Source organism: Amblyraja radiata, chromosome 4, assembly GCF_010909765.2.
Source record: "Amblyraja radiata isolate CabotCenter1 chromosome 4, sAmbRad1.1.pri, whole genome shotgun sequence".
Lineage (NCBI taxonomy): Eukaryota > Metazoa > Chordata > Chondrichthyes > Rajiformes > Rajidae > Amblyraja > Amblyraja radiata.
Genome location: NC_045959.1, coordinates 49420140 through 49529241, shown reverse-complemented (window position 1 = coordinate 49529241; position 109102 = coordinate 49420140). Strand labels below are relative to the sequence as shown.

At 41.1% G+C, this 109102-nt stretch overlaps 2 protein-coding genes across 5 annotated transcripts; both read right to left on the bottom strand.

Annotated features, from left to right (window-relative positions):
- Positions 1–24352: 24352 nt before the first annotated feature.
- On the bottom strand, positions 24353–28244 carry tcf24 (transcription factor 24). The gene is made up of 3 exons (XM_033019373.1): positions 27843–28244; positions 26684–27157; positions 24353–24964 (listed from the first exon to the last, which is right to left on the bottom strand). The coding sequence occupies exons 2-3, from the start codon at positions 27116–27118 to the stop codon at positions 24854–24856; spliced, it is 546 nt and encodes a 181-aa protein (XP_032875264.1). The 5' UTR covers positions 27119–27157; positions 27843–28244; the 3' UTR covers positions 24353–24853.
- Positions 28245–32709: 4465 nt separating this feature from the next.
- ppp1r42 (protein phosphatase 1 regulatory subunit 42) lies at positions 32710–93909 on the bottom strand. 4 transcript variants are annotated; one of them, XM_033019369.1, is made up of 12 exons: positions 93807–93909; positions 91182–91291; positions 89788–89861; positions 87237–87452; positions 85105–85271; positions 83423–83561; positions 79776–79892; positions 75850–75967; positions 58982–59110; positions 50508–50691; positions 38486–38537; positions 32710–33386 (listed from the first exon to the last, which is right to left on the bottom strand). In XM_033019369.1, the coding sequence occupies exons 4-12, from the start codon at positions 87366–87368 to the stop codon at positions 33300–33302; spliced, it is 1125 nt and encodes a 374-aa protein (XP_032875260.1). In that variant the 5' UTR covers positions 87369–87452; positions 89788–89861; positions 91182–91291; positions 93807–93909; the 3' UTR covers positions 32710–33299. The 4 variants fall into 4 exon arrangements, with proteins under 4 accessions (XP_032875260.1, XP_032875259.1, XP_032875261.1 ...); XM_033019368.1 differs by having other exon boundaries at positions 93639–93883; XM_033019370.1 differs by lacking the exon at positions 89788–89861 and having other exon boundaries at positions 93639–93883.
- Positions 93910–109102: the final 15193 nt, after the last annotated feature.

The following is a 109102-nucleotide window of genomic DNA, read 5'->3' as shown; positions in this document are numbered from 1 at the left end:
TCTCAAATGTTATTTAGATCTTTACAGCCAAGCCCCAATGTTGTTCAGGTTTGTAAAAGGCATGTACTGCTCATCCACTGTGGAGAAAATAGAAATGGTCATTACTCTGATCATTCACGTTTCTAATGTAAAGATGAAGCCATTAAAGATGATTGGGCCTGTGACACTGCTCTGTGGGATCCCTGCCACAATGTCACAGAAATGAGAATAGCCTGCAACAGCTATCTGACTTTGTACAATATATAATTCTACCAGTTGATTTATCTTCCAATATTCCACATCACTGATTCCAGTAGTCTCCAAACATTACTAGGAATTGTTGTTTCCACACTCAAAACTAGATAGATCAACCTTCTCAACATCAGATTTAGACGGATCAAAGTCAATTCCAGTAAACCTTGCAAAGTCTTTCCCACGAAGAGCTGATGACTAGAGATACATTATGGAAATGTACCTCAGGCTAGTCAAGCAACAGCCTGACAATCATATTCAAAGAATCATTACCTTACAGCCAACATTATTGGTTCTTCCACCACAATCCTCATGTGCATCTTGTGCTACTAATTGTACAAACAATTGGAAGTGGAAATACAGTGATTATATAATCAAGAATGAGCAGCCCCAAGAACATTGACGCTGGACCACAAAAAGCTAGCTCAAAACACCAGATTTGTCAAACATGGTTTCTCTATCATGAACCATGTCAATCCCATTATGGTTCTCCATTACTAGATTCCAGCATTTCCCCTAATATTGATGTCAGCCTAAAATATCCCCATTTTTCTCTCCTGTCCCGAGCAGCAGAATATTTTCTACCCCCCTTTTGTTTTTTAGAACGGTTCTAGAATTTATGGAATTTCTGAAAATGTTACCAAGGGCATCCACTATCTCTATAGCTAACTTTAAAACCTTAGGATAGAGGTAATTGGAAACTGGGGATTAATCACTTTTCAGTCACATTAATTTCACATTTTACAATTATTAATTTTTCAGTTTCTCATTCTCTCCTGCCAGTAATTTCCTACTGTCTACAGTAGGTTCATCTTTTTCCATGAATATTTGCTTAATTACTCTGCCAATTCTTTATTCCCCAATTTCTTCTGCCTCCAAATGTAGACCAATTTTAGTTAGCCATAATGACAAAGACTGCTATTTGGCCCATCAAGTCCATATAAAGCAATTCACAGTAGCCAATTAATTAACTTTTGGATGTGAGGGGAAACTGAAGAACCTGGCGGAAACCCATATGGTCATGAGAAGATTGTATAAACTTCAGACAGAACCTGAGCTCAAGATCAGCTCCCTGGAGCAGCAAAACTAATTGTGCTTCTATGCTAATCTTAAAGTTAATGAAATATTTTTTCATACCTCCAGAAGCTCTTATAATCTGTCAATCATAAATTATAGATCCAAGCTCTACTTTGACTGAATTAAATCACTTTAAAAACTAGGGGTTGCCTATGACCTGCTTCTCTGTTCAACATCATGGCAATACTTGGCCTCAGAGCTACCTTCCTGTCCAACCCTCACATCTTTCACTTTTTTACTAACTGACCCTACCCACAGCAATAAATACTCCAGCCTCAACTATACTGGCTACAGAATTCCAAAGATTCACACTCACAAAAGGTTTTTCATTTGCAACCTCAATGGTGGGTCCCATATCCTGAGTCTCTGGACCCTTGTTCCAAACATTCCACCAGGAGAAATATCTTCTTGCCACCTACCATGTCAAGTCTCCTCAAATTTTCACACCTATATATTAAAACAGTACACGATAGCGCTACAATTTTTGGACCACCTTACTCACAATTGTCTTGTGGTGTGTTTTTATCAAGTTTCGTTCAGATTGACATTATATTTTACAAGTCATTCACATTTTTAACTTTACAAAACCCCACTTTGAGAAAAATGTCTTCCATCTGCACACTGGCAGTTACAGCTATGACGTCACAATGGGATCCAAATCCGTGCTGGCCCTCCCCGCAACAATGTTGCAATCACAGAACACCGAGTCCTACCAGCAAGTTTTTAAAGTTTAAAAACAGGGAGCCTGAAGAGGAGGGGGAACAAGTGCTGGGGAAGTGCAATTGGATTATTTTTTAAAGTGCTGCCAGCAAGTGCAATTGTGAGGCTGAAGAGCAAGGATAAGGGGAAATACACCGCCCCTGTGCAGTTGGGGGCTATGGGTGAGTGGCGGAATATTGCGTTGGGGGAAAGGGTGAGTGGTGGAATATTGCGTTGGGGGAATGGGTTGCGTTGGAGGACGAGGCCCCCCGTGTGACAGGGACCCGTGGGTCCCACTTGGTCTAGTTTCAATTAAAACACTTCTCATTCTACTAAACTTTAGAGTAAACAGTGCACCTTCCTCATACTTTCTTCAAAGAATAAACCATTAATTCCAAGAACATATCAAGCAACATATCCACATACAATCCTTTGATGCAAGGAGTAGAGGGGTTTAGTAAGGAAATCCTAGAGTTTAGGATCTAAATCATTTGAAGCTAGTGATCAAGGCATCTTTTTACAGTAATAATACATTCAACACAGAAAGCAAAAGGTTGTACAGCTTGTAGAGCTGCTGCCCTACATGTCCAATTACCCAGACCCAATCCTGCCCTCCGGTGCCATCTGTGTAGAGTTTGCACATTCTTCCTTTGACCATATCCCTAATACTCTGTTTTCCTTCCACGTCCCAAAGACATGGGGAAAGGTTGCTTAATAAGTCACTGTGAACTGCCCCTAGAGCATGTACAAGTGGAAGATTCTGGGGGAAATTAATTAGGATATGGGGAGAATTGGTCACAGGGAAAATTAGTGGAATGTTCTATGAGATTCATTGGGTTAAAATGATCTTAGAATTAGATTCCTTTATTGTCATTCAGACCTTTTGGTCTGAACGAAATTATGTTGTCTGCAGTCATACACAGAACCAATAAAACAAAACATACAATAAACACAAATTAAACATCCACCACAGTGAGTTCACCAAGCACATCCTCACTGTGATGGAGGCAAAGTCTTAGTCTCCGTCTCTTCCCTCCTTGTTCTCCCTCTGCGCTTTATGTACTTTGTAAGGAAACATAATATGAAGACAAAGCTTGCAATTTGTATATCTTTGTAGAATCTGGGCATTGCTAGCAAAGCCAACATTCGGTAGCCTTCTCTAAATGTCCTTGAAAAGAGATGAACTCGTACCGAGTCTTCTCAATCTTCTGAGTAAAGGCACTGATAGGCTTTCCTTATGATTACATCAATGTGCTGGGCCACAGGATAGATCTTCAGAGAAAAACATGGCCAGGAACATGAAGTTGTTGACTCTCTCATCGCTGACATGTCGATGAAGACAAGTTCCTGGATTTTCTGCCTCCCTCTTCTAAAGTCAACAATCAGTTCCTTGGTTTGCTGACTGTGAACAAGGTTGTTGTTCTGGCACCAGTCAGACGATCAATTTCCCTACTATACTCTTACTCGTCATTACCCAAAATTCATCCAATAGTGGTGTGGTCAGTGAATTTAAATATAGTTTGAATTGTGTTTGGTTAGTCATGGGTATCGAGTGAGTGGAGCAGGGGACGGAGCACACCGCCCTAAGGCGCTCCTGTGCTGATGGTTATTGAGGAGGAAGTGTTGTTGCCAATTTGTACTGATTATGCCTGTTGATGAGGAAGTAGAGGATCCAAATACATAGGGATTTACCAAGACTCAGTTCCCCAAGATTGATCTTTGGAGAGTATGATGGCGTTGAACGCCGACACATATGTATTCCGCCTTTTGAAGCATGTGTAGAATGCATTGAGCTCGTCCAGGAGTGATGCATCGCTTTAGTTAGGTTTTGCCTAGTTGGAAGATTCAGCGTTCAAGCCGTGCCACAGCTGCTGAACATCCATCTCGCCCTCTAATTTAGAGGCCATGTATTAAAGGTACTTTGATACAATGAAATGTAGGGAGTTTACAAATGTTGTCTCTTGTAGATTAGTGTCACTCATAACATGAGTCATGCTTCTGTAGTTACGCCCACTAGCTTTTCAGTCATCACTGCTTGCTGGATTCCCTTAGTGTAAGTAGAACGTGCAAGTGTGAAGTCGTGCTTGCAATGTAGTTAATAAAGTCTTTGGATCTTTATCTTGGTGTAAGGCTTCTGTTATTGTATGGTCAACACTCAACATGGTGTCAGAGTGTACGGACTTACTCCTCGATTAATTATATTGTTTTTTTCTTAGTTTGTTATTTTTCTACTGTGTACAATGGCTTTTGCTCTCAAGAAACCAGATCTTGGTGTTTGATGCAGATCTTGCAGAACGATGGCGTGTGTTTGAAGAAGATTTTTCAATCTACATTGATGCTGCATACCCTACGGCTGATCCTGCTCTTGACACATTTTAGCTTAAAAATATATATTTTGAGTTACGAGGTTTAATGCTGGAAACTCAGAGCTAATGAGGTTTCCTCATCACATTATCAGATGGGTAAACGGCATTGGTAGTCATCATGGTTCCAGCAGTCAGGTGATTGTGAATTGAAAGGGATAAACAAGTGATGATGTTTCCATACAATTGCTGCCCTTGTCACTTGACATGGTGGATGTTACAGCTCGAGAAGTACTATAAAAAAAACTTAAGTGACTGGGTGACTGTAGACCATCATGTAGATGCTGCATATGAAACAGTGAGCAGGGCAGAAGGGGTGAACATTCAAGGTGATCAATCAAACAGATTGTATTGCATTGAATGAGGGAGATGATTGTTGCAGCTGTACTCATTTAAGCATGTAGAATGTGTTCCGCTACATTGCTATATTGTTAGTGGAAAGTCAAAGGTGAATCTTTGAATGCAGAAAATCCAATGCCTGGTATGTTCAGTGCCATGGTAATTATGTATCCTAGTTTGTGATCAATGATGAAACCCAAGATGTTGCCGATGGAGGATTTGGCAATCACAATGTCATCAAATAGCAATAGAGGTGGAAGATTACCTGTGTTGGGGATGGCCGATGCCTTCTTCAACTTCTCAAATGTTATTTAGATCTTTACAGCCAAGCCCCAATGTTGTTCAGGTTTGTAAAAGGCATGTACTGCTCATCCACTGTGGAGAAAATAGAAATGGTCATTACTCTGATCATTCACGTTTCTAATGTAAAGATGAAGCCATTAAAGATGATTGGGCCTGTGACACTGCTCTGTGGGATCCCTGCCACAATGTCACAGAAATGAGAATAGCCTGCAACAGCTATCTGACTTTGTACAATATATAATTCTACCAGTTGATTTATCTTCCAATATTCCACATCACTGATTCCAGTAGTCTCCAAACATTACTAGGAATTGTTGTTTCCACACTCAAAACTAGATAGATCAACCTTCTCAACATCAGATTTAGACGGATCAAAGTCAATTCCAGTAAACCTTGCAAAGTCTTTCCCACGAAGAGCTGATGACTAGAGATACATTATGGAAATGTACCTCAGGCTAGTCAAGCAACAGCCTGACAATCATATTCAAAGAATCATTACCTTACAGCCAACATTATTGGTTCTTCCGCCACAATCCTCATGTGCATCTTGTGCTACTAATTGTACAAACAATTGGAAGTGGAAATACAGTGATTATATAATCAAGAATGAGCAGCCCCAAGAACATTGACGCTGGACCACAAAAAGCTAGCTCAAAACACCAGATTTGTCAAACATGGTTTCTCTATCATGAACCATGTCAATCCCATTATGGTTCTCCATTACTAGATTCCAGCATTTCCCCTAATATTGATGTCAGCCTAAAATATCCCCATTTTTCTCTCCTGTCCCGAGCAGCAGAATATTTTCTACCCCCCTTTTGTTTTTTAGAACGGTTCTAGAATTTATGGAATTTCTGAAAATGTTACCAAGGGCATCCACTATCTCTATAGCTAACTTTAAAACCTTAGGATAGAGGTAATTGGAAACTGGGGATTAATCACTTTTCAGTCACATTAATTTCACATTTTACAATTATTAATTTTTCAGTTTCTCGTTCTCTCCTGCCAGTAATTTCCTACTGTCTACAGTAGGTTCATCTTTTTCCATGAATATTTGCTTAATTACTCTGCCAATTCTTTATTCCCCAATTTCTTCTGCCTCCAAATGTAGACCAATTTTAGTTAGCCATAATGACAAAGACTGCTATTTGGCCCATCAAGTCCATATAAAGCAATTCACACAGTAGCCAATTAATTAACTTTTGGATGTGAGGGGAAACTGAAGAACCTGGCGGAAACCCATATGGTTATGAGAAGATTGTATAAACTTCAGACAGAACCTGAGCTCAAGATCAGCTCCCTGGAGCAGCAAAACTAATTGTGCTTCTATGCTAATCTTAAAGTTAATGAAATATTTTTTCATACCTCCAGAAGCTCTTATAATCTGTCAATCATAAATTATAGATCCAAGCTCTACTTTGACTGAATTAAATCACTTTAAAAACTAGGGATTGCCTATGACCTGCTTCTCTGTTCAACATCATGGCAATACTTGGCCTCAGAGCTACCTTCCTGTCCAACCCTCACATCTTTCACTTTTTTACTAACTGACCCTACCCACAGCAATAAATACTCCAGCCTCAACTATACTGGCTACAGAATTCCAAAGATTCACACTCACAAAAGGTTTTTCATTTGCAACCTCAATGGTGGGTCCCATATCCTGAGTCTCTGGACCCTTGTTCCAAACATTCCACCAGGAGAAATATCTTCTTGCCACCTACCATGTCAAGTCTCCTCAAATTTTCACACCTATATATTAAAACAGTACACGATAGCGCTACAATTTTTGGACCACCTTACTCACAATTGTCTTGTGGTGTGTTTTTATCAAGTTTCGTTCAGATTGACATTATATTTTACAAGTCATTCACATTTTTAACTTTACAAAACCCCACTTTGAGAAAAATGTCTTCCATCTGCACACTGGCAGTTACAGCTATGACGTCACAATGGGATCCAAATCCGTGCTGGCCCTCCCCGCAACAATGTTGCAATCACAGAACACCGAGTCCTACCAGCAAGTTTTTAAAGTTTAAAAACAGGGAGCCTGAAGAGGAGGGGGAACAAGTGCTGGGGAAGTGCAATTGGATTATTTTTTAAAGTGCTGCCAGCAAGTGCAATTGTGAGGCTGAAGAGCAAGGATAAGGGGAAATACACCGCCCCTGTGCAGTTGGGGGCTATGGGTGAGTGGCGGAATATTGCGTTGGGGGAAAGGGTGAGTGGTGGAATATTGCGTTGGGGGAATGGGTTGCGTTGGAGGACGAGGCCCCCCGTGTGACAGGGACCCGTGGGTCCCACTTGGTCTAGTTTCAATTAAAACACTTCTCATTCTACTAAACTTTAGAGTAAACAGTGCACCTTCCTCATACTTTCTTCAAAGAATAAACCATTAATTCCAAGAACATATCAAGCAACATATCCACATACAATCCTTTGATGCAAGGAGTAGAGGGGTTTAGTAAGGAAATCCTAGAGTTTAGGATCTAAATCATTTGAAGCTAGTGATCAAGGCATCTTTTTACAGTAATAATACATTCAACACAGAAAGCAAAAGGTTGTACAGCTTGTAGAGCTGCTGCCCTACATGTCCAATTACCCAGACCCAATCCTGCCCTCCGGTGCCATCTGTGTAGAGTTTGCACATTCTTCCTTTGACCATATCCCTAATACTCTGTTTTCCTTCCACGTCCCAAAGACATGGGGAAAGGTTGCTTAATAAGTCACTGTGAACTGCCCCTAGAGCATGTACAAGTGGAAGATTCTGGGGGAAATTAATTAGGATATGGGGAGAATTGGTCACAGGGAAAATTAGTGGAATGTTCTATGAGATTCATTGGGTTAAAATGATCTTAGAATTAGATTCCTTTATTGTCATTCAGACCTTTCGGTCTGAACGAAATTATGTTGTCTGCAGTCATACACAGAACCAATAAAACAAAACATACAATAAACACAAATTAAACATCCACCACAGTGAGTTCACCAAGCACATCCTCACTGTGATGGAGGCAAAGTCTTAGTCTCCGTCTCTTCCCTCCTTGTTCTCCCTCTGCGCTTTATGTACTTTGTAAGGAAACATAATATGAAGACAAAGCTTGCAATTTGTTTATCTTTGTAGAATCTGGGCATTGCTAGCAAAGCCAACATTCGGTAGCCTTCTCTAAATGTCCTTGAAAAGAGATGAACTCGTACCGAGTCTTCTCAATCTTCTGAGTAAAGGCACTGATAGGCTTTCCTTATGATTACATCAATGTGCTGGGCCACAGGATAGATCTTCAGAGAAAAACATGGCCAGGAACATGAAGTTGTTGACTCTCTCATCGCTGACATGTCGATGAAGACAAGTTCCTGGATTTTCTGCCTCCCTCTTCTAAAGTCAACAATCAGTTCCTTGGTTTGCTGACTGTGAACAAGGTTGTTGTTCTGGCACCAGTCAGACGATCAATTTCCCTACTATACTCTTACTCGTCATTACCCAAAATTCATCCAATAGTAGTGTGGTCAGTGAATTTAAAGATAGTTTGAATTGTGTTTGGTTAGTCATGGGTATCGAGTGAGTGGAGCAGGGGACGGAGCACACCGCCCTAAGGCGCTCCTGTGCTGATGGTTATTGAGGAGGAAGTGTTGTTGCCAATTTGTACTGATTATGCCTGTTGATGAGGAAGTAGAGGATCCAAATACATAGGGATTTACCAAGACTCAGTTCCCCAAGATTGATGTTTGGAGAGTATGATGGCGTTGAACGCCGACACATATGTATTCCGCCTTTTGAAGCATGTGTAGAATGCATTGAGCTCGTCCAGGAGTGATGCATCGCTTTAGTTAGGTTTTGCCTAGTTGGAAGATTCAGCGTTCAAGCCGTGCCACAGCTGCTGAACATCCATCTCGCCCTCTAATTTAGAGGCCATGTATTAAAGGTACTTTGATACAATGAAATGTAGGGAGTTTACAAATGTTGTCTCTTGTAGATTAGTGTCACTCATAACATGAGTCATGCTTCTGTAGTTACGCCCACTAGCTTTTCAGTCATCACTGCTTGCTGGATTCCCTTAGTGTAAGTAGAACGTGCAAGTGTGAAGTCGTGCTTGCAATGTAGTTAATAAAGTCTTTGGATCTTTATCTTGGTGTAAGGCTTCTGTTATTGTATGGTCAACACTCAACATGGTGTCAGAGTGTACGGACTTACTCCTCGATTAATTATATTGTTTTTTTCTTAGTTTGTTATTTTTCTACTGTGTACAATGGCTTTTGCTCTCAAGAAACCAGAGATCTTGGTGTTTGATGCAGATCTTGCAGAACGATGGCGTGTGTTTGAAGATTTTTCAATCTACATTGATGCTGCATACCCTACGGCTGATCCTGCTCTTGACACATTTTAGCTTAAAAATATATATTTTGAGTTACGAGGTTTAATGCTGGAAACTCAGAGCTAATGAGGTTTCCTCATCACATTTTCAGATGGGTAAACGGCATTGGTAGTCATCATGGTTCCAGCAGTCAGGTGATTGTGAATTGAAAGGGATAAACAAGTGATGATGTTTCCATACAATTGCTGCCCTTGTCACTTGACATGGTGGATGTTACAGCTCGAGAAGTACTATAAAAAAAACTTAAGTGACTGGGTGACTGCAGACCATCATGTAGATGCTGCATATGAAACAGTGAGCAGGGCAGAAGGGGTGAACATTCAAGGTGATCAATCAAACAGATTGTATTGCATTGAATGAGGGAGATGATTGTTGCAGCTGTACTCATTTAAGCATGTAGAATGTGTTCCGCTACATTGCTATATTGTTAGTGGAAAGTCAAAGGTGAATCTTTGAATGCAGAAAATCCAATGCCTGGTATGTTCAGTGCCATGGTAATTATGTATCTAGTTTGTGATCAATGATGAAACCCAAGATGTTGCCGATGGAGGATTTGGCAATCACAATGTCATCAAATAGCAATAGAGGTGGAAGATTACCTGTGTTGGGGATGGCCGATGCCTTCTTCAACTTCTCAAATGTTATTTAGATCTTTACAGCCAAGCCCCAATGTTGTTCAGGTTTGTAAAAGGCATGTACTGCTCATCCACTGTGGAGAAAATAGAAATGGTCATTACTCTGATCATTCACGTTTCTAATGTAAAGATGAAGCCATTAAAGATGATTGGGCCTGTGACACTGCTCTGTGGGATCCCTGCCACAATGTCACAGAAATGAGAATAGCCTGCAACAGCTATCTGACTTTGTACAATATATAATTCTACCAGTTGATTTATCTTCCAATATTCCACATCACTGATTCCAGTAGTCTCCAAACATTACTAGGAATTGTTGTTTCCACACTCAAAACTAGATAGATCAACCTTCTCAACATCAGATTTAGACGGATCAAAGTCAATTCCAGTAAACCTTGCAAAGTCTTTCCCACGAAGAGCTGATGACTAGAGATACATTATGGAAATGTACCTCAGGCTAGTCAAGCAACAGCCTGACAATCATATTCAAAGAATCATTACCTTACAGCCAACATTATTGGTTCTTCCACCACAATCCTCATGTGCATCTTGTGCTACTAATTGTACAAACAATTGGAAGTGGAAATACAGTGATTATATAATCAAGAATGAGCAGCCCCAAGAACATTGACGCTGGACCACAAAAAGCTAGCTCAAAACACCAGATTTGTCAAACATGGTTTCTCTATCATGAACCATGTCAATCCCATTATGGTTCTCCATTACTAGATTCCAGCATTTCCCCTAATATTGATGTCAGCCTAAAATATCCCCATTTTTCTCTCCTGTCCCGAGCAGCAGAATATTTTCTACCCCCCTTTTGTTTTTTAGAACGGTTCTAGAATTTATGGAATTTCTGAAAATGTTACCAAGGGCATCCACTATCTCTATAGCTAACTTTAAAACCTTAGGATAGAGGTAATTGGAAACTGGGGATTAATCACTTTTCAGTCACATTAATTTCACATTTTACAATTATTAATTTTTCAGTTTCTCATTCTCTCCTGCCAGTAATTTCCTACTGTCTACAGTAGGTTCATCTTTTTCCATGAATATTTGCTTAATTACTCTGCCAATTCTTTATTCCCCAATTTCTTCTGCCTCCAAATGTAGACCAATTTTAGTTAGCCATAATGACAAAGACTGCTATTTGGCCCATCAAGTCCATATAAAGCAATTCACAGTAGCCAATTAATTAACTTTTGGATGTGAGGGGAAACTGAAGAACCTGGCGGAAACCCATATGGTCATGAGAAGATTGTATAAACTTCAGACAGAACCTGAGCTCAAGATCAGCTCCCTGGAGCAGCAAAACTAATTGTGCTTCTATGCTAATCTTAAAGTTAATGAAATATTTTTTCATACCTCCAGAAGCTCTTATAATCTGTTTTTATGTTTCTTGCCACTCTCCTGTCCTCTTTTGCCTTGGCTTTTTCTGAATTCCAATGTTTCCTATTTTTCTCTGGCAAAATAAAACACATTTGCCTTAGATCTAATATGACTTTAAATTTCTTGATGTTGTCAATCATAAATTATACATTAATTCTTTAAATGTTGGTTATTTACTGCCACAACATTTAACGTAATTAACTAATCCATTGTGGCTAACTCGTACCTTTCTTTGTAGTTTGCAGTATTCATTTTAAAGCTCTACTTTCAGACTGAATTAAATCACTTTCTCTTTTAATATAAAACTTGCATTTTACTGTGAACGCTGTTCCCGGAAGACATCTTGACCAACTTTCAAATCCTTACCAAATGAGAGAGCACAGTCATGACAAAGCACAAACTACAAGCTGAGTTTCCTCGTTATTAGCAACAGCATGGGATGTCCAAGGGGTGGTATTGTAAGGCATTTAAGAAAGAAAGGATCCGTTTGGAGGAAGTGCAAGTGCAAATCTATTATCATAGGAAGGTGTAGTGAATGTTGAAAATATGAAATCAAAAAACTGGTATCTCAAATCATGCAACGTAATTTTGTCAAAGAAAACCTGGCTACCCAGCATTTCCTGTTCTCATTTCAGTTTTCAGCTTTACTTTTGTAAATCTATCCATAAACCTGTGAGGACCAACTGGCTGGAGTTTTTACGGACATCAACCTCTCACTTCTGAGGTCTGAGGTTCAATTATACCGGTGCCCAAGAAGAGCAAGGTAACGTGCCTCGACGACTATTGACCAGTGGCACTAACGCCGGTGGTGATGAAGTGCTTTGAGAGGTTGATCATGACGCAAATCAACTCCTACCTCGACAAAAACCTGGACCCACTGCAGTTCGCTTACCGCCACAACAGATCAACGGTGGATGCGATCTCGCTGGCTCTCCACTCTGCTCTGGAACACTTGGACAATAAAAACTCATATGTCAGGCTGTTATTCATTAATTACAGCTCGGCATTTAATACAATCATCCCCTCCAAACTGGTTACCAAACTCTCAGAACTGGGTCTCTGCGCATCCCTCTGCAATTGGATCCTCGACTTCCTCATTCACAGACCAGTCTTTCCGTATTGGTGGAAATTGTCAGCCTCGATAACAATCAGCACGGGAGCACCTCAAGGCTGCGTGCTCAGCCCCCTGCTGTACTCACTCTATACTCATGACTGCGTAGCTGGTCATAGTGCGAACACCATCATCAAGTTCGCTGACGACACCACTGTTGTGGGACGTATCACTGATGGGGACGAGTCAGAGAATAGAAGAGAGATCGACCGACTGACCAAATGGTGCCAGCATAATAACCTGGCCCTCAACACCAGCAAAACCAAGGAACTGTTTGTGGACTTTGGAAGGAGTAGGATGGGCACCCACAGTCCCGTTTATATCAATGGTTCGATGGTGGAAAGGGTCAAGAGCTTCAAATTCCTGGGCGTGCACATCTCTGAAGATCTCTCCTGGTCTGAGAACACTGATGCAATCATAAAGAAAGCACATCAGCGCCTCTACTTCCTGAGAAGATTACGGAGAGTCGATATGTCAAGGACTCTCTCTAACTTCTACAGGTGCACAGTAGAGAGCACGCTGACCAGTTGCATCGTGGCTTGGTTCGGCAACTTGAACGCCCAGGAACGGAAAAGACTACAAAAAGTAGTAAACACTGCCCAGTCCATCGGCTCTGACCTCCCTACCATCGAGGGGATCTATCGCAGTCGCTGCCTCAAAAAGGCTGGCAGCATCATCAAGGATCCACACCATCGTGGCCACACACTCATCTCCCCGCTACCTTTCGGTAGAAGGTACAGGAGCCTGAAGACTGTAACGTCCAGGTTCAGAAACAGCTTTTTCCCCACAGGCTATTGAACTCAACGCAAACAAAACTCTGAACATTAATAGCCCATTATCTGTTTATTTGCACTTTATCTGTTTTATTTATTCATGTGTGTATATATTTATACAATGGTATATGGACACACTGATCTGTTCTGTATTCATGCCTTCTATATTCTGTTGTGCCGAAGCAAAGCAAGAATTTAATTGTCCTATCTGGGACACATGACAATAAACTCTCTTGAATCTTGAATCTAAATTTTGCAATAATTAATAACAATTTAGTTATCAACATGGGCAACTTCGTGATGCACTTGGTCGAGCTGCTGCCTCACCACACCCGAGACCCAGGTTCGAGTCTGACCGTGGGGGTTGCCTGTGTGGAGTTTGCACGATCTCCCTGTGACCACGTGGGTTTCCTGTGGGCGCTCTGGTTGCCCTCAACACCCCAAAGACGTGGGTTTGTAGGTTCATCAACGTTTGCCCCCTATGTGCAATGAGTGGATGCGAACGTGGGATAACCTTGAACTACTGAACTATGATCGACGGTCGGCGTGGATTCGCTGGGCCGAAGGGCCTTGTTTCCACGCTGTAACTTTCAATCAATCGATTTCTAAATTTCCTTCACCGATCTGAAGATTATGGTTTTGAAACGGAAGATCGGTAAAAAGCTCGGTAAAAGTTAACATTTAACAGAAATATAATAAAATTTGAAAAAGAGTAATATTTCAGCAGATTAACTTTTGTTGAATAGGTTTTAATACTTTGATCTTCAAATTCCTTTGTTACCGAGCACAATTAATTAATTGCGAAGTTGATCTCTAACAAACCAGTGTTTATTTAATAACTTTCGTATACATTGTATTATTCCGGAGAATAGAACGAGTTAATTTTAATCAGACATGCGGCGTGATTCATATTTCAGTGAAACGAACTATTAATCTGGCGTTGCCGCCTTCCATCAACTAGGCCCGGAAGCGACTAAAACGTCTAGAAAGGTCAGCCAGATGATATAAAATAGTTTGAATTTATAAAGAAGAACATTTTCTGCTCGGTGTGATAAGGAAGGCAATTGTAGAAAGGATTTAGTTACCGATTCAGCACGTTTTCTCGGTCGTTCTGTTGTGGCCCCGAGGCCTCGGTGCACGAGAAGGCGCCACGTCAACGTTTTTCTGGCCATGGGAAGATAAGATGCATTAAAGTCTGATCTGTGGGCGACCAGAGGTCGTGTTGGCTGAAAGAGCTCGATGGATGCCGATGCTGACCGGGGCACCATTGCCCGCCGCGCGGGAAGGAAGCGGCCGGGTCACCGTTACAAACACTAACGTTCGCCCGCGTGGTGGAAGCCGCGAGCATGCGCACAGCTCCAGCCCCAGCCCCAGCCCTAACAACAGCCCCAACCCTAGCAACAGCCTCGCTATTGGACCGAGCGCTAGCGGGAGCGGCGGGCGCATTGCTGTCGTGAATGGTAATGTGGAGAGAGTGGCGTTTGTTACTAAAATTACTCGTGTAGAACAGTACTCGTGGTAACGTAGTACATGTAATTTAGGACAGTACTCGTGGTAATGTAGTACATGTAATTTAGGATAGCACTAAATTCTTAATTAGTCCAGGTTTTTAGAAGTTATGGGGAGAAGGCAGGAGAATGTGGTTAGGAGGGAGAGATAGATCAGCCATGATTGAATGCCAGAGTAGACCTGATGGGCCGAATGGCCTAATTCTACTCCTCTCACTTATGACCTTGCTCATGATAATTTAGGACAGTGCTCGTGGTAATGTAGGACAGTGGGTCCATTGCATTTATTACTTGTGGTGATTGGGGGCAAAGATTATAGAGGAGCTCCTCTAGTATCTTTGATTGGGGGAGGAGTCTATTACCAGTATTACTGATAGCAACCGAGGAGATGGACACAAAATGCTGGAGTAACTCAGTGGGACAGGCAACATCTCTGGAGAGAGGAATGGGTGACAGTTCAGGTTGATACTCTTCTTCAGACAGTATCAGATCTTCTGATAGTAATGTAGGGAACAGGCCATTTACTTATGGATGGCAAATGGATCCTCTTCATCATCTACATCCTCCCCCTTGGTCAGATCGCCACTTCAATCTGGACTTCCACTGTTACGCTGATGACACCCAGATTTACATTGGCACCAAATCCCCCCACAACCCCCCCCCCCCCCCCCCCCCCCTCTCCCATATCAACTCCTGTTTGTCAGCTATAAAAACCTGGATGCAACATAATTTCCTCAAACTCAACAGCGATAAGACAGAATTCCTCCTCATAGGCTCCAAAGCCACACTCAGCAAAATCAATAACCCCACTCTCACCATCGACGGCTTACCACTGTCTCCCCATCTCCCCAGGCCCGCAACCTTGGCGTGATCTTTGATTCCACCCTCTCCCTTGAGCCTCACATCCGCCATGTCATTAAAACCTCCTTCTTTCATCTCCGCAACATCGCCAAACTCAGACCCTCTCTCACACCGCCTGCTGCTGAAAGACTCATCCATGCCTTCATCTCCTCCCGACTGGACTATTGCAACTCACTTCTCCTTGGCATCAGCTCCACCTACATCAACCGACTCCAACTGGTCCAGAACGCAGCCGCCCGTCTCATCACCCACACCAAATCCTGGCATCACATCACTCCAGTCCTCAAAAAACTTCACTGGCTTCCCATCTCCCACCGGATCACCTACAAAATCCTGGTCCTCACCTACAAAGCCCTCCACCATCTGGCCCCCCCATATCTCACTGACCTCCTCTCCCCCTACCAACCCTCACGGTCCCTCAGATCCACATCAGCCGGTCTCCTCTCCATCCACAAGTCCAACCTCCCAGCTCCCAGGCTCTGGAACTCCCTCCCCCAACTGATCCGCAATTCCGTGTCCCTCACCATCTTCCAGTCCCGCCTCAAGACCCATCTCTTCACCTCTGCCTATCCTTAGCCCCACGTCCCCGTCCCTTTTCATCTGTGCATTAATTGCCTCATACTGTGTTTTGTATTGAATTCTGTCTTTACTTTGTGTACTAGTCATGTCTCTACTATTTATTTCATTCCCCTTACATGTTTTTCCTCTACATGCTCAATTTTTGTAAGGTGTCCTTGAGACTCTTGAAAGGCGCCCATAAATAAAATTTATTATTATTATTATTATTATTAAAATAGCATCATGGTCAGTTACTATTATTACTGTTGGTAATTAAGGAAATGTTCTGCTAATTAGAATAATATGTTAGGGGCAGTTTGTTACTGTCATTACTGGTAGTAATCCAGATGAATAAATTTGCCACAAGCAATTATATTGTTGACAGTAAGAATGGGAGTAGGTTATTTCCTGTTATTACTTCTGGTAATCTGGGAGGACTTCTTTTACTGACATTACTGATGGTGATGTAGGATAAACAGTCGGAAACAGCCTTTACTGATGGTTATACGGAAAGATACTTTATTACAAATAGAAGTGATGATAATATAGGATATATAGAAGACACAAAATGCTGGAGTAACTCAGCACATCAGACAGCATCTGTCACAGAAGAGCAACGGTGAGGGAAAGTCTTCTTAAATGTCAGAAGATTTGGCAAGCCCAGTAAGATTCTCTCGAAGCTCAACAGATTCTATAGAATGATTTCTGACTGGATGCATCTCACCTGTCATGGTAACTGCTCTACTCTTGACTGCCTGAATCTGTAGAGAGTATTGAACACAACCCAGTCGCATCTTCCCAGATCCACTCCATTCCACTTTCTGTGGAGACCACCCCCTCCACAACTCCATGGTTCACTCATCCATTCCCACCCAACCTTCACCATCCCCAGGAACTTACACTGGTAACCATTGGAGGTGTAAGATCCTTCCCTACAGCTCCTGCCTCACATCCATCCAGGGACCCCAGCCACTATTCCAGTTGAGACTGAGGTTCAGATGCACCTTTTCAAACTGTTTCTATTGCATTCAATACTTCTGGTGTGGCCAAGATATTGGGGAGACCAAGTGCAAACTAGGCAACTGTTTCTTTTTTTTAAATATATTTTAATTTTTTATTAGAAGTATATGCATATCATAATCCAAACCAATACAAACTTTGTTTAACAATTACATATTATCAGTATCTAGGATTCCAGGTACTCAGCCAAGGAAGAACAAAGGAAGAGACTTGAACTTATTTTGCCTTCCATCACAGTGAGGAATGTGTAGGAGTCACTGTGGTGGATGTTCATGTTAAATATGTTTTTGAATCTGTTGCTTTTAATTGTATGACTGACCTGGCCAGTGAAATTCCTTGTATGTTGCAAAACATACTTGGCGGATAAAATCTGATTCTGATTCTGATTTCTGGGAATAATACAGAAGGTGTAGTTCAGTCCAAAGAGGAAGAAAGATTCCAAGGGGAGTAAGAAGCGACCGTGGCGGACAAGAGAAGTCAGGGACAGTATAAAAATAAAAGAGAAGTACAACATAGCAAAGGATTGGGTAATGTTTAAAGAGCAACAGAAGATAACTAAAAAGGCATTACGGGGAGAAAAGATGAGGTACAAAGGTAAGCTAGCCAAGAATATAAAGGAGGATAGTAAAAGCTATAGTGATAGTAAAAGGTAGTATGTGTAGAGGAAAAAATGAGTTAAGACCAAAGTTGGACCCTTGAAGACTGAAAAAGGTGAATTTATTATGGGGAACAAGGAAATGGCAGATGAGTTGAACAGGCACTTTGGATCTGTCTTCACTAAGGCGGACACAAACAATCTTCCTGATGTACTAGTGGCCAGAGGATCTGGGGTGGCGGAGGAACTGAAGGAAATCCACATTAGGCAGGAAATGGTGTTGGATAGACTGATGGGACTGAAGGCTTACAAATCCCCAGGGCCTGATGGTCTGCATCCCAGGGTACTTAAGGAAGTGGCTCTAGAAATTGTGGACGAATTGGTGTTCATTTTCCAATGTTCTGTAGATTCAGGATCAGTTCTTGTGGATTGGAGGGTAGCTAATGTTATCCCACTTTTTAAGAAAGGCGGGAGAGAGAAAACAGGAAATTATAGACCAGTTAGCCTGACGTCGGTGGTGGAGAAGTTGCTGGAGTCAATCATAAAAGATGAAATAGCGGCACATTTGGATAACAGTAACAGGAAATGGTGTCATTTTAAAATCCAAGTCAGCATGGATCTACAAAGAGGAAATCATGCTTGACTAATCTTTTGGAATTTTTTGAGGATGTAACTAGGTAAATGGACAAGGGGGAGCCAGTGAATGTAGTGTACCTGGACTTTCAGAAAGCATTTGATAAGGTCCCACATCGGAAATTAGTGGGCAAAATTAGGGCACATGGTATTGGGGGTAGTGCTAACATGGATAGAAAATTGGTTGGCAGACGGGAAACAAAGAGTAGGGATTAACGGGTCCCTTTCAGAATGGCATTGACGAGTGGGGTGCCGCAAGGCTCGGTGCTGGGACTGCAGCTATTTACAATATTCATCAATGATTTAGATGAAGGGATTCAAAGTAACATTAGCAAATTTGCAGACAACACAAAGCTGGGTGGCAGTGTGAACTGTGAGGAGGATGCTATGAGAATGCAGGGTGACTTGGACAGGTTGCGTGAGTGGGCATATGTATGGCAGATGCAGTTTAATGTGGATATATGTGAGGTTATCCAATTTGTTAGCAAAAACAGGAAGGCAGATTATTATCTAAATGGTGTCAAGTTGGGAAAAGGGGAAGCACAACAGGATCTGGGGGTCCTTGTTCATCAGTCAATTAAAGTAAACATGCAGGTACGGCAGGCAGTGAAGAAAGCGAATGGCATGTTGGCCTTCATAACAAGAGGAGTTGAGTATAGGAGCAAAGAGGTCCTTCTGGAGTTGTACAGGGTCTTAGTGAGACTACACCTGGAGTATTGTGTGCAATCTTGGTCCCCTAATTTGAGGAAGGACATTCTTGCTATTGAGGAAGTGCAGCATAGGTTCACAAGGTTAATTGCCAGGATGGCAGGACTGTCATATGCTGAGAGAATGGAGTGGCTGGGCTTGTATACTTTGGAATTCAGAAGGATGAGAGGGGATCTTATTGAAACATATAAGATTGTTAAAGGTATGGACATGCTGGAGGCAGGAAACATGTTCCCGATGTTGGGAGAGTCCAGAACCAGGGGCCACAGATTAAGAATAAGGGGTAAGGCATTTAGAACGGAGATGATGAAACACTTTTTCACACAGAGTTGTGAGTGTGGAATTCTCTGCCTCAGAGAGCGGTGGAGGCTGGTTCTCTGGATACTTTCAAGAGAAAGCTTGATTGGGCTCTTAAAGATAGCGGAGTCAGGGGATATGGGGAGAAGGCAGGAACGGGTACTGATTGGGGATGATCAGCCATGATCACATTGAATGGCGGTGCTGGCTCGAAGGGCCGAATGGCCTACTCTTGCACCTATAGTCTATTGTCTATATTCCACTTAGGTAGCTTACAACCCAACTGTATGAATATTGAATTTTCAAACTTCCAAGTAATAACTACCACATGACCCCACAGATGAGCACCAGGCCATAATATCTCAGAGCATTTCTGACTTCATCACTTCCGGCTGTCTGCCCTCCACGGCTTCCAACCTTATCGTTCCCCAGCCCCGCATGGCCCTGTTTTACCTTCTCTGTTGAAGTTGAGTTAAGCTACAGAACAAATGAGCAACTGTTTAATCTGAGTTCACTTCAGTGCAAAGGAGGGTCAACTTCAGTCAACAAACTGCATTTCACAGATTATGCTTGTGTAGCGTATATTTTGTGGCTCTAAGTTATTTGAAGGTCTAAGTCTGTCAACTAATTTACTGAAGGATTCAAGTGAATGGGCCTTATCCCTAATGCCCACCAAACAAAGGTCAACTACAAGCAGTCCATAGCTGCACACCATGATGACATACTGGAAAATATAACTAAATTCAGGCAGATATTAATAATTAAATTCACTATTGTCTGCATGAGCAGTCTTTGGTCGTCTGAGGAAAACTTAAGATAAAGATCTCTAATCAGGAGCAGTTCCTTCCTACACATTTCATCTCGTCCACTGCAAAATCTCTTCAAGGTATGTCTACTTTGAAGAAGTTCTTCTCTCTCTGATGAGAGTTCTGCAACATCCTCTCTCGCTGCTCTGTGCATTCATTTGATCGACAGTGTATCTCTCTACATCACTGTCTATATCTCTCTTTTCCCTTTACGCTGACTAGTCTGAAGAAGGGTCTCAACCCGAAACGTCACCCATTCCTTCCCTCCAGAGACGCTGCCTGTCCTACTGAATTACTCCAGCATTTTGTGTTTATCAAAGATCATGTCTGCTGGGCTGTGGTGATATCTCTCCTGCTGAATGCTTCTGAGACATGAATAATCTGCAGCAGGCATCTCAAAGGTTAGAGATACTGTCAACGCTGCCTTTGCAAAATCCGTCATCTCCAAAAGCTGCGTAGATAAACTAATCTCAGTGGACCCTCTAGGCCAACTTTCACATCATTGACACTCAGTCAACCTTGACAGACAGGTCATGTTTTCATGCACAACACCAAACCTGCAAAATGGACAACCTATTCTAATTTCTGCAAGCGATTACCACATGGACAGGATAAAGAATCAAGTAAATTCTCCAAGCCTCATTGAAAACATGGGAATTCCCAACTTAAACTGATCACCACCCTCAATACCCATCAGCTTGCCCTTCAAGCACCTCCTGTCCCACCTCAAGTCTCATCAGTCACCTCGGAATCCACAGAATTGGAGTGAAAACAAGTCATCCTCATTCCCAAGGACTGGCCTAGAAGATTGAGGTTAAAACATCTGGATATTTTTATGTGTACAGCTATTCATAGAAGTAAAATGGAGACACAAGAGACTGCAAATGCAGGACTCATAAGCAGTTCTGAAGAAGGGTCCTGACCCAAAATGTTGTCTGTCCATTTCCCTTCACAGATGTTGACTCACTGTTCCTTCCACAGTATTATTTGCTCAGCTATCCATAGCCGCTTTAATTTAATCTAATATGACTTTGTTCAACTTCATTTTAATCTTTAAATGATAATATTTATTTAAAAGTTATATCAATATACATGAGTATATTTCCCTATCAATGCAATGACTGGAGAAACCAAGACACTTAAAGCTATTAGGCCCATCACAAGTTCACAAGTTAATGGAATCAAGGGATATGGGGAGAAAGCAGGAACAGGGTACTGATTTAGGATGATCATATTGAATGGCGGTGCTGGCTCGAAGGGCCATATGGCTTAACATGGCCTATGTTAAGTTAAAGGAGTAGAATTAAACCATTCGGCCCATCGAGTCTACTTCACCATTTAATCATGGCTGATCTCTGCCTCCTAGTCCCATTTTCCTGCCTGCTCCCCATAACCCTTGATACCCAATCTAATCAAGAATTTGTCTATCTCTGCCTTAAAAATATCCACTGACTAGGCCTCCACAGCCCTCTGTAGCAATGAGTTCCACAGATTAACTACCCTCTGACTAAAGAAGTTCTTCCTCACCTCATTTCTAGAAGAGCGCCATTTAATTCTGAGGATATGACCTCTGGTCCTAGACTCACCCACCAGTGGAAACATCCTTTCCACATCCACTCTATCTATGCCTTTCATTATTCTAATCCCTTCTAGATTGATAATGGATCAAGATACCAGTTTTAATAATGTGGGAACTAGAACCAGTTTTACAGTTTGCAAAAATTTAGAAGTACAAAAAGACAAATTGATACAGTTTGTTAAAACAATGCAATTAAAAAGACTATAGATTGATTTCTACTTGGAATATGTTAGCAACTGAGCCTCCATAACTTCTTGGGTGGAGAACTCCAAAGCTTCACAACCATCTGCTTGAAGAAATACCTTCTCATTGGTGTCTTGAATGTCCAATCCCTTATTTTGAAATTGTGTCCACTAGCTTTAGACCCCAACTGAAAAAAAAAAATCATCTGGTGAATCTGTGGAATTCTCTGCCACAGAAGGTAGTTGAGGCCAGTTCATTGGCTAGATTTAAGAGGGAGTTAGATGTGGCCCTTGTGGCTAAAGGGATCAGGGGGTATGGAGAGAAGGCAGGTATGGGATATAGATTTGGATGATCAGCCTTGATCATATTGAATGGCGATGCAGGCTCGAAGGGCTGAATGGCTGAATGGCCTACTCCTGCACCTATTTTCTATGTTTCTATCTTTCATCTCTGTATCTATTCGGTCAAGGCCTTATGATTTAAAAAAATATTTTGATATTTTTTCTGAACTCAAAGTATAAGCTCTATCTACTTAACATATCCTCTTACATTGATTCTTGGGATGGTATATTTAATCTGAACTTTTGCTACACTCCCTCTATTTCGAGTACATTCTTCCTTAGGCAAGGAGACCAGGCCCATTCATAATATTCCCAGTGTGATTTCACTTCAGCCATATCTAGTTTTAGTAGGATGTCCTTTGTTGTGAAATTCTCACGATAAAAAACAATATGCTATTTATCTTCCTAAATATTACTTGTTCTGCATGATACATTTGTGTGCAAGGACATCGCAACATCAATACTTTTCGGTTTCTCACATTTATTAAACTGAGTAGTCTTTCTATTTTTTTTCTACCAACATCGATATTTTTCTACATATATTCCATCTGCTTGTCTATTCACTTAAGCTATACATGTCCCCCTAAAGCCTCTCTGCACCCTCCTCAGATCTCATCCTGTCAAGCAGATTTGTACCATCAACATACTTGGATATATTGCATGACCCCATTCAATTCATTGATGTAGATTGTGAACAGCTGGGGCCACCACACTGATCTCCGTGACATCCTGCTAAAATGACAACCTCCCAACATAATCTCTGTTTTATGTCTGTAATTCAGTCCTTATTGTACAACAGTATATTACTCCCAATATTGTGCCCTCTGATTTAGTACTCTCCTGAAAAGCTTCTTTCCTGAGAATTTGAGATGTAATAATTAGTGCAAAGTTTAGGCAATCACAAAGCACAATATTTCAAACAATTGTAAGTTTTACACAAAAAGCTGGAGTAACTCAGCGGGACAGGTAGCATCAATGTAACTGAAACAGGCCAAGCTTTTTGTGTCATCCGAAACATCACCTATTCCTTCTGTCCAGAGAGGCTGCCTGTCCTGCTGAGTTACTCCAGCATTTTGTGTCTATCTTCAGTTTAAGCTAGCATCTGCAGTTCCTTTCTACACAATTATAAGTTTTAAGTCTATGAAAATAAAAAAGGCAACAATAAATTAGATTTAGACGTCTGTGCGGAATAACCTTCAATCTAGTTTCTGTCTGTGTACTATTGGTCTTTTTCTTTGCATTTATTAATAAAATAAGCAGTAACCTTGAGGAAATTTTCACAATCAATTGAGCACATAGTAAGTTTATTTCTGACATGAATATTTCTGACAAACCCATCAAATTTGATACATGAATTCAATCCAACCCGATTTTGTGCAATTTAGATCATAAAGATTATGTTAAAATAATACAAATTGTAGGTGTGAGTAAGTTTGAAAATATAAATATACATGAAAATATCCGACATTACCTTCTCTCTTTGAATATATCAAATAATTAAACCAAGATTTTGATCCACCTTTTCCATCAATAATTGCTGTAAATATTGATATGATTGCCTAAGCGAAATTGAAATGATGAATCAGACAATTTAAATAAATGGACAGATATTTTATTTTCGATCAATACAGTAAGATAAATACCAGCGTAAATTATTCTTCCAAAAATGTGGATAATTTTGGATATCGCCAAGTAATTTTAAAACAAAGTAATAAGTAGTTCAGTGTTAATATGTGCTTATTATTCTCCATGGTATAAGGGTGGTCAGATTACCTAACATATTGGACGCATGATTTTGATTAATTTCAATTATGTAACAGTTTGGTACAAATCTGTTAGCTTGGCTGGTTGATCGTATATTGACCACTGGATAGTTTCACAAAGATTTCAATCATTTCGAAGATGATTACGTTTTTGAAAGTTTCAACAATCAAAGTGCGCACGCCCAGCTGCGCACAACGTTACTTTGCTAATCATTCCTGATTTTAGTGCAAACCTATTTGAATTGAAAGTGCACAGCCGATCAGTCGCGCTGAGTTTTCAATCCCGGCAACCCGACTCAAGCCTTTCAGCACCAGAAGCAGTAAACACTTGAACTGAAAATGTCAACTTCCTCACTTCTCAAAGTTGAAGCGACGGTGCTTCAATGTCATTACGTCGGACATCACTGAAAGGTCTCCGGCACGCATTATTTAAAGATTTCACAAATAACGCTTGGTTTATTAGTAAATCGCGAAATATGTTCATGTTTTTCATACATTTAAAATTAAACGATTTTTTTTAGATCATCACTTTCATTTGAATAGTTCTCTTCAATTACTGTACTGTATATATGTTTACTTATTTCTGTGAATATCTGTATCTTGATAATGTTCATTTACGTTTCAAAAAGCCAATTTAAGAATAGCCAATGTGACTTTGGTTCGACAATTAACGTTAGAAGCCGTGCGTTGAGTTTTGAGGTAGTCTCCTATTTAGACGGGGTCGGGGTTGGTCGTCTTTGCTTGAGTTTGAATCTCCGATTGACCCGAATTCAGAAACTGTCCCGTTGCACCGACATACAACCTGGATCGCATCGGCCATTTCTGAAATTCATGAAGGAAGATAAATATTTATAACACTTGCTGGTCCGAATGTTTCATTAAAAAAAATAAACATACAATATAAATCGGCGGTTTAAAATCAGAACGCCTGTCAAACAAAACGCTTTTTGTTTTATATATATTGGCCAAGTATTTTGTTTTCACCGATTGTCAGATAAATGTGATACCTGCATGCCCCTCGACCATGCACAACAATTGTGTTTTTGGGAGGCGTTGAGATTATTGTTTACATCAGACCAATTCAAATACAAAATTACAATTGAGATATTACCGATTCAATGTATTGCAATTACAGTCATCCGTTATATTAGTGTTAAATTATAAAAACATATTGGCGACGTTACACATTTTGGAAGTTGATTTTTACATATTGGAGCCGTGTTTCCGAGTAATATTTACAATTTCCCCGATTCAGATATGTGTGGGGAATAAGTACATCTTCAGCAAGGAATCGTCATGATAATTTATGTGTGTGTTTTTAGCTTAGTTTTTCAGTCGTAATTACTTGAAAACGTCGTTTTATGTTACATGACATTTGTATTTTTAATTATGATTGATGCAAGTGTTATCAGACTGTAATTTAAACAATGGTTAGTACTTCCAGTTATACTGCACAAATGGTTGTAATGGATTTAAACTGCTGGAGATTAAAGTAGAAGAATAAAGTTACGCACAACATTTACCCAGATCAATACAGACCGATAAAATTAAAAAATGTACGACAAAATACTCCCGCAATATTGGAATTGCAACATTTTTTACTATTTCCATTTAGTTTACCTTCATTTTTTTTAAGCATTAACGTTAACTTCAAACTAAAACTATTCGCAATGGCAAATGGATTGTGTTGAAATTCAAATATATGATCGGTAAGGCAGGAATAAATACTTTGATATTGGATATTAGACTGTCTTCGTTTTTAAAAAAAATTTATTTTGTTTTCTCATATATTTTCTGTCCAATTTTCGGCTCGTTTCTCATTTTAAATTTGGGCGCATCTTAAAACCAGATTTCTGAGAAACGTGAACATTTTAGGGATTGCTACTTTCATTTTGAGCTATTCGAATCTAGGAGTACCTTAAAAAAACCGCAGAGTTTGAGTCCATAACTGAAAAAGTCAAAGAATGTCCAGCAATTGATAGATCAAAAACTCAATATTCTGACTTCAGTACTAGCCAGCAAAAAGTTTAACAAAATTAGTTTTCAATGTGTTGATTTATTGTGGGCAGTTGACAATTTAATTTAAGAAAGCCGAAAAGTGAAACGTGAGTCCTTTTTAAAAGGTGTGCTTCACTTTACACGGGAGTGAGGGAGAATTTTTCTTCTCTAGTTTGCATTTCAAACCATTGGAAATTACGCAGTTTTCCATCTGTGTTCTGGGTGATTTCATACGTTCGGAATCTGCCAACAATCCTTTTATCAAAACTGCCTGCTCGTCGCACCCATCGCATAGTTGATCATTTAACAAAACGAGATCATATATAGTAATAGAGAGAAAATTATTCGATATGTATTTGAATGTATACATTTCTTGAATTATCGTTTTAAGTGAATGTTAAAATATTGAAGGCTCAAAGTATGTTTGGAATGTTACACTGTTTATAGAAAGTCTACAATTGCAATGGATATTTAGAAGGGGCAGATTATTTAAGCGAAACGATTAAAACATATATTTTCACAATAAAGAGGCATTGTTCCTACTTTGACCGGATGCAGATATCCGTCCACTTTGAGGGAATGCATTAACTCAGCAGATCTTCGACCTTCTCCTTCCTCCAAACTTTCTTCCAGGGTGCGGGTTAGATGTGCAATATAGGTGGTTGCTAGGATTAGGACATCCAGTTTGGACAGTTTAGTGTCCGGAGGGACTGACGGTAGAGTTTTTTGCAGCTCTAAGAAAGCATGTCGCAGGGTTTGTACTCGGCTCCGCTCCCGCGCTGCGTTTGCTGCTGCAGGCCTGCCCCTGATGCGAACCACTTTCGGGCGAGATTGCAATTCAGAGTGCTTTCGAGTGGGACAGGTTAGAGAATCGGAATCCGGACAGGGGCTGGGACTGGGGCTGGAACCTGGACTATCCTCGATTACGGCCTTTGAAACGGCTGCAGAATCCATTGGACTTTTTTTAGGCTGAACCATTCCCCGGGACAAACGCAATGGTCATAGGTAAGTGTCAACCTGAAAAATAAATACATTCAATCTAATTTAACAGCGTTTGATTTAGTTTTCTAAATTGTGACATGAATAAAATCGATCATATATATACACACTAGATGAATTGTGCTTTGTGAGGAATGGTGTATCAAATAACTCATAGTCGTTGCGATTAACTGGACGCCCCTTGCTTCCAGAGATGCCGCCTGGCCCGCTGGGTTCCCCCAGCAGCTTGTTTTTTTTGCTCCAGATCACAGCATCTGCAGTCTCTGGATCTTTATTTTGCTATGTAAGTATCAAATTTAGCCAATGTTCCAAACATATATAGTTTTGTTTTGCAGTAAAGAAAGTTACAACAATGAGTTAAGACATACTACAATAACCAGTTGCAAAATCAAGTTTGAAACGGCTCGAAGGGCCGAATGGCCTCCTCCTGCACCTATTTTCCATGTTTCTATGTAATATCGCCCTACAATCTTTAAGCTGCGCCAATTGGTTTCAGCGATCTGTAAATATTTTGAAAAAATGAAGAAATTCCGTGTGTCCTAAATCTGTGAACTACCAAACTTGTATTTTGGCGTTCTATACATGGCGCCCCTGCTTTGTTTTTGCTGCAGACCAGAATAAACCAACGCTGTATATATACATGGCGATTTTTTTCTGTAAACGGAAACGCGTGCTAATGTGTTACATAGAGTTTTAAAATTACCTTCTTGCAGGAATCCAGCGTTGATTGTGGAATTTGTTACGTAGGGTCGCTGTGAAAGCTTTCCATGTCCAAGCGTGTTATCCTTGTTTAAAATGCAGGAGTGGGCTCTTTCTATCCCCCAAGCCGAACCTTCTTATAAAGCAACGGTGGTAATGATTTCGGCTTCGAGCTTTGGTGGAGAAGAGCGTCGAGTGCACACCTGAATGAACTCCCTCCTGCCTCTGGAACCAGTCGTTGACAGCTCAAAGCGCTGACAGTCGCTCCTCTGAGGGCCAATTAATCACCGTGTAGCCACCGCTCACTAACAAGTAATAGGACTCCTACGCCAACTCTCTTAAAGTGATCACATCCCAGTCTGCGTCCAGCGCAGATTACTTTTAAACAGAAAAAAAATGCGCAAAGATCAAGGTGGTCTAATTTACATTTTGCAACCAAATGGAAATATATCGAGTATTTAAAAAAAAGACAGTGATGTATATTTTACTGCCACATAAATCAATGCAAAGAGTGCTCAATTAATCGCAACGACTCTAAGTTATTTGAGCTACGTTAAAAGCACAATTGATATCACGTATATTTACATTGCCTTAATATTCGCTGCAGTATTGTAAGGATAATGGTATCCAACTGAAAAATGAATATCAAATTATATTGTTAGCAAAACACAATTTTCATTCTGTTTACTTTTGAGTTGAGCTACATTGGTACTTCCCATCGGAATGTCGACCTTTACATTAAAGGCACGGGAGTTTTCAATAACAATCTATTTTGCTAGGTGTTATATCGACGAAATTGTGTGGAAATATGTTATTTTTCGACAGAGCTAAAATAATGGCAGAAGGTACATTATATACATTAAAGCAGAAGTTGCATTAAATACAGGCTTACATTTTACGGCGCCTCTTTAGCCCTGGATGTTCCTAAAACACTTCCAGCTGAAGAAGGATCTCGACCCGAAACGTCACCCATTCCTTCTCTCCAGATTGAGTTACTCCAGCATTTTGTGTCTACCGGCCAATTCAATGTTTGGGCACAGTTATGATAAAGAAAAGAGGTAGCCAATTTGCACACAACAAGCCCCCATATACAACAATGTAATAATGGGCAGCTATTTTATTTTGGTAAAGTTGATTGAGGAGTCAATCTTGACCAGGCACCACTCCACTAGCAATGATACAATGGGATATTTCACGTCCCCGTACGAGGACGCTGCATCGGCCTAGCACCATGTAGGTGGCGTGACTTGTCCGATAGTGGAACGCAACTGTACTACAGTAGAGTTTCAGCTTAAAGTTTAATGATACATTACTAACTTTTATTAAATACACCGGCAGATCACGTGGAGTAGTAAACATTTCAAGTGAATGGCGAAAATCAAATGAACAAAATGTTGAGCGAGTTTGCAACATTAAAATTATATGATAATGGACACCAAACATTTAAACATTGTGACGTGACAATAACGGTCTTATCCTCCATGTTATTTCTGCTACGAAAACGACGAGTTGATTTCCTTATCGGACGGAGTAACATTGTCTTTGTCAATCATGTTTATTTTATTTTTACCCAGAATTTAATCAAGATGAGTATCTTATTATTATTAAGAATCATTTTTTTCTTTATGAACAATATTACTGGAAAGAAACATTTATTGCATGTTAATAATGTTTTATAGAGAATGTCAACAACAGAGAAGGTATGGATTTGGCGCAGTATATGTGATGGGAAAGCTCTGGGGACAAAGTTGTAATCTAGCTCCTACACCCGCGAGCAGATTGTAACCTAATTGATCTAAAAAAAACGCGTATTCTCCATAATAATTGTTGTGTCCAAATTTTGAACCGTCCAAAAAACGAAATGCGATTATCATTCAGAAAACAAAGGAAGAAGAATGTTTTAAAATATGTTTTGACACAAGGTTGTAAATAATACGCAGACACCATTACATACATGAATATACAAGCGACCTGACCCCCAAAAAACACCTTTAAATCATAATTCAAGTTGTAATCAACAGATTGAGAAAAAAACCACTTAATGATGTTATATCATAACAGCCAAGAGTCAGGAATGCTTGTATTAGCTGCCTTCTGTAAGATTTAGGTATATTTTTGGTGCCACCACAAAAGTCCCATGATTACTGGGTATTTCTTGATTAAACACGGGGGATTTGAGGTAACAAAATGGACTCGTTAGAAATAATTTTGACCATATTCTTTGATATAGTGAAAGCTTGAATATTTATAAAAAGGTGAATTTGAATTACATGCAGCAGCAAAAGTGAAGACACAAGCACGCAACACATTTCATTTGTAATCGGACATTATAATGAAAGAAAGTGCTATATTCTTGACAAGCGTTTATGTTTAGCAAATGGAATACCCATTCCATAACTAAATATCATAGTTGATCTGCTGCACCATCAGATACATGTAGATAAAGAACACCTGCATCATGTTATATGCAAATGCGCACAAATGACCTAACTATTAAGCATATCAGAAATATTGTGTACGATGCTATGATTTTCAAAAAAATCATTCATAGTTACCATTCTGATGAAAGATTAGCTATTTCCCATTCTACAGGGCTGCCTGACGTGAGTTGTGTTTAGCAGCAATTTCAATTTTCATTTAAATTATTGTTCATAGTCTTCTTATTCAAAATATTCCTTCAAATATTTCTGCTATAATTTAATCAAATGTTCAATTGAAAACTTACTTTTTAGTATTCGATCTATCAGTAATGTAGTGTTACGTTTAAAAAAAAAGAAAGTTTATATTTTTAGCTTATTGTTCCATTTATTAATTTTCTCGGTTATTTTATTGTTTCGACACATACAAGATGTTTAATGTATAAAGAAAACAATATTTTTGCCACACTAACTGTTCTCTTAATTATGGATGCAACTTTACTCCCCATACACATGTTTTTATTAGTCTGTTTATCAGTCTCAAGAAGGGTCTCGACCCGAAACGTCACAATTCCTTCTCTCCCGAGATGCTGCCGGTCCCGCTGAAACTCCAGCATTTTGTGTCTAGGATTGAAACCAGCATCTGCAGTTCCTTCCTACGCAGGTTTTTTTTATTGATATCTGCTGTTAAAGTGTAAAAATATGACTCCGTATTTTTTTGCGAGTTAGAACAGAAATAGGATACTTAGCTCTGAGAAATTCTGTCTCCCAATTAAATTGTAGCAGATCTGTGACCCAACTCCATATCCCCGCTATTGCCGTCCTCCCGAAATGCTTTTCATTAGGAATACATGATGGACCCAGTAAAAAGGAATACAAGTTTTGGCATAATATTAAAGAATCTTGAAGCCAAAACGTCAATTTAGAGCATAATATATATTTTAAGGGTTTCATTGTTATATAGAATAAATGTTGTTTTTCGAAGACAAACGCTTCAGTCACCTGTCAGTTAGGATAATCAAGACTGGATTTTAAAACCTTTCATTAGAAATGGAAACCGATTCAACGTCAGCTTTTTGAAAAACATCACATAGGTAATTTGGCGTATTAATATTTACACGTCAACATATTTCAAGGAAATACAATCTTCACAATTCATTCCAATTGGAATAACGTTTACCTGTAACATTTGTTTTCTAAAACGAACTTGATTTTCGTCGGTTGCAAATCAGAAAAGTTCAACATTATCTTGTGTTCTGTACGCATCCGTGTCCACCTCAGTAAAACGTGGTTAATTCAAAAGTCTGTTAAACAATATACACCCCATACATCCGATGATAACATTTGGAAGTCAAATAAATATTATTTCTATGTATGTAATTGTGTAAAAATTATTCAGATCAATTAAAAAAACAGCTGCTTTTTAAACCAGCATCTGCAGTTCCTTATATCGATACTCAATTACTTAGGCATTGACATTGCTTTGGGGTAAACATGTACTTTGTTTCTGCAGTTCAAATCTATCAACGAAGATGAGGGGCACAGATAAGGTTTGCTATATTTCATATAGCTTATTCATATTCTGGCGTACGGTTGATGTTTCATATTTAGGTTTATTATTGTCACGTGCATCGAGGTGAAAAGCTTAGTTTTGCATATTATCCAAACAGATCACACATATCATGCATAGATACAATCAGATCAAACTCAAGCACATTAGAGCAAAGGGGAAGCTAGAAAGTGTAGAATGTGCCTGAAACATTAAACGACTCTCCGTCAGCGTATATAATTCGAATCCTGTTTAATGTTAGTAGTTTCTGCAGTTAATATTAACTATCTGTAGAAGCAGAAAAGTTTAGACTGTATATCATAAATCGATATGTTACCAAATATGCCCGATATAATTTTATAAAGATGCCTAGCAACAATTTTTGTTCATGAATTATCAGAACATTCCATATGTTTATATTGTGTGTTGTTTTTAGAATCACGAAAGATTATTACGTTTATAAAAATAAAAAAATCAAGAATAAGATTGTTTTACTTTAAAGTATTAAATGTCAAAATATTGCCTTTTACTTTTTGCGTTTACAAAAAGAAATGGTGCAGAGGCGTATGTGATAACCAGTTTACGTTGAGTACATAATTTGTGGATTTAAATGTATGATTTCACCAATAACAACCTAAAATGTTATGTGGTCTAATTTGATAAATGCAATTCTGCATCTCCACGCAAAGTAACTCGTCTTCTTTGACAGTTCGGTCAACTTAACCAGCCAACAAGAGTGCAGGTGTGTCTACTTTTAACTTTAAATTTGGTACTATGGAGGCGAAATACTGGAGTTAATAATAAAACGCGTGTTATTTAATAATGACACATTTAAAGAATCGAAAATGGAATAGACGGTCTGTTAGTTAATCGCTGAAAGAGAAGGGACGATACTCCATTGTAAGTTTCTGTGCTAGTTATTCATTTATTGTTCTGAAGCTTCAATATTTTTGACACTGAAACATTCAGTTTTCGAAATACAACACAAACAATACAAGTAACAGCAGCAATGATGGGAATCTGAAATTAGTATGGGGGGAAACTGCAAACGCAGGGAATCTTAAGTTTGACACTAATACTGTTGAAACTTTGCCATTCGACAAATCGGCAAGTTCAATGAACAAGATTCGTCATTTTCTGCGTCAACATATTATAATCAATTGTCTAAACATAAGGCAATGAATTCGATCAAACCCATAACCAAAGTTATGCTGGGGCAATGTAAATCATTTTAATACAACCGCATGCAGGAATCCGAACCAGAACCGTTCTTCAACATTTTAATCCACGCAAAGACATTTGGTGGCCACTGTGTTAATTCGTTTGGAATTGCCATTTAATATGTAAAAACAAAACAATGACCGGACCATAAAGTCTTGAAATTGAAATAAAAAAAGTAAAAAAAATACCTGACATTCAATTGATCTTAAAGTTAAACCAACTAAATTGCTTCCAAGATCTGTGAGCAGTGATGCTATTGTTTGGATCTTAGCTTTCAGTTTGCGACATCAGTAATGCTGCGACCAGTTTCAGCAATATTCTCAACTGAGTGAGAGGTGGCGGCTTTTCTTAAATCTCGTTTCTGTGGTAAAAGAAAGATGCATTTACAACCCATTTTCTCAATAATAAAAAATCTTTTTTTAAAAAAATCATTTCGATCCCCATGTTTTCTTGACTCCATTGAGGAAAGTCTACTCCTATTAGTATCTTCAAATTCATAAATTTTTACCGACTTTTTGGTGAAATAGTATCTGCAGTTTTTTGTGCATACCTATTTGTATTGGTTCAACTACGGAAAATAAGCTGTTCCTGAATCAAGCTTTTATATCCTGGACACAACAGGGGAGGGGAGAATGTGGATACAATGAATTGCAGATGCTAGTTTACAAACAAAAAAACCCCAAAGTGCTGGAGAAACAGCGGGTGACACAGCATCTCTGGAGAACATGGATAGGTAATGTTTCCCGTCGGGATTCCACTTCAGCATGATTATGGGGGCAGGTGGAAGAGAGGAGGAGCAGGACAAAGCCTGGAGTTAATAGGCTGATCGAGGAGGGGCTGAGGCAGATAATGAGCAGGGATGAAAAGACAGAAGGTGAGATACCGAAGGATTGAAGAGATGAACATTGTGAAGCTAGAGAAACAAATGCAGGTGGAAGGGGAAGTGAAGGGAGAAATAGTTGGGAGGTCTGGTGGGGCACAGGGATGGGGATGGGGAGGGGGTGTTTAGGGGGAAGAAATGAGAGGGGAATGCTTTCTAGTTGCCTAAAACTGAAGAACCCAATGTTCATGCCATTGGGTTGCAAGCTACGAGGGAATGACTGGGGTGTAACTGGTACTTGATTATGTTAGCTGCTTTCCCAAAGCAGCCTGAGGTATATGGAGTTGATTGGGTGGGGGTCCACATCTCTACAATTTCTTGTGGTTTTGGGCAGAGCAGTTGCCAGACTAAGTTGTTACAGTATGTATCCTGATAAGATGTTTTCTACTGTACATCTGTGGAAATTAGTAAGAGTTGTTGGAGACATGCTGAATTTCCTCATTCTTCTAACGCGATGTTGATGTGCTTTCGTAGCCGTAGTGTCAATGTGATTGGACCATGTCAAAAGGTTGGTAATATTTTTACCGAGGAACCTGAAGCTGACAACCACCTCCACTTAATCACACGGATGCAGACCGGATGCTCCAATCCACTTCCTAAAGTTGATAACCAGCTCCTTCATTTTGCTTACATTGAGGTTGTTGTCTTGACATCATATTCCTCAGCTCTTTCATTTTCTTATACCCCATCCCATTATTGTTTAAGATTTAGCCCACTATGGAAGTGTCTTCTGCTAACTTGTAAATTGAGTTAAAGCAAAATTTGGCCTCACAGTTGTGAGTGTATAGGGAGTGTTAGGGGCTTATAACACAGCCTTGGAGTCACCAGTGTTGAGCATCATCGTGGGGGATGTTTTGTCACCTATCCTTACTGATTGCGGTCTGTGGGGCAGGGAGTTGAGAAGTGTTACATTTGATTTGGAGACAATACGCAGAGTCTAGATTGATAACTAGACTAAGTGGGTTGTACGATAAACATAAATCATGTAACTGCCTTTGAGGTTTAGAAGGAGATCTTAGCTTCTGACAGTGTTAATATTAAGATCATTTCTTGTAATTGTGAAAATAGAACTATTTGGTGTGTCACCAAGGAAAGGTGGAGTCCAATTGTGGCAGCTAATGCTGATGTTGAAATACTTAGGACAGTTATGCTTGCTGAAAAGCAAAAGTGAGAAGTCATGCAGAATGCAGCTCCAACTTCAGATAGTTTTGCACAGAAACAAAAGCTCATCTTTACCAGCTGGTGAGAGTTGTTAGCTCAGTACAATGCCATAGACCCAATGGTTCAAAGCCTGCTAAAGTCCCCGGCAGCACAAGCAAGAGTCATCCAATAACTGAATGTTACACTGGAAGGTCAACTTCTGCAATAGAAGTTCTGCTTACCTCCATGGAAAATCAGACAGCTGTTGTCAGTGTGCTCATTTCTGGAATTTGAATGAAGGCATTATGGTACTCCAGGTCATCATATCAGGGTTTCCTAATGCCACACTTAGTTAAATGCTGCTTTGATGTCAAGGGCAGTAACTCTCAAATTGCCTCTGGATTTTAGTTATGTGTGTGCATTAGTAAACAGGTTATTAGTGCTACTTTACAGGTCTATCATTTACATCTGTTTGCTTTTAATAGATAATAAACTAACTGAAGTGTATTTAGCTGGATAAGAACTCTCTGCTGGTCCATTTCTGGCCTCTCCTGTAGTTGCATGGGAAAGTGCCATGAGAAGTGGATAGGTGATGGAAGACTAAATCAAGTAGTCAGAGATGGAACTATCCTTTCAGAAAGCAGAAGGAATGGAAAGGAGAAAAGTGCACAATGTGGTAGAATCTTGTTGTAGGTGGCAGAAGTCACACAGGTTGATCTGTTGAACGTAGAAGCCGATGGATGTGAAGGCGAGGAAAATAATTCTGTCTGGATGGAGGGGAGCTGGGAAATAGACAAGAAGTGGTTGAGAGCTCTTTCAACTTTGATGGAAGGAAAACCATGGCCAGGGTTATTTTAGTATATTTTAAAGCACCAATATAGAATACCTCATCAGGGCAGAGCAAGGTATCACTAGCATTTTTACCTCTTCCTTTTCCATGAAAGAGAAACCTAAAAATGTCCTTCTAGTAAGTCAGCAATTCACATTTAGTGCTCATGGTGTGGTATCCTCTCCAAGGGAAAAATCAAATGCAGGTTGGGTGAATGCTTTGCAGAACAACATTGTTCACTGTACAAGGATGACCCTAACCTTTCAGTCATCTGTCACCTTAATTTTCCACCCAAAGTCTTTGGCTTCCTATGTTGATTCAATTATGCCCAATGTAAACTTGAGGTATAGCACTGCATCATCTGTAAGGTACGTTGAAGTGTTCTGAACTTGACATTGTTTGTTTTTTCCTCATGCTCTATGGCTGTATTAAACTGTGCTTGTTTTCTTACTTTTCCAGTTTTGATGATGGGTCTTTGACCCAAAATGTCAACACTATTTCTGGCCCCACTTGACCTGTTATTTTTCAAGCATTTTCTGCTATTGTACACAAAGATGAGGTTAAATGTCAGTAGAAATTGGGCAGATATACTACATAGAAAGTGTAGTATGAAGGTGATTTGATGTGAGGAATGATGTGTTGGAGTTGGTTTAAGAGGACAAAGTGATGAGTCAGGGGTATGAGGCACTACAGGATTTAGATAAATTGCCACTATACTGACCCTTAACTGTTGAGCCATTATATCAGTTTTGTCAGTGAATCAATGAGTATGACATCATATTCTTGGTGCCAACTTCATGCATGACTAAATCAAGGGGTTGGGAATGGGTATTTGCACTTCATCATTTGGTTCTTTGTTTCCTCTTTACAACTCCAGGATCCATCAATTGTCTTGTTTTTTTATGGATGGAAATTTAAATTTTAAATTTAAGATTTAAAATATGGAATTGAAATGAACTCTTGCATATCATCATTTCACCCTAACTGATCACTAAACCATGAAATAATGTACTAATATGGTAACTAGGTTAAAAAGCAATGCTCTCACTTCTGGGTTTCCCCACACATGAAAGAATGTTCTGCTCCAGCACATGGGGGAAATTCAATCAAATATTGTAAATTAGTAAATATTGTAAATGTAAACCATGAACTAGGAATCCTCCTTAACTTACACCTGGTTGTCATTAGCCCTGTCAAGATCCATAGCACATTTATCTATATGATAACATGGGTCAATTCACCCATTCATGTTTTGTTTGCAGCAAATAAGTTATTTATTATTTGTTTGCAAACTACTTCATGGCTTTAAATGATGATTAATATGAAGAAATCGTTTTTTCTCCCCAAGGTAAACAAACAAATCAGTTATGTGAATTGGCTGGAAAGAAAGCCTATAAATAATCTGTGTGCGACAGGCAATTTACAATAATTATTCAGTGTGCCTCCAGTTATAAATGTCCAACAATTAACCAACCAAATGCTGTTTTTTTACCCAATGGAAATGCAGAGGTCCATTATTAATACCTTGACATCCAGCAGGATTTGTTTGAATATTAGTGTGCGCATAGAGTTAAAAGGTGTTCTAGCATATCACATATAGTATTGCTAGAGTATTAAGTGTAGATAAAGATGAACTCTAAAACTGAAACTTAATATCAAGATAAGTTTTGGTAAGTTTAATCTTGTAAAAGAAATACAAATTGAAACAAGAGAAATGTGTGGAATTTGCGCGTTCTCCCAGAGAGAAACAGAGAGCGAGTGAGTTTATGCATGGAATGAGCTGCCAGTGAAAATGGTAGTAGGGGAGACAGCATTTAAAAAACATTTAGACAGGTACATGTATAGGAAATATTTGGTAGGATATGGTGCAGGTGCAGGAAAGTGGATCCAGTTCAGTTATCCACTTAATTAGATGAAAGATTTGGGCTGAAGGACCTGTTTCCGTGTGGTAAAGCTTTATGATACTTATGACTTTAATCAACATAAATGTTCCACAATAAAGACTGCGTGAATGATCACAGATAATCTATGCCAGTGAGGTTCCTGAATGACACGGAAGCAATAATGAAATATTTGGAGGAAATTCAAGTAGTTTAGCAAATTGTGTATAGAGATTTCCTAAATAATCAAAGTAAGATCACAACATCCCATATGTTGCAATTCCAAAAACAGTGCACATAAATACTTCCCTTTAGAACTATTTTTCAATACTGTAGCGCAAATGTGGACAAAGTATCACCAGCAATAGATAATAAGTAAATTATTGCCTAAATGTAAAGCAATATTAAAGTTCACCTAACACGCAGGAACATTTCATTGAGTTAGATAATACATCTCGTAATCCTTGGTGTAATCAAAGGTCCTTTGTGCTAAGTCTATTCACAATAGCAAAGTTATGGAATTTATAATCATTATGGTTTAGATTTAAAATATTTTAACTTAGCACCAACAGTTGATCATAATCTTTCCTGATGGTGGTTTGGATTTTATACTCACATCTGTAGAGAACATTATTATCTTCATTTAGCTATCATAAACATTTCGTGTATTTCATTTTTTATTTCAAAAAGTAAAAACAATGATATTATCTTATCATGGTTGTGTACTCTACCTTGGACATGATGTTAGGCGAAGGCAGCAATAAAAATTCCAGTGGGTCTGATCTGTAAGGAATGAAAATGAAAGGGCTTTCTTAGAGTGACCGTATTGAGTAAAAATGATAATAGTGTCACAGGATATCTGTGATACATCAATGATGTACTAGATTTATCAGCCACACCTGAACAACACCATGGTCTCTGTTTAAATGCTTTCATTGATGTCAGAGGAAAACTGTATTGACACTGGTAAACTAACGTAATTTTAGAGAGAGAAAATGATGACATTTTTGGAGATAAGATAAATTAGCATTTTAAACCTTGCATAGTGCTATGTAAATTGCATTATAATTATTTTATTTATATATCATTACAATTGTTTTTATCAGTAAAATGTGAAATAATTGAAGTGTGTAGGGAGGAACTGCAGATGCTGGTTTACATTGAAGATAAACACAAAATGCTGGAGTAACTCAGCAGGACAGGCAGCATCTCTAGATAGAAGGAATGGGTGACGTTTCGGGTCGAGACCCTTCTTCAGACTAATTTCGGGAGTGGGCGGGACAGAGATAGAATGTAGTCGGAGACAGTAAGACTGGTGGGAGAACTGGGAAGGGGGAGGGGATGGAGAGAGAGGGAAAGCTGGGGTGTAAGCTACCCAAGCAAAATATGAGGGGCTGTTCCTTCAATTTGCGCTGGACCTCACTCTGACAATAAAGGTCCAGGACAGAAAGGTCAGATTGGGAATGGGAGGGGGAGTTAAAGTGCTGAGCAACCGGGAGATCAGGTAGGTTAAGGCAGACCGAGCAGAGTTGTTCAGCGAAACGATCGCCGAGCCTGCGCTTTGTCTCGCCGATGTACAGAAGTTGACAAGTGGACAGGTGTAACATCTTCTGCGGTTGTAGGGGAAGGTACCTGGGGAGGGGGTGGTTTGGATGGGAAGGGATGAGTTAACCAGGGAGTTGGGGAGGGAACGGTTTCTGCGGAAGGCGGAAAGCGGTGGAGATGGGAAAAATGCGGCTAGGGGTGGGATGCCATTGGAGGCAGCGGACATGTCGGAGGATTATGTGCCAATTTTTTTGCATATCTTTAATTCCTTGTTCTTTATCTCTCCACATCACCGTCTATATCTCTTGTTTCCCTTATACCTAACCAGTCTGAAGAAGGGTCTCGACCCGAAACGTCACCCATTCCTTCTCTCCAGAGATGCTGCCTGTCCCGCTGAGTTACACCAGCTTTTTGTGTCTCTTCGGTTTAAACCAGCATGTACAGTCCTTCTTACACATGTCGTCAAGTATAAGTGAGCTCAGCAGATCATTTAATGCTCAGTATCACAGCTTCTGATGCATAGCTGCTTGAATCCAAGAGTATTTCATATTAGAAAAGTCAGTGAAAAATTAGGCTATGTAGACTTATGCTGCAACTTCAATGAAATTGTGAACAATTTGGAAATTGGGAATTCTCTTTTTGCCTCAATCTGCTTTTGATAAATCCAGTGATTGAAAGGTTGGGGCCAATGGTATATTAAACACTTGTCTTATTTCTGATCACAAATAGACCTGGCAAAATTACAGCATTAATTGATGCATATCAACTATTTGAAAGATAGGAGTGTTTTTCACCTGTGTTATTCATCACTTTACCTAATTGAAAGAATCCAAACTTATTAAAAAGCAATTGATTATGTTCTGACATGTAGGGAGTGCCGAAGGGATAAATTTGAATTATGGAAGTAGCAAGGACTATTAAATTAATTCAGGTAGAAAATAACATTAGTATTTATCAGTTTCCTTCCAAATGTGGCCTAAGTGACCAGAAAGTCACTTCTCTTTTAAAGACTAGTAACATTTGCTGGACATTCCAAATGGTGCAGCCTAATAGTGACCATGGATTCCCAACACCAGCCCCTCTCATCTTAAAGCTACCTGAGAAGAAGTTATGGCAGTCTACCCTATCTATGCCTCTCATAATCTTATAAGCTTCGATCAGGTTCTGCAGCATAGGACTCGGTCCATGCACTCGGCCACAATGCCAATTTTGCAATCTCCAGTAAAGTTAGTATTAGTATTAACATTTAAATTCAAATCATGGATATACACCATTAATAAGCACGGCACCTGATACTAAACTCTGTGGAACTCCACTATAAACGGTCTTGCAGTCAATAATATTCTAGATAAGCATATTTTATTTCTAACTTGCCATCAATCTAACTAAAAGCCTCATTTTGACCACTTCCTGTCTGCGCTCTATATTGATTTTAGAAAAAACGCTACCCTATATCGCTATGATTTTTGGCCATCTTACTCGCACTTCCCCCGCTGAGGCAGCCACGAGGAATTTTCCGATCGATGAAAAAGAAAACAGTTATGAATGTTTAAGAAATCTTGAGATCAGCTGATTGGTCCTCTCGCCTGTCAATCACCACGATGAAGGTAACGCCCCTTCCGGGGGGGGGGGGCAGGCATATAAAGCCCAAATGGTATGAAATTGCATTTCAATTTGGTGGCCTACACTCTGCTTGAAATGGTATGAAATTGCATTTGAATTTGATGGCCTGCACTCTGTTTGAAATGGTATGAAATTGCATTTCAATTTGGTGGCCTGCACTCTGCTAGAAATGGTATGAAATTGCATTTCAATTTGCTGGCCTGCACTCTGCTTGAAATGGTATGAAATTGCATTTGAATTTGGTGGCCTGCACTTCACTTGAAACGGTATGAAATTGCATTTGAATTTGGTGGCCTGCACTCTGCTTGAAATGGAATTTCAAGGAATAGCTGTGAGCGAACTGCCAGCCCACCAGGCCTGACTGACTGAGCTGCCAGCCCAAGAATCCATTCGGCCCACAATGTCCATATTAGCATTTTGGAAACCAGTCCCTTTGGCCCACAACACCCCTACTAGTGCTCCAGAAAGCTCCCCCCCTACTGGCCACCAATATTGTAATTGGTGGAGAGGTGGAATATTGCGTTGGGGGACCAGCCCTTCCGTGTTAACATGGGACCCAACGGGTCCCACTTAATCTAGTATTACTTATATCTAATGTTTTTAATTTATTGGGCAATGTGAGCTATTACAAGGTCTGTATAAAGCAGAACATGGGACCCAACTGGTCCCACTTAGTCTAGTATATATATGTAAGGGTTTACAAGGAGCTTGTCAATGTAGATGCCTTGAAGATATTGCTCCAGACAGATTTTTGGACTTTACAGGAATTAACGATGATGAGACCATGCATGAAAACTAAGCCAATGCTCTCAAGACTGAATTGTGGAGTCAGCTCTGTGGAATTCTCTTCCCAATTGTCAAATAATTAAACAGGAAAACATTTTTGAGATAAAAAGTATAGCTGAAAAAGGACCAGTGAATCTGCTTGATGGACAATTTACAATTCACAAGAGAATATTAAAATTATAAACCTGAGTCCATGAATTTAGCTAAGATAAAGCTTGGTTTGATTTGACAACCCAGGCCTGTCTAACTAGATAATAATAAAGAAACATACTACAAAAGTAGTTTACTGCCTCGGTGAGCAATCATGTACTGATCATACAGCAGTTGATAAACATAGGAGCTATGAATTGCTGTTGAGGCAGGTAAACTGTAATTGGAGGAGGAGTCAATCTAGTCATTAGTTTATTTTAGCGATAGTGGGAAAACAGTTCCTTCCGCCCACCGAGTCCACACCGACTAGCAGTCCCCACTCATTAACACACGCCTACACACACTAGGGACAATTAACACAAACACCAAGCCAATTAACCTACATACTTGTACGTCTTTGGAGTGTGGGAAGGAACCGAAGATCTTGGAGAAAACCCACGTTGTCACAGGGAGAACGTACAAACTCCTTACTGACAGCACCCGCAGTTGGGATCGAGCCTGGGTCTCCGGCGCTGCAAGGCAGCAACTTTGCTGTGCCACAATAAACATGCCTCATATAGTCTGAGCTGGAGTCCAAAAAAATCAAAGCGAGTAGAATGGTTCAAATGATTTGACACTAAAATGGCGATTTGTAATTGTGTGAAAGAATTAATTTTTAGTGATGTAATTCAGTCTGAAGCCAGGATTTACCATCCGAACTAAGGAAACTGTAGAGCTTAGATTGATATCAGATTGTTCATCCAATTTTATTATTGGGTTGATAAATTGTGTGATTCGTTAAATATTTCAGACTGCAATTAAAAGTCAATCCCCTTACTCTGATCCTGGAGATTTAGTGCCCTCCATAATGTTTGGGACAAAGATCTATCATTTATTTATTTGCCTCTGTACTCCACAATTTGCGATATGTAATAGAAAAAAATCACATGTGGTTAAAGTGCATATTGTCAGATTTTATTAAAGGGTATTTTTATTCATTTTGGTTTCACCATGTAGAAATTACAGTTGAATTTATACATAATCCTCCAATTTCAGGGCAACATAATGTTTGGGCTACAAGGCTTCACAGTTGTTTGCATTTGCTCAGGTGTGTTTAAATGCCTCCTTAATGCAGGTACAAGAGAGCTCTCAGCACCTAGTTTTTCCTCCAGTCTTTCCATCACCGTTGGAAACTTTTATAGCAACATGGGGACCAAAGTTGTGCCAATGAAAGTCAAAGAAGCCATTTTGAGACTGAGAAACAGCAATAAAACTGTTAAGAGACATCAGCCAAACCTTAGGTTTTCTAAAATCAACTGTTTGGAACATCATTAAGAAGAAAGAGAGCACTGGTGAGCTTACTAATCACAAAGGGGCTAGCAGGCCAAGGAAAACCTCCACAGCTGATGACAGAAGAATTCTCTCTATAATAAAGAAAAATCCCCAAACACCTGTCCGACAGATCAGAAATACTCTTCAGGTGTGGATTTATCAATGACCACTGTCCGCAGAAGACTTCATGAATAGAAATACAGAGGCTACACTGCAAGATGCAAACCACTGATTAGCCGCATTCTACATTGAGATTTGAACTTGTTTTATGCAGATTATTAAATCAGGCTTTTGCGTGAACTCACTATTCTTATAACTCCATGACCTAATTCTTAAAAATTGTCTACACATGGTCAATCGGGTGAAAGTTACAAGGACCCTCTTTGATTTATTTCCCTCCGTGTCCACATCAATGAATTAAGTTTCAGTTACATCACCTTTCAATTACTTAGCACCTTTGGGACATTTCACATTCGTATTTTAAAAGAAAATTTAACATTACACTACATAAGAAGATATTCACAATGTAATCCAAAATTTTGTTAGAGGTGTAAATTTGGGAGCTGTGAACGGTACAGTTCAGCTTCCAACAACCAAAATTCAATCCTGATTTCCTGCGTTGTCTGTGTGGAGTTTGCACATTTTCCTTGTGACCACAGGAGTTTCCTCTAAAAGTTCCAGTTTCCTTTCACTTCCCAAAGATGTGTTGGTAGTCAAATTGGCTGCTGCAAATTACACATATGGTAGGTAGCTATTAGTGGGGGTGATCATTAAGGAGCATGTGAGAGAGAATAGATTGCAGTGAAATAAGGAGGAAAATGCAATAGATGTGATTGCTCTGAGAGTCGGCACAAACGCGACTGGTCGAATGACCTCCTTGTGCCATAAGAAATATATATGAAAACATTGAAAATCTTAATGGAGAGATGAACTGATGGTGAGGTTTTGGAAGGAATTTCAAAGCTTAACCTTAAACTTAGAGCTTTAGAAAGGGCGGATGAGGTCAGGACCCCAAAATGTAGGATTGTGAAAGGACAAATGCCAATCCACTGTATTCATTCCAGTTTTATACATTCTCTCCCCACAGTGCACTTTGGATCATCTTAGTGTCAATACAGATTGTGATGTTGACACTACAGTTTCACATCCTTGGAGACAATAAATGGTATAATAATTTTAATTATTAATCAGAAGAAGAAAAAAACCGTACTCAGCACATCCTAAAACAAATAAAAAACAGCACATAAAAATGTTTTAAATAAATCTAAACTCAAATTATGAACCCTCTTTGTCTTCCACTTGATTATGATTCAGACAGCACATTTACTGTGGTTAATGGCTAAATTATATCATGTTCTTTTAGGGGAAATACTGTGCTATTTCCATCAGTTCGACAGTCATTTAGTATTTAAAATTATACGCTGAAATAAACAAGATTTTGATTTTGTTTTAAATCATTTTAGGATTTCTTGGAGTATTTTACAATTTTTATTGATAATGCTCATAAGCTTACTTTGTGGGTTAGTGATATTTTTGATTTACCCATGTTCTAAACAGATATCTAGTAATGTTTAGTTACCGTGTCAAAATATTTATAATTTTGTCATGATATGGTCCATAATTGGGGAATTGATATTCATTTATCACTAATAAAATATATTTATAAATACCCTAAAAGACCAATATATTCAGAAATAATTTTTGAATGAACAACAACATTTCAGTTACTAAGATCTACAATCCTAATAAAACAGAGGGAGATTTCATTCCATTTCCCCCCTTAGGACACATGAACAGCATTAATCAAGGAAGGAAAACTTTTTATGAAATGTCACAAAACAGGACTATTTCACAAAAATCTTGTTCTGAAACTGAAAGCCTAATTTTCTTATTTAATGATACAACCTTCAAGTCATTAACAGAAAAGAAAATGTTGTTTATTTACTAGGGGGAAAAATGAGATTGGATTTGAAGCTGCAAAACAGTAGGCTATTCATTAATCTTTTGATGGGGGAGGGGACCAAAAGGAAGGAAATAGTATTTAAGTGAAACCTGTTTTTAACTACTATTATTCATACAATTATTTAATTGTACTCTCAATTTTCCAAACTTCATTGGGTACATATTAATCTTTTCCATTTCACCTTCACCCAACAAAACATTCTTGAATGTAAGGAGCAAACTAATGTTTACATTTTCTTACTGAACCATCTAAAGTGACTAGCTGTCAAAAGGTCAAAGACATACATCAATGCAATGTTGATTAAAACAGGACTAAAGTCAGAAATTCTGCATTCCGCACCCAACATGTAATCAAGACAGTTAAAATAAGATATCAAGCAAAATATGTTACCTAAACACTAATAAATATTTCATAACTTAATATTGATATCTTCATTATTATAAGTTCGAATATTCTATTAACAAAAAATATATATTGAGATAAATTATCAAGTTGACTCACAATTAGTAAAGAATCCTTAACATCAAAGCTTGTTTAATTTTCAGAATCTGCTACTTTCACAGCTTATTTATAATTCTATGAATAACTAGACCAAGGGGGACCCGTTGGGTTCCGTCCCCTCAATGTGCAGTTGCGGGGGTGGGGGGCTGTGGCGTCACACACACACTAAACACTCCCCACACACACGGTGGGGGGAGGGGGGAGGGAGAGTGGGGGGAGAGGGGGGGAAGTGGGGGGAGAAAGGGAGGGGCGGGGGCGCTGCGGACGGCAGGCCGAGTGCGAGTATTAACACAATCAGGGACTGCCTATGTTGACAGTTTGCAGGCAGGCGATCATCGAGTTGATGTATCGCCAACTTTATCAACGGAGCGCTCGACCTCCTGTTCGCGGAGGGCCTCCAGGGTCCCCGTGGAGACAGCGTGTTCCCTCTCCGGGGACGTGCGGGCGTGAGCCCGGAGGAGGGGCAGGCGGTCGACCCCGGTGCGGCCGTCGGCTGCCCGCTGCCTGGACCCACGAGTGGCCGTCTTGGCCGGGCCCAGGAGCAGACGGACGGGGAGATCCCCCCCATCCCTCCCGGCCTCCCCCCCTGTACCAGGCGGCCAGGTGTCGGGAGTGTGGGACTGGAATGTGGCCGGGGCTTGGGGAGCGGCCCCTTCGGATGGTCGAGCGGGGGCTGCGGCCTCTCACACTGCATGTGCATGTAGGGCGCGGCCTCTTCCTCGCCGCGGAGGTGGCGGGCGGCTGGCGAGTCCGTGAGCCGGCTCAGATGTCCGTTGCATGCCACAGCCGTGTGCGGCACTCTCCACCACAGGTCCCCGATGTGGGGGGGGACTCCCTTGTGGAGGGGCCTCCACTGAGGACCGCTCCCGCCGTCGGGTGGTGGCGCGGACCGAAATAAGAAGAAAAAAAAAACATTTTAAAAAATGTGCGAGTGGACTGTGAATCGGGAGGAGTCAAAATGACTGTGAGTCTTTTGGGGGGATAACGTAACTCATCATCGGCTTCAATCCAGAGCCCGGTGGGTGGGAGAAGGCAACTGGGGCCACGTATCTCGCAGCTCGTGGAAACCAGTGCCCAGCAGGCTGCGGCGCAGCTGGCCGTGAGGAGCAGAGGCAGCTCGTGGAAAACAGTGCCCCTGCGCATTGAAAATTCTGCACAGCTGGCCGCGAGGAGCAAAGGCATTGTGACGTCATCAGCTAGCTTCATCACATTAGATTTTAAAAAGATGTCAGATTGGTGAACAATTTTGGTAAAAAACTCGGGAAATAATGAATGAAATTTTCAAATAGGGGATTTTTGAAATCATGAGGTAAATAGAAACATAGAAAATAGGTGCAGGAGCAGGAGAAGCGACAGAGAGTGGTGCCTCAAAAAGGTCACCAGTATCATCACACCACCCTGGCCACGTTCTCATCTCGCTGCTACCATAGAAACATAGAAAATAGGTGCAGGAGTAGGCCATTCGGCCCTTCGAGCCTGCACCGCCATTCAATATGATCATGGCTGATCATCCAACTCAGTATCCTGTACCTGCCTTCTCTCCATACCCCCTGATCCCTTTAGCCACAAGGACCACATCTAACTCCCTCTTAAGTATAGCCAATGAACTGGCCTCAACTACCTTCTGTGGCAGAGAATTCCAGAGATTCACCACTCTGTGTGAAAAATGTTTTTCTCATCTCGGTCCGAAAAGATTTCCCCCTTATCCTTAAACTGTGACCACTTGTTCTGGACTTCCCCAACATCGGGAACAATCTTCCTGCATCTAGCCTGTCCAACCCCTTAAGAATTTTGTAAGTTTCTATAAGATCCCCCCTCAATCTTCTAAATTCTAGCGAGTACAAGCCAAGTCAATCCAGTCTTTCTTCATATGAAAGTCCTGACATCCAAGGAATCAGTCTGGTGAACCTTCTCTGTACTCCTTCTATGGCAAGAATGTCTTTCCTCAAATTAGGAGACCAAAACTGTATGCAATACTGCAGGTGTGGTCTCACCAAGACCCTGTACAACTGCAGTAGAACCTCCCTGCTCCTATACTCAAATCCTTTTGCTATGAATGCTAACATACCATTTGCTTTCTTCACTGCCTGCTGTACCTGCATGCCTACTTTCAATGTCTGGTGTACCATGACACCCAGGTCTCGTTGCATCTCCCCTTTTGCAACGAGACCTGGGTGTCATGGTACACTCAGGTCTCTACTGGAATATGTAAAAAATTCATATTTGGGTTTTCGAGGATATGTGAATCACATATGAAAAGACACACACCGTTGGGTCTGTTCCTCCAACGCGAGGTTGCGGGGGGGGGGGGGGGGGATTGGGTGGGGGGGGGAGGGGCGGCATGCGGCGTCACACGCACTAACCACCCCTACACATGCTAACTACCCCCTTGATATTATATTAATATTATTAATTTGCTCCTTTTACACCATAACCGCAGTATCCACAGACGCATAGCCCCCAACTCGTAGGCGTGTCTCGAGAGGGGGGATGGGGGGTGTAGAGAGTGAGGGCAGAGAGAGAATGGGGAGGGACAGAGATAGAGGGGCAGAGACAGAAGGGCAAGAGACAGAGGGAGAGGGGGTGGAGGGGAGGAGGAGAGGGAGGGTGGGGAGAGAGAGATGGGAGGAGAGAGAGGGGGAGGAGAGAGAGGGGGAGAGAGGGGGGCTGAGAAGGGGGAAGGGGAGGGGTAGAGGGGAGAAGGGGGTTTAGGGGAGGGAGGGCGGGTTTTGGCTGGGGGAGAGAGATAGGGGGAGAGAGAGGGGTGGAGTGAGGGGGGGGAGAGAGAATGGGAGAGGAAGGGAGAGAGGGAGAGAGGAGGGGAGAGAGGGAGAGGAGGGGAGAGAGGGAGAGGGGGGAGAGGGAGAGGGGGGAGAGAGAGAGAGGGGGGAGAGAGGGAGAGGGGGAGAGGGAGAGAGGGGGAGAGAGAGAGAGGGGGGAGGGGAGAGAGAGAGAGGGGGGCGGGAGAGAGAGAGAGGGGGGAGAGAGAGAAGGGAGAAAGAGAAGAGAGAGAGAGAGAGAGAAGGTGGGAGAGAGGGAGCGAGGAGGAGATGGGGAAAGAGAGAGAGGGGGGGAGAGATGGGGGGGGGAGAGAGAGAGGGGGAGGGGGAGAGGGGGGAGAGATAGAAAGAGGGGGGAGAGATAGAGAGAGAGGGGGAGAGAGAGAGAGGGAGAGGGAGAGGGATGGAGGGAGAGGGGTAGAAGGAGAGGGGTAGAGGGAGAGGGGTAGAGGAAGAGGGGAAGAAAGAGGGAGGGGGGAGAGAGAGAGGGAGGGGGGAGAGAGAGAGGGAGAGTGGGGTGAGAGAGGGAGAGAGAGAGGAGTGGGATGGGGTGGCAGGTCGCAGGGGACCCGAGTGAGCCCGGAGCGATCCGAGGACCAAAGGTCCTATTGCGAGCTATAGGCTCTTTGCTGCGGACTGCCAAAAGCGTCCGCCAGCGTTACAGAGGATCGGGCCCCGGACAGAGAGGAGGTCGTCCCCTGTGACAGATAGAGAGGAGAGGGGAGAAGGTGAGGAGGAGAGGAGAGGAGGCTGGGGTGGGGGGGCGGGCGAGTGAGTGGGCTGCGCTTAACTTTCTGGAAACCGGCAGCTGGCCGGGCGGGGCTCAATGAGCTGTACGGGCAGCGAGAAATCTTCCCTTGCTCTATAATCTTTGATTTAAAGCTGCCTAGACAAGATGCGTTCGCCCAGGAGCGACCGTTCACATCAAAGAAGCACTGGCTTCTGACTCTCTGGAAACCCCACAGCAGGAATGAGCGCCCTCATTCGGAGGGAAGCGCAGGCGGGCGGGGCTTTGCGAGCTGCGCCGGCTGCGAGGAGAAAGTAAATGTTAATGTTGAACAATTAGTCCAGGACTGAGTGGGGGGGGGATTGAAAGTGCGATGACAGCGTCTGCTTGAATCGAGAGTGGGTGGCGGTGCCGCAAGCACAAGGGCATTGTGATGTCCGCAGCTGCTGATTTAAAGAAAACAGTATGTTTTGTGAAGAATTTTATTGAAAATGAGTACAGAAAAATTACCAAATTTTAATGAGGAGTGGATTTGCAAATGTAAAAGTAAAATCGCTAGCGAAATGGTAAAAATCTCGGCGTTTTTGCATCTGGTTTTCGTGGAGTAACGAATCAAAGGCGAAATGCCGCAAAATGCTGCACACCCACACACAGACACACCCACATACACACACACACACACACACACACAGAGTTTTAAAAGTATACAGATATATGATTAACAGTATAATATGAAGATTACGTATATTGAAGATAAGATGTTCAATAATATTCAATTCACATTTGGTTTTGTTTCTCTTTAGAGACAGTATAAATAGTTTGAGTTTGATGAACATTTAAATCAAGAGTACTTTCTAATATGTTTAAGAATTGTCAGAAACTGCATTATTCAGATTTAAACTAGCTATTTTGATTGAAATATTTTAATTATGTAGACTCCAAAATGTGCTATTTTAAATTAATTTGCCTTGAAAATCTGGTGACCTATTGTAAATTTAGTCAGAATGAAAGTACAAGTTAAGAACACCTATGAAATTTCAGGGTCATCATATTTGTATGATGATATTTAAATCAAAAGATTAAAGTAAAATGCTAGAAATAGGTCTACAATGAAAATTAAAATCAAACCAATAACAAAAATGGCTTTAGCTCAGTAAAATAATTTGTATTTATATTACAAATTTTGTTGTTTTTGCTACATCTCTAAATTAAAATTAAAGAACATTAGAATTAAAAAAGGTCTTATTTCTATTTCATTTGGACATACTCAGAAGGAAATAATTGTAGTGTCAGATGCAGGCTTTATAATACATTGGAACCATATATTACAGAGGAGCTTCGCATTTTATAAGATGTTGGCAACTTACCCGATTTGTTCCATACTATCACCCATACACCTAGACTCGAGTCCCAGCGGTAAAACACTTTTTCCATAACCTCCAGAGTTTGCAAGGATAGGAGTTTTTGTAAGAAGAACATCAACAGGTTTCCTGAATCTACGAATCCCAGGGGAGGTTCTGGGGGCATGGCGCCGAATTATTTGTGGATGATCTGGTTAACAAAGGACAAACAAATACAATTGTTTTTGATCAACAGAAAAATATGTCGAAAGAGAGGTCCATTTTTACAATGTATGAATATGAAGAAATTAACAATGCCTATCTATTACAATTCATAACATCAATTCTATCAATATATGTGCAGCATCTCAAGATAGAAGCATTTGGGTCCATAAAGTCTCATTCTTCAACAATGCTTTTATTATTCACATCAACAATTATTCTTCCCAATAACCCTTTCTGGCTTAAGTCCTCCCTCCACCACCTCCAGTTTAAATTCCATTTGGAATATTTTGGAGGACCAAGAAACCAAGAACCAAGAACCAAGAACACTTCCTTTACACAGGATATATCTGCTACACAGGAAAAGCAAACAAATCAACAAAGCATTTGACTGCTTATATTTTGTTTTATACATTCTAATTTAGTTGCTTTCCTCAATTCAACATATCCATGACTTCACTGACTCTGCAGTTGTTATATTCCAATTCATACCAAACTACCTTTACCTGTTATAACCATATAACCATTTAACAATTACAGCACGGAAACAGGCCATCTCGGCCCTACAAGTCCGCGCCGAACAATTTTTTTTTTCCCTTAGTCCCACCTGCCTGCACTCATACCATAACCCTCCATTCCCTTCTCATCCATATGCCTATCCAATTTATTCTTAAATGATACCAACGAACCTGCCGCCACCACTTCCACTGGAGTTCATTCCACACCGCTACCACTCTCTGAGTAAAGAAGTTCCCCCTCATGTTACCCCTAAACTTCTGTCCCTTAATTCTGAAGTCATGTCCTCTGGTTTGAATCTTCCCTATTCTCAAAGGGAAAAGCTTGATCACATCAACTCTGTCTATCCCTCTCATCATTTTAAAGACCTCTATCAAGTCCCCCCTTAACCTTCTGCGCTCCAGAGAATAAAGACCTAACTTATTCAACCTATCTCTGTAACTTAGTTGTTGAAACCCAGGCAACATTCTAGTAAATCTCCTCTGTACTCTCTCTATTTTGTTGACATCCTTCCTATAATTGGGCGACCAAAATTGTACACCATACTCCAGATTAGGTCTCACCAATGCCTTGTACAATTTTAACATTACATCCCAGCTTCTATACTCAATGCTCTGATTTATAAAGGCTAGCATACCAAAAGCTTTCTTTACCACCCTATCTATATGAGATTCCACCTTCAAGGAACTATGCACGGTTATTCCCAGATCCCTCTGTTCAACTGTATTCTTCAATTCCCTACCATTTATCATGTACGTCCTATTTTGATTTGTCCTGCCAAGGTGTAACACCTCACATTTATCAGCATTAAACTCCATCTGCCATCTTTCAGCCCATTTTTCCAAATGGCCTAAATCACTCTGTAGACTTTGGAAATCCTCTTCATTATCCACAACACCCCCTATCTTGGTAGCATCTGCATACTTACTAATCCAATTTACCACCCCTTCATCCAGATCATTGATGTACATGACAAACAACAAAGGACCCAACACAGATCCCTGAGGCACCCCACTAGTCACCTGCCTCCAACCCGACAAACAGCCATCCACCATTACCCTCTGGCTTCTCCCATTCAGCCACTGCTGAATCCATCTTGCTATTCCTGCATTTATACCCAACACTTTAACCTTCTTAACCAACCTTCCATGAGGAACCTTGTCAAAGGCCTTACTAAAGTCCATATAGACAACATCCACTGCTTTACCCTCGTCAATTTCCCGAGTAACCTCTTCAAAAAATTCAAGAAGATTAGTCAAACATGACCTTCCAGGCACAAATCCATGTTGACTGTTCCTAATCAGACCCTGATTATCCAGATGCTTATATATATTATCTTTAAGTATCTTTTCCATTAATTTGCCCAACACTGAAGTCAAACTAACAGGTCTATAATTGCTAGGTTTACTCTTAGAACCCTTTTTAAACAATGGAACAACATGCGCAGTACGCCAATCCTCGGGGACTATTCCCGTTTCTAATGACATTTGAAATATTTCTGTCATAGCCCCGGCTATTTCTACACTAACTTCCCTCAATGTCCTAGGGAATATCCTGTCAGGACCTGGAGACTTATCCACTTTTATATTTTTCAAAAGTGTCAGTACTTCTTTTACTTTGAAACTCATAGTATCCATAACTACTCTACTAGTTTCCCTTACCTCACATAATTCAATATCCTTCTCCTTGGTGAATACAGAAGAAAAGAAATTGTTCAATATCTCCCCCATCTCTTTTGGCTCTGCAGATAGCTGCCCACTCTGTTTCTCCAATGGACCAATTTTATCCCTCGTTATCCTTTTGCTATTAATATAGCTGTAGAAACCCTTTGGATTTACTTTCACCTTACTTGCCAAAGCAACCTCATATCTTCTTTTAGCTTTTCTAATTTCTTTCTTAAGATTCTTTGTCTTTATATTTTAGAATCTGTACCGAATCAGACACTTTTAGGATAGTTTTAAAAGTGTCAGTGCATTCCGTGCTAAGCACAAAACAAAATTGTTTTCAAAATGGGAGAATAAGGTCCTACTATTTTAAATCTTGCTTGAAGATTGTTCATTTTATCCGCAGTTCCTATAATCTGCACAGTGCGAGTTGAATAAACTGCTGATATATAGAGCTGTCCTTTGAATATATTTCTTCGCAGTTATCTCTTTTCCAATAGAAACGAGTAGATTTATTTTCAATCCTTTCCTAACTTAAAATTTCCTATATTTAATGCACCACAGTACTTGATTTAGGATTTTTGAAATAATTATACAAGATGTTATTTTCTACTTGCAGTAAATAATTGACAATCACACATGTTTTTTTCCCTAGGGCGATTTAAATAGAAGGAAATGAATGAGGAGGTAAAATAAATGAGAAAATAAAGAAACTGAGAAGAGAGATACAGAATGCCAAGGTGCTAGATAAAATGAAATAAAAGAAAATGCACCATTAACACTGTTTTCTTCTCTCCGGAGATTGTGCCTGACCAGCTGGGTCTTTTCAGCACTCCATGCAAGATAGAAAGAAGGAAGAATGTAAAAACAAGGAACTGCAGATGCTGGTTTACGAAAACAGATACAGAGTGATGGAGTATCTCAGCGGTTCATGCAGCATCTCTGGAGAACATGCATAGGTGGCATTTTGGGTCGAGACCCTTCTTCAGACTGATTGTAGTATAGGGACAGTAAAGCTAGAAAAGAGGAGGGGCAGGACAAAGCCTGACAAGTCATAGGTTTGTACAGGTGAGGGTTTTTTGATAGGCAGATGGTTGGACAAAGGCCATAAGGTCTGAGACAAAAGGATTGAAGAGTTGCAAATTGTGATGCTAGAGGAAGGAATGTAGATGGGAGGGTAGCGGGATTCAAGAAATACGTGCAAGTCCATGTTGGGCAGGGGGGAGAGAGGAGGGGAAGGGAGAAAAGGCATGTGGGGGGGGGGGGGTTGGTGAGGGGGGGGGGGGGGGGGAAGAAGGGGGGGGGGCTGTAGTTAATAAAAATTGGAGAATTCAATGTTCATACTGTTGGGTTTTAAGCTACCCAAGCGGAATATGAGGTACTGTTCCTCCAGTTTGTGTGTGGCCTCACTCTTGCAATGGAGGAGGCTCAGAACAGAAAGTTCAGTATGGGAATGGAAAGAGGAGTTAATATGGTTAGCAGTAGGCTTTGTTGGATCGAGTGCATGTGTATGATGCGTCAATGCTTGGTCTTGCCAATGTACCAGAGGCCAAATCGGGAACACCGGTTGTAGTAGATGAGGTTAGACGAGGTGCACGTGAACCTCTGTCTCATCTGGAAGAACTGCAGGGGGTGCCTGAATGCAGGTGAGGGGGGTAGGTATAGGGACTGTGAAAGAAGGAAGTTGGAAGTCAGAGGATGTGTTGATGAGCAAATTGGACTCTTAGTGGGTTTACATGGGAAGACATTGACGGAGAACCAGATGCTGTAAGAAGTGGCCTAGCCAATGGTGGTGGTAATCTTCAGGAACTACTAGGTACTGAGTGAAAATCATATTGTGTTGGAATTGGAATGAGATTTTACATGTGTTGTTCGGATAAATTAAACAAATCTGTCACAGAAATACTGTTCAAATGAAATTTTAATTCATCAAGGATGAAATCACCATTACAGAGTTAAAAGAGATGAGAGAGCCTAGCAGAACACGGATATTACCATATAGTTCGGGAAGATGATAGATTAAGGGTGGCAGTTATCACAGGAAAAATTGCTGATTAGGGAACTGTCACTCTGCCTTAAGGTTGATTTGGAATGTGCAAAAAGACTTCACATAGGAGAATGGAGTTGCTGCTCATTAGAAAAGTTTCTTTCAGCTTAGAAATTCTAGAGTTCATTGGGGGATATGTCAGCGATCCACCACAGGAATTGAACATGATGGCGTGGGTGGTGGTTGTGGTAGTTTCAGGGGGGAAGGGGGAAGGTTTGGCCAGAATGAATAATTAGACAGTGAGGATTGCTTTAATGAAAATGATGGAGAATAATAGAGCATAGGGAATCCATGTACATATCTGGTTATAAATTCTCTTGCAAAAGCAGATTCAAGGGGGTGGGTGATAAAAGTCATGTTGCTGGAAAAATGGAGGGGGAAATAAAAAGGGAAAAGAGGCAATAGTTCTAGTCCAGAAGAACTGAGTGGAAAGGGTAAAATAATCCAGAAGGAAACAAGTCATGGCAACCAATATGCAATCACATTACCTAAAGAAACATATAATGGCTGCCTGGTCTTCACCATCACCAACCAATAAATCTTTATGGTGTTAGGCTTCAGAATGGATATTTTCCATTAGTGAAATGTGAGGCAATCTTCCAGCAGTTGTACAGTTTCAGCTTTACAATTTTCACTGGTCACCCAATTGACTTACCTGATCCCTATCTGGTTTCAACCAAGTAGTGCTCACCCATGAATAATATAATAAATGCTTTAAACCATCACAAGAAGGAAAGATGCAGCTTTTTTATGTTTAAATAGGCAAAGGGAAGACCTAATGAGTAACAACAATGGACTCCAGCATTGGTGCTCGAAAGCAGCTATTATGTGCAGAACAGAGACCCAAAGTATTATTTTCAGAATTATTTGGGGAACAGAAACAACCAAAAGGATGTGAAGATAAAGAGGTTGTGGAGCAGAACATGGAGAAGCATTGAAATTCCAAGGAAAAGCTGGGAACCGGATCGCAGATGTAATATCCTCAGGCAAATATTTAAATATGTGTCAAGAGTCAAGAGGGAGTCAAGAGAGTTTTATACTATGCCCCAGATAGAATAATGAAATTCTTACTTGCAGCAGCACAACAGCTTTTGGTGCTGGATTGGGTGGAGTCTTGTTAATTGCAGAATAAACTGATCACTTAAGAAAGAAGGACGAGGAGAACAAAAGGACAAGAATATAGATATCTGTGGATGAGGCTCATAAGATAGTCCATAATATTGAAGTAAATTGTAGGTGAATATACTTTCCATCTAGTCAGGATCAAATGATGGTGAAACAGACCAAGACTTCACAGAGTCCGTAATTTAGTCCCAAGTATTGTAACAGTTGTGCAGCTCAATCAATGGATTTCTAACTTGATATAAATTTATTTTTACAATTCCATTTTTATTGTGGCAACATTAACAATACAAAGTAATACGTCTTGGGAGGAGGAACAAGAGTAGGCAACATATTATAAGGACTACCTTTCTAAAGTGGGTGCAGGAACATGCAGACCTGAAGTTAAAATAGTCACAGATCTTTGCATAGACAAAATGGAGAATTTGGAGCTGTTCTATTAAGAACAAATGAGGTTGAAAGATGATTTGATAAAAGAGGTTAAAGTCATAAAGAGACTGGACAAAGTGATTGGGGATGATCAGCCATGATCACATTGAATGGCGGTGCTGGCTCGAAGGGCCGAATGGCCTACTCCTGCATCTATTGTCTATAAAGCAATATCTTTTCCTTTGGCAGATCTGTATAGCCCCAAAGGGAATAGATTGAAGGTGATTGGGTAAAAAATGAAAATTGACACGGGGATAAACCTTTTCCAAACATTTAGAACTCAATGCCTGACTAGGTTTTGGAAGAAAAAATAGGTGAGTGCTTGAAGAAAAATAAAATTCCACAAATCCTTTTTTCCCCCATTGAAATCCGTTTTATAAATGGAAGTGCGTTCCCACAGGAAGTGTTTCTCTCAGTAGTAATGTCCTTGCAGTTCAGCAAAGGAATTCTGATTATATTGCAGGCAGCAAAGAAAGGGTTGTGTTTTAACTATAATAATAATAATAATAATACATTTTATTTATGGGCGCCTTTCAAGAGTCTCAAGGACACCTTACAAAAATTTAGCAGGTAGAGGAAAAACATGTAAGGGGAATGAAATAAATAGTAGAGACATGACTAGTACACAAATTAAAGACAGAATTCAATTCAAAACACAATATGAGGCAATTCATGCACAGATGAAAAGGGAGGGGGACGTGGGGCTAAGGATAGGCAGAGGTGAAGAGATGGGTCTTGAGGCGGGACTGGAAGATGGTGAGGGACACGGAATTGCGGATCAGTTGGGGGAGGGAGTTCCAGAGCCTGGGAGCTGCCCTGGAGAAGGCTCTGTCCCCAAAACTGCGGGGGTTGGACTTGTGGATGGAGAGGAGACCGGCTAATGTGGATCTGAGGGACCGTGAGGGTTGGTAGGGGGAGAGGAGGTCAGTGAGATATGGGGGGGCCAGATGGTGGAGGGCTTTTTAGGTGCGGACCAGGATTTTGTAGGTGATCCAGTGCGAGATGGGAAGCCAGTGAAGTTGTTTGAGGACTGGAGTGATGTGATGCCAGGATTTGGTGTGGGTGATGAGTCGGGCGGCTGCGTTCTGGACCAGTTGGAGTCGGTTGATGTAGGTGGAGCTGATGCCAAGGAGAAGTGAGTTGCAATAGTCCAGTCGGGAGGAGATGAAGGCATGGATGAGTCTTTCAGCAGCGGGAGGTGTGAGAGAGGGTCTGAGTTTGGCGATGTTGCGGAGATGAAAGAAGGAGGTTTTAATGACATGGCGGATGTGAGGCTCAAGGGAGAGGGTGGAATCAAAGATCACGCCAAGGTTGCGGGCCTGGGGAGGTGGGGAGACAGTGGTGTCGTCAATGGTGAGAGTGAGGTTATTGATTTTGCTGAGTGTGGATTTGGAGCCTATGTTACATTGATACTATATCAAGAGTTGATAAAGTATCATTTAACTAGTATCAATGGTAGAGATTGCCTTGTGTAGGAAGGAACTGCAGATGCTGGTTTACACCAAAGACAGGTACAAAATGCTGGAGTAACTCAGCGGGACAGGCAGCATCTCTGAATAGAAGGAATAGGTGACGTTTCGGATCGAGACTCTTCTTCAGACTGGATTGCCTAGTCAGTTTCCAAATTAAACCCCATAATAAATCTGCCGCTATGAACCAGTGGCCTGAGATCATTGTCCTTGTAAACTGGTTCAGTTCTCTGTGTAATTTCATGTTTTTTTTTTTTTTTGTCACGTCAATTCTGTAAGGAGAGTATTTATTCCATATCTCAAATTTTTTGGTCATAATTTGTGAATTCTGTAATGGCGGATTTCCGTTACCAATAATGCCGTAATGCAGTGGTACACTTATTTGTATAGGCTGTAACAGCCAGGGAACTCAACTCATGGATGGCCATTTGTGATGCGATACATGATTCACTGATGGAACTAAATTGTTATCATTTGAGGTTTTTGCAACCCGTGCAATCAGAATACTTTCATGTTAATACATTAATTTATCTCTGTCCATGTTATGTAGCGAGACTGTCCTTTACACCCATATTTATTTCAATTTTATTTGTATTTAGCATTAAATTTAATTATTTAAAATGAATGCTTTAAAAAGATGAAATTGTGTCTTTGGGGACATCTTGTCCAAGTCACTAGACTATATAAACAAAATCATCAACATCCTGCTTTATATCAAGATGAAATTAGTGATCAATAGGAAAAAAGTGTCTGGAATTAGTATGCATTTAAGAAACTGTGAGAAAAAAACCTCAATTTTTAAAATAAATGTATAAAAGGACTTGTTCAAAACAGCAGTCTGAGAAGATGAAAATAAATTGATATTTTAAGATTTCACAAATATTTTCTCTTGAACAATTTTCTTCATGATACAATTCATCAGTATAACATATATATATATATATATAAAAGCACTTTAATATTAATACCATAAAAAATTGTCCAATTGAAAAAAAGGCATATTTAAAAAATAAATATTTCAATATAGTTTACCAATGTTCCATTGCACCTCCTGGTCATCTATCTTATCTTTGGCATTGTTTTTCCTGGCTTCTCGGAAAGCTTTCCAGTTTAATAAAAATTGTCTGGCTGTATTATTTACTTCTTTTCCATCAAGGATCTCTACAAATGGAAACAATAATTTTAAAGAATACGGTTGGATGGAACCAAGCTACAACCAAAATCAATGAATTTTTAAAATTAGTTCACTTACGTAGAGTGAAATCTAAAAGATTTATGAATGACAAAATATAATTGATTTGCTATATGCTTTGAATTGTTAACAAATCTGCAAGGCAAACAAATTTAATTATAATGAAAAGTGCCTGAAAACTACGAAATGCCAAGATTTGCAAATAACCCAAAAGTGAATTATTTAATCCTCTGCAGTGTAATTGTAGTAAATAAAATGAAACACAAGGCATGGCACATATGGGTTAACAGATAGATACATTCTTGAAAAAGTAGCGTAACTATTTTTAGGTGTATGTGTGTGCAAATGCTTAATAGCTTTATTGGACATTCCTGCAATTCTAACAAAACAAGGGATGAGATTCCTGTCAACATAAGTAGAGAAATGTCCTATGAACATTTAATTAATAATAAATTCCGTTTATTATTCTCTACACTATAGTTATGTCGCAATCAATATATATTCTGCACATTTTATGTACAAAATTGCCCTGAAATTGGTTGTTTTGATAGTCTGGTGTGATGATCAGTTAGAAAGATGGGAAAGCAAGACTAGGGAGCTTTGTTTCATTCTTTAGGTAATTTACCAGGGCGCTAAACAAATGGTTATCTGGAGTCTATGTGGTCAATTGTGGGAAAACTTTAAACAACATTTATTTCTACACTAATAAATCTGAAAAGCATTCCCTTAACAATTCAAATCTATTCCAACCTAGAATTTTATTTCAAATTTCAAATCACCTTATAACCAATTGTTTCATTTATAACCAATTGTTTCATTTGAAGTGCGTCGCACATCAGCTACAACCAATTTAAACATAGCTTTCTCCCTCAAATAACATAATAATTTCCATAAAGTTGGTATAACATATATAAAAGTTTTACTGCACTCAAAATGGATGAAAAAGTCTTAACTCTTTCTTATTGGTGAAACACTAGTTTCCCCTCAGCAACTTTTTGACAACCAAACTTACACCAAGAAGTCAATGTGTGGGAAATTATAAACATAGTTTTACATCCTGCAGATCTGTGGCAACATTGTTTTTAGGCTGTTTGTAGTCAATAAATATATTCAATGCTTTTCTTAAAATATAAATTGTTTGTTGGATTGTTGGAAATTGGATGTTTTACTCAGTACTTGGGAACTAAAAGCATATAAACAAAGTTGGGATGCTGGTAATATAATTTTCTAATCCATGGAATAAATAAACCATTACCCTTAAATAATCATATTTTATCTGTATATATTATGACTTAAACGTTATAATTAAACTAAACTGCATCTATTTTTACAGAATTCTTGATGTACGCATAAATATTTCCCAAATACTAACTTGGGCTCTCACCAGAGTGTACAAAGTATGCAATTCTAGTACATCAATCATCTTTCACACACTAATTAAGTAGAGGAAAAGGTCAGGCAAAAGTAAGCATATTCCATTTGATGGCTATAATGAGTGATTAAGCAAAGTGGTTCAAATATATTTTGTTATGTATCCTGACCCAAGAGTGGGATTTCTTGGAATAAGCCCACTACAAGTCTAATTCATTTAATTTTTTGCTTAGGGAATGCCTTCCTTGAACATATTTAACATAATGCAGAGCCTTAATTGCTTTGCAAAATAGTAACTCATTAAGAGATTCAGATGTTATAAAATCACAGTGAAACTCAATCAATTAATACATTTAAATCAATTAAACATTGTCGCCATCCTCCCCACCCCATCCTTTATGGAAACACTTTCCCAAGAAATCATAAAACATAGAACAGCACGGCACAGGAATGGGCCCCTCGGCCCACAATGTTTGAGCTGAACATGATGACAAGTTAAACTGATCTCATCTGCTTGTACATGATCCATATCCCTCTATTTCTTGCACTTTCAAGTGCCTATCAAAAGCCTCTTAAACGGCACTATTGTATTTGTGTCTATCACCACCCCTGGCAGTACGATCCAGGCCCCCACTATTCTCTGTGTAAAAAAATTTGTCCTGCACATCTCCATTAGTCTTGTGCTAGTAAGATGATGAAATGCATGTTACAGCTGCAGTGAAGATACAGATTAAAAAAAGTACAAGAGCAGGGAATAAGTTGTTTGTGAATCGGGTAGAACGTGCTTTCAAACCTTTGTATCTTCTGCCGAACTGGAGTGGGAAGAGAGAATTGATTATATTGGCTGCTTTCCTGAATCAGCATGGTTTAGATGGGGGAAGAGTCTGATTTCCATGTATTCACAACTGTCTGCAATTTCTTGCTGTCTTGATCAGTGCGGTTGCTGTAAAAGGCTGTAATGCATCCTGATAGAAAAATTTCTATGGTGTATCTGTAGAAACTGGTAAGCATCACTTGACATATGTCGAATTTTCCTTGTCTTCTGAGTAAATAGAGGCATTGGTGTTTTCTTGGCCGTAACGTCAATGTGGTTGGACCAGGCAAATTGTAGGTTATATTTATGCCTTGGAACATGAAGTTTTCGACCTTCTCTATTTCAGTACCATTGATGTAAACTGGGGAGTGTACTCCACCCTATTTTCTGAGGTTGGTGTCCAGTTCATTCATTTTTTTTATTTTGATGGAGTGGTTCCAGTCTTGATATCATACTGATCTGCTGAGTATTTCCAAAATTTTCCATTTTTATTTTTAAGCAACTTTCATTTCTCTTTGTGTCGGAAGGAACTGTAAAATGCTGGAGTAACTCGGCAAGACATGCAGCACCTCTGGAGAGAAGGAATGCGTGACGTTTCGGGTCGAGACCCTTCTTCAGACTAAGGGTCTCAGCTGAAATGTCACCCATTCCTTCTCTCCACCATGGGGCAGCTATGTGGCACAGCGGTAGAGTTGCTGCCTTACAGTGCTTTCACTGCCAGAGACCCAGGTTCGATCCCGACTACAGGAGCTGTCTGTACATTCTCCCAGTGACCGCATGGGTTTTCTCTGAGATCTTCGGTTTTCTCCCACACGCCAAAGACATACAAGTTTGTAGGTTAATTGGCTTGGTATAAATGTAAATTGTTCCTATTGTGTGTAGATAGTGTTAATGTGCAAGGATTGCTGGTCGGCGTGGACTCGGTGGGCCAATGGGCCAGTTTCCGTGCTGTATCTCTAAACTAAACTAAACTAAGATGCTGCCTGTCCCACTGAGTTATTCTGGCACGAGTTTAATTTCCATTTCTTTGATGTAATACTTTGGACTACATACATTCATATTTTTGTCTAATCATTGCCTTGTGCAAATGTTCCATAATGATTTTTGTTCTCATGTTTAATTTCTTTGCTATTACTATTTACTGACATTTTCAAGGATTTATATATTTGCACTTCTGGACATCCATTTCTCTGATAACCAAACTTTTTTTAATTGATTTTGTACTTCTATTTCATGTTTCCCTCCCAAAATTCATTGTCTCAGCTTCTATTAAAGAGCAGTAGGATAGTCTTTGAATATTTTTGGACAAAGAAAGTTCTAAAGTCTCAAATGACTTAGACAAAAGCCTAATCTCTGTTTTATATAAGTAATTGTTTATTTTTAAACAGTGATTCCTAGTTCCAGATTCTTCTTCAAAAGAGATCATCCTCTCCCCATCCAATCTATCAAGATCCTTTAGTTTCTTACCTGTTAACAAATTTCCAATTAATTTAAGTGCACTTTTTATTGAAGCAAAATACGTTCTATCTGACCATTTACAACATTTATTTGGTTTTATAATAAATTATGTTCATGTCATAGAAGCAGAATTAGGCATTAAAAAAGTACATTTGTCCACATAATTTATCAGCTTGGTGGTGTTGATCATTCTCTGCATTTCTAACCGTGATAATGATTTAATCTCGAAAATCAAGTAGGGAAAGGTCATGTTCGTGCTAATAAAGCTACTATCTATATTACTAAATCTCTGTTCTTGACCGCTTTTGGCCGTCTGTGCTGCGATTTCCGAGAGAACGCCGCCACCTACGGCCGTCATTTTTGGCCACCTTGCTCAGAGCCCCCCTCCGCCGCATGTGTGCTGAGGATTTTTCCCGTCGATGAAAAATGACAGATATTAATGTTTTTACAAAATTCCCCATTCTCTCTGCTGCCCCCGCTGGCGGCAGGGGGGAGGGACTATAAAACCAGGAAGTGGTGTACCTCACTCACTCTTCAAGATGGAGGAAGGCAGAGGGTTACGTTTCTCTGAGCTGTGAATAACACTGAACACATGTCTACTCAAATGTGAGTGCCCTTAGTGGTTCTAAAATGCTTGCAAAAAGTGTCTATTGGTTCTAAAATATTTGCAAAAAGTGTCTATTGGTTCTAAAATGTTTGCAAAAAGTGTCTATTGGTTCTAAAGCTTGCAAAAAATGTCTATTGGTTCTAAAATGCTTGCAAAAAATGTCTATTGGTTCTAAAGCTTGCAAAAAATGTCTATTGGTTCTAAAATGCTTGCAAAAAATGTCTATTGTCTCTAAAGCTTGCAGAAAATGTCTATTGGTTCTAAAGCTTGCAAAAAAATGTCTATTGGTTCTAAAATGCTTGCAAAAAATGTCTATTGGTTCTATAGCTTGCAGAAAATGTCTATTGGTTCTAAAGCTTGCAAAAAAAATGTCTATTAGTTCTAAAGCTTGCAAAAAAATGTCTATTGGTTCTAAAGCTTGCAAAAAAATGTCTATTGGTTCTAAAGCTTGCAAAAAAATGTCTATTGGTTCTAAAATGCTTTCAAAAAATGTCTATTGGTTCTAAAGCTTGCAAAAAATGTCTATTGGTTCTAAAGCTTGCAAAAAATGTCAATTGGTTCTAAATCTTGCAAAAAAATGTCTATTGGTTCTAAAGCTTGCAAAAAAATGACTATTGGTTCTAAAATGCTTGCAAAAAATGTCTATTGGTTCTAAAGCTTGCAAAAAAAATGTCTATTGGTTCTAAAGCTTGCAAAAATGTCTATTGGTTCTAAAGCTTGCAAAAAATGTCTATTGGTTCTAAAACTTGCAAAAAATGTCTATTGGTTCTAAAATGCTTGCAAAAAATGTCTATTGGTTCTAAAGCTGGCAAAAAAAGGTCTATTGGTTCTAAAGCTTGCAAAAAAATGTCTATTGGTTCTAAAATGCTTGCAGATAGTATCTCTATTGCTTCTAAAGTGTGTGTGCGCGTCGTCTGTCTGTGCGTGCATATGTATGAGTTGCTGTGTCTGTATAAGTGTCTGTGGATGAGTGTGTGAGTGTCTGTGTATGAGTGTGTGTATGTGTGAGTGTCTGTGTGTGTGAGTGTTTGACTGTGTCTCTGTGTATGAGTGTCTGTATGTGTGTCTGACGGTGTGTCTGCGTGAGTGTCTGAGTATCTGTGTGTGTGTGTGTGTGTGTGTGTGTGTGTGTGTGTGTGTGTGTGTGTGTGTGTGTGTGTGTGTGTGTGAATGTGTGTGTGTGTGTGTGTGTGTGTGTGTGTGGAGAGCGACTAAGAGTGCATGGGGGGATATTGAGGGTATGCGTGGGGGGAGGGGAATGGCATGGAGCAGAATGGGGGGGAGAAGGGAAGAGGGGTGACTGAGTGAACTGCCACCACCAGTTGTGAGTGACTGGGCTGCCAGCCCACCAGCCATGAGTAAGTGAAATGCCAGCCCACCAGCTGTAAGTGACTGAAGTGCCAGCCCACCACCCATAGACTTAGTGAACTGCAAGTCCAAAAATCCATTCAGTCCACAATGTCCATACTAGCCCTCTGGAAACCAGTTCCTTCAGTGCACAACAGCCTGAGTGACTGAGCTGCCCGGCCAGAGTGACTGAGCTGCCCGGCCAGAGTGACTGAGCTGCCAGCCCAAGAATCCATTCAGCCCACAATGTCCATACTAGCCCTCTGGAAGCCAGTCCCTTTGACCCACAACACACATACTAGCGCTCCAGAAACCCCCCCCACTGGCCAGCAATATTGGAATTGGTGGAGAGGTGGAATATTGCGTTGGGGGACCAACCCTCCCATGTGATGCTGCTTAGTCTAGTATTACATATAAGTCCAACAATTCCTGTTGGGGACATTTAAATACAGCAAAGTTTACATATAGAATAATCCTTTCATTTATCTTTATTTTGCATTTCATTTTGCATAAGAAACTCTATTGATAGGACATTTGTTAAGAAATTAGATTTCTCTGTAATTGAAGTATTAATCTAACGCTCTGCTTTCCTTCACTTTGATGTATCCTGATGCTGCAGGATTGTCATTTTAGATTGCAACCCCCCTGTAAGAGAACAGATGAATTGTGGCTGACTAACATTTCCATAAAAGAGAAGAACTGCAGCTCGTGGCTAGAATGCAGCTCCACATATCAGATTCTAGGCCCGAAAGAGCCCATCCCTACCACATCAAGCACTTCTGTAAATGGTGTTCTAATTGAAAACGAAGAGAGAAAGCTTAGAGAGGGCAGGAAGCATAATCCTGTTTTTCAGATTTCTTAGTCCATATTTTCCAAGATTGACCAGGGATACGAGAAAGCCATCCAAGTTACAGTCAGAAGAAGCACATTGTTACACATGGATATGCAGGGAATGGAGGGGTATGGATCATGTGCAGGCAAATGAGGCTAGTTTATCTTGGTGTTATGCTTGGCTCAGACATTATGGGCCGAAAAGCCTGTTCCTGTGCTGTACTTGTCCATATTCTATGCTCTAACCTGCACTATAGAGTAGTGCCATCAATAAATACCAAGACTTGACAAGATATGTCAAGATGAGAGCTCTTCCAAATGTGCAGCCTCCTGCTGCAACATACATAAACCTTAGACAGGAACTCACACGCTCACAGTCAGAGATTGGTAGTCAGAAACACATAAATCTAGTAAACTCATAGAAACCAGTTAGAAACCAGCTCTGCTACCTTAATGAGTACCCATCCACACTAGTCCCAGTTGCCAGCATTGTTAACTTCAATACTCATCCAATTTTGTGGGAGGTTCTGCCTCCACCATCAGCTCAGTATTCATATGGTATCTTCCAAAATCTTCTCCAGATCCCTTCCAAACATCTTACACCTTACCTTCAAACTATTCCCTCTGGTTTTAGACTCCTCTGTTATGTGGAAATGTTTCTCACTAGCCACCTGATCTAACTCTTTAATAATTTTACATACCTCAATCAGAAGCCCTCAGTCTCCTTTCATCTAAAGAAAATCCAGCTTATCCTGTCACTCACAATTGAAATACTCCTTCCCAAACACTTTTGTGAATCTCGTCTGTATCCCTCCAATGCAATTACATCTTTCCTATGGTGCAGCGATTAGAGAGCATGCTGACCGGTTGTATCGTGGCTTGGTTCGGCAACTTTAGCGTCCAGGAGCGGAAAAAGGTTGCAAAAAGTTGTAAACATTGTCCAGTCCATCATCAGCTCCGACCTCCCCACCATCGAGGGGATCTATCGCAGTCGCTGCCTCAAAAAGGCTGCCAACATCATCAAGGACCCACAACATCCTGGCCACACACTTATCTCTCCACTGCCATCGGGTAGAAGGTACAGGAGCCTGAAATCTGCAACATCCAGGTTCAGGGACAGCTTCTTCCCCACAGCCATCAGACCATTAAGCACAACTTCATACAAACTCTGAACTATAACAACCTATTGCACTTTATCTGTTTATTTTGTAAGGCTCATTTACATATGCTTGCATGTATGCTGGCAACTTACGCAGAGACCCATGAATACAGCATACTCCTTTATTTGTGTTGTAATCATGGGACAAGATGGCGGCGCCTGTCGGCAGCGGCCTCTGCAGTCCGTCTGTCTTTTTTTTCTTTTTGTCTTGTTAAGTGGATGTCTTGGTTTTAGTTTGTATATTATTTTTAGCTGTGTATATGTGGGGGGCGGGGAGGGGGGGTGAGGGAAACATTTCATCTCTTCCCTGTACCCGACTTTTCCTTGTCGAGTCTCCGTTGTCGATGGGCTTAACATCTTGGAGCCGGCGGCCTCCAACCGGAATCAACCTGGGGCTCCAGTCGCAGAGCCTGCGGACTCACCATTGCGGAGCTGGCCGACTTCGTAGTGCGGAGCGCTATGGTGGCGTGCGGCTGCGACCCGACTTTGGAACTCGGAGGCTTAGGCTGCAGGCCCTGTGGGAGGTAACATCGGGAGCTCGCGTGTCCCTGGTGGGAGACCGCTTTTCGGAGCTCCCGCAATGGCAAACTTCGCACATCGAGGGGTTTAAATCAACCCGGAGCGGGGCCTTACATCGCCCGGCGCGGCTTAAAGGCCGCTGAACTTACCATCGTCCCGCCGGGCGGGGGCTCTAACATTTAACATCAGGAGCCTCGATCGGCTCGATGAAGCTGTTTGGCTGCTTGACCGGGAGAGGAATGGGCACAGAGAACGGGGAAGAGATAAGACTTTTGCCTTCCATCACAGTGAGGAGGTGTTTGGGCATTCATTGTGATGGATGTTTGTGTGGAATTGTGGAATTGTGTGTTTTGGTTTTTTGTTTGTATTATGACTGCAGAAACGTAATTTCGTTTGAACTTATGTTCAAATGACAATAAACTATTCTGATTCTGATTAATGTGGGGTCTCTGGAGAGATCTGCACGCCATCCATCCCCTTCTGTGACAACAGGAGGAGGAAGATGTGGTGATGATGGAAGAGGGTGATTTTGACAAAACAGAGCCCATTACATCACTATTCCTGGCACTGCTAAGCATCTGCTCGGAACCTGGAAATAGCGGATGAGGCTACATGAGGGCATGTTTCACAAGCTATATCATCGTCACTGAGGAATGCTGATAGTTTAAAAGAAAACTGCGAGCACACTGCTCAACAGAAGCAGATAGCAGTTTGCCATAAAGGATTTTAATAAACACTATGAGAGGCAACATACATGGGAACAGGGCCTGCCTTAGGAGGTGCAGGGCCCAATTGGGAACAATTTTCATAGAAATATAAATATATAATTATAAATGAGTCATATTCAGGCACGTGTTATGAGTAATATGACAGTCAGTCGGCTTTAAAAAATCTTAAACCGCGCATGCGCAGATTGTTCTCTCCGTAAAAATGAAAATAAAAATAAATAAAGTAGCAATTCAATTTGCCCAAGGCTTCTAAATCTCCTTCTTTCTGAATTATTGAATGGGTGGGGGGGGAGGGTGGAGGGTGACGGCAGGTGGAAAGATGGTGGGGAAAACAGGAGCACACCGGGACAACATGAATCAGTTGTCATCTTTTTGAATGACTATACTAGTTCAAGGGACCAATTGGGGGGAGAGTTCCTTTCACAGCGTGTGGGGAGTCAGGCCAGGGGTAAAGTTGCGGGGATGGCAGGAGCGTTGAGAAGTAGGGGGTCGGGGCTCATGCCAGTAACCCACTCACTCACCGCTGCCGCGGCGCTCCGGGCGCGGAGCCACCACATTGTGGCCGGGGAGGAAAGCAGCTCGCGTGGCTATGAGCGGCTGCCATCACTGGACAGCGGAACCGACTGTCATCTCAGCGCCTTCTGCCGGCCCGCTCACCTCTGGCAGTGCTCTCCGTCTGAACAGACCAGCTCAAGAGCAAAGATCATAGAGTGGAGTGGGTCAGCGGGTGATGGATAACATCATAGCGGGCGGTGGAGCTTACTCCTGTGTAAGCGTGAACAAGGGATCAATTGAGGTTACCCACACTGACATATGGAGTAAGCTCTAGCGCCCGCTGACCTGTTATCCATCGCCCACTGACCCGCTCTTGAGCTGGATGATCCCCGAGCCCTCTCCTTCTCAACGCTCCTGCCCTCCCGGCAACTTTACCCCTGGACAGACTATCCACACGCTGTGAAAGGAACTCCCCCCACCCACCCCTAGCAGCGCTGTCCTTTTACAGCCGCTTCCCACTTTACAGCCGCTTCCCATCAGCTGCTAGCAATGAGGGATAGACTTGGCTATCCCTCAGTACAGCAACATCGTTCTTGATGTTGCTGTACTGAGGGATAACAAAGTCTATCTTTTTTGGCTAACAACCTAACCTTCGGCCTCCAAGATGCAGGTACATTTTCTAGCAATGTTACAAAATGTTGAGATTTTAAAAATCAAGTCTGCAATTTATCCCATCAGATAAAGCATAAAAAGAGGTTTAATTTGACACCTAATTCACTGTCATATCTTCAGTATTAAAAACATTATGGCCATTTTCATACTCAGAAATTAGCATCTTGTTCCCTATTGCTTTTCCATTGACAACACAAAAGCTGTGATCGAGGACAGTCAAAAGCCCATAACTTTCGTAAAAATTAAAAGTACTGAATGAAATTTTCAGTTATTATAGATTGAAGCATTCTGAAACATTAGTTTCATTTTATATTTTTCATTAAACATTTTATATTTAAACATCTTACTTCGTTGACCTGAAATTAAAGCATATAATTTGTTAAGCACCTAATTGTAGCTAATTACAAAATTGACCGTTGTGACGGAAATAGTAATAAACACCCAGACTGCCTTGAAAATTCAAAAACGTGATATTCTCAAGATCAGAACTTTAATATTATTGTATTATATGCTGTAAGTCCGTAACAGATAGGTAAATAAATTACAATTTCTAGCTATAGACCAGGTCTTTATGAAGAAGATCAGTTGCTAGCTGGTACATTGGCATACCATAATCAGTAGCATCATCATACTCCTCAGATTGTAACCAATAAACAACTCTGTACACCTTGTTTTTCCTCAACTTTTCAATTTTGGCATTGTAAACTACAAGTTTTTGCTCTTCAAACCACGCATGACATGCCTTTCTGCCATTACTTTCCCATTAAGAATCTCCTGTAGATTCCATTTCTTAAGAAAGGGATAATTTAAAAAAATAGCCTAAGCATCCAAATAACAAACTAATCTCATTCACACAAGAATTCACAATATAACATGATTTTTAAATCTCACTGTCATGAACTGAGATGCCAGATGGCATCCTGCTGAGCCACCACAGACACAGGGGGGGTCCACCTTCAACTTCAGAGCCAAACAAAAAACACAGAGTGCTGGAGGAACTCAGCGGGCAAGGCAGCACCCGCGGAGGGAACATATCACTTATCAGGAGCCGCCACGGGCCAGGACTCTTCCCCCCCCCCGTCCCCCCCCCCACAACAGAAAGGAACCACAGATGCAGCCGTCACCACAAAATGTCTAAGAAAGAACTGCAGATGCTGGAAAATCAAAGGTAGACAAAAATGCTGGGGAAACTCAGCGGGTGAGGCAGCATCTATGGAGCGAAGGAAATAGCCAATGTTTCGAGCCAGGTCTGAAGAAGGGTTTCACCCGCTGAGTTTCTCCAGCATTTTTGTCTACTGCAAAACATCAATGATTCCGGGAATGCCGAGAGAGAGCTAGAGAGAGACGGGATGGGGAACGGGACAGAGAGAGAGCGAGAGAGAGTGTGGGAGGGAGAGAGCGAAAGACAGAGAGACACAACGTGGGTCAGTAGGTAAATTGAATGACTAACCTGCACACCAAGAAGCTCGCCAAGAAGAAGCCCTCAATCATGATGGTCAGTTTTAAGACATTCTCATTGTGTCATCAATACATCGATCTACATTCCTCAGTAAATGTAATTGTGTTTTGAACAAGTATTAATGACGCCGCGTGAATTGTATTCAAAGGAACACAGCGTCATTAATACTTGTTCAAAATACAATTATATTTACTGAGGAATGTGGATCGATGCATTGATGACACATTGTATAACTACGTTAACTACTGGCTGTTAACAAGTGCTAACAGTAGTAGTTAACAAATCGTTTGTGTTTGATGGGCGTGCAGCGGTTGTTATCCATGTTTGTTTTGTAAAAAAAAACGTATGGCGATTGTTTTAAAAAAAATCTTTATTTAACAAAGCCAATTTGTATTTCCGTACGAAATACTGAAAATTAACGCAGGGCCCCCCTTAGGCGCGGGGCCCAATTGGGAGAAACCGGTCCAATTGGTTTAAGCTCGGCCCTGCATGGGAAGGTTAGTTCAGATGCATTCAAAATACTTGGCAGAAAGTCCAACAAACTTCAGTTTGCAAGAGATGTCAAATTGCATGGAGAGCCAATCACCCAGCTTGTACAGGAGTTCCTGCTGAGCCAGGCATGCATATCTCCAGTCTAGAAACAGAGCACAATTCTTTGGTACTACAACTAATGGAGCAGATTTTTCTTTCCACGGAAGCACAGGCAGAGGTCATTGATTACCTATTGATTACCTGGAAAACTAAATTGTCCTCAAAGAGCAGTCTGTTTTGTTACTGCATTTGGATGTTGAGATTGACAGGAGTCTGTATCTTTAATGGCAGTGTGCAATTTGGGTCACAGCAAATAAACAGTCAATTGTTAGCCCCTTCCTGGGGGAGTTTCTTTCGCAAGGTACAATATGAAAATGCTGCCCTCCATCAAGATGCCAGCATTTCTCCTCACACTGCTGGCTCTTAAGCGATGCCCAGAACAGTGGCACTGTGGTGCAGTGGTAGAACGCCAGCGAACCAGGTTCAATGCTGACTACGTGTGCTGTCTGTATGGAATTTGTACATTCTCCCCGTGACCTGCATGGGTTTCCTCCGGTTTTCTCCTGCACTCCAAAGATGTATGGGTTTGTAGGTTAATTGGCTTGGTATAATTGTAAATTGTCCCTAGAGTGAGTCGGATAGCGTTAGTGTGTGGGGATCGCTGGTCGGTGCTGACTCGTTGGGCCGAAGTCCGAAGAGCCTGTTTCCACACTATATCACTAAACTAAATTAAACTAAACTAAACCAGCTACTTCAGCCTTACAGGGCTAGAGATCATGATGTGAATCCTTCCTGGACATTGCTATACATATGGGGGCAACTTTTTAACCAGCCACAGTACAAGAATGGGGTGCCAGGCAGTGTGCCATTGCAGTAGACAAATAAAACCCAGTTGGAAGGAAATCATGAAAGTTAAGCACAGGGGTGTACAAATTTCAGTCCTATTGATATATTACTTTTTAATTTCCACTTATATTTTTTATTTCTACTTATAATTTGCTATGATCTATGAATCAAAATCCAAATTTTCAACCATTCAATCATCAAGAATCCAAAGATATGTAATTTGTTGTAACTGCAGCATTATGAGAAGTAGATTCCTGCATCCTATGCAGGAATCCTATGCAGCTCCACTCTTACTCCCCCTCCCCCCATTCGTAACAAGGACAGAGTCTCCCTTGTCCTCACCTTCCACCCCATCAGCTGTCGTATACAGCATATAATCCTCCAACATTTTCGCCACCTCCAACGTGATCCCACTACTGGCCATATCTTCCCATCTCCACCCCTTTCTGCTGTCAGCAGAGACCATTCCCTCCGTAACTTCCTAGACAACTCGTCCCTTCCCACCCAAACCACCCCTTCTCCAGATACTTTTCCCTGCAACCGCAGGAGATGCAACACCTGTCCCTTTACCTCCCCTCTCGACTCCATCCAATGACCTAAACAGTCTTTCCAGGTGAGGCAGAGGTTCACTTGCACCTCCTCCAACCGCATCTACTGTATCCGCTGTTCCAGGTGTCAACTTTACTACATCGGCGAGGCCAAGCGCAGGCTCGGCGATCGTTTCGCTGAACACCTCCGCTCAGTCCGTCTTAACCTACCTGATTGCCCGGTGGCCCAGCACTTCAACTCCAATGCAATGTCCTGGCCCTCCTCCATTGCCTGAGTGAGGCGCCGCACAAATTGGAGGAACAGCACCTCATATTTCGCTTGGGTAGTTTACACCCCAGCGGTATGACCATTGACTTCTCTAACATCAGATAGCCCTTGCTTTCTCTCTCCTTCCCCTTCCCAGTTCTCCCACCAGTCTGACTGTCTTCACCTACATTCTATCTTTGTCCCGCCGCCTCCCCTGACATCAGTCTGAAGAAGGGACTCGACCCAAAATGTCGCCCATTCCTTCTCTCCATAGATGCTGCCTTGCCCGCTGAGTTACTCCAGCATTTTGTGTTTACCTGCATCCTATGATGCTGCTACTTAAATGTTCTGTCCATTTGTTTAAAATTAATGTACTGTATTTATAAAGAAATTGCTATTACATGAGAAATCATTGAGAGGCTGAAGCTAAGGCATTTTTACATTCCAAGGTACCAATCATCAGAAGTATCCTGTATCTTGTGATAGGGAGATAAACATGTGCCCCTTATAATCTCAGGATCAAATTTTCTTCTCTGCCTCGCAGGATTAGTGCATTTTATTACAGCATGTATTACATCAACCCACCAATGTTTCTTAAACCGTGGTTCCGTAGAAAACCCATGACCTCCATGATCTAGAAGGACAAGTGTAGAATGCATGGAAAAAACATTAGCTCCAATCTACCATCTCTCATACCAATCCAACTAGTTCATGTGCCACCACATCATCATCATGCTGGGTTAAAGTTATGGAACTACCTATTTTATACCACAATAGGGGTACATTGTGCCTTCTAGATGGTGAAGAGGCTTTGAGCAATCATGATGTGACCATGATTGTTCCAGTAGCTAATTTAGTTTCTAGTCACTGACATTCAAAGGATTTTGATTGCAAGGGATTACATGTGCCAGGCATCATTGAAGGTCAAGGGAATCAGAGATGGTCATTTTCTACCATTTATACCTTCTTCTTAAGCAGTCTCTTGGAATCAAGGATGACTTACTCCACTCCAGTTTTGCGAGTTCAGGGGTGACTAATAAGACAAATGTGGAAATTGCATACTCTTCCACAGATGGGGCAGGTGGTAGTCATCCTTAAACTCATGCGGCTGCTTAAGAAGAAAAATATATAAATGCTGGATAATAAACATCTCTGATCATCTGCCCTTGATTTTCAATGACCCCCATTGATAAATAGTCTGCGAAGTAGTCAGTACCTTCCAACACTAACACTGATGCATAGCCTTAAATTTGCCAATACCATCCTGAATGTTTCTTCTCCACTATGAGGTTATGGATACAGAGATTTCCGGGAGTCAATAGAGATGTTTCTTGAAGGAGGCTTTGAGCCTAATCTGGAATAGTTTCTTCTGTCTTTCTGGTGATTTCTTCCCATATAGGGCATGGCAAATAGAAAGCCACATTGCTTGTCCAACATCTCCAACTGAATGTAACTAGGGCCTTAACACTGGTAAAGTTGGCCTGAGAGAGGATATTGACATTAGTTTGTGTGAACTTCCAGTAATGATGAAATTCATCTTCTAGGTGCCAGCACAGGCTTTGATTGATAGAGTTCATCTTGGTTGGCACAGACATTATGGGCCGAAGTGTCTATTCCTGTGCTGTATTTTTCTATGTTCTATGAGTAAAGAGGTTTTGAAGACCCAGTCCTTAAACCTGTCCCAAAACTCCTGTTTTTTCTGAGAAGCAGTCCATCAATGTTTCCGTTCCCTCGACTAGATGCATTCAGCATCTCAAGGCGCTGCATAAATACCACCAAGGCTGACTTTGTCATTTATATGGTGGAACTTAGCATTAAACTAAACAAGTTCTTATGGTGGACAAAAGTGCTGGAAAAACTCAGCGGGTGCGGCTGCATCTATGGAGCGAAGAAAATAGGCAACGTTTCGTGCCAAAACCCTTCTACATAAGTTCTTATGGTGCGCGTTGGTTGTTTGAGATTGATTCATTTTTTTGTAGATACTTTCTGTTGATTAGTCATTCAATTTATTCTTTCTCTAAATAAGTTCTAATCTACTTAAATTCCTCACTTGTAATTTATGTATTCTCTATTTCATCAATTCGGATTTGCTGCTATTTACAGTACTTTGATATATTGACCAAAGAGTAAGAATAACAAAAAAAACTTGGCTCTTAGAGGAATTACATTTTCAGGATTTATTTTTTCATACCTTCACTTGTCTTAAATCTCCTTAACTTTTAGTGATAACTGTTCAGCCACTCTTTTAATTCTAGGCATCACTGTTGCAGCTGGCACTGACCACAGTGATTAGAGTCCTCTTACTACTCAGTGATCAAATATGCAAATAAGTAAGTTTTGACTATAGAGCAACTTTGGTTGATCACAATATATCCTTATCCTAACCTCATCGTACCATTGTCAGCGTGCCATAAATTTCCCTGAAATCTGTTCATTAGTTCTTTTCTTAATTTAGGACTCTCTGAAAACTTATTTTCATGTCCAAGCTTCTGATCTGTATGCAATTTTTGTTTTATATCCACTGAAGTAATTTGGAGCATTTATCCTCGTCAAAGGCACCTCATAAATGAAAGTTGTTGCTGACTCAGAGAACAATGACACAAAAATTAACTATAATATAAAAATAATCAACTATAATATAATATAAGAAAATGTATAACAGTGCCAGTAAAATGTGTAGTGTGAGCTACCCAATCAAAAGATTCACGAATTACATTTACTGAAGAGCAATGAATTACACATACCAAGGAACAATGATAGACCATGTTGCATATGCCACATAGTGTTGTTTTTTAGAATGTCCCATACTGAAAACATTTAATGTAAATACTGCTTTGAATTAAAGTAGATATCATGGGGTTTTTTTAAATTTCTGGTAGTTTTTTTTAATAGATATGCATATTTTGATATCCAGAACCTGTCAAACACTTTATAGAATAAAATGTTACATACCATAAAGGTACGCTGAAGCTGTACACGATTTATGCCTTCGGCTAATATTAGAGTTTAATTGTAAAATTGAACAGTTTCTATGTAGCCCATCAGAATATTGATATTAACATAAATAATTTCTTACCGAGACTTGTCGACATCACCATTATTTTGTCTCTGTATTTGGCTTTTTGGCATACAGGATTTCCACTCAGATTCAGATACCAGAGTCTTGGCCATTGGTTTAATACATATTCCAGTTCCTGGATTAGAGAACAAATAAATAAATACATTTTAAAACGTAACACCTTGAACTCATTTTACGCCTAGGTTTATTAACATTTCTATTTTGTAACATTCTTCACAAATAGTCTAACATTTAAAAGTGCAAATAGAATGTTGACAAGTACAAATAAATAATCTCTTTTATATTATTTATACAATGCAAATATAATGTGCAGACAAAAAATAAGATGCATCGTAAGAAGCTGCAAAAGTAAACAATGTGTGCTTACTTAATAAAAGGTATTAACGCAAGGCAAGACTTTGTTAAATAATCAATTCCACATTGCATGAAGTACAAGAACAAGCTTTTAACATTATTACATATATTCTAAATATCACATAAATAATATCTTGGTGTTATTTTATTTCACGTCTTTTTTGTGGTTCTAAATAAAACGTTAAGAAGGCCACAAAGTATAAATAATCATATTTGTTCATCTTTGAACAAAACCTACCTAAAGACTTGGGTGATTTCACTGACAGTTAATTCAATTTCAACCAGTCAACTATTTCAAAAACTGTGTTTATCTAACTGACTATTAGTCCTAGTGGAAATATAATTACCCTTTGGACTTGGTTTTATTGCACATTGCCTTTCTACCTCTAATAAAGCGGTTCCACTTTCCAACTATTCGATAATCAGTCCTAAAGGGACCTTCTTCAGAATGGGGGTTTCTTTTGCTTTGATAAATGAACATGTCAAACTCGTCACTCAGAGGTCTGCCATAAAATACTCAAGAGCAAATTATATTCAAGGCACGAGCATCAACTGCCTCAACAGACACTCCAACAGACCTTATTTTCAGCTAATGATGGCTAGTTATGAACCTGTATTTGACCACTGTGCTCCAATCTTTATCTTGCTGTCTTGCTCAACTCCACTAACTGTGTCTGCAGACACCAATTTGTCAACCAGCTGACAGTCTGTCATAATCTATTTAAGAAAATCTATATATTTGTTTTGCTTTTCCAGACTAAATTGTGAGCAGAATAAAAATTTATCTTTTCTGATAAAATCCATGGCCAATCAATTATGTGCCAAGATTTTATATTTTTATTATATTGAAGAAAATACCAACAATCAAAGCACGACCCTCAGTAATTAATTATAAATTGCAATGTTTCTCACTACTGAAAAAGAAGTTATTATCAAGTTAAATGTTTACTTGTTTTATCACATAGCTCTTCACAATATGTGTTAGGAAAAACATCTTTTTAATTCAGAAAACTATTTATTTAAAACAATTGATCTACATTTAAGATCACAAAATACTTTGCAATAAAACATTCCAATTGTTTTCATATTAATTTTAAATATGTTTGATATAGGACAACATCCAGGAGACAATTAACCCATTAAGTAAATCCATTCAGAATCTATGTATAACTATTTCATAGACTTTTCTCCAACGTGATTTATTAATCACCTGATTTACAGAATGCTAAATTATTTGCCCCTTTCTTCCAATAAAAATGCCATCCTTTGCCCAAACTCCTTATTCCCCTGTCCTCTTTACCGCACTCCTTACTTCCAACCTTCTCTTCCTGCTCCCTTATTCCCTTATATCTGCTTCCCTCAAGAATAATTATTTCTGTCACCTACAGTTTATTTGTTGTCTTGACTTACTGAATGCAACACCATGGGAAATATGCAAGTAATATATTGAAACTCACAAATAGTGCTGTTAGAACATAATAAAGTGTACTTTACATTTTTAAAATATAATCTGACAAATATAAAACATACTTGTTTTAGCTTTTCAAATTTTGAGCAAATGTAGAGAAAAGGTATAATCAACAAAAGTTTATAATTTTAAGAGTAAGAGAAATTAACACCTAAAGAAATCCAACAATGAGATAAGGGAGCCATTCCAAAGACATTATGGCTGAGAAATACTGGGTGTTTAGTTTAGTTTAGAAATACAGCACGGAAAATGGCCCTTCGGCCCACTGAGTATGTGCCGACCAGCGATCCCCGTAAACTTGCACTATCCCTACATACACTTGGGACAATTTTACCATGCCAATTAATCTACAAACATGTACATCTTTGGAGTGTGGGAGGAAACCGGAGAAAACCCATACAGGGTGTCACACAGGGAAAACGTACAAACTCAATACAGACAGCACCCGTAGTCAGGATTGAATCCAGGTCTCTGGCACAGTAAGGCAGCAACTCGACCACTGTGCCACTGTGCTGCCATGCTGGTGGTGCTAATATTATGGAAAACCATTCACAAAGGAGCAGTTATTGCCATTTTCAGGAAGTTTCTGGAAGTGCTTCTTGAGCCTCCTTGCCTAAGAATTGATAAGGTATTGAGGTGACCAGATACCAGATGCGAACAGTAGTGAGCAATGAATATTTCAGTGCTACTTGTAAGAAATTTGGTCGTTCAGGCCACTTTTCCAATAATCCAAAATCTTTTGTACCTTAGTTGAGCTGAACCGCAGTTGTACAGGGTCTTGGTGAGACCACACCTGGAGTATTGCGTACAGTTTTGGTCTCCAAATCTGAGGAAGGACATTATTGCCATAGAGGGAGTGCAGAGAAGGTTCACCAGACTGATTCCTGGGATGTCAGGACTGTCTTATGAAGAAAGACTGGATAGACTTGGTTTATACTCTCTAGAATTTAGGAGATTGAGAGGGGATCTTATAGAAACTTACAAAATTCTTAAGGGGTTGGACAGGCTAGATGCAGGAAGATTGCTCCCGATGTTGGGGAAGTCCAGGACAAGGGGTCACAGCTTAAGGATAAGGGGGAAATCCTTTAAAACCGAGATGAGAAGAACTTTTTTCACACAGAGAGTGGTGAATCTCTGGAACTCCCTGCCACAGAGGGTAGTCAAGGCCAGTCCATTGGCTATATTTAAGAGGGAGTTAGATGTGGCCCTTGTGGCTAAGGGGATCAGAGGGTATGGAGAGAAGGCAGGTACGGGATACTGAGTTGGATGATCAGCCATGATCATATTGAATGGCGGTGCAGGCTCGAAGGGCCGAATGGCCTACTCCTGCACCTAATTTCTATGTTTCTATGTTTCTATGAACTAGCAGATTTTGTAGGCTGAGTTATACAGTGTGAAACCAGGCCTTTTTGCCAAACTCGTCAATGCCGACCAACATGCCCTATCTACACTAGTGCCTGCGTTTGGCCCATATCCCTCTGAATCTATCCTATCCACGCACCTGTTCAAATGTTTCTTAAACATTGTGATACTACCTGCCTCAACTACCTTCTCTGGCAGCTTGTTCTATACATCTATCGCCCTTTGTGTAAAAAAAGTTGCTCTTCAGGTTGCCCACCTCATCTCAAACCTATGTCCTCTGGTTCTCGATTCCCCTACTCTGGGTAAAAGAACCCTAACTCTTCAGGTTCTGAACCCTACTCTGTTATGCTTCTTAAGATTCAAATACACATTTCATTAATTTTTGTAATATTAAATATTATTCCACTTGGGTAGCTTGCAACCTGATGGTATGAACAACCCCCTCCCCCCCATGTAAACAATCTGAAGAAGGATTCCGACCGAAAACTTATGACCTTAAAACGTCAGACAACCACACCTCTTCAACCCTCACCCTGAACACCGGCGTTCCACAGGGCTGTGTGCTGAGCCCTCTCCTCTACTCCCTCTTCACCTACGACTGCACACCTGTACACAGACTGTTTACCCTCCTCCCATCCGGGAAGCACTACAGGTCTCTCCATTGCCGGACGAGCAGGTTCAGGAACAGCTTCTTCCCTGCGGCTGTCACACAACTTAACTCTGCACCTTGGTGATTTACCTTTATATCATGGATCTGATTCTCTTCTGCCATGAATTGGTTCAGGTTCTCAAGACAAGCCAATTCTTTAATCTCGTCAATATTATTCTTCTTGATGTTTAAAACAATCAATGATTTCTGCATAAATGGAAAATAATTCATTGCATTATAATAGAATAGCTTAAGCACAGAAGGAGCCAATTTGTTTCATCAGGTCCACACTGGCTTTTTACCAGAGCTACCCTTTAATTTCACTCATCGGCCCTTTCTCCATAGCCTTACAATTTTTTCTTCACTATATGGCAACCCAAATACCACCGACCTTGGTTGTGTGGCAATAAAATTATTTCTAAAAAAAAAAAAAATATATATCCAATTCCCTTTTGAAGACCACAGCAGACTTACCTCCACCACTTGCATAAAGTTCATTCCAGATTCCTCGTGTTGTCCTTATTTTATTTTACATCTGTGATCTTTAGTACTTGACCCTCCTCCAGAGGGAACAACCTCCCACTATTCACTATGTCCAGACCCCTTGACATTTTATTTACTTCTCAGCCTTTTCTTCTCTGATGAAAATAGTCCTAGACTCTCTCATCTATCTGTATAACTGCAATCCCAGCCTGAGGAATAGTTCTTGTAAATCTTTTCTGGATCTTTTCTAACACCTTCACATCTTTTCTATAATACAGCAACTGGGACTCAACAGAATACTCCAGTTAAGGCTAGGTCAATGTTTTATAAAAAATCCTTATGATTTTCATCCTTTTATACTTCATTTATCTGTAGAAAAAGCAGAGAATTTGGTATGCTATATTATTCTTAAAATGCCCAACATCTTTCCATGATTTGTTCACACATACTACCTAAATCTCCCTGTTCCTGCATCTATTTTAAAACAACATCCTTTATTGCTCCTTTTCATTTTTCCCCTACCAAAATACATTTATTTGCATCTTCCCATTCCACCAGCTGTTTAAATCATGCTACCGTCTAATGCTATTATTTTTGTACTTCATAAAATGCCCAGGTCTGTGTCATCTGCAAATTTAGAAATTGTGAATTGCATACCCTGTATGAGTTATTAGTATAGATCAATAATCCCCCTGGGGATGCTACGATCTACTTACTCCAGTCCAAAAAACACTATTCCTGCACATCTTTGTTGTCTTTTACTTACTTTACATTCTATACTTTCTATGCATGTTATCAGATGTTCCATGTGTGCCAAGTATTTAAACTTTACAAATAAACCTGTTATGTGACAGCTTTTCAAAAGCCTTTTTATGGAAGTCCATAAACATCACATAGACTGCATTATATTAACTCCATCTGATACTTCCTATGGTAATTAAAAATAAATATAACAAATTGGTAAACATTATAGTTTTCCATTTTGTATAAAAGTTGCCCATTTTCTTTTATTTTTCTCCTATCTTCTACAATTGATGTCAGTTACTAAAAATTAAAATAATATAGTAAAATGCAATCAATCAAACCATTAGGAGCCGTAACCATTCAGGTTTAATTTACAATATATGTTATAATAATCATTGCAATCATTAACATAGTAAATACATTAAGCATTTCATAAATAGTAATGCATATTCTGTTTGATTCTAAGCATACATATCATACGGTGAACTATACAAATATCTGAATAAACTCCTAAGAAATAAAAAGAAATAGGTAATGAAATCCATTTGCTAACTCTCCAAAATAAATGGTCACAATATTTACTTCTGACATTTGAAGACTTTGTCAGGGGAGTGCAATTTCATATATTTAATCCTATATATTCCCATTGCCAAAACCAGTTTTAATTCATTCAATACATTTATTAACGGTGTAGCTTGTAGATAAGATGGATATAATTACAAATGAAAATTCACAAAATTACTATAAAACCAAAATAATGAATCTTTCAAATCAATAGTTTAAAATAAAAAAATCTTTCAAAGATCGAACAACAGGACGTGTGTAAATACCAAGAACATGAAAACAATCCTCACAATTTCCACTACCTCAAATAATCTTGGTTTATTATTAGTTTACATTTTGAGGCTGAGACATATCGGTGCTTCTCAAGTCACATGTAGGCAAAATCAGATAAGGATGATAGATTATAGTACTAGACATGACAGTCCAGTAGCATCCAGTCGTCATTACTGACACCAGCCTTTTGTTCTCTTTGTAGGATTTGAATTTGCGTAGACACAAAAAGCTGGAGTAATTCAGCGGGACAGGCAGCATCTCTGGACAGAAGGAATGGGTGACGTTTCGGGTCGAGACCCTTTTTCAGAATTTGCTTGTCTGGATCAATAATCTGGATCACTGGATATTCATCCAAAATGTTAATAACCACAATGTTATTCTCCAAAAATGACACCAAAACCGGAAATTATTCTGTGACAACAGGAGCATAATTATTGTTAATGGAAAGCTTTATTTACAGCTTGCTGCCTAAATATGTAGTAACAATAGATGCCAAATGTGCATGACACTACTGAATGACATGTGCGCACTTCCTTTGTGCTCTGCTCCATTGTGAATGGAAAATAAGAATCAAGTCTCGGAGCAGTATGTGGGTGGAGGAGTGGGCAATGACAATCAAGGAAAGAGGCATTGGAATTTAATGTCCAGTTGTGAGCCAGTGCCTGTCAGGGTCTGTAAAATTTGTAGATTGGAGCCTTCACTCACAGTGGTTTTGCTCCAACCCGGAAGATGCTTCAGTCATTCACAAATACCGAGAGCTGATCATTTTGAAGGCTCTAAATCTATCAAAAATGCAAGCAAACTGGGAGTCTGGTAAGAACAAGGAACTGAAGGAAACTAGTAAATTAAGTAATAGAGAGATGCAAACTGGCTGTGGCGGCGGTGAGGATCAGTGCCGGTGAGTGGACTGTGGGCTCGTCTCTCACACCCTCAGTGGCGTTCTGGGGGGGTTCCGAAGTCGGCTGCGGGAGGTGCCCCAGGGCACAGAGCCTGAACAGTGACTGCAGGAGGCGAGGGGACGGTGCACCCACAGGTCAAGGTGTCAGGGGATCGCTGGGATCCGTTGCTGCTGGAGGCACCAAGTCGGACGTGCGATTGGATCAGACGCGGCTTGCAGCAGCACAGAGGTAGAACAGCAGTGGAGGACACGAACAGCATTGGCAGACCAGACCAACCCCTGCAACACTGATCCACTGATCCAAGACAACAGGCCTTTAAGGCCAAGATAAGACTGTACTCTTAAAACTTGAAGGGCACAAGTTGGCACCAGAAACATGGCGAGTCTTTTGTACTGCAGCGGTGAAGTCTATTATTCTTACAATTGTTGCACCTTTGTACTCATCTATGATTTTGCTTATCTATAGTATAATTTTACCGGATTGTATGCAAAACAAAGAATTTCACAGCACTTAGGTACACATGACAATAAAGTATTAGTCAATCATTGTGTAAAGTAAATGTACAGTGATTTACCGTGGTATCAAGAAATCCCATACAGTTGGAAGTACAATTTTCTATGAAATGGTAAATCGGGATTTCATAATCAAATCTCTAGGCACTTTAAATCTGTCTACCACATCAAATTGTGCTTATTAAGACTTATAATTCCACAATTTTAGAGCTTTAAGCCAAAAACGAAGTCAAAAATCATTGTAATTGTAACAACTATTTACCTTTAGAGACTGGAGAGTCCTAGGATCAAATAATAGTTTCTCCCCAAGTGGAAGACGCTGATTCTCTAAGTGCAACTCTCGAAGTTCTGTTAATCCCTCAAGCTCTTCCACTACTGAAATACAATTGCCACCGAGATACCTACATGTAAAATGAAATGTATATCTCTATAATAAAGTATATTGTATAAAGAGGATTCTCAACTATTCCAGTGGATTAAATGCTGACATATTGTTACGGGTTATAAAAGACACATGAATCAAGCAACATGTCACAGGCCACCAAATGTATTGTATTCAAAAATTCTATTGCATATGCAAGGCATTGTAAACAGCAGGACAGAATATCTATGCTTTGTGCACACCTCTTAGAAAGTAATGGTCAATGCGAGGCCATGCACCAAGCTCTCTCGGGCACTTTTTCCTGCCTTGGTGGATCTTGAGACCCTTCTCTGAAGTTATCTTTTCCCAGCCACAGATGCAACTTCGTAGCTTATGTCTTACTGCTGCTGCTCTGTCAATTGCTGTGCTAGTTATAATACTCATAGTCGATTCCGTTCCTAGGTCTGTTGCCGTGTGGTCTGTCGATGAGACATCTTGCGCCCCCCGCTCTCGCAGACTCAAGTTCAAGGGGTATTCTTTGTCTTGTCTTTTTCGTTGCAATATATGGGTGGATCCAAAACGCTGATTAGCGATGGATCCTGCTGGCATGAGGAGCTAGCCCATGCCAGCCCCGGTGGGGTCTATTCCCTCCGGTCAGCAGTCTCTCCAGGCCGTCACTAGGTCTTTCCCTGGTTGTCAGCTGCCCTTTTGCAGAGGTCACTGACTTGATCCAGATGTTCAGATTGATTAGTAGTACTGGGTGTTATAATCCCTAATATTCACTACAATTGACATTCTTGGGTGAATTTGCTAACAATCAGACACATCTTCAGTTGTGTACCTCAACGTCACTGGGTGAATTAATCATTCTGCACAAAAATTTAGTTGGAGCTTCACTGTCATATGAAGGAAACCAACATTCTTCGAAGTACAATTTTCTATAAAATATTAAACTGATGATGGATGTAAAGGATCCTGTGATTACATTCAAAGAAGAAGAGTGAAGTTACTCTAGTTTCCTGACTAATGTTTATACAATGAATATCACTGGAATAATTCATTTCTTTCATTGCTTTTCGTGAGAGCTTCATTCAAATTGCTTGCATTATTTCTCTATATTGCACAATGACTGGACCTCAAATGTACGTAATTAGAACATGGTACAATACAGCACAGGAATAGGTCCTTCAGCTCACAATTTCTGTGCTGATCATGATGCCAAATTAAACTAACCCCAGCTACCTGCACATGGTCAAAATTTTTCCAATCCTGTATTTTCAATTGACTGACGTAATGCCTCTTAAATGTCAGTATTGTGTCTGCTTTCACCAGTCCCCCCCCCCCCCCCCCCCCCCACCACCCACCCACCATCCCCACATTGCCACCAGGCATTTCGGGTACCTACCACTCTCTGTAAAAACAAAACTGCCTCACGCTTCTCTTTTAACTTTCTTCTCTCACCATAAAGCTGGTGGGTCATAAGAGATGCTTTGCTAAAACTAGTGGTTCCTGGCTTTGATTAAACAGGACAAAATATTGCTCTAATTATATTTTAAAAGAAACAAAATTTAAGATTAGCTTACAATTTGGATAGGTTTTGTAACAAAGAGAGATTTGCGATATGCGTGATGTTATTGTTCTGCAGATACAGATGGGTGAGATTAAAGGCAAAGCCTAAATTATGAATCCGTGTGATGTTATTATCATATAAATATAAGACAGATAGGTTCTTGCATGCAGAGAGATCATCCTGAAACAAAAAAAGTTAAAGCATAAAAAACAATGTAAATCAATGTAATCTCACCTTGAATCAGAAATATTCTGATGCACTTTCTAGTTTTAAACATCCTCTGTATATGTCAACAATTTTATACTAAAATGGCAGAAATATATATCTATATATGTATTACCATGTAGGATACTAATGCTACATATACTGAACAGAAAGAAAAAAACTAAACAATGATGTCTTGCTTTAAAACTAAGCTAAGAGAAGATGGATGAGACCAGTGCACCAGATGTTATTTACATGGACTTTCCAGAAAAGAACAGGTAAAAGATTACAAAACAAAATGTAACCTCATAGAATGAAAGAAGCAGTAGCACCCTGAATATAAAATTAGTAAAGGAAGGTTGAAAGTAATGGGTGCATTACATTCAAAGGAAAGAAGTAAAGTGATAGCCAGATAGGTCAGTACTAAAGTGTCGGAGTAACTCAGCAGGTCAGACAGCAACTGTGGAGAAAAAGGATGGGTGACGCTTCGAGTTGGGAACTCTCTTCAGATTGAAAGTGGAGTGGAGGGAACTGAGGCAGAAAAAGGCAGAACAGAGTAGGGCCAGCAACAGAAGACCTAGGAAGGGTAGAGCCCATTGTTGACTGGGGAAGAGGTGATAACGGAGGGATACAAAGATGCAAACAGAGGAACTAGTAGGATGACTTGGTGGGGGAGGTCAGGAGGAGAGGGAATACAGGGGTTACTTGAAATTAGAGAAATCAATATTTATACCACTAGGTAGTAATCTGCCGGAGTGAAATATGATGTACTGTTCCTCCAATTTACCTGTGGCCTCACTCTGAGAGTGGAAGTAGCCCAGGACAGAAAGATCAGTATGGGAATGAGATGGGGAGTTAAAATGTTTGTCAACCGGGAGATTGCATAGGCTTAAACGGACTGAGCACAGGTGTTCGGCGAAACGATCGCTCAGTCTGCACTTGGTCTCGCCGATATATAGAAGCCCACACCGAGAACAGTGGATACATTAGATGAGGTTGGAGGAGGTGCAAGTGAACCTCTGCTCACCTGAAAGGACTGACGGAGACCTTTGAATGGAGTTGAAAGGAGAAGGTATAAGAACAGATGTTGCATCTCCTGCGGTTGCAGGGGAAAGTTCCTGGGGAGAGGAGATTTGGGTGGGAAGGGATGAGTGAACCAAGGAATTGCGGAGGGAATGGTCTGTGCGGAAAGCAGAAAGGGTGGAGATGGAAAGATGTGACTAGTGGTGGGATCCCGATAGAGGTGGCAAAAATGTTGGAGGATGATGTGTTGTACGCGATGGCTGGTAGGGTGAAAGGTGAGGACTAGGGAGACTTTGTTCCTGTTATGACTGGGAGGGGGGGGGAGCAAGAGTGGAACAACAGGATACAGAGGAGATGCGTGTGAGGGCCTCATCTGTGAGAGAAGAGGGGGACCCCTCTCCCTAAAGTATAAGGACATCTTGGATGACCTAGTATGGAACACTCATCTTGGGAGCAGATGTGGCGGAGACAGAGGAATCTGGAGTAGAGGGAGTAGATAGACACAAAAAAACCGGAGTAACTCAGCGGGTCAAACAGCACCTATGGAGAAAAGAAATAGGTGACGTTTTGGGTCGAGACCCTTCTTCAGACTGACCAGTTTTCAGTCTAGATAGCTGTGGGAGACAGTAGGTTTGTAATAGGTTTGCACATAGACATCTAAATGAACTTTGGATCTATAATGCTTCATGCTTTTTGGGTTCCCTAAACTACTTTAGATTTCAATTGAGGGAAAAGAGTGAGGAGTGAAAAGTGCTAATCACAAACAAATCGCAGATCAGCTTTGGAAACACCGCTTTATGGCTTTGGCATTAATGCAACTTAAACCATCAATTTCAGATTATTAAGTTATATTTTAAATACATACATGTACATCAAAGACCAAGAAAATAGCATGGTCTTAATCAAAAATATACTCACAATTTCATCAATATTTTTGTTTGAAAAATTTATGTGCGTCAATTTTCTTAAATACTGTTCCAAAGGTTCATCTCTTCTGTTCTTTACGTGTAGATTACTTTTTGCAATTAAATCCACTGTCAGTCGAACCATGCTGGGACTGAACTTATGAAGCTATTTCACTGCAGGTTTGTGTCCGAGTTCTTAATTATTTAAATAAAAAGATCAAATTCCACCCTGGAAGTAATTAAAGAGACAATTATTCCATAATGCAAACACTACATTTGGACACAGAAATACAGAAAGTACAAATCAAATTTGATGGAGTCAGTGGGGAAATTGTCCTTCTTCCAGGTAATTTTTAATTTATACAATTTTAATTATCTCGAAGCATAAAACACACTCATATCTGGCTATTTGTTGATAAATGTTTGGGAAATCATGTTCTTCAGCATTTTACCATTTAAGAGAGTACATCCTCTTAAGTGAAAGTAACATTGGGACACATAAAACACACTGAAAAAAATCAAGCATACTTAAAGGAAAGATAAATCCGTTGAACTTGCATCTCTGACAGGTTGTTTCAAAGATAATGTGTGTTTCACGACACATTATAGCAGGGGTCTCCAAACTATGGTTTGCGGGCCAAACCCGGCCCGCCACGAGATTTTGTCCGGCCCGCAGCAAGCTCTTAACACGTTCCGTGCGGCGGGCTATTTAGCGGGTTCTGTGGTAGCACAGGAACTTACACGTCAGTTTGCCGTAGGCTATCAAGTTGAGGGTTTGTGTGCAGCTGCTGACAGGTTACCTTCGATGGCCCCGGGGAGACAGTGAAGATCGGCGAGTGTGTGTGAATATGTGTGTGTGTGTGTGTGTGTGTGTGTGTGTGCATGTGTGTGTCTGTGTGTGTGCATGTGTGTGAATATGTGTGTGTGTGAGTGAGTGTACGGCCCGCAAAAATGTGCCACATATATAATGTGGCCCTCATGCTGTAAAGTTTGGAAGCCCCTGCATTATAGTGATGATCTTCCATAAATTCTAGAACAATTCCGGTGGCTGGAAGATAGCAACTGTAGCAGTGATATGTAGGAAGGAGAGAAAGAAATAGGGAACAATGTTTTTATCCATTCTGACACTAACTCTCTCATTCCATGAATGCCATTTCTACTGATGAGCATTTTGCATGGGACTTCATGCCTGCTTTCCCTATTATTAACTTTTTTTTTGTCCGTGATTGTTGCTTCCGAAAGCACCCTAACTGGGTAGCTTAAAGTTGCCTGGCACATTCTTAACCTCTTTTTTAACAAAACCTTTGCACTTGCCATTCTTCAATCCTCTGTAATCTTCCTGGAAGGAATGGGAGATAATGGCAGTCTTTGCAATTCCTACACAAGTCACCTTAGAAACCGAAGGGTGCATCTGACCAGTTGGCTTAATTCCATTGGGCAGTGAGCCTTTTATATAATCTCCTTTTAATTTAACTTCATCAATTATTTCTACTTCCTATTGTGAGACAGATGCAAATTGATCCTGATGCATTTCAGCCTTATCCTTTGCCATAATCAACCCCAGTTTCCTTACTAACACTTAATATTTACAAGCCAGTAAAAAGCTTTTGAGTTTTGTTTTATGTTAATTCCCATTTTATTCTCAATTTTTTTCATTAGCCATCTTATTTTTATTTTGAGCTCTTTTCTCAATTTGAAATATTCAGCCATTTTCACACGAGTTGGTCACTCATCATGCACCACTTTTGTTTTAATTTATTTTCTTCCATTGAAATTCGCAGTCATTTTTGTCATCCAGAAAGCTCATGCTTTGGTTTCTCTGCATTTCTTACTTGTGGGGACGTAGCACGCAGCTGTTCTCAAGTTATCATTGTTTTAAAGATCTTTCCTATTCTGTGTTTAAGAGGGAACTGCAGATGCTGGAAAATCGAAGGTACACAAAAATGCTGGAGAAACTCAGCGGGTACAGCAGCATCTATGGAGCGAAGGAGATAGGCAATGTTTCGGGCCGAAACCCTTCTTCCTATTCTGTTGCAGTTTTACTTGCCAATTGTTAATTCCACTTAATCCTGGCCAGATCCAATTTCACACCATTAAAGTTAGTCATCCTCTAACTACATTGCTCCTCAGGCTTTTGCATCACCAGTCAAAACTTCATGATAAATAATCACTATTCTCTCAATTTTTACTCAGCCTTGGAAATTCAGAATTTGACCTTGATCAGCCCGCACCACTTCAAACAGATACCGTCTCCTGAAAAACATGTAACAATCTGCAGCAGGAATGTCAGACAATGAGTATCAGCTGCTCAACCATGCTGCAAGTAAGAATTTCATTGTTCTCTCTGGGACATATGACAATAAAACACCATTGACTCCTGAAGAAGGGTCCCAATGCAAAATGTCACCTAACCATGTTCTCCAGAGATGCTGCCAGCCTGCTGAGTTATTCCAGTATTTTGTGGGGTTTTTTTGTAAACCAACATCTACAGTTCCTTGTGTCATCATTTTAAAATCTTTTATTTTAGCCTAATGTACCAATGCTTCTCCTTTTATTGTGCTTACCTCTGGCTAGCAGTTTGATAAAGAGCCACCAGCAACATCCTCCTTACAGATGAACTCGATTCCAACTTCTGTGTCTGTATATTGAAATATAATGGTCAGCAACTCGCTGAAGATCAGACACTAGGCTAAGAATCTCCTTATCTGCTGCTAGATTTATCACTGGGTCCAATGGCAGCGTATAAACATCCTGAGCTGAGGTGCAATTTGCATTTGGCTTTATTCCAGCCTTTTGTGCACACCTTTTGATTAAAAGGAAGTCTGCTTTTTTGGTTTGGTTTTAATTAATTTTGAGTAGTCCATTTAAAAAACCTTTTATTCATTTAAATGTTTAAAACGGATTAGGAAGATTTGAAATGTCTTTGATTATGTGGGGCTTTTAAGAATAGCTCATAGTCCTTTGAATGGTAATAAAAGAACATTAGTAGATTTCACAACACTTCAGAATTCAACATCTGGGATCCAGTATCTGCCTGGACCTACACTTAATTTTTAGTTTACTAATTTAAGTTGTGACTAAATTAAAATGTTAGATTCATTTCATATTAAGGTTTTTAGCTCCCTGTCCTAATTGAAAACCATACATCTGCCGGCTGGTGTCTGTAATGCCACACTGTCACATTTTCCCCGTTTTGAGAATTTTAAAGAGTTTGCTCACACTTTTTCAAACTCACCCTCTTAACATCCCAAACCTTATATTCAGCCTCTCGTTTTCATCTCTTTAAACTCAAACTCTCACCCCCTTGCTCCTTCAACCAGGCCTCATACATCTTTCTTCTCATTATCTTCCTCTTTTAACTTGTTCACTTATTCTCATGCTCTTTATAGTTGGTTTCTCCCAATCTAATATCAAAGGCTAGGAAGTAGAGAACAAAAATAATAGATTGTTTCAGTTTGGTTGATATTTATTAGTTTTGTGCTGTAGGGATAAATATTGGGCACTTACCAATTCACAATTTGCATTAGTGACAAATGAATAAACAAAATTAATTGATAAAGTAGAGGTTGTGCGGATATAAATAATCTGCAAAAAGATAAGCAAACAAGCACAAATGTGCATATAATGTGAGAAAGTGAAATTATACATTTTGTTTGGAAGAATGTTTTTTAATTGGTAAAAAAACAGAACAGACTGGATAAATTGTATATTTTCCAGTTGGAACTGAAAACTAAGGCTCCACCCACATATCACCTTTTGACAGTTCATGCTATCAGAGGCCTTTTCCTCTTATCAATTATCTCTGATGATCAGAGGTATTTGGAGATTTTTCAAAAATATATATTTTTAAACATACTTTTAAAGTTAAAAGTAATTAGAAACATAGTTTTTATGCAAATTAACTAAAAACATTAAAATTAATTAAAATGAAATTTTGAAAGAACTTTCATTAACTTACCAGTACAGTAAAGATCACAAGCGCGTTCAAATGAATGGGTCACACTGGGCATGCCAACTAAGGCTACTGTTAAATTAAGCCAGATACTGACTGATAAGTCCAAAGGAAACCTACATGAGGATAAAATGCAAACTTCACACGTTAATATCGGAGGTTAGAATCAAATGACAGATCACTATGGGACAACTACACTGTCTGCAACCTTATTGTGCAACCCATATACCTGCATTGATCTACAGCAAATTCTGTACTACTACGCCTGCCAAAACATACTGCCATACTGACACTTGCATCGCAGCTGGCTGATATTTCTGTCGTAAATCACCCGCTAACCTTCAGTAAAATCTAGCCAATCGTAACATGCAGATCATCTCTTCTTTGTTAACTCATCTCAATTGCTGGACGATGTGGTTTGTGCAACAATACAACATTATCTTCATATCTGGGATGAGAAAAACTGCTCAATTTTAACTTCAGATTACAGAATAATAATTTCTGATCAATGTGCATGCATCAGAACATAAGATCCAGTCAATTGAGCTTAGATCCAAACAGAGTATGAACCTTCCCCATCTGAGGGAATACTAAGAAGACATAATAAAGTGTTAAAAACCTATTACACGTGGCTGGAAAAATAATGTGGTCTCATGTACACTGGAGAAAGCAAAGACAAATTGGGAGATTCTTTTTGTGGAAGTTGTGACCTGTCGCAAGGACCAGACGCCTAGCCTGCTCAGCCTCTCCCTATAGCTCAGGCCATCGAATTCTTGCAACATCCTTGTAAATTTTCTCTGCTTGCTCTACTCCTCATACACCAATGATCATGTAGACAAGTACAATGACAACTCGATCTGCAAATAACTGTTGTTAACCAATTGACACCCATGATGAGCTGAGGTATAGGAAAGAGATCGAGAACCTTGTGTCATGGTGTCAGGGCAATAACCTAGTCCTTAATATCAGCAAGACTAAAGAGTTGTGATCTAAGGAAGTGAGAGGATGAATGTAACCCTGTCCTCATCAACGGAGCTGCTGTAGAAATGGTGAACGGCTTCAAGTTCATCCATATCATCTGCAATTGAATCGGGTTTCTTCTATCTGCAGTGATCAAAAGAATGCATGAATGTATTTATTCTCTTAGATGATTCGGCATGTCCATGAAAGTTATTTTGAACTTGTATAAATGCACTATAGAAAGTATTTTGATTGGATACATCTCATCCTGGCATGTCAACTGTTCTGCTCTTGACCACCTAAATCTACAAACAGTGCTGAACCTAGGCCAGTCCATCACAGCTCATCAGTTTCCTCCATCGAGTCCAACTTCAGTGTGCTGCATCAGCAAGGTTAGAAGTATCATCATCATCACCATCACCATCATTCCTTTTCCGGCCTTCTTTGTGAAGATACAGGAGCTTGGTAGCTTGAACGCCCAGACTTAAGACCAGTTTCTTCCCTTCTGCTGTCTGATTCCTGAACCAATCACCCCATGCAGGATGTGCTACCAGTATTCTTAACTCTACCTCTTTCGTTATTCTGTTTATTCTACTTTAGCATTCTTTTGCACTACAATCTTGCACCATTCTACTATTTTACACTGATCATTTTATTTATTGTTGTATTTATCATTACTGAAATACATGGTTTATTTTGTGAGCATCCTGTGAAAAAGCAATTTCATTACTCTCTGGGGTATATGATAATAAACTAATTCCAGCTGAATCTGAGGTGCGGGAAATGGATGAGAGATGAGTGGGGATTTGTTTTCTGAAAATAAAAGGACATATCAAATGTTCAGGATATGCGGAAGCCCAGAGAATGTGATAGTGCCTTCAGAAAAGAGGATGGGAGCATGGTTAGTCTAGGGAGTCAGTGTGTTTGTAGAAAAACATCTGTGTAGTTCACATCGGCAAATACGTTGTTTAGTGGTTAGGAAAAGAGGAGTTTGCCTGAAGTCAGCTCAAGTTTTCGCAAACGTTTGCAAGGGATCATATTGACCCAAAACAGCGCGCACACGCTGCCATCTGAAGAAGGGTCTCGACCCGAAACGTCACCCATTCCTTCTCTCCAGAGATGCTGCTGGTCCCGCTGAGTTACTCCAGCATTTTGTGTCTCTTTATTTGAAAGATTGATTGAAAGATACTGCATGGGAACAGGCTCTTCGGCCCACAGAGTCCACACCCACTATCGATCACTCGTTCACATCACACTAGTTCTATATTAGATCCACTTTCTCATCTACTTGCCACGCACTGACGAAGGGGCAACTTACAGAAGCCAAATTAACTTACAAACCCGCACGTCTTTGGCATGTGAGCGGAATCCGAAGGGAATGGGTTGGCCGTGGAAACTCCACACAGACAGCACCCGAGGTGAGGATCGAACCCGGGTCTCTGCCGCTGCACCGCCCCCAACCCGCCATCACTCTGCCGCCTGTGGTTCATTCGCTGAACTTACCGGGAACCAGCAACCAGCGTCGGGCCGGCGCACGTTAACCCGCTGGATGAGCAGCTGCACAAGTCTACGGGAAGAGGAGCCACGCAGCTCTTTAAACACACCGAATGGTTAAAAGGAGGGAGCGAGGGAGGTGGCGCCCAGCTGGCAGGGCGGCTGCAGCCCACTAACCCGGCGGTAACCCGGCGGCGACCGTTACCAACCGTTACCAACGCTCCAGCGTTTGAAAGCTGGCGGCTGAGGCTGCGGCGGTTGCCATGGGAGACGCCCCGTGCCTCCCGGAAACGGTTGTCCCGGAAAAAGGCGACGCGACTCACATCGGTCCGCCTCTCACAAGTCGCGAAGGAGCCACAGATCAGCGATGGGGCCCAGTTCAAGAGAGTCGGGAGTGTTTTATTGTCATGTGTCCCAGATAAAACAATGACATTCTTACTTGCCGCCGCACAACAGAATACGTAAACATAGTACATGTAAACGATATAATAAACGAGAAAAAAAGTACAGTGTGTGTATACATACATACGTCGTTACCCATTCCTTCTCTCCAGAGATGCTGCCTGTCCCGTGAGTTACTCCAGCATTTTGTGTCTACCTCCGATTTAAACCAGCATCTGCAGTTCTTTCCTATACATACACATACTAACATGTACACACACTTATATATTGTTAGGATTTTGGAATGCTACCAGCGCAAGGCTTTTTTTCGGGAAGGATATCTATGTCCATGCACATGATTAGACAACAACTATTTTGTCTACACCATTCATCTAGGACTCTGTCGGCAAATCCATTTTCGTGCATATTTTTGTTTAACATTCTTAATGCTCGCAAAAGCCCAAGAGTAAGCACATAATAAGATCACACAATAATTCAACTGCGGGGCGGCAGAACACCAGCGGAGCCGCGGGGCGGCAGAAGGCCAGCGGAGACGCGGAGCGGCAGAACACCAGCGCGCACCAAGCCAGCTCGGCCGACCGGAAGCACCAACAGACGGCGACGCGTACGAAAGCACCGCTGGGGACGCAGAGGTGGGACTTAAAGGCCAGGTTAGAGCTAGCCCCACACAGGCTAGCGATTCCTAGCCTTTTCCTCGCCACTGGCAAACAAAATGGACGAACTCCGGCTAAGGATCACCTCCTACAACTGGATCAAAGACTGCAGCATCCTGATCTTCACTGAAACTTGGCTCAACACCGACGTTCCTGATAGCGCCATCCAGCTAACGGGGCGTCATTTACTCCGAGCGGACAGAACAACAGACTCCGGTAAGACCAGACGTGGGGGTCTGTGCATTTATGTAAATAAAGCATGGTGCACGGACTCCACCATCATCGAGAGTCACTGCTCAGCTAACCTAGAGTTCCTCTTGGTTAGATGCAGACCATTCTATCTGCCCAGAGAGTTTACCTCCACTGTTGTGACTGCAGCCTATATTCCTCCTGATTCTAATGCCAAGCTTGCAATGAAAGAGCTGCATACTGCCATTAGCAAACAACAGACTCACAACCCCGAGGCAGCCTTCATTGTTGCGGGTGACTTCAATCACTCCAACCTGAAGACTATACTCCCCAAATTCCACCAACATGTCTCCTTCGCCAATAGAGAAGACAAGACACTGGACAAAGTCTACACTAACATGGCTGAAGCTTACAAAGCCACCCCCCTCCCCCATCTTGGTCAGTCTGATCACCTCTCATTGTTCCTGCTCCCAAAGTACTCCCCACTCATCAGACGGGTTAAACCCACTGTGAGGACAGTTAAAGTCTGGTCAGAGGAGGCGGACTCCACACTTCAGCAGTGTTTTGGAAACACTGACTGGAAGACATTTGCAGCCCAGGCCACCCTTGACTCCCACCCCGACATTGATTCCCATACATCCTCTGTTCTCGACTTTATAAACTCCGCCATCAACAGTGTCACCTCCCTCAAACGGGTGACCATATTCCCGAATCAGAAGCCATGGATGAACAGCGAGGTCAGGCTACTGCTGAAAGCACGGGACACCGCTTTCAGGTCAGGCGATGCCCGAGCCTACAGTTCATCCAGGGCTAACCTGAAGAGGGGCATCAAGAAGCCAAGCACTGCCATAAGCTCAGGATTGAGGAGCACTTCAACAACAACTCCGACCCCCGACGCATGTGGCAAGGCATCCAGGCCATGACGGACTATAGACCCACCAACACCACCCCCACATCCAGCAACGCCTCCTTCCTTGAGGAGCTTAACCACTTCTATGGCCGCTTCGACAGGGACAATCTAGAGATGGCCATCAAGGCCGTGCTCCCTGCCGATCACCAGCCCCTCACACTCACCCCCTACGACGTGTACGTGGCACTGAGTAGAACTAAAGCACGTGCTTCGAGAGGCTGGATCACTATCAGTTTGCCTACCGCAAGAACAGGAGTACGGAGGATGCCATCTCAACGGCACTTCACTCCGCCCTCTCCCACCTCGACAACAGAGACACTTACATAAGAATGCTGTTCATCGATTACAGCTCAGCATTCAACACCATTATACCCTCTAAACTGATCACCAAACTCGGTGACCTGGGCATCGACCCCTCCCTCTGCAACTGGATACTGGACTTTCTAACCAACAGATCCCAGTCTGTTAGGTTAGACAAGCACACCTCTTCAACCCTCACCCTGAACACCGGCGTTCCACAGGGCTGTGTGCTGAGCCCCCTCCTCTACTCCCTCTTCACCTACGACTGCACACCTGTACATGGTACTAACACCATCAAGTATGCAGATGATACAACGGTGATTGCCCTCATCAGCAACAACGATGAGTCGACCTATAGGGAGGAGGTCCAGCTCCTAGCAGCATGGTGCGCTGACAACAACCTGGCCCTTAACTCCAAGAAGACCAAGGAGCTCATTGTAGACTTCAGGAAGTCTAGGGGCGACACGCACACCCCCATCCACATTAACGGGACGGAGGTGGAACGTGTTTCCAGCTTCAGGTTCCTGGGGGTCAACATCTCCGATGAGCTCTCTTGGACCCACAATACCTCAACTCTGGTCAAGAAGGCTCACCAGCGTCTCTTCTTCCTGAGGAGACTGAAGAAGGTCCATCTGTCTCCCCAGATTCTGGTGAACTTCTACCGCTGCACAATCGAGAGCATCCTTACCAACTGTATCACAGTATGGTATGGCAACTGCTCTGTCTCCGACCGGAAAGCACTACAGAGGGTGGTGAAAATTGCCCAACGCATCACCGGTTTCTCACTCCCCTCCATTGAGTCTGTCCAAAGCAAGCGTTGTCTGCGAAGGGCGCTCAGCATCGCCAAGGACTGCTCTCACCCCAACCACAGACTGTTTACCCTCCTACCATCCGGGAGGCGCTACAGGTCTCTCCGTTGCCGGACCAGCAGGTCCAGGAACAGCTTCTTTCCTGCGGCTGTTTTGCCAATCACCCCCCCGCCCCCGGACACTCCTCCCACCAGGAAAAAAATACTATGACTGTATGCACGTAAATAGATTTACTTATTGCTCATATTCTATGTCGCTCTTCTAGGGAGATGCTAACTGCATTTCGTTGTCTCTGTACTGTACACTGCACAATGACAATAAAGTTGAATCTGAATCTGAATTTATAGTGAACCTAATAAAATAAACTCCATTAAGCCCTCTCAGGACTGCAAGGGTGCCGAAGAAGCAGCGTTTGTGCTATTGGATATTGTTCCATTATTGATCCAACATATTCAGTTTGTATTTTCTTTAAATGTTACACAGCAGAATAAATTATTTTTCAGTAAACCTGTTATGTTTAAAGGGAGCACAGAAAGCAAAGTGCCAGTCTGTTTAAAGGGACTGCGAAACAGAACCAGCTAGATTGTCAAGGGTGTGGAGCAGTCAGACCCAGGTAAGTTTAAAAAAAGAATAAGAGGGGAATGTGGGTATGGGGACAGCATACATCACCTTGGGGAGCCAGATGCCAAATCGTTGGGAATTCTGAATAGCTGAATAGCAAATTATTGGAGGTTTTCTGTACCATCATCACAGAGGAGGATAAAGCTACTATTCATGGCATGAAGCCAACGTTTGGAAACATTGCTAACTGTATGGATAAATAATTGAATCTTTGGAATTGTCTCACCATATAAAGCTGCTAACTTCTCAACTATGTAACCATAAATGGGTGATACAGCGATCCAGTAGACAATGCTACTGTTGCACAGCTCCAGTAATGTAGGTTCGATCTTGACCTTTGGTGTTTTTAAGTCTTCATGTTCTCCCTGTGATCATGTAGGTCATACCTGGATGTTCTGGTTTCCCCCCCATGTTCTAAAGATGTGTTGATTAGTTAAAATGGCTGTAAAATTATTTCAATAAGGACATTGGGATATACAGTAACTACAATTTACTGTAAATTGCAGCACATGAATGGCAAGAGAATCAGGGAAGATCTGTGTGAGATAGAGTAGGTTACTAGGTAATTAGAAGAGAAATATGACTGATGAAAGTCCTCTCAGATCTGGCATACAGTCAATAGGGCAAATAGCCTCTTTCCATGCAATGGAAAATATGAAAAATCACGTCATTAACATAATTTTCAAGCATGTAACTATAAAATTGTTAAATCTTAGTGACTGACCTGCTCCTCTTCTGGTGCATTAATGGAAGAGCATTTTTCTAAGTACTACCAAATCACAAAAATATTATATCACTGCGTTAAATTGTAAAGACCAAATGGAAATGTCATCCAATCCTGATACTTTCAAGTTACCATTAATATAGAAAACAATGCATGAACATTTAATGTAATGTCACTTAATTCCCACAGCTATCAGTATTTCCTGTTTAAATATCTCATTAACTTAAATTTGGAAACATTTTAATTTATGATTTCAATTCAAGTGAATGTTAGTTGTTACTGATGATGTACGATTGCATGACTTTAGTTATTTATTTGTTCTAAAATTATTATACCATTCAATTTGTACAAGCATCGACACAGGAGAAAATGCTGATTCAAGCACATTCATTATTTGCTAACATCATAAAAGGTAATAGGGTGTTTTGCATGTTCTGTAAGATGGTGGGCGGCGTGACCGACGTCGCAGCGGCCTCTGCAGTCTGTCTGTGTATATTTTATTTTTTTTTGTCCTGTTGAGGGTTTAGTTTGTAGTGGGTTTTTAAATGTGTATGTGTGGGAGGTGGGGGAAACTTTTAAATCTCTTCCCTGCATGGAGACCCGACCTTTTCCCTGTCGGGTCTCCGTTGCCGTTGGGGCCTAGCGCCGTGGAGCGGCCTCGAACCGGAGCGACCTGGGGGCTGAAGTCACGGAGCCTGTGGAGCTGGGGAGCTGCGGACCTACCTCCGTGGAGCTGTGGAGCTGTGGACCTACAGACCTACCTCCGTGGAGCTAGCCAGCTTCGGAGCGTGGAGAGCTGCGGCGGAGAGCTGCTGCGACCCGACTCAGGTGGATGGTGACACCGGGAGCTCGCGGGTCCCCGGTGGGAGACCGCTTTGCGGGGCACCGGCAACGGCGACTTCTCCCGCCCGAATTGCGGGGTTGAGAGTGACCTGGAGCGGGGCCTTACAACGCCCGGCGCGGCTGTAAATTTCCGCGGACTTGCTAGCGCCCGCCGGGGGCTCCAACATCAAGCCCCGGCGCAGGGCCCTACATCGCCCGGCGTGGCTTTGAATGGCCGCGGACTTGCTAGCGCCCGCCGGGGGCTTTGACCTCGACTTCGGGAGAGGAATGGAGAGCAGGGGAGAGACAAGTTTTGCCTTCCATCACAGTGAGGAGGACTCACTGTGATGGATGTTTATTGTGTTGGTGTGTGTCTTGGTTCTTTTTTTGTATGGCTGCAGAAACCAAATTTCGTTTGAACCTCATGTGAGGTTCAAATGACAAATAAAAGGTATTGTATTGTAATGTATTGTATGATTTCAACAATGGTATTAGGATATAAATACAATTTATGGCACTGGATTATATGCTGCAAATAGTGAGAATTACCAAAGCGTAGCCTTGCAACTGGTACCATGTAGTCCAGTTCAACCCATGGGACATGCTCATCCTTCATGGAAAATCTGCTTTGGGGGACCAGGCGGAAGAGATCGTTATGGCTGGAAAGGCAACGCAGCAACACACTGTGGAATGCGAAGGGTTAGTCAGAGCACTAAAGAACGCATGGCCATCCACTGCAGCCAAGAAGTCTCCAGCCGTGATGATTTTTCATACCACTGGTCTTTGACTTCTGCGGCCGAGAGGGTGGGGTTGTTACAGTGCTACAGCTTCTCCACCTTAAACTCATTCACGCACAGGTTTTTGTGCAGCTCTTTTCTCTATAAAAAGTCCTGTGGCGATGGGTTAGGAACAAAGCGACAGGTAGAGGTTACTACTGGGAGTCGAGCCTATGGACCAGTGGTCGCTCTTCTTTGTACCAGGGCAGCAAGTATGTTCGGCAGTGATGAACACTGGCTGAACTGGAGATGTCTCAACCAACTGCGAACCGGGATTGGGCTGTCAAGGGTGACAATGCACAAATGGGGCTCCATCGAGGGTACAACAACCTGTCTGGGTCTGTGTGCCACAGTCACAATGCAACACCTACTGTAATGCCCATTGCTGGATAATCCATGTACTACTGCAGACCTTGCACTTAACACTCCAATAGCGCAACGATGTGTACAGCAGTGGCGAGCCACTATATAGCACAAGGACATGGACAAGGCATGTCATCAGGATGGATGAAACTCGCATGCCTCGACATGTCTTCTACGGCGTGCTCTCCCAGGGACAAAGGAACCGTGGGTGTCCCAGGAAGCGGTACAAAGATTGCGTCAAGGACCATCTCCATTATTGTCGTCCTGCGCCCAAGCAAAAGGAAGCTTGCGTTAGCGACAGAACACGCTAGCGCACAGCAGTGCGAACACCAGCCTGCAGCTTCGAGGAGCGCCACCTAGAGCAACTTAAAGAGCCAGGGAGAAGAGGAAGGCTGCCGCCCAGAACCCGCCAGCGGTGACCTTCATCTGCCCCCTCTGTCCTCGAGTGTGCTGTTCATGAATTGGACTCATGAGCCATGTTAGTACTCACCAGAACTGAGACTGCATAACCCGCCATCGTTGTTACTGATGAGCCACCATCACCAGTGATATGAAAGTGATGAAGAACAGTTTGTTTTCAAAATGAGGTGTCCAAGGGGTCAATATTCACACTATTGGATTTTATTTTTCATGTTCAGAAATAGAGCAGGCATAATTTCAGAGAATGACAGTAGACTTCAGGAAAGCATAGATACTTTGCAGACATTGTTGCACATCTGGCAAATTAAATTTAATGCACAGTAGTTTGAAGAAATACATTTAGGGATAAATTTAGGAGAAATAACATAAATTAAATAGTGCAATTCAAGATTGCTGTAGCTGAGATCTCAAATGAAAACTATCTTTTTTTAAAGAGTAACCGACAAAAACTTTGCTCCGTGGAGAAGCTGTACAAGATATTGGCAACAGCACATTTGGAGTACTGTGTACAGTTGTGGCTACCCTGTTGTAGGAAAGATGTCATTAATTTGGAAAGATTGCAAAAGATTTACCAGGCTCCGTTACTGGGTCTGGAGGGTTTAATTGAAGCAGTGGCTGTAAAGGCTGGGTCTTTTTTCCCTGGATGTAGGAGGCCAAGGGGTGACCTTGGTTTATAAATCATGAGTGGCATAGATAAGGTAAATAGCCACAGTCATTACATTTACATGGTGAAGTTCTAAAACTAGAGGGCATGGGTTTAAGGTTAGAAGGAAAAATTGAAAAAGGACCCAAGAGGTAACATTTTCCCACGCAGGGGGTGGTGTATATATGGAACAAGTTGCCAGAGGAAGTGGTGGGAAGTAACTGCAGATGCTGGTTTAAAACAAAGATAGACACAAAATGCTGGAGTAACTCAGTAGGACAGGCAGCATCTCTGGAGAGTAGGAATGGGTGACGTTTCAGTTAGTGAGTAGTGTTAGAGTGGTTGTAATAACATTAAAAGACACTTGGACTGGTACATGAAGATGAAAGATTTGGAAGGATATGGGCCAGGGCCAGGTAAGTTGGACTAAGTTGGGAAACTTGGTCAGTATGGGTGAATTGGGTTAAATAGTAAGATTAAACGAGAACTTACCAGTTTGAAGTTTGATCTTTATTTTATGAGGAGTTACGATGAGGGACTACGTGAAGAAGACCCCGTCCAGGCACACACGCGTCAATCTTCAAAGCAGCGGTGTGAAATCACAGATGACAATTTACCGAAGCATAATAGTAAGGTACGTAAGACAAACATAACTTACAATTGATCTTTATGATGGTGGGAGCGGAGGGCACGTAGTCCCTCATCGTAATTCCTCATAAAATAAAGATCAAACTTCAAACTGGTAAGTTCTCGTTTAATCTTACTATTTTACTTCGGAGTCACGTGAGTGACGTGAAGATTTTAAAGCTTCTGTGATTTCATGCCGTAGATTCAAATCCAGGCGTCTCACTGCATTGATTGACTCTAAATGTGAAAACAATCAATAATATACAATCATAACATTAATGTAATCAGTTATTGGTTTTTATTTATCATAATCAAAACATTTCTGTCCCCTTTTTTATCACAGGGGAACATTTAATACTGAATCCAAAACAGCACCACAAAATACACCAGGGTCTGAAATCTCTTTATGGTAATACTTGTGAAACATCCGTTCACTTGCCCATCCTGCGGCCGCGAGGATATGGTCTATTGGAACGTCCAAATCCTTGGCCGCCGATGTTGCTGCCGCCCTGGTGGAATGAGATTTAAATTTGTCAGTATTAATCCCTGCATCAAACAGCACCTGCTTCAGCCACCTGGAGATAGTCTGTACTGACACTTTCTTATGTGTTTTTTTATGGCTGACGAACAATGCTGATTCTGCACCTCTTAAGTCCTTGGTGGTCTCAATGTAACATTTTAAATGTGCCACTACGCATAGTCTTGGATCCGTAGGGTATGCTGCAAAGACCAATTTACACCCCGTGACTCCTGGTCTGCTCTGTTTGAGTAAATCATAGACATAGAACATAATTGCCTCTGCTGTCATTACCATTCTGTCTATACGTAATTTATGTAATGTCTGTACTCTTTGTGCTGAAACTAATGCCATTAGCATGACTACCTTCATGGTAATTTTGTCTAAAGACAAATTTGAAATGGGACTCCATTCCCGAAGTAACATCAGCACATCCCTCACATTCCAGATTTCTGTATATCTGGGTCTAGGAGGTTTGGCATTGAAGATTCCCTTCATGTACCTACAGACCAATGGGTGTGATCCTAGAATCCTAAAAGTTCTGATGCTCTCCATAAATATGCAGAGAGGGCACTCCTTGCAGTATTGATCGCACTATAACTTAAATTTACATCAAAATGTAGTGTTGACAGAAATTCTAAAACATCTGAGATTTCTGCAGTGTGGTGAGCAAAACGCCTCCCATTTCTTAATGTAAGAAATGTACTGCTTCTGGGTATTATCCCTCCAGGCTCCTGCAATTACATCAATAGTGCGATCTGATAGTCCTCTTCCGAGATATGGCCTTTTTAGAATCTGCAAATCAACACGATCATGTAAAGGATGAAAATCACCAGTTACAGGGTGCACAAGTAGGTTTTCTTGTCTTGGAATATGCATAAGAGATTCTGTGACCATTTTTAGCACTAGTGGGTACCATGGTTGTGTAGGCCAATCTGGGAACACCAACAATCCTGAAGCATCACCCTGCTTGATCTTTTGTAGACACCTACTAATGAGACAAAAGGGAGGAAATGCATATAAAAACATTCCACCCCAATTTAGCGAGAATGCATCCACCGCTGTTGTACCTGGATCTGGCTCCCATGAAACATATTGAGGCAATTGGTGGTTCAGTCTAGATGCAAACAAGTCAATTTCTGGCCTTCCAAATTTTGAAACAATGTTATTCAAAATGTCACGATTTAACATCCATTCTGTATTATCATTAAATTTTCGTGACCTGGTGTCTGCAATTATATTGAATTTACCTGGTAGGTAGATCGCCGAAAGCCAAATGTTTCGAATAATACACCAGTGCCAGATAACGTTTGCCAATCTGTCACAAGCTTCTGACTTGATTCCACCCATGTGATTGACATATGCTACTGCCGTAGTGTTGTCAATCTGAACCTGCACATCCAGATTTTGCACATTAGAGCAGTAAGCTTTAAGCCCATGAAATGTACTTAATAATTCTAGGTAGTTAATTCCATGTGCTTCGAGCAAAGGTTCCTCTTCCACATTCCATCTACCTCCACAGCTGGTAATGGTATCAGTAGCACCCCAACCTAGCGCACTTGCATCAGTCTGTAGAATGATAGCAGGTGATTCAACCAGAATTTTCCTGGAAGCATAAGAGACACTCTTAATCCACCATTGTACATCAGCCATTGCTGTTGCTGATAATTGCATGGGCCTATCAAAATGCCCCGAATGTCTTTTTAATGCCTGTACCTTTGCTCGCTGCAGTTGCTGATAATGCAGTGGACTGAACTGCACAGCTGGAAATGAAGCGATTAGTTTGCCAAGTAAGCTTGCCACTTGCCTAATTGATGGTTGATGCTCTGTAATGAGTTTGCTACAACCCTCAATTAACTGCAGCTTTTTGTCCTTGGGTAAAGTCACTATCATGTGTTCTGAATTAATAGTGAACCCCAAGTAATCAATTGTTTTATTTGGAGACAACCTAGATTTATCTGGATGTATTAAAAAAAAAACAGCCTTTGAAATACTGATACTGATGGTTCTGTTGTAGCTTGAGTATCACCCACAATTAGAATATCATCCAAATAAGCCATTACCAAATGGCCCTGGGCTCTTAGCAATGCTAGGACTGGTTTTAACAATTTTGTAAACAAGGGGCTGAGGTTAACCCATTAGGCAATGCTTTGAACTGCCATTATTGATTCATCCAGTTAAATTTCAAATATCTTCAATCATTACCATGCACAGCCACAGAGTAATATGCATCTTTGTGGGGGGATGATTTTTGTGTGTGATTATTTCAGTTTGTGTCCAAGATGGCTGTCGGAAGGGAGAGTGTACGCTAGCGCGGTTTAGCTGCCGCTGCTCTCTCTTCACATTGTGTTTTTGATTTTTGTTGTCTTTGGATCGAATTCTGTCTTTAATTTGTGTATTGGTGATGTCTTTATTATTTATTTTACTCCGATTATATGTTTTTTACTCTTGTTAAATTCTGTAAGGTGTCGTTGAGACTTTTGAAAGTCGCCCACAAATAAAATGTATTATTATTATTATTATATCTATGCTGGCTATATAGCATTCTCTTGAAATTAGCTGCATAGCATTAGTAAATGTCTCAATTTTGAAATGCTTATACTGTACAAAAGGGTTAAGACTTGTTAGATCAAGGATGATTCTACAACCACCATCCTTTTTTGCTCTAGAAAAAATACTAGATATAAATTGGTGGTTTTGATAAACTGTCTTTTCAATAACCCCTTTCCTACTTAATATGTCAAGTTCTGCTTGAATGTTTCTATTTTCTTTAGAGAAAACATGCATTCGCTTTGGAACATGTTGAGGAGGATTCAAATGTGGGTAGAATTCAATTCTAAACCCCATAATACTGCACAGTATAAATGCATCAGAGGTTATTTTTCGCCATTCTTTTAGGAAGAATTGTAACCTTCCCCCAATTTGCGAATGTGAAACATCTAATATGTTTCTTCCAGAACCAGACCCACCTACCTCAGGGTTTGCGGGTGTCACACGTTGTACCTTGCCCCTTGTGGGAATGCCATGTCCTCCACGCCCTGGAGCAGTGCGCCAATAACGCGTATACGGGTACGAACGACTTGTTCCTTCACCAGCTCCAGCCCCCTTCGGTATGGATATTGCCTTCGAACTGATCTGCCAAACATCGGTGGTTTAATCATCCCCACGGTTTTTACTTCTTCATTCAGGACTTTCACCCTTTTGGCTAGATCTTCTCCAAAGAGTAAGTTCGGCAATTGTATATTTGATGGTTTACAGAGCCCTGCAAACTTAGGATGTATGTTAGGTCTTATAGCACTTTTACGAATAGTTTATTTCGAAGTGTGCATTACACATTAGTGCCAAAACATCCTGCTGTGACGTTGTCACATGTTCTTCTTCCAGGTCTCTGGTAAAAGCCGTAATACTTGACCCCATTAATCTCAGCACCCACTCATTTCTTGTGCGCGTACTGCGGTGCCCAAATAGCCCCATATTACATTATTTACTGCTGGGACTGCTAGTAGTGCGCAATTCTGCGGGATTTCATATTTTTTGATAGTCTCATCCATCGTTAGTTCTTCTAACTGATGGGAAAGCAGGTAATTTATAGTTGCTGCTATTTCTTCCGCTAATGGTTGTCCCTTCAGTCTGGGACCTGAGAATTTTTGGGCCAGACCTGGTACTTTTGAGCTCTATTATTGGGCTTTGGTCCTCATATGATTCATTATCAGAATCTTCTGGAAATTCCTCCTCATAGTGGGGTTGACCTGGTATTTCTTCTTCAGGTGTTTCGTGCGTTGGCTCACCCATAGGCCTACGCTTAGTAAACCCTTTGTCGGGTATTCCTCGCGCAGGCTCTTCCGTAGAATCATATACTGGCAGCCCTTTTTTGGTTGCTAACGCTGGATCTCCTGTAGACCAATGCCTATATTGTCTTTCTTCAGGCATTTCTGGTGCTGGCTCTCTCCTAGGCCAACCCATATATTCTTGTTCATAAGGCATTTCTGGTGCTGGCTCACTTGAAGGCCAACGTTTCCCAGGACCTCTCTTGGGTGTTCCATACGCTGGCTCTCCTGTAGGCCCGCGTTGACTGTACTCCCCCTGGAGTGTGCCTTTGTAAATCATTTTCCCCATGAGGAATTCCAATTATGCGACCCGATCTGACATGACCTCTTTCTGAGGTGGAGTAATCTCCGGGTCTGACTCATCCGAGTCTATTGGCCTGTTTGTTTTCTTTTTGGCCTTACTTACTTACATAGGTGCTACAACGGTACTTTTTTCTACCGTTACTGTAGTCGCTGGTTTTTCTACCACAGACTTTTTAACGGGGCGCCCGCTACTCTCAGACACTCTGTCGTCTTGAGTTTTAGCTGCGGTGAGCTTCCCTTTACTTTTCCCACTTTTCTCCATAGTTTAGACTTGCGTGTTACTCAGCACAGTCTTCACGGAAGAAAAATGGCCTGAAAGTGAAAGTAAAAATACATACCTTCAGGTTTTCTTTCACTCACTGCTTGGAGGGCTCTGCTCCTCCCAACACGGTCGCAGCCGCTATGCGTCTGACGATATGACGCGTGTGCGCCTGGACGGGATCTTCTTCACGTAATCACTCACGTGACTACGAAGTAAAATGTCCAGTTTCTGTGCTGCATAACTCTGACTCTATCTCTAAGTCTACATTTGAATATTTATCTATTAGCCCAGTGAAGATAACTATTTTAGGGATGATTCTTCTATAGCTCTTTTCATATAGTCTAATGTCTGCATATGATGCCCCAAGAGCCTTTGCTTCTTTTCCATTGGCAGTACCTTTGAATGCAGACAAGTAGCTGTTAAGCTTGAGCAGTCAGTACCGTAAGCAGTGAGGTTTCAATTGTGCTGTAGCCCAGCAAAGAATGTTTATTATTCTGAGTATTCTAAGACAGTAAGTGGTAATCTCCGATATTAAGTTATAGTTGATTATAGACATTGCCAAATATTTGCAAGGTGATGGTAGCTACAATCTATATCCCAAACATTTAAAGTCAGTTATGACAAGATCTATGACCCTTCACAGTGCAGACAAAATACATTTTGGAATATTAACAAATGTAGTTTTTAAATGTGTTAAGAAAACAATGACCTCTGAAATAGACCTTTTAGAAATCCCTTTCCTGTAAAGATATTCTTTGTGCATAGTATAAACAAAAAGGAAACTTGAGAGGATGTAATTAATCAAAAATTACCTTTTCAACAGACAGATTCTGCCAATCATTTAATGTGCTTGATGAAACATGTTTTTACATTAAAATTAAGTTAATTTAATATCCTGAAAGTAGTGTGTATCAGTTTTGTAATTTAAGTACCATAACCATGAAAGTCGTATGTGAAGGAAGCCATATTCATTATTAATGTTATCTCCATTAGTTTGGCTACATCTATTCAAGTTTCTAAAAATAATATGGAGCATTCATGTTAGTATTATGTGACTACTGTTTTATTTTTCTAAAGGAAATGGAGTGAACATTGACTAATTGAAAACATACTTGGGCAGTTCCATGCCAGTTTAATGTGATAGAATAAAACAAAATTTGCTTTAGTACATACAAACTAGGGCAAAAATATATTTAAACAAAAGATTTGTTTTGTACTTTAATATAACTGTTTTGCAAACTAGCAATGAAAACAGGAAAACAATTTCTGTTTTTGGGGGGGGGGGGGGGGGGGCGTCACACACACTAACCCCCCCCCCGATATATTATTATTCATTCGCTCCTTTTACTCCATCCTCTCCCTAACCACTCACGCATAGCCCCCAACTCACAGGCACGTCTAGAGAGGGAGAGGAGGGGCAGAGACAGAGAGAGAGGCAGAGACAGAGAGGGGGGCATAAACAGAGAGAGGGGAGAAGAGAGGGGGGTGGGCAAGAGAGGGTGGGGGGAAGAGAGGGTGGGGGGGGGGGAAAGAGGGTGGGGGGGGGAAGAGAGGGTGTGGGGGGGAAGAGAGGGTGTGGGGGGGAGAAGAGAGGGTGGGGGGAAGAGAGGGTGGGGGGAAGAGAGGGTGGGGGGGAAGAGAGGGTGGGGGGGAAAGAGAGGGTGGGGGGGAAGAGAGGGTGGGGGGGGAAGAGGGTGGGGGGGGAAGAGGGTGGGGGGGGAAAGAGAGGGTGGGGGGGGGGAAGAGGAGGGGGGGGGGGAAGAGAGGGTGGGGGGGGAAGAGGGGTGGGGGGGGGAAGAGAGGGCTGGGGGGGGGAACGAGAGGGTGGGGGGGGGGGGAAGAGAGGTGGGGGGGGAAGAGAGGGTGGTGGGGGGGAAGAGAGGTGGGGGGGGGGAGAGAGGGTGGGGGGGGAAGAGAGGGTGGGGGGGGAGAGAGGGTGGGGGGGGAAGAGAGGGTGGGGGGAGGAAGAGAGGGTGGGGGGAAGAGAGGTGGGGGGCGAAGAGAGGGTGGGGGGGGAAGAGAGGGGGGGGGGGGAGAGAGGGGTGGGGGGAGAGAGGGTGGGGGGGGATAAGAGAGGGTGGGGGGGGGAAGAGAGGGTGGGGGGGGGAGAGAGGGTGGGGGGGGGGGGAAAGAGAGGGTGGGGGGGGAAGAGAGGGTGGGGGGGGGAAGAGAGGGTGGGGGGGGAAGAGAGGGTGGGGGGTGGGAGAGAGGTGTGGGGGGGGGAGAGAGGGTGGGGGGGGAGAGAGGGCGGGGAGAAGAGAGGGCGGGGGGAAGAGAGGGCGGGGGGGAGATGAGGGCGGGGGGG

Excerpts from the sequence above, each read along its gene's own strand:
- tcf24 (XM_033019373.1), bottom strand. The coding sequence starts at position 27,118 with ATGGTTCAGCCTAAAAAAAGTCCAATGGATTCTGCAGCCGTTTCAAAG. Across the intron at positions 24,965-26,683 it reads GATATCTGCATCCGGTCAAA|AAATGGCCGATGCGATCCAG; the intron begins GTAGGAACAATG and ends CATGAATTTCAG.
- ppp1r42 (XM_033019369.1), bottom strand. The coding sequence starts at position 87,368 with ATGGTTCGACTGACAGTGGATTTAATTGCAAAAAGTAATCTACACGTA. Across the intron at positions 85,272-87,236 it reads ACAAAAATATTGATGAAATT|GATGATCTCTCTGCATGCAA; the intron begins GTGAGTATATTT and ends TTTTTGTTTCAG. Across the intron at positions 50,692-58,981 it reads GGAGGTGCAATGGAACATTG|ATCATCCACAAATAATTCGG; the intron begins GTAAACTATATT and ends TTTGTTAACCAG.